The 144,179-nt window shown below is 37.6% G+C and overlaps 7 protein-coding genes across 8 annotated transcripts; 4 read left to right on the forward strand and 3 right to left on the reverse strand.

The window, feature by feature from the left end:
• Window positions 1–15,355: 15,355 nt before the first annotated feature.
• LOC129247621 (solute carrier organic anion transporter family member 74D) lies at window positions 15,356–67,299 on the forward strand. 2 transcript variants are annotated; one of them, XM_054886807.1, is made up of 11 exons: window positions 15,356–15,409; window positions 42,057–42,543; window positions 55,792–56,504; window positions 60,134–60,598; window positions 60,668–60,768; window positions 60,835–61,021; window positions 61,104–61,649; window positions 61,726–62,140; window positions 65,415–65,566; window positions 65,632–65,758; window positions 65,864–67,299. In XM_054886807.1, exons 2-11 carry the CDS (start codon window positions 42,221–42,223, stop codon window positions 66,984–66,986), a joined length of 4,152 nt encoding a protein of 1,383 aa, XP_054742782.1. In that variant the 5' UTR covers window positions 15,356–15,409; window positions 42,057–42,220; the 3' UTR covers window positions 66,987–67,299. The 2 variants fall into 2 exon arrangements, with proteins under 2 accessions (XP_054742782.1, XP_054742783.1); XM_054886808.1 differs by lacking the exons at window positions 15,356–15,409; window positions 42,057–42,543 and adding an exon at window positions 55,521–55,723.
• A 24,864-nt stretch (window positions 67,300–92,163) lies between these two features.
• LOC129247948 (uncharacterized) lies at window positions 92,164–98,826 on the forward strand. The gene is made up of 5 exons (XM_054887330.1): window positions 92,164–92,539; window positions 97,675–97,980; window positions 98,123–98,235; window positions 98,313–98,639; window positions 98,707–98,826. The coding sequence occupies exons 1-5, from the start codon at window positions 92,479–92,481 to the stop codon at window positions 98,791–98,793; spliced, it is 894 nt and encodes a 297-aa protein (XP_054743305.1). The 5' UTR covers window positions 92,164–92,478; the 3' UTR covers window positions 98,794–98,826.
• Window positions 98,827–107,829: 9,003 nt separating this feature from the next.
• On the forward strand, window positions 107,830–108,341 carry LOC129249439 (cuticle protein 8). Its single transcript, XM_054889251.1, has 2 exons — window positions 107,830–107,916; window positions 107,975–108,341. The coding sequence occupies exons 1-2, from the start codon at window positions 107,905–107,907 to the stop codon at window positions 108,323–108,325; spliced, it is 363 nt and encodes a 120-aa protein (XP_054745226.1). The 5' UTR covers window positions 107,830–107,904; the 3' UTR covers window positions 108,326–108,341.
• A 4,856-nt stretch (window positions 108,342–113,197) lies between these two features.
• LOC129247761 (uncharacterized) lies at window positions 113,198–114,861 on the reverse strand. The gene is made up of 2 exons (XM_054887047.1): window positions 114,726–114,861; window positions 113,198–114,494 (listed from the first exon to the last, which is right to left on the reverse strand). The coding sequence occupies exons 1-2, from the start codon at window positions 114,735–114,737 to the stop codon at window positions 113,307–113,309; spliced, it is 1,200 nt and encodes a 399-aa protein (XP_054743022.1). The 5' UTR covers window positions 114,738–114,861; the 3' UTR covers window positions 113,198–113,306.
• Window positions 114,862–120,109: 5,248 nt separating this feature from the next.
• On the reverse strand, window positions 120,110–121,115 carry LOC129248006 (uncharacterized). Its single transcript, XM_054887403.1, has one exon. The coding sequence runs from the start codon at window positions 121,086–121,088 to the stop codon at window positions 120,189–120,191; it is 900 nt and encodes a 299-aa protein (XP_054743378.1). The 5' UTR covers window positions 121,089–121,115; the 3' UTR covers window positions 120,110–120,188.
• Window positions 121,116–129,638: 8,523 nt separating this feature from the next.
• On the forward strand, window positions 129,639–130,804 carry LOC129248037 (cuticle protein). The gene is made up of 2 exons (XM_054887445.1): window positions 129,639–129,726; window positions 129,803–130,804. The coding sequence occupies exons 1-2, from the start codon at window positions 129,718–129,720 to the stop codon at window positions 130,199–130,201; spliced, it is 408 nt and encodes a 135-aa protein (XP_054743420.1). The 5' UTR covers window positions 129,639–129,717; the 3' UTR covers window positions 130,202–130,804.
• A 7,451-nt stretch (window positions 130,805–138,255) lies between these two features.
• LOC129248332 (cuticle protein 8) lies at window positions 138,256–139,267 on the reverse strand. Its single transcript, XM_054887835.1, has 2 exons — window positions 139,175–139,267; window positions 138,256–139,096 (listed from the first exon to the last, which is right to left on the reverse strand). Exons 1-2 carry the CDS (start codon window positions 139,184–139,186, stop codon window positions 138,761–138,763), a joined length of 348 nt encoding a protein of 115 aa, XP_054743810.1. The 5' UTR covers window positions 139,187–139,267; the 3' UTR covers window positions 138,256–138,760.
• Between the last annotated feature and the right edge of the window lie 4,912 nt (window positions 139,268–144,179).

Consider the following 144,179-nt stretch of genomic DNA (forward strand, 5'->3'; position numbering starts at 1 on the left):
TCCCACCACCTTGCTCCATTGTTGGTAATAAAAGTGTTTTTTCAGCGCTGCACCATATTATCACAGCACAACTTTTCTTCCATTGATCCCAAAAATGCAAGACTTGCTCCGATCCGAAAAATTGCGCGAAGAAGTCTGAGACATTTACATTCCCGGTCATTTACTGCCAGAAAAAAGGCATATATGCTCAGCCCAACCCAGCTCTATCTTAAGGAAATAGGGAATTTGGCTTGGAGGAGGTACTGTGATGAGTAGAGTACAGCAAAGGCGATGAGGTTGAAGTGAAAAACCTCAAATCCATAACCCTTTTCGAAAATACTGGAAATATATCCCTAATAAATAGGCAAAAACGCATGACTTTCGAAAATTAACTTTTACACAAGCCTCCAGTATTTTCGAAAAGGGTTATGGATTTGAGGGCATCTTCCTAGCAACTCTTCCATTATAGATGGCTTTTCTTATGACTCTTCTGGCAGCCAAGCACTAACACATTTTTGTAATTCATTCCTCATTTGATGATTCACTTTTGAAGAAGTTTTCTCTATACCTCTCTTCACAAGCTCTATAATGCTGCGATATTCCCTGTTAATTTACAAAGCATGGCTACTACGACAGAAAACAACGAAAATGAAGAATTTGAATTTGTAATGAGCTTACCGTTAGAATTTCATGGACAAATAGTATTGAAAAATAGGAGGTGCGTAGAATTACTGGACCCAGTGTATGTATGTACACTAGTGGCAATTCCTATAAACTCGCTTGTTGTTCTTAAATTTTGTATTTGTATTTTTATACATTTTCATAATTAACTTAGTTGTAAAAAAATCAATTCTGATAACAAATTGTGAGCTCAGAACATTTATTTTTACTAATCTGTCCGCTTTCACTTGCATTTGGAAACTTGAGCTAATTTTTTGTTATTTAAGAGTGTCCGACTCATCTTAACTGTGTAGTTTTTCATCGATGATTAGCACTTTCAATCACTTTTCGCGCCACCGAATACGCTCTTTGAGGAGTGGCCAAACATCAGACTGGCTCTCAGAGATTTTGAAGGAATTAGCTGACTTGCTGACGTCACATGGGATGTGACGGCGGTTTATTTACGAAAAATCTGAGATTGTATTGGAGATGTACGGAAAAAACCAACACAGTCTTCACTCATTTCACTAACGACTGATTTGACGAATGTGTGAAATGAGCGGGCAGAATTTTGTTGCGGAATCCTCGATGACGTGACAGCCGAAGTTACTCTCAAAATTTTGCTTCGGATGTCCAAATCTTGTAATCTATCATCCTTGAGTTGTTTGGTTTTATGAACGACACTCAGTAGGGGCGTTAAGATATTTGATAACTCAGATTAATGCTCAGAAAAACAGAAAGCGCACTTAAGCCAGCAACTAAACTAAAAGTTGAAATTTTTTAACCGAGTTGCGCTAATATTCTGCTCATCTGTAAATATACAGCAAGTAGGGCATTTTGTTTCTGCCTTCATTCATTTGGCACTTTCGTGGATCTCTCGAAGGGACAATGGTAAACTGCCAACGTACAACCCTATTACCAGCTGGTACCGCATCGAATACTTTCAGAATCGCCAACGGAGACGTTGGATTTTTATTCGCTGCGTTATGTCTATGTCGTCGTAAAGCTCATACAGCTCGCCTATGATAGTCGCCGCCACCAATGTTCAAAGCTCCAAAAATCTTCCCCTTAATCTTTCTCTCAAACAATCCAGGGGACGCATCATCGGATATTGTCATCGTGCAAGGTTTTGCAATAAGACGGCCATGAAGAGAGCCTTATAAAGCGTTAGGTTTGTGTGTAGCGATGAAAATGTCGTTGTTATAAATGAAAGTGTGGCAATTCCAAGCCCAAAAATACCAACTCGCCAAAGATAGCACGTCAGACGCACCGATTTGGAAAAAAATTTGCTTAAATATCTCAAATTTCTCTCTTACAAGACTTAAAATACAGCTAATGGAAGGCAATCGATTACGCACTTCGTTTCGCTTCTCAGTTTCAGCCATATAGCATCACAGGGTTTATCTAAAATAAATTTTTCGGACAAGCTGCAGTTTTAGATCCACAATCCATGTTTCCGAACCGTTTTTACTTGATTATCAAGAAACCGTAGAGAGTTTGCCGAGTGCCGAATTTATTTTTCAAAAATTCTACTTTGTAAGCCATCTCGGTCAAAGGTGATCAGTACAGAGATGTGAATCTCGACCATCTGTGGGGCGAAACTGAGGGAGTGCATCTTTTAATTTTTGTTTTCAGCAGAAGGGCGCGCAATGCCATACCATCCCATCGAGCAATTGGCTAAGTAGGATGTCAGCTGGCACGGGGATTTCAATTAGGTGGTTATTTAACCAGGTGAAATTTTCAAGACACATTACTTGAAAGATCGACACGTGTACTAAGCGAAGCTGTGCAGGTTCTCACAGTTCATTTAAGGCTATATCTGAGCTATTTATGGCTTTGTCTGAGGTATTTACTTGTGAAACCAATCATCCGAGACAGCTGCATGCATGAACAAATAACAGCAACGTTTGCTTTTTATAAATAAAATATTTAAAATGATTTTATTCAAACAACTGTAATTTGGATCAGCCTTTTTCAACAGAATTTATTTGATAGATGTATGGATGTTTGTATGTATGTATAATATATCTATGCTATTATAAATTAATCTGATACTACAATACAGCTTGTAAAATTAATATATAATCTGTGTTCGGTCTTAGCATTAAATGCACATCAAAATGTTTATTCAACGAACTGCTCTGATTTTTTTGCAGTGCGGCATTTACGCTCCATTTCTCCATTTCTAATCTTTGCTAATGAAGTCGAATGTGGCATGCAGGCGTATCTATTGCATTCTACCTACGACGTACCAAGTTTTGCGTATAATTTTTCTGAATGCTTTGTCGAGTTAAGAAACCTTTCAAATGTGAAAACTTACAAGATTTTTGCCACTGAGCCATAGAAATGTAGAGCCCGTCGTGCTTCACCAGCCAATATCTTTCAATGGTTTTTGTTTTTTTTTTGTTTGTGCAAAGCGGGCTATTCATTATAAACTCATTCGAATGTTTGGCTAACAGATACTAGGAAATATATATGTATGAGTGTATTTACAGTCTCTATCTATAACTATAACCGATGAAATTTGAGCAGCTGGAATTATAATTTTTTATACACATTCAGCTACTTAAATGGCGATTTCCCGCACCACTAACAAAAAAATATCAGTTTTACTGCTATATTTTAACTGAAGTAGTTCCATTCTTATAAAAAATTAAAATTCAAGCCCGACTGACAGGCGTCCAGAGCGTACTTAATTATGGAGGGAACACTGCGAACTTGTAAAATAGTGACAGTTGCGCATGCCACAGAGAATGTGAAGAACCCGAAACCCCAATCGTTGACGGCGGAACTGTCGTTCCGCTACCCGGAATAGCGATCAATAAGCTTCTAGCGAGCGTATTGTGCAAATGGCTGAAACCCACCATCAACCAACGGATCGGACCTTATCAGAGTGGCCTTAGACCTGGAAAATCTACAATCGACCAAATATTTACAATACGAAAAATCATGGAAAAAACCCATGAAAGGGGTCGACACACACCATTTTTTCATCGACTTCAAAGCTACATTCGACAGTATGAAAAGGAGTTGCCTATATGCCACTTTGTCTGAATTTGGTATCCCAGCAAAATTAATACGGCTATGCAAATTGACGTTGCTCAATATCAGCAGCGCCGTCAGAATTGGGAAAGATCCATCCGAGCCGTTTGAATCCAAACGAGGTTTCAGACAAGATTACTTCTTTAACCTGACATACTGACATCATCGGCCTTAACAACCGCGATGTTACTGCTGTCTTTCCCAAATTGGATAAAGAGGCAAAGCGAATGGGTCTGGTGGTGAATGAGAACAAAAATACCTGTAAGTACCTCCTGTCATCAAACAAACAGTGGGCGCACTCGCGTATCGGCATCCACGTCACTGTAAGAGACTTCTTTTATTTAGGAACTAATGTTAACACCGATAAGAAAGTCAGTCTTGCAGTCCAACGTCTCTCTTGCCAACAAGTGTTACTTTGGACTAAGTAGGCAATTGAGTAGTAAAGTTCTCGCTCGACGAACAAAATTAACAATATTCACGACTCTTATCATGCCCATCCTAAAGTATGGCGCAGAAGCTTGGAGGATCACAATATCCGAGGAGGTGTCCCTTGGAGTGTTTGAGAGAAAGATTCTGCGGAAGATTTGTGGACCTCTGTACGTCAGTAACGGCGAGTATCGCAGGCGATGGAACGATGAGCTGTTTGAGCTTTGTTCAAGCAAACAATTTTGTGAATGTCTAACCATGAACTTAGTTTCTCTCACCTTACGGTTGTTGTTTTATCTGTCGATAGTTCTAATTCCAAACGCTAGATGAGCTGAAGATATGTAGAACGTAGAGGTGTGGCCTATATCAGAACCCTTAACTGACTCTCAGCGATTTTGAAGGAACCATCTGATTTGCTGACTTAACCGGTGTTATGAAAGGAGTTTATTCACGAAAAAACTGAGATTTTATTGGTGATATACGAAAGAAAACAAAATTAACGCAGCCTACGCTCACTTAATTCGTTGCCGTTTGAACAACGACTTTCTGGACGATACGTGTGAAATGAACAAGCAGAATTCTGCTGCCAAATTGAAGTGGAAGTTTCTCTCACAATTTTGTTTCGGATGCCCAAACCTTGTAATCTATTATCCTTGGGTGGGCCATCTCAATATCCCTGTAGGGGGCAATAAACTCTTTATCACTTAAAAATTCTTTATATTTATTGTATTTTTTTTTTAATCCGAATTCTTAATAAAAATTACCTTGCCCTTATTTTTCGGCATCGGGTGAGATAATTTTTGGTTTTTCGCTGCACGCCTACAAAACTAGCCATTTTAATAAAAGCATTCTAGCTGATTGATATTCCGCTAACGGCGTTCATTATTAGGTCTTAGGTCTTGGGTTGTAATGATTGCCCAGAGAGAGGGCCTTCTTGGAGGAAAGAAGTTTAGTTCATCCTTTGTGATACCATTGCAAGAGGGGGAAAGAGAGGAAGGGAAAAAACGAGAGGAAGAAAAGGAGATGGGTGTGAAGGGTTGAGTATTTGTGAACTATGAATGGTGACTAATTTGAAGTTCATCAGATTTTCGATATCAAGACCTGCTATGTCAGCAGGCGCAGAAAAGAAGTGAGAACCAAGATGCTCAAAACTTAGTCAAGCGAGAGCGGGGCAGCTAAGGAGCAGGTGCTGAGATGATTCCACCTCATCCTTCATACAGCTGACACAAAAAGGACTCCAAGTAATTCCGAGTCTCATGGCATGTATACGCCGCGTATAGTGCCCCATGAGGATGCCCACAAAATTTGAGAGCTGAGATTTGGTCATCCTCAGAATATCCCTAGAACGTCTCCGATCCAAACATGGCCAAAAGGATTTCGCGACCTTACACGTTCCTATACTTGCCCAGCGCTCGCTGAGTTGGTGCAAAGCCCATCCATGCAGGAGTAGAGCGCAGGTTGTTAAGGGGAGCCCGACCCCCTCCTTTCGCGGACACACTACCTCACAGGTCCCTTGTCTGGCCAGCTCGTCAGCTTCGCTGTTCATTATTACTTCAGAACTATTTCGCTTCACTCCACTACCAATAAATCAGTTTTCAACCATTTAAGTTCATTAAGAAATAATTTAACAATCAAACTAGACATAAATTGCAGAAGAAACAGTCAACGGTCATAAATCAGTGGCAATCGGCTGTACTTGTTTGTATAAATGACATATGTATATGTACTTATATGTAGCATCAGTATGCGTGACATGTGTATACATTTATTTTCATATAAGTATGTCTGTAATTAGGTGCATTTTACCTTACGAGTTTTCTTGCAAATGTTTCTCGCTGCGAATTAGCACATGAAAAATGACTTAAACTCTAATTTGCATGCTCACGATATTTAAACGCGCTGTACTTAATGAACACTTTTTGGTTAACTAATAATTTGTTTTTACAACCATATTTTTCATGTCAATTTTGTTTATGAGTGCTAAAATTTCACACTTTGAAAAGCTTCATTCATTTATAAAAAAAATTTAATTACCCAGAATACGTTATATATTCTATATATGTATGTGTATATGTGTTAAATGGGCAAAACAATGAAATTCGGTGTTTGATTCGAATGTCAAAATAACAGTTTCCATTGCATGAATGGCGATTTGCATTCCTTTCCTCAGCTCCCCTTTGAGTTTATGTAAAAATAATTCAATGAAATAGTTGGCATTATTAATGCGCAATGAATATTTCCTAAAAAAATAATTATTTAAATTTTAAAATTAAGACATTTACGACTGATGAAGAATTACAAAACCCACTATCACCCAATATAGGGTGTGAAAAATCATACAAACGTTAGCTTAAATGTTTTGATCAAAATTTGAAGCGTTATTGTGCCCTGTGGTTTTGTTTAATTATTCTTCAAATAATAGTCATTCTTTATATAGTGAAACCTCCCTTGAGCGAACACTCATCGACAGTCAATTTTTGTCTGCCCAAGAAAGGTGTCTGCCCAAGGGGAGGGTAGCTTGCTTTAGAACGTTGTAATTTTTTAATTAATTGAACACGAATACAAATACGATTTTGAACGCTACGTAATTTATATTAAAAGTTGAATATTTCTCAAGTTTTGAGTACAAAAAGATAGAACCCATGTGTTTTTGTTTTTTTTAGATAAATGAGGTTTATTCCGAACAGTGTCATAAATTAATTTAAAATTGACAATGAAATAAACAAACAACAATGGCGAAAATGATGATGAGAAGAAAAATATTCAGATAAGAACAAAGATAGTATATGAGTCTACCACGTCTAAAATAATATTTTCGGAAAACGAACTGATAATTTTTTTTTGAGATTCGATAGTTGAAAAGAAAATACCTACGAACATACATAAGCTCGATGCACAGTATTCAGAGGTACGGCCAACATCAGACTCTTAACCGGCTCTCAGCGAGTTTGAAGGAATCAGCTGATTGGCTGACGTATCCGGGGTTATGACAGCGGGTTGTTTACGAAAAAACTGAGATGAAAAGAAACACAGGCGACGCTCATATTAGTTGGCGTCTCGTTCGAAATGTGGGTTGCAAGTAAGCAACCTGTCTGTCTAATAGAAGCGTGACCGCCAGAACTTAGCAAATATTTGACCAACTGGATTCTAACAATCTGCATTGTATTAGCTTATAATATGCAATATTTTCAATAAAATGTAGAGTTACCACTATTAGCTATAATAGCTTCGTGGTAACCCTTTCCGGTAAAATGACGAGTCTAGCTCGTCATTGGTTTTTCATGTCATATAGCACAATAACGAGCTACACTCGTCATGCCTACTGTTGAATATGCTAATTAATTTAGTTTAAAATTTCTAGTGTACTGAATTGGGCAACACCTTTTTTACTTGTGGAAATATCACATTTCCCTATCACATAGTGTTTACCGTTAAAATTTCTTGGTACAAGACACGGGCGAATTGTTGTTAGTCTGTAAGACTTCAGGCTTAAAAAGATAATGTGAGCATCGGCCAATATACATATATTTCTATAAAGGAAAAACGTGTTTTTTCATTAGTAAATCATACCAGAAGGGGTTAATTTCTGCGCAAGATTTGGAGGTAATCGGCTCCAAATCAATCTAATTTGCTTTAATAACTGTTTGATCGTTCATATTTGTTTTCCGTTGAATTTTGCTTAATTATTGCCGAAACATTTTCAACAGGTTTAGTATTATCTGACTGGGAAGACCAATCCAACATTTTAACCCCATTTTGCTGTTTCAATTCTCTACATCTTCGGCTTCTATACTTGGGATCGTTGTTCTCTTGTAAAATCCAAGGTTATAGCTAGCTCTTCCAAACATTTTCGCAGCTGATGGTAGTAATGCTTTTTGGAGAAGCATCCCCACAGATTAACCTTAACTGGATGCTTGACATTTCGTTCAAGTTGTCAGTAGTACAGAAGGACCGATGTTTGCAACTATTCGATTCAAAAGGAAGATTCATCCGTTAATATTACGTTTCCCCAATTACGTACTGAATTTGCCTTTGCCCATGCAAGTCCCTTTTCTATGCCCGATAATGAGAGCAGCGGTTTTCAATGTGGTGGAATTTCAGGTGTTCTACATGTAACCGTCCTCGAATCGTGTCTTTGGATACATCGGTAATACCCCTCTACCATAAAACTGTTTCAGTTTCACCCAACGATAAGTATGGCTTTGTCACAAACAAAGCAATGATCATCTGATCTTGCTTTGGAGATCGATTTCTTCAAATATTTCGATTTCTTCTACTATTTTGCTGCACAGGCACGTGAGACTTGAATGATGACAACGTCCGACGAGGCGTCGCTTGGAGTGTTTGAGAGAAAGATTCTGCGCAAGATTTTTGTCCTTTTGCACCGTAGCAATGGCTAATATCGCAGGCGATGGAACGATGAGCTGTATACGCTTTACGACGACATAGATATAGCGCAGCTAATAAAGATCCAGCGACTGTGTTGACTGGGTTATCACAGAGAGAACGTCGGTTCGAATCTCGGTGAAACACCAAATTAAGAAAAACAGTTTTCTAATAGCGGTCGTCCCTCGGCAGGCAATGGCAAACCTCCGAGCGTATTTCTGCCATGAAAACGCTCCTCATAAAAATATCTGCCGTTCAGAGTCGGGTTGAAACTGTAGGTCCCTCCATTTGTGGAACAACATCAAGACGCACACCACAAATAGGAGGAGGAGCTCGGCCAAACACCCAAAAAGGGTGTACGCGCCAATTATATGAAAAGGAAGTGACTGGCGCGCTTTGTTCAACTCGACCAAAATCGGGTTAGCGGTTATCGCGTCAATTAAGAAGAATAAAAAGAGGCACGTAACATTTTTGGACCTTTAGGGTGTGCATACAGGAACACTACTTAAATCGTTTTTCATACGCGGACCTCATTTGGTAAAAACAACGTACGCTTTCTACATTTCTCACAAAGTTCCTAGCAACTATGGCTATCCCTCAAAAAACTGGCTTAACTCACTATTTTACAGGCAAATGTAATTTAAGGCTGCTCTATTCCCGCGTTGCCAAGATATATTTATTTATATTGCTTCATCTATTCGCTACTTTCAGAATAAGTATTTCATTCGAAAAAGATGCTCTCACTCTTTCATTATTCTCGCTATTTAATAGCCACACCTCGTTTGATGTTGACTTTTATTATTTCTTAATTCTGGACTTGAAAGACTTCTGGACTCGGCATTTTTAATACGAACTAAAATATATTCTAAGGTATGATTACGCTAGGTAATAATTTTTAATAAATATGGCTTTTTGTTCGAAGGAATTGTCGATTAGCGCCACGCCGATTTCATCCGTTCGGGTGAATGTGAAATTCAATATGCATACATATGTATAGGTATATGTATGTATGCATACCCAAAAAAAAACAGAATCATGTTCATTCAAAATTTGATGGGTTTTCATTAACCTGAATGAAACTAATGCAGTATTTTCAGGTTATTTATAATATATGCAGATGTATGTATGCATGCATGCATATCGAATGCCAAATGGTTTGGTGTCTTTCACTACAGGCGTACAAATTTGAATGCAATGCACTCTAATATATGCACACTCACCTATACATACGTACGTGCATTAAAATGCAGTTAAACTCGTAACAAGTAAAGTTCAGCAAACTCAGTTACGTTTGATGACTCTCAAAGATGTTAATTGAATTAATTCTGTTGCTTTTGCTTCCGTGATTCAACACAAAGAATGTAGCGATAAGAGTAAGTGCTCGCATTACATTCGTATCCATTTGACCTCATTATCTGAAGTTTAGCCTTCAATTTCTTGTTTTGTGCGTTGTAGCATCAATTATTTAGTCATAAGTTATAAGGAAAGGTTTTCTTTGCCCACATCTACAGCTTCTACTAAATGTGTCTGAAAATCTGTCAAATTTCTATTTTGAATTTTTTCATGCAGAAATTTTCTCTTCTCAGGCGCCTTGCTGTCTTACTATTTCATTTTCAAAATGGCATCAAACAAATCTGGCTGCTGTATTCGCGCATGCAAATGGCGCAGCCAAAGGAAAATTGAGTTGTCAAACTACGAAATGACAGCTGACGTTAAGGCAATGAAGGCAAGAAATTCGGTAAGACAGATATGTGTTAACAGTGAAATTCGCGCTCTGCTCCTGTCAGAGATTTTTTTAACATAATCTATAGAAGGTTTAGATATGGGGCTTAACGCATACCTGTAACTAAAAGCGTTTTTGGGAGAGTAAAACTTAGCCGCGCTTTTAGGTACGATTCACAGGATTTAGTATGCATTTTTTCTACCAGCTAAATCTTGTTAAGTGTTAAACATTGCACAAAATAAGGAGTAAAAACACTCTTCTTCTTATTCTCTTCTTTTGTGGCAAGCACTGCCCTCGTGTGATGATGTCTTTTTTTTTTGTTTTTGCTTTTAAGTCAGATCCATTTTTTATCTCAATGTCGGAAACTCGTTAATTTGCTGTAAGAAAGACGTACCGAAAGAGCGAAGTCGTGCCTAGCTAGCCTTGCACATTCATATAAGTAAAGGAAAAGACTTTCCTTCTTGACAACTTCTGGGATTTTGAAGGGGAGGTTGAGTCTGGCTGCGTGATTCCCAACCTTCCAATGACCTGTAAGGGTTGCAGTGATGCGTGTACTGTTTGAGAGAGAGCATCTTAACAGGTGATTCGTCCTTTGGATGGCCATGTGTTTTTGTTGTAATACATATACATTAGGGTGGTCCAAAAAACTCAAGTTTTTTTTAGAGACCTAGGGACCCTCTCATTTTGTTACATCTAATAAAATAATAATCTATGCAAAATCTTAGCACCCTAGAACATATAGAAGGCAGTGCTCAACAACGTTTAGTTTTCATAAATTTCTATAAAAAACTCATACTTTCGGGTAATTAACGCCTTTTTTTGTTTCAGGTTTGAACTATATTTCAATCAAAATGACTGCTCTTAAGACGCGTCAGGCGGACAGTGTTTACTTAATTGGTGTTAAGGACTTAGAACCTTTAACAAAGAAGAACCAACTTCCTACAACAAAAGAAGTTTTGTTAAGATTTCACTTTTTTTTAAGTGAAAAAAAATCTGTCAGGAACGCTAGTCATAGCACAATTGAAGAATTGAATGAAGTTTGGAGCAAAGCCCTAATCCCGACTAAATATACCAAGGATTCGATTGAAAAACTTGAAAGTGTGCATTCACAGTGGCAGAAAAACAGAAAAACAAAGAACAAACGAGCAATCATTTGTAGACAAAATTGAAAAGCTTTTTGACATTGCCCATTCAGATGCTCTAATTCTCATGAAAATACAACAAGACAAAGATTTTTTAATTGACCAAAGAACTGAGAGAAAAATGATCATTTCATCTCAAGACAAAGAGTATACTACAAAACAAGAAAGAGCACTAGAAAGATTTGAAAAAGAAGAGAAGAGAAGAGAAAAGTCTGTTTCTGCTGCAAAATCCACGTCTTCTTCTATTAATCCACCCGATGATGACTTTAATGATAGTTCAAGTGCCAAAAGCATTTCTGACAGTGGTTCTGATGATGAATTATATCAACCTTCGTCCAAAAAAGATTTAGAAAAAGATTTAGGTGGCAAGAGCGAAGATGTTTCTGAACGAAAGGCTAAGAAGAGCCTTTTTGACATGAATGTGGTAGGGGCTTTAGACAAGAATAAAGTTTCCGATCGTGAAGCTGTAAGGCTTATCATTCCTATTGCCGCCGCACTTGGCCATGATCCTGCGGCATTGCCGCTTTCAAGAAGTTCTATAAAAAGAAAACGAGAAGCAGCAAGGCAGAATTTTTCAACAGAGATGAAATCTAACTTAGACATCAAAGAACCAGTTGTTGTTCATTGGGACAGCAAAATCTTGCCCGACATTTTAGGTTCACAAAAAGTAGATAGACTACCAGTGCTAGTTTCCTATGCTGGTGGAAATGAGAAACTACTGGGGGTGCCAAAATTGGCTAGTGCAACAGGTTCGAAAACTGGAGATGCAGTACTTAAAACTCTTAAAACATGGAATCTTGATGATAAAATCATTGGTATGGGATTTGACACAACAGCCGTCAACACTGGTGTCAAGAGTGGTGCAAGCACTTTCATTGAAAATACGCTGAACAAAGAACTTCTATGGTTGCCGTGTCGCCATCACATAATGGAAATCATTTTGAGCAAAGTACTTACATTATGTTTGGGACCTTCAAGCTCTCCTGAAATTCCCATATTTAAAAGGTTAAAGGAATCATGGAATGCAGTTGATCGATCAGATTACACACCATTAAATTTTTCCCCTGGAGAAGCTGAGTTAAAAAACAGTGCCATCGAATCCCTGATACATCATCTTAGTAAGAAAGACCAGCCTCGAGATGACTACCTCGAACTTATTGAACTGACACTGTTGGTGTTGGGACAAACAATAGAAAAAATTCACTGGAGAGCACCTGGGCCTATACACCACGCTCGGTGGATGGCTAAGCTTATTTATGCATATAAATTGTACCTTTTCCAAGGTCAGGGAGTTTACCATCTCACAAACAAGGAGAAAGAAAACTTGGACAGATTTGTCCGTTTCGGAGCACTTTTGTACGTGAAAAACTGGGTTGAGGCTCCAATCAGCGCCAATGCAGCTTTCAACGACCTAATGTTTTGGAAAGAGGCTAGGAAATACAGCGCGATTGATGGAGAGATAGCTAAAACCATCAAAAAAGCGTTCCAGCAACATTTGTGGTATCTATCCGACGAGCTGGTCGGATTATCACTTTTTTCCACGAAAGTGAGCCTTGAAAACAAAGTGAGCATCGTGAATAAGATGTCTGTCCCTGCACCGCCCAGGATGATTAGAGGAAATGCCAATTTATTAAGTGATGAATGTGAATTGGCAGATTTCGCTAATAGTAGAACAATGATGTTGTTTACTAAGCTAAACATTAAGCAAAGCTTTTTGAACAAGCACCCAAGTGAATGGGAACAGACGCCAGAATTCAAAGAGGCAAAAAATACTGTAAATAAAATCAAAGTGGTCAATGACATCGCAGAAAGAGGTGTTAAACTATTTCAAGATTTTAACAAACTCATAACAAATGATGAGGAGGAAAAACAGCTGTTGCTGCAGATTGTAGAGGCTAATCGGAAACAATTTCCGACTGAACCAACGAAGAAGGTCGTTCTAGAAAGCCTACAGAAACCATCCACTTCTAAAGAAAAAATGTAAAAACTTGCATTTTTATTATGGTCTTCACCATAAAATGTACATATTTTTAACATGATTTATAATGTAAAATAACCAAATAAATTTAAGTTTTTGTATTCTAACATGTCTTGTCATTTTTTTCAAAAATTGTAAAAAAAACTCCCATTTTCATTTTTTAAACAGCGTTGAGCACTGCCTTCCAAGTGACTTATGACCTTGAAAATTTAGCTCTTTACTTCTTATATCAAATAGAAAAGAATTGGGGGGTCCCTTGGCTTTTACATCCAACTTGAGTTTTTACCATAGGATCTTGGACCACCCTAATATACATATAGTTAATTTCTTCCCAATTCTTTCGGCTAAAGCGTGATAGTGTGAGGCAATTGATGCTTTTACTGTGTTGAGTGGGGTGGAGACTTCCACCACCTCTGCTTTGTCTAGTGTCGAACCTTTTCTTGCTAGCTCATTCGCTGTCTCATTACCCCGTATGTTCCTATGACCCAGAACCCATATCAGAGTAATTTCAAGCCAATGACTAAGCAATTCTAGTTCCTCTCTGTACTGTACTGTACTGAGACTAGCTTGGATGAGATGGAATTGGAGTCTAGGGCCTTGATAGCTGCTTGGCTGTCTGAAAAGATAGCTACCCTTGCACCAACTTCCCCTTGTAAAGTTTTAGTGATTTGCATGCTTCTCTGATCGCTAATAGTTCTGCCTGGAACACGCTAGTCAGGAAGTCGAATTAGATTTCAGTACCGTATCTTCCAATCACCTTCCCTTTGCCCCATTCGACTCTCGGTGGAAAACGTACCGTAAAGTCTTTCTTGAAGTTAAGGCCTGGGACAATGTAGTCTGATCTGTTTTTGAGTAGCGAGGGTCCCTGTAGGAGGATCTTCCTGTGACCGTACGACCTTGTTGTCCAGCTTCCTATGTCTCTGAGTCTCAACGGGCTGCAAGTAACGATTGTTTTTATATGTAAGTCTCATGGTAATAGATGAGTTGGTACATTGAGCTCTTTAGTAAGACTGGTGCTAAGCGCTCCTGTAGTTAAGATACACGCTGTTCTTTGTATCTTGTTCAGCTTGGTTTGGTTGTATTCCTTTTCTATTAGGGGCCACTAGTACGGCATTTGTTACTATTGGCCTTACAATGGGTATGTAGGACCAATTGGATAGTTTTGGTTGGAGACCCCATTTTTTACCCAACATTTTCTTACGCGTGCAAAGTGTTATATTCGCTTTCTTTACCCTGTACTCTATGCTGGACCTCCAGCTGAGTTTGGGATCTAAGATAACACCTCCTAGGCATTTTGCCTGTTGGGTTACCGTAAGATTAACGCCGTTTAATTTTGGGGGATTTAAGTTTGGTATCTTGGTTTTCTTAGTAAATATCATCAGTTCAGTTTTGTTGGGGTTTACACTTAAACCACTGTCTGTGGCCAAATTGCTGAGTAATCCAAGAGCTCCTTCCATAATCGCACTGATTATGGTTGGAATCATTCCCGAAACCATAAGCTCTATGTCATCCGCGTACGCCACTACTTTAATTCCCTTCCGGTTGAATTTGGTAAGGATATTGTTGACAACTAATAACCACAGCAAAGGGGTATTATCCCCCTCCCTGAGGGGTTCCCCTGTTGACAAAGCGTTTTACCGTGCTGCCTACCACACCGATGATTATTCTAGTTTTAAGCACGTTCTCTATCCATTCGTTGAGACCTACATATGTCTGTGCATAACATGTTAAGCCTTTCGCAAAGTACGCTTGATAGGACATAGCACGGCATTTGAGGCTTCAGGAAGAACGAATGCTACATTTCTGTAATCTCAAAAAAAAAAAAAATCTTGGTGTTAAAAAATGTTTCTTGAGTATAAAAATATAGCAGTTTTATTAAATGATGAAAAACAGCTACTTTGAAAAATCATGCATAAACGTGTTATGAAAATTTAGAACGATGTGTCATGTCACATCAAAGATATCATAACACATTTTTTTGGTTTGAATTTCCAATAACATATTTTTCTTCTTTTTTACAGAGGAGCACCCGAACACATATGAACGTATTGTAGACATATTTGGTTTCTGCAGGTAATTGATATATTTTTAGAAACTCATTCCTAGAATTCCTTCCGAGTAAATGGAAAGATTTAAGTGACACTAAGTGGACGAGTAAACAACTAAATGAATTTATTGGCTGTGCAAAATGTATGCTTGAGCATTGAAATATCATTAGACTTATTAGTACAGTAAATTTGGAAAAATATCTCTAAATATGAAATTTCAGTATCATATATTTGTACCAAATAAATAAGTATGCACACACTTACACACGTAAGTATGTCCGTTTACAAAAAAAAAAAAAACAAATACAAAAATTTACTTAATGCTTAAAATTGGCTCACATCGCCAATATTTGGGAATCACCTACTTTTTTAAGCAGAAAAACTATCGAAAGCCTTTATATAGTGCTAGCTTGTGAACGTTGTTTACGAGGGTCGTTTGAAATGTCCGCTCAAAAAAAAACTACTTGATTGTTTGGGTAAATCTGTTTTATTTTTTGACATAGTTTGCTTTTAGACTTATACACCTCGTCCAATGCTGTTCTAGTTTGTTGATCCCTTCTGAGTAACAGGATTTGTCCAATTCTGAAAAATAGCCATTCGTTTCTGCAATCACCTCCTGGTTTGAATAAAATCTTTTTCCCACCAGCCATTTCTTGAAATTGTGGAACGAAGATAGAAGAGCCAAGTTTGGGGAATAGGGAGATGGGAAACGAGTTGGAACCCTATTTCCAGTGATTTTGGTACAACAACTGCACACACAAAAATCACTCGATTCACTCGATTGAAACACAAAGAAATATATGTGTGTGTATAAAAAAAATTTAATACATTCAACATTTATAAAATACAGCAAATAGTGCTTAATATTATCTATACAGTATACTCGTTCCTAACAGGCACCTCCCGTAAGCGGACACCTCCCATAAGCGGACAATTTTTTCAGTAGGTACATATCACAAACTCTTAAGAATTATTATTATTTACTTTTTTTACACTTTTTTTTTAAAGCGGACAAATTTTTCAGTCTCTTAGGTGCTTGCTTAAGAGAGAATACACTGCAATTTTATTTATGGTTAATAAAAATAATAATAATTATAAATTTTTGAAAAGGAAAGGCGAACATTTCTGATTTTAACTGATATTTTTGTATTTTAATATACCCTGTGGTCAAGAAGTACTGGGAATGTTTAATTTAAACGAACCGCGCACGTGGGAACCGGTCCTTATTTTTTTCTTACGTTGATACGACTTTTGAAGCCTTTGAGAGGTGCTGTACGTCGCAAGCGGCCGGAAATTTGGGCAAACAATTTTTGGGTTTTGCATAATGATAACGCGCCATCGCACCGAGCCCAAATTCTACTGGATTATTTGACCAAACACCAAGTAAATACCATCGTGCAAGCACCGTATTCACCTGATATGGTCCCGGGTGACTTCTTTTTGTTTCCCAAGTTGAAGTTACCACTTTGTGGAAGAAGATTTCAGTCGATAGAGGAGATCAAAGGGAATGCGACGAAGGAGCCGAAGGCCCTCCCTTCGTCGGCCTACCAGGGGTGCATGGAGGAGTTGGTTAAACGTTGGCACATGCGTGTTGCTTCAAACGGGTCATATTTTGACGGAGATAAAATAAATTTGTCTGAAATTTAACTCTGTTTTGTTTTATTTAAACAATCCCGGTACTTTTTGATCATATGGTATGCATTATTTTATTTTAATACATTGCAATACCTTTTGAATTAAAAATAGGTGGCAACGCCATTCAAAAAATATTAAATAATTAAATATTAGAATTTGTGGCTTATCATTGAGGTGGCACCACCAAACATAAATAATTTTAATTAATACTTTGTTGATTCATTTGAAAACATTTGTTTGATACCCATTTCCCAACCTCTAAATTATTTTATTAATTTCATTTTTTTTTTAAACTAAATGGCAACGGACACAAAGAAATCTTTAAGTTGCTATCTGAGCTGTATCCACTGTTTTTGCCAACTAAAGACGACCGATACGCACAGTCTCATTTGGAAGAAAATTTGTTGTTAGAGCAATGGAGCAATCCAGAATGGATGCAGGGATGTTTGACGGATATTTTCTTTACCGATGGGTCCAAGAATGAAATAGGGTCTGGAGCCGGATGGTAAACGATAGTAATAAGTATCACTATGCTATGGGGGAAATGGCAACTGTTTTCCAAACGGAAGTTTTTGCCATCCTGAAAGCAGGCTGCACGGAAGGCTCTATAGAACGCGAAGCAAACCTCAAAGATTGTTCAGGAATGTAAGAAAAAGCTTAATTCTGTTGCAAGACAAACACGCTTGTACTTACATGGGTTCCAAGACACTCTGGTGTACAAGGAAACGAAATTGCCGATGAATTGGCCAACCGTGGATCAGCGGTTCCCCCACAAGGGCCAGAGCCAATAATCGCAATCAGTTCCGCAGGAATCATGAATTGGATCAGCGATTATGTTTGCAATCTATATAAAGAGTGATGGTCCGGTCTAGAACGCTGCCAAACTGCAAAGTCTTTTGTGACAAGTCCGAACAGAAAATTGTCAAACTTTCTACTAAAACTTGGAAGGAAAGACATTCGGTTGATGGTCGGTATTATTACAGGGCACACCACATGGGGTCAGGATATGACCACCATTGGAATCATTGAGGGCCCAATATGTCTGTCGTGCTTGGAGGAGGCGGATAGCACTGATCACTTTCTTTGTGAGTATTCTGCCTTTGCTAGAGCACGGCTACGAGTTTTGAGTTCTGATGTCGTGAAAATGAGTAATATTCGTTCTCTAAAACTGAAAGGTATTTACAAATTTGCCAAAGAATCTGGAAAATTCGCACAGGACTAACTATCTCTATCTCTGTCTCTATTCTTTCCTATCTTTTTCTCTGATACTTTTCTCCTTCCCTCCTTGACTATCTACCCTCTTTTCAGAGCTCTAAAGATAATGGGCTGTTTAGCCTGAGCGTTTTAGGAGCCACCAGATCTCCTGGTGCTCCTTGGCTTGACCTTTTCAAATTTCAATTTCAAATGGCAACGCCTTTAAAAATATTATTGAATTAAAGTTGCCTTTTTACAATTTTTATTACTATCTTTTTACTTTTACATTGATGAATGAATTCTATATATTTGCTTACTGTTAATATATGAATATGTATATAATCAATTTCTTAATTTCCAAAAGATAAGTGGTACCCGCTAAAATCTGTTTTTTTATTAAATTTTGTTTAAACGTCTTTCATTTTATATCTACATACGTATATTTTAATAGACAACTGAAGTGTGTGACAAATTGCTATTTTTGAAATAAAATTCAGGTGGCAACGCCATAATTCACAAACGTCCAATTGAGACCACCTATCAAAACCTTCGTCCAAATTTTGAACGTGCACAGTGTAATTTAAATTGTATGATTGGTGATCTTATTAATATTTTTGCTTACTTCGGACTTCTGTCTATGACATTAAAACATTTGGAAAAAACGAATCTTTTGATTTTATTTATTTTATTTTATTTTAATTTATTTTATTTTATCTTATTTTATTTTATTTTATTTTATTTTATTTTATTTTATTTTATTTTATTTTATTTTATTTTATTTTATTTTATTTTATTTTATTTTATTTTATTTTATTTTATTTTATTTTATTTTATTTTATTTTATTTTATTTTATTTTAATTTTATTTTATTTTATTTTATCTCATATCATTTTTCAATAAGAGGTGTTATTTTGATATTCAAAGAAAAATGCTATTTTTTATTATAATATAAATGATCGAATGTTATTTCATTATAAAGAGGAAGGTCTGCCGTTAATAGTGGAAAATAACATCAGGCAACCACCATGACCACGCTTACAGGACAATATCCTTTTCATGAAATTTTCCATAACCGAATTGCAAAGTGGCCTATGCCCTCGATAGCCTTACGAATTCAATCTTTGAGGTCTTGAATCGATCCTGGGCTGTTGGCGTAGACCTTCCCTTTCACGTGGGCCCAAAGAAAAAAGTCACAAGGTGTTAAATCACAAGATCTCGGTGGCCAACTGTGATCACCTCTTCGAGAGATAACACGGTCCGGAAACTTTTCCCGTAAAAGATCAATGGTTTCGTTGCTTGTGTGGTACGTAGCGCCGTCTTGTTGAAAATAAACGTTGTCCAAATCAATACCATCCAATTCTGGCCATAAAAAATCGTTAATCATCTCTCGATAGCGACAGATAACACTTGTTATTGGAAAACCCTTTAGTACCCTTCGAAGAAATTGTTATTTTATGGCAATACAATATAGGTTTTTTTTTTACAAATTTCTATTCGAAGTAAGTGCCGAGCGATTGCATGCTCCCTCCAATTGTGGTGGAGCCATCAGAGATTTTAGAAAAAGTGCACTAAAATATTAGTGAGGAACCACATAAACTAAACTAAATCTTGCAAAGTTGTTCGTAGCATACAACATATACATACATACTCGTACATATATTTATACATCTGTGCACTGTCAGACACTGCAAATTTGCGCTGGGGAAATAACCCGAGCATGAATTGCTTACAGTTATTTTCGTACAATATGTGTGCGTGCACCTATACACTGTTGCTTAATTGATTTCTACAGAATGCACGACAGAAAAACTGAGTAATAAATCGCGTCGCATAAGAGTAAAATTATTGCTTACGTACGCATACATCAGTCTATAGTTGACAAAACATGTCAGCGTAAATTGTCCAATCACCATTGTTACTCATTTATTGATCTCATTGATACTGTTTTTTACATTTTAAGAGGAATTCAATTTTTCAGTCAGCAGAAAATGCTCAATAACATAAAATTGAAAACTTTCAAGTATAGCATTAATTCGCTCTCATAGCTTTTGTTAATTAAGTGTATTGTTTTGGAACGATTACTTAAAATATTTACATATTTGTGGACATTTTATTTTATATCCAACTGTTTGCCAGCTAGTCGACTATTATGCCACAGCAAATAAATTCGTTTGCAAAATTAGCTTTTAGTACCTGCTTTTTGGACTATAAAACTAACTCTCTCACCGCTGTGAATTTGCAATAACAACGCACAGACATTGAAAAATACTTAAGAACAATACACAGTTATCTCCATAGAACCTTTTTTGCAATAAGATCACTTAAATGTTTTGCATATAAGGTTATATTTTATAAATTTATATCTGTATCTGTATTTGTATTTTTTCTAAGAAAAAGATATTATTTTTTTACTTCATGCACAAAAGTTAACACAATACAAAATTGCTGTGAGAAAAATACTTAAGATCGAAGCAAAATAACAATCAAATCCTAAAAAAACGTAGCCGCAAGGGGAAAGTATACACTAATATAATATTTTTTTGAAAATCGTTTTTCCTTACTACCGCTGCACATTTTGAATTGATATTTTTAAGTCTCTGCAACGTAACACAGGAATGGATTCCCATGCTGCCTTTGCCGTTTCAAATAACTGATTCAAATTTCTGATATTCTGCGTACTGAGAGCAATTTGGACATCATTCCAAAGACGAGTCGGCACTCGAAGATGCCCACTCCAGAATAGTGAGCAAATTGTCTTGAAAAAACTTTTCTGCCACACGAGCATTGGCTTCGAACCATTATCTTGTTGAAATTTCCAAATCACCGGCAAATTATTTTCCGGATAAGGTAGTATTACACTTTAAAGTATCTTGACTGCATCCATATTACCTTTAATACGACGCATTGACCGTTCCACGAAAATTAGCCCCATACCATTATTAAGCCTCCTCCCTTTATACTGAGTGAACTGAACTTGGCATCGATTGCTTCACGTTTTGGCCACCGCAACTCTATTTATTTTTGTTTCATCGCTGACTAAAGGGGTTAGGTGGGTTTGAAAATTTCAAAAAATCGATTTTTTTTTTTTTTGTCTTATTAAATAGTATAATATGTTTAAAATATTCTCCTAAAATTTCAAATTGATCCGAGTAAAATTCTACGAGATAGACCCTTCAGAAGTTCCGCCCATCAGGCCATGTCAGTGCAGCGTTTCGCAGGTATACGCGTTTATCTCAAAACTCGATTTTTTAAGTCGGTGGACACGATTTCTCGAAAAGTTATGAAGCGATTTTGTTCAAATTTTGCACACATCTTTGGAATAACATTATCAAGTTAGTGAACGAAGGATTTTTTTTTATTTTTATTACAACTAATTTTTTCGAGCCAACACATGACGAAAATTTGACCAAAAAATGTGTTTTTTTGTTCAAAGTCTGTCAAAAATTCAAATTAAATTTTATTTTTTTCCCCTTCGTCCAGTGACGAGATTTATCCATGTACTAACGAAATATTTTTGGTTTTTTGATTTTAAATGAACCAATAATGAGTTATGCTGTCCACGGCAAGAGCATTTTTTTGTGAGACGTTAAGGGAGATGAGGTACCAACGGCTGAGTTTTCGGAATTTTTAAATAAAAATTTCACAAAATACTGTTTAAATATGTATCTTTGATATGCTGAATTGTTTAAATAAAATATATGATTGTATATATTAAAAACAAAATAGTAAAAATACCCTTTTTTTGAACCTCTGTAACCCACCTAACCCCTAAAATATAACGCTATTGTGCTCTCGCCACCGTACCAATCGACCGTGAAGCCCTGTTTTTGCCAATCGAAGCGCAAATATTCTTTTCGTTATTGGCTTTTCTAGGTGAACAAAAACTTCGAGTTGGATGTCAGCAGCATTCTTTCTGGGACTCCTTTTCGACAATCTAACGATCATCCTATAAATCCGGCTAGTAGTCTTTCGCGCTTCCTTTTTTCTGGGAACGTTTTCTGCTGTTTTAAACTCAGAAAAATATTTCACAGCTTGAAAGCCATCGTTTTTGAAACGTTTGCATTGAATTAGCACTGTAGGATAATCCGATATTTTGCCGTTCTGATATTGAATTGTTTCAATTAAAGTCCAATACTCTAGGACCATTTCAGATACCTTGTTTTTTACTTATTTACTAGTTCCAATTTAAAGCAAAAAAAAATTCACAAAATTTTGGATGAAGGCCGAGGCGTTCTTAAATATATTTCTCACAAAAAAATATTAGTGGTCCTACTAGAAAGCATAAAATTAATGCGAACCCTTCAAGAGAAATAGATAAATGAACTGCATAGCAAATCTATTCAAGCACAAAAAGTACCGTTACGACACCGTACTCGATAGAATATGCGAACATATGGTTATCAACGCTTCGTTCTTAAGTATTTTTCAACGGCTGTAAATTAATAACTTAGAATCTACAGGTTTTTAAGTTTCCGCTTGCGTTTCCTAAAGCAGGTTGTATAAAAAAATTAGATAAGTTAAATTATAGTAACTCAGTCTAAACTAGCTGGGACTTAAGTTGATTTTTTTCGGACGCCACAGCGCGCCGTAGCTAAATAATAGAAGAAGCTTCTTCTAATAGCGATCGCCCCTCGGCAGGTAGAGACAAACCTCCGTTTATATAATATTATTGCTTTAAAAAAACTGCTTACAAAAACCATTTTCTCATCGGAGGCGGCTAAAAACTGTAGATACCTTCATTTCTAGAACAACATAAAGACGCGCCCGTTAAATAGGAGGAGAAGCTCAGACAAAACACACAACATTAATAATAGCGTTCATTCGCCATAATTGTTTTGTTATGCTTTTTTATTTTTTCAGTACAAATGAGAATTTCTAACAGCTTTGATAAAGTGACACTTTATATATATATATATATATGTATATAAGGCGCGTACACCTTTTTTGGGTGTTTGGCCGAGCTCCTCCTCATATTTGTGGTGTGCGTCTTGATGTTGTTCCACAAATGGAGGGACCTACAGTTTCAAGCCGACTCCGAAGAGCAGATATTTTTATGAGGAGCTTTTTCATGGCAGAAATACACTCGGAGGTTTGCCAACCGCTATTAGAAAAATGTTTTTCTTAATTTTGGTATTTCACCGAGATTCGAACCTACGTTCTCTCTGTGAATTCCGAATGGTAGTCACGCACCAACCCATTCGGCTACGGTGGCCGCAATGCCGTGCCGCTTTAAGAAGCCAAAATTCTTTGCAACATTTTAACTTAACTCGATGTATTTTGCTTGTAGATATTTTCGTTGTATTAAGGGATAAGACCTCTGAAATTTTCAAAAGTCCATATTATTGAGATGTTTCCGATAAAAATATCTATGTAAATAATTAGAGAATTTATAACGATTTGAGGACAGCGCTGTAGGAGAGCGCAGCAGAAATGTTATATTTTCTTGCGTTTTTCTAAAAAAAAAACATTTTTCAAAACGGATTTTTCGATTGGTTAATATTTTTAATGTTTTTATAAACATTTTAAGACTTTTTTGACCAGAAAAAATATTATATAAACAGAGAAGCAATGGAGCGCGTAAAGGCGCGTAATATAAAGGTTGCTATCAGTTAAAACAATTTTCATTTATTAGTAAAAAATGAATTAATTTGATAAATTTTACGCCACATCGAACAATTTTCATTTATTAGTAAAAAATGAATTAATTTGATTAATTTTACGCCACATCGAACTTTTGAGAAAGATCATCATTTACTTGCTTCTGATAAAAATTGCGATGCGCGTCACGCCCACCATGAAGGATTGCTCTGAGCCATGTGTCTCGGCCATTAAAAAATGTTCCACTTTTCAACCCAAAAAAAAAAGGAACTATTGGCGTTGAACCTTTTCAGTTGACCAGCAGTGTATGTGCTTGTCTATGCAAATATCTTTACAGATGCGTGGGCGTACAAATACGCTTGGAATTACACAAGACAATATTTATGCAGATAATTTATTTAGACTGTGACAGCTCTGGCGAACGGTGGACCACAATAGGAAATTACAAAGCTGCACGACTGGTCGACTAGACTGGTTGGTTAGGCGTGTGGCACGAGCCAAAGAAAAAAGGAAAACTTAATTATTAGTGTACCCAGCCGTATGCATTCAATATAGCCACGATAGTGGCAAAGGCGATAATATACGCCAGCAATCTTTTTTCGTGTTCTGTTCAGTTTCGTGAGAGAGTTTTCAAAATAAGCATTTTTAAATAGAATTTGAGGAGTATAATAGTGCCGCTGGGAAATTAGTCACGTTAAAAAAATGTTCAATAAATATTATTTGATACCTTATGAGTAAAAGTAGTAAATAAAATGAAACAAATAAAATAAAATATAAATCAAATAAAATAGAAATAAATTCAATAAAATAGTACTTTTTACCCTAACCTTCCCGTAGTTACCATTGCCAGTCAGTTGAGAAAACGAATAATGTTGAAGAGCACTTTAAAGTTAGGAGTTATCGGCTAGGTTTTTTTTCCTTCTTCACTCTGCTCGGGGGCATAGGACCTCGACGTGACTCTTCCGTCGTACACAGTTCTGAGCTTTTGTTTTTGCGCCGTCCCATGCGATGTCGGTATCTGGTAGCTCATCACAAGTATTCTTTGGCTGACCGCGACCCTCTGTTAGCCGACCGTGACCTCTGTTCTCCTCCTTCATTCTCGTTTTCTCAATGTGTGACCTATCCATCGCAATTTTCTGCATTTGATTTGCCATAGGATGGGTTTCTCACTCGTTAATTTCCATAGCGCGTTGCTGCTGATAGTGTTAGATTATTCTACAGATGATGCAGAGGCATTTGTTGTCGAAAGATTGTGTCCTCTGATGGTGACACTTCTGTACAACAATACTACCTCCACACCTGAACTGAATATTCGCAAATTAGAGCGCCGGGAGATTTGCGAACTTGCATTCGCCCAAACGCCGCTCTTGCTTTGTTTACCCTGCAGTGGACATCTTCATCTGTTCCGCCATCTGCCCTGATAGTGCAGCCGAGGTAGCTGAAGCTTCCGATATAATCTACCGGGCAACCGTCAACCAATATTCTTGGCGATGTTGACCTCGTTCCAGTCCGACAGTGCGTGCCAGCGTGACTAGCTTGTCCGCCTTCGCTTGCATGCCAGTGAGTTTGTGAGAGAGAACGCAGATGTCAACGACGTCCATACGATGCCTCTTTTATGTAGGCTCATGACGATGGCCAAGAGAAGGGGCGACAAGGGACAACCTTGCCTTACGTCTGCGTTGGTGGGGAATGGGTCTCTGATGTTGCCATTGTGTAGCACTGCCAGAGCGCTTTCATAAAGGGCTCTGGTGGGACCGATTATCTTAGCGAGAACTCCTTTTGTACTCAACGCCAGCCACATTGCGTCTCGTTTGATTGTGTCGAATGCCTTCTTAAAGTCAACGAACAGGATGTACAATCAGTAAGTAGGACAAAACATAACTTAAAAATAGAGAAATTTTAAATTGAAAATGGGGTTGTCTTTTCAAAAAAATTTAGCTTGACACCCTACCACTTTTTTTGTCTCATAAACATAATTCGTTGAATTTAATGCTGGCTTAAAATTATCGGAAAAGGGGTGCAGCGGGGAACAATTGAAAATTCGTAGAATACCTTTTAAGGCTCTATTCAGTTGTTTGTTGGAAAAGTAGGGTAATGCGAACAAGTCAGTGTTCTAAGATCACTAAAAACGCACTCGTCTGGTAGTAATGCATTTCTCTGCTGGGTATAAGAATTTGATTGTGCCGTATTGTACTATTTTTCCGGTATCGACAGTCAATTGAATTGAATTAAATTGAGTGAACTTATATTACTTATGGATGAAATATGCGCACACCGCTTATAAATTGAAAACTTATGGCGAACAGACGTCCGTATTGTTTTTATTATAACGCCCGCAACTGAAAAGAGTTGTATCTATGGGTGTATGTATATAAGTAGATTTTTACTGTTTTCGTGTTATGCGTATTACATAAGTAATTAAAGTAGATATGTAGGTGACCACAATTCACTTTCTTTCAACTCGGCTTGGCTGGTAGTAAACTGGGTCACAGCAAACGCTAGCAAGCGATGGAGTATTGATCATATAGATAGTTATAACATATGTATGTATATATATATATACATACTTACATTCGCGTTAGGTAACTAATGATAAATTGTTACTAAGTTGTGTATTGATTGATTTTTATCAAACTAAATAGGTAGTCACTATGGGAGCAATGGGAGATGTAATTTTTTAATTGTCATCTTAGAATATCTTGCGTGTTGTAGTATGAGGTTCTCATATTTTCTAATTGTGTTAATTTTTTATTAGACGAACAACAACGTTTTACACTTTAGAAACGTCACGACAAGAGAAGGTTAGGTTAGGTTGAAGCGGTTGTCCATTGTGAGACACACTCAGGCTCATATCCCATTGTGATGACGCATGGGAAACTTGTCCTTATCTCTACTAAAACCAGTGTGTACTTTTCAAAAATTTTATAAGCTCCTTGATTCCGACAGAGCTGAGATCTTCCAATTCATTAAAGGATTGCCCGCCTAGAATGGTAAATCTGCGCCTGGATAGAGCAGGACAATGACGCAGAAAGCACAGAATTGTCTCTTCCTCGTCTAGACAACTTCTGCAGAAGTCATGCTCATTCTCTGGGCGTGCCTACCGATTAAGCAATGCCCCGTTATAACTGAAATCAGTGTGCTAAGACTGTGCTTATCTCATCTTAGTAGAAGTTCCGTGCGTTTAGCATTGACAGCCGGCCACAGTTGTCGGGCGATTTTGCAACTGGCTTCATCACGCCACCTTTCATTCGCTGCTCTTACAATATCTTCGCGGATAAGTAGTTTACATGTTTGCAAGGGTATACCTAAATCATTGTCAATGTTGATTGGTTGGTTTGAGTGGTGATTCATACAGAATCCAACTAGCGCTTCCCCACCATTTTGTTGCCACATCCTCGTTACCAATTCGTTTATCAGTTATTTACGACATGACTATATCCAGTCTGTGCAGTTTAAGAACCTTATTAGGTTGTTGACATCCAAGCCAGACAGTCGTTCGATACCCTCGTCCGAATTGGTGCCGATATTCGCCAGTTCATCGGATCTGCAGTTCCTCTCAATATCACAATGGCCAGGAACCCATGTTATCATTAGGTGAAATGACTCAGCCATCTTGTTAAGAGATGTGCGGGATTTCATGGCGACCTTGGAGGTTGGCGGCTGCTTTGTGAGAGATTTTATCGCCGCCTGGCTATCAGTGAAAACGGAGATATCATCTCCAGATATCGCATCACCCTGTACCAGTGTCACGGCTTTCATTATTGCCATCTGTTCAACCTGAAAGGCACTATAGTAGTCGGGAAGCCCAAAACTGAAGGAGATGCCTGGAATATACACCTCCGCCCACCCTGCCCTTGAGCTTTGAGCTATCTGTGTATGCATGAACGAACTCGCCCTGTTTTTCCTCGTCTCGTTCCCTCTCTTCCCTCGAGAGTAAGATAGTTGTGAACTATTGTAATGGCAAGTAGAGGCGGGACTGTATAGTCCACCTGTCCGGGAAGTCCCAACGTGCCATCCCTGATTTTACCGTGGCCATAGTCTGTGTTTGACCACTTACTTAAAGGGCATATTGCAATACCGTAGTAGAGAATTGGTTTAACTACTGCTGTGTGCGGCAAGAGAAAGTAGAAAAGAAAAGAACGCACTAGCTTGCACAGCCAACATGAATGAAGTTGGTGCTAGAAGCATTCCAGGATGGTGGGAATGGAACAGCTTTTCGCCATTTCATTTTATGCAGAAATCTCTATGTATGCGGCGAAAGAAAAAAAAAAACAAAATCAGCTGGTCTACCGACACCACATTTAATAAACTCCTCTTTTTTCCTTGTGCTTCTTTTGTTTTTGGAAAAATACTTATTAGTTGAATATGTTTTTCGAAGCCACACTTGCGTAGAAGAGCCAAAGCTCTTGCGATTGGGCATATGCTCACATTTCGCCGATTTTTCAAAAAAAATTATTTATATATCGAAACTTCCATTCTCGATATGTAAAGAATCGCCGGTGGCTACATTATTCTGCATTTCACTTAGCTACCGGCACGCACTCTTCTTGCAATCACCGAAACTTTAATAATCCCCGGTGTATTTAGGAATATTAATTTATCAGACGCTTTTTACTTTTCATTGCCAACTTCTTCCATTCTGCTTTTCATAGCTTCCTATGTTTTTACTTTCCATAATTCACAAGTGTTTTTCTACCAAGTAAATAATTTTCCTAGTGCAAAGTGTACTACCATTGATTCGCTCAAACCGTACCTTATTGCTTGGCACATCTATTGGTTTCCGATACATAAATTAAAAATAATGATTTTTCTAGATCTTTTTCATATTCAGTATAATTTTTTCTTTGTGCTTCATTTAGTTTTTGGAAAAAAAGACTAGCGGCTTATGTGTTTCGAAGCTAAACTTGTGTAAGACAGTCAAAACTCTTGCGATTGGGCGTATTCTCATACAAAGGAGAATACCTCGAGTTCAATTTTCGAGTGCGCTGATACTGCTGAAATTATGAATTCTAGACAACCATCTAACAACCATCTTGCCAGTTTTGCAATTTTACATTTGTGCAGCTTCCAAAACAAATTTTTTAACTTTTTGAATAAAGTCTGAGAATTGTGCCGCAATTGGTCTACGAGTAAGTAAACAGGTAGTGTCGGGTGTTTTTTAGCTGCATGAGAACTATCGATATCGATAACTGAGAGCTGAGAAAACTGAGCAAATTGTGTTGATATTTCTGTTCAGTAAGGTTCAGCAAGGTGGCCGCCGTAGCCGAATGGTTTTGTGCGTGATTACCATTCGGAATTCACAGATAGAACGTTGGTTCGAGTCTCGGTGAAACCAAAATTAATAAAAACATTTTCTAATACCGGTCGCCCCTCGGCAGGCAATGGCAAACCTCCGAGTGTATTTCTGCCATGAAAATGCTAATCATAAAAAATATTTGCCGTTCGAAGTCGGCTTGAAACTGTAGGTCCCTCCATTTGTGGAACAACATCAAGACGCACACCACAAATAGGAGGAGGAGCTCGGCCAAACACCCAAAAAAGGTGTACGCGCCAATTATATATATATACATATATAAGGTTCGGCAAGTCTTCATGAATCGTTAAACGCCAGAAGAACGCCTCCAAATTGTGTAAGTTTACTTTGAAAAAATCAAATCTGTTCGAGAAGTTGATAGAGCACTGGCGCCATCATTGGTCCTTATTTCTTTTGAAATGAAGAAGAAGCTGCCGTTACAGTGCATGGCGAGCGCTATTGAGCCATGCTGACTGAATTCTTGTTTCCAAAAATTAATCAGCAAAACATCGAAAACAGGCAACTTGCCATATAGCGCGCTTAACAATCAACTTATTGCAATATTCAAGTCACTTCATGCGGCCAGATTTATTGGAAGAAGTAGTCAAAAATTGGACTAACCGAATGGACCATGATGCACGTAGGCGCGGCGGACATACACCGGGTATCATATTCAAAACATAAATATTATGAAATTATCTACCAGATTATAATAATTAAAAAACATTCCTGACAATGACAGACAATGACAAAATATGGCAGCTTTGTCAAAGAACTTACGAAACACCTGATTTTGTCAATCATAAAAAGTAAAAAAAGTAAAAAAATGTGCATTTTATTTTTGCTTTATGCATTGAAAAATTGTGCCCTCCTGATCGCTTCATCAGTGCCTTTCCACTTTTTCTTTTTTAATCCGCTTCCAGTTCCATCATTACAATTTAAATACGAATTTCGCACAACGAAAAGAAAGTGAGATGTGAACAAATGCTCAGAGTTGCATATTCGCCGTGGTAAATAAGCTAGTGAAGTTCAAATCTTTTCTTGACCTTTATGCCAGAGCTCTGCATTGTGAACCTTGTCATTCCTTCACTTGGTGTAGAATTTTCAAATCCTTTTTTAAATTACGCTATTTATCAAGTTATCGGCGTGTGTTTTTCACTCTGAAATATTGACAAGACTTGCTTAGGATCCTTCGATAAAAGTTCACATTCACCTTCGCAGTGCTCAGCGTGTGCTTGGTTGAACTTGACCTGACTACGTAATGACAAAGTCGTTATCAAGGACTTCCTCAATAGTAAACTTGCCGGTAGCAGCTGAATTTTGTAATACGCTTAACAAACTATTTACAACTACATATAAATGTATGTGTGTGTACGTACTCGTATGTATTTATGTATGTTAATATTCTCTTATACATACTTTTTTTAAATGCAACCCAGCAGAGAGTAACGAAATGGGTCGCTTCAAGTGAGTTTCGAACAATTACTAGGACGTGTTTCTGCTCTAATCTATATGAGCAGCAAGTTTATACGGTGATGTCATGCACAGTGTTACCTGTAATCGGCTGCAGGCTTTTTTTTATAGTTTATTTAGTTATTTTTTTAAGAAGCAAAGAAATCATAATTTAGACTGACTACTAAAACTAAAAAATAATAAAAATATATACATAATTCAATTGCAAATTTACATCTAACTAAAATATAAAAGTTAATCTTTAACAAACTCAAAGATGAAGTTATAATATTTCTTAAAAATTGAGAAATCTAGCAAGATATTTAAAGCAAATTAAAAAATTATATAAAGGCTTAGGGGTAGTCAGAGGCCCGAAAAAATAATGATTTTCAATAATTTTTTTTGCTAGTCAATGGCTTTACTCTACAAAAATAAAAACATAGCATTAATACACCATCTTTCGACTTAATTTTAGCAAAATTAAAAAAATAAATAAATAAAAATAACATTATCTAATAATTGTAAAAGTTATCGCTGTTGGTGTGGAGCCCGTTTCTCCAGAATTCCTTTGCGGTGATCATCACAAGTCCTTGGAGATTCATCTAAAATCAATCGGACAAGAGAAATTAGTTTTATTAATAGATAATCTTGTGCCTGATCGAACCTTTTTTTTTAAATTAGTAATATAGCGGCCTCAGGAAATATTTTTCAGATTTTCAGGAACGACAATTAATTGTTAAAAAAAAATCGAAATTAAAAAAAAAGTCCTTTGATCAAGCTCGAGTTTTTTATGTTTTTCAAAAGCAGTGCAAATTTTATTGAAATCTACGAAGCGGTTTTTAAGTTACAGTGATCACCAGTTCAAAAAACATAGTTTTGAGAAAAACGCATTTAAAGTTTTGCTATCGAGCTCCGAAGCGCCCGAGCGCCCTTTGTTAATTGTTAAATAACTCGAAAAGTAGTTAAATGAAATAACACTCTACAAGGCTCTCACCATGCCCGTCCTAACATATGGCGCAGAAGCGTGGACGATGACAACATCCGATGAAGCGACGCTTGGAGTGTTTGAGAGAAAGATTCTGCGTAAGATTTTTGGACCTTTGGCAACAGCAAATATCGCAGGAACGATGAGCTGTATGAGCTTTATGACGACATAGACATAGCGCAGCGAATAAAGATCCAGCGGCTACGTTGGCTGGGTCATGTCGTCCGAATAGATACAAACGCTCCGGCTCTGAAAGTATTCCATGCGGTACCAGCTGGTGGTAGCAGAGGAATAGGAAGGTCTCCTTTCCATTGGAAAGATCAGGTGGAGAAGGACTTGGCATCACTTGGTGTGTCCAACTGGCGCCGGTTAGCACGAGAAAGAGAAGACTGGCGGCGCTTTGTTAAACTCGGCCAAAATCGTTTAAGCGGTTATCGCGCCAATTAAGAAGAAGGAGTGAAAAGAAGTGTCGGATTCATTTCAAATTTTCACACAATATTTTTAAGGTAATATACTTCAAGAAAATGCGAAAAAAATCATATTTTTTTTTAATTCTGACTACCCCTAACCCCATAATGGCAATGAACCGTAAACTGTGGTAGCTGTAAACTAATAATTTTATTGTTATTTTTTCGGTTAATAAAAGTATATTTGTGTATATATTCAGAGCCGAGACTGTACCTTCGTTCGCGCTACTCCAGCTATCGCAATAGTCGATAAGCTGGATCCTAAGGTCAGACGGGTTTACTATGCATACTTTTTACTTTTCTTTAAGTTTTGTTAATCGTAGTGCTGTTGACTGTCCTATTCTTCTTGAGAGGGTTTTCTTTATTATTCCGGCCAGAGCTCTGCGTAGGTCGGAATTCTTCTATGTTGCTCTTTCACAATCCGTTTATGTTTACAATGCTCCTATTACTACATATAACCTTATTTGAGTTTAATAAAATCTCTAAATTTTCAAAAGATCACCTATTACAATCTTTGAATATTTATCATAAATAGTTTTATTGTGTTTTATTTTTTTTTATTGCCTATTTACCTTAAAATATGTCCACTTAACTTATGGGAATCTGTTTTATTCATTGGCTTAATAAATAAAATAAAAAAGTAACATCTTTACTTCTATCGGCATTTGCAAAAGACAAACATGTCCCGAATTTTTTTTAACAGTACCTTTTTAATTTTGGGTAACGCCACACACAATTTATTTTTATGAAGGCGTCTTCGCACAAGTCTGCTTCGTATCCCATATTCAAGAAAAAGACAAAGAACCTGCTTAGCCTTTCAAGAGAGGATATCTCGAAGGTCGTGGCTTGTATAACCGTTCCTTGGCTACTTGGCAGGCATTCCTTAAGGCTAGGAGTTTTCTCCCATGAGTATTGTAGAAGTTGTAGAGATGAGGAAGAGGAAGAAACAGTTGAGTACTTGCTTTGCAATTGTCCTGCCTTAGGTAAAATCCGAGTAGGTTGTCTAGGTAAACACTTTATATTCCCTTATATAATTGTCTGGCGTGGGGATGTGCTGCATAAGAGCCTAAAAAAGGTTCCATGAAGGAAAATAAATTAATTTCACAGGTATCACAACGGTCCTGTAAGGTCTAAGTGAGTTGTCTATACGACCAACTACCGACTACCACCGTCACCTAACCTATTCAGGCTATATCCTTCACTTATTTCCAGCGTTATCGCTCGGTAAGTTTTAAAAGTGTCGCGCCTACTTTTCTTAACTATGGTCTTGTCCTGCTAAATTGTAGTATTTCGCGCAGTCGTCTTTCGAACTTTCTTTCTTTTATGCATATTTTTATCTATACTAATACATTTGATGACATTTTGCCATATATGGTTCTCTTGAATAAATGCTGAACATTAAAAGAAAGGATCGAAATTTTTACGTCCCACGGACGGACCCAATAATTGCCACGAATAGAGAAGATACTCACATTCTGTGAAATAATATTAGTTTTGAACTAGAAATTTACTGAATTGAAGCTCAAGTTTTTTCTACCGGGTAACTATTGGTGTTGAAATATAATAATTTATATATATATATATGTATGTATGTGTGTATGTATACATACATATGTGTACATACATATACGAGTATGCATATTTAGAGGCACTGCAACGGGAGAACAAACAGTTTAGCCTTATGGTAGATCCTCAAGTAGGAATTGGCATCAACTGGCACAAAGAACAAACGCCCTTTGCATATGCATACACATACATACAATTGAAGCTCTGTGTGGCTATTGAATTTGCTCTTCATTGCCTCTGCATACGCCATCAAAGGGCATGTCAGTGTAAAATTAAATGCTCTGTCCGACCTATGCCGTTTTCACTCGCCTACACATATAATATAATCCACATATTTTGTTCCTGCTGCGCAAAATTTAAATATGTACATATGTATGCATTCTCTCCACCGTGGTGCGCACGTATTTTTAGTTACATGAAATATAAGTACTTCGTAATATTTTAGTTGGGTTATAGTAAGGCGACAGACGATTTGAGTATCCTACAAATATGAAGTAATCAATAGGAAGCTATAATTTTACAGATATCGGTTCTTATTTGGACAGAATACGATTCGAGAATAAATTTAATCTAAGATTACAGGAGGGAGTATTCAAAATGAGGATTCAGGATACATTTTACTCTAGCTTTTGAGCTGATCTTGACCTGACACTTACGGTTATGTTTGGGCTGAATCCATCTTTATTTTAATCGATTTTTATTTTAATCGATCTTTATTATTTCAGTATTATGAGAGGAAGGTGTGGTTGCTATTCTATTTCACTTTAGTAAAAAGGAAAGATGTTCAAGTTAAGTTAAAAGCGAACTAAAATATTTTCATAGCCAAGGCTAATTGAAATTGTTGACTTTCCAGTTTTTATTATATTTGAATTTAAGTGTTTTTTTTTATTCAAGAGAAAATATTATAATTTTAAAATTATTATTTCGAGCTTTCGACAAGAGTTTGAGTCGAATGCTCCACGAATCTGAAGCAGCAGGCTCTCCTTCTCTTCCTGAGGGAGAGCTCTGTTGAGCACATCACATCGATCTGATATTTGCGTGCTTCTATTAGCTCGGAAAAGTCCATGGTTTCCAAGGAAGTGAACTTTTTCCATTAATCTACTCTGGGTGTCAGGGCATAGTAACATTAAAGGTAATTGTAAGGCAGATGAGCTAGCTAGATTGGGCTCCCCCCTCCCAATTAGTCAGGATAAGGTCGACATACCCATGCCCATGGCAACATGTAAACTTTCACTAGACAAGCGCCCCATTACTGTTGCAAATCTCTACTGGAAACATTAAAACACCTGCGCTATCAGTAGGCAAACGTGGCCCGAATAGAACATGGGTCGCACTAAGGGTCTACTTAATCTGAGTAGGAAGGATCTAAGAATCGTTGTAGGTATCCTTTCTGGGCACGGTATAATAGCAAGACATGTCAGTAGATAAGGGCCACCATATATTGAAGCTGTCGTAGAAGCTGTCAGGATATAGAAGAGGAAGAGACAGTCGAACAATTTCTATGCGGCATGGCTCTGTGTCGAAGACGGTTGAGATTGCTCAGTCTCGGATTTTGCGAATCTCAAACTTGCTAGTATAGCCAGCTTTCTAAAAGCCTCACAATGGTTTATAGAGAACCAAGTAGAGTAAGGATAGGATAGCTCCGGTAGTATCACAATGGGCCTCCAACTGGTCTACATTAGTCGAAGGACAGCCACTTTACCTAACGTAACCTAAGGATTATGGATTATACTTACGATTATGAATATTCTTATACGCATATAGAGGGGGAAAAACATGAGGATTTCAGTGAATAAATAAAGAAATATTTTTCCGGACAATAATATATATTTTCATTCATCACATAAATGTCCAATTTCATAATCACCTCGATGAAGATGGATGTATTATACAGGGTACGAACCGTATTTGAAGACAATTTGAGAGTAAAACAATTAGTTTTTATTTTGAGCAAAATTTAATGCAACTTCACGAGTCTCTTACACAACCCTAACTTCTTAAATATTTATAAAATCATGCCATAAAATTTTCATTAGCTGCAGTAACCTCTTCCAACGGCGTCCGGTAACGATTGCGTGCCCAAATTAAATGCTCTTTATTAACATTGAACATAAAGGAATTAATTACAGCTTTCAGAGAAAAAATTATGTTAAAAGGATTGGTTATTTATTTTACGCTCACCTACGCCCCATGCTATTCACGCTGTAGTATATTTCAAGCTGAAATATATGCCGCAACAAAAGCAGCTAAATTGGCTCCTGAATTAATTCCTCTTAATACTCGGACAAACATTATCACTGATAGCCAAGCAGCTATTAGAGCAAATATGGCTCCTTGGACCAACTCGAAATGTGTTCAACAATGCAGACCCAAAATAGATGCTTGCGCGGCTTGTAAAAGCTCGCGAATATGTGCATCAAGAATTACGTAAAATAATATCTTCGACTCCAAATACAAAGCACTGGACCCTAGAAGTCTATGTGGGATCTTTTTACAGATCAGCCAGCACTATCTATACTATGCATAGTAGTTCAGGGAGTTAAGGTCTGAAGAGTTATGCGGCCTTAATTTCAGTGTTATTTGGTTAAGGAAATTTTCAGCCATCCAATTTTGTGTCGCCATCGTTTTGTGAAATCATTGCTCAATGGGTTGGCGCGTACACTATCAATCCGGGGTTTCACTACAGTTTAATTTGATCGGATAACTCGACTTTTCTCGTGTTTACTCAGATATACCGAGGATCTTCATGGACAACTCGACATATAAGACCGTCAGACATATTAAGCTCCCTCGCAAGAGCCGTCATTGATTTTGAGGCGTCCTCATTATCGATCGCTTCCACTTGTTTTATAAATTCTGCAGATTGGACAGAGTCAGAATGTTCCTCGTGTTTTTGCGTCGACGTCTAATGCTTCCAATTCATGGCAAACCTTATGAACAAATGAACGGGCGCACTTAAGAAAATTAGAGATTTCTAAATCGGTGTGATTTGCACGTATAGCGCCGATAACTGCATGTCTCTTCATTTCGTGAGTTAAGTTGTAGTCCTCTCATTATAATTATTCTTTATTTTTGTGTTTTCGATCACCACAATACCGTTTTGCAACACTGAGAGTTTCAGTTGAGGCAGTTGGTGGCTAGCACCGATATTATCCTCGAGTTTTGTCAAAGAAAAATTCCAATAGTGTATCCTCTATGTTGTAGATGTTCTTCGGTCGCAGTCAGCTTTGACCATTTTTTCTAGGGGGTGCCGTTTTCAAACCGAATATCAGTTTGTACACAACCGCAAACCGCGTACTTTATTTGCAAATAGTCCTTTTATAAGGGCATCCCTACTTTTTACTGCTAGGAAGCAAGTCTGGTGGCAGTTGGTATTAATTTCAAACTGCAGTAAGCCTACTAAATACTGTATATGTACGTGCATGTGCGAGTATGTAAATAAACTCGCATACGTATGGAGTAGAAATACTTTTATACACACATACAACCACACATTTTCGTACTGAACATGCATATTTTTATGCCTCCACTCGATTTTCCATTTCAGCGGCTCTGACTGTTACCGCTGTTGTAGCCAAGCATATTTTTAGACCATCTACTCAACTCGATGTGTCTTCCGTCGTTTCTACTACTAAAATTAAAAATATGCACCAAGAGTCTAAACAAAGCCAGAGCATACGGTGAATTTATCTTAGCGTATTCCGCGTTGTCAAAATTGTTATTTAATAGAGGCATGAACAGTTTTTACATAAGTAAACCTCAGAATAACCATGATATCAGACTGAAATTTATTCCAGATGTGATGTACATATATCCATGATGAAAAGATTTTAGAGGTTTGGCCAATATCAGGCCGTTAACCCACTCTTACTGAATTTCTTATAATCAGCTCATAGGCCGACGAAGTAGGGGAAAACTGAAAAAAAAACACAGAAAAAACTGAGATTTTTTGGTAATGTACGAAAAAGTAAACTCAGTATCCGCTCATGTTACTTCGTTTGAAAAAAAATTGTTGCTTCGGCTGCCACGACACAGGGCCTGCGCGCTCGTTTCACACGTGTAGTATTCACACACTCGTCCAATCAATCGTTAGTCAGACGGGAACGAAGTGTTATTGGTTGATTTTTTCCACATATCACCAAACATTCTCACAAATTCGCTGAGAGCCGAATAACGGTCAGCTAAATAGCGCACCTCTAAAAATCGTTTCACCATGCCGTCATCGACTGTACTATTGAGATTTCTTGACTACCGAACTGCCCTCTCAATAAATCAATGTCTTGACCAGCTGTGAGACGCATGCCAGTATCTTGTTGGAATCTCATGTCACTGAGGTCAGATCCTCAATACACTATAGCACAGTAATAATTTTCATGGTAGGAAAAATTCGGTTCAATTACACTTCAGGCATGAAATCCGGACTCTTAATGTAATTTGAATATTGTCTTTTGAGGCACATGTTGTTTTTTGTTATCTAATAACTCACTTACTATTCAATTTAATTTATTGATATAGTGTTAAGCTGAAAATTATCTTAATCGATGAAATTCAGGATTTTTTTGAAAATTTTATAGACTTAACCCATTGAATTTTTAGCATTTCAAATAGTTGTGAGACCTTTTGAGTTAATTAATTTTACACGAGTTTGAGCTATTAGGGATCTCCATCATCTGCCTTCAGGTTTTTAGTAAATTTCAGTGTTAAATCTGCTATAATCAGTTATAATGCAAACAACATTGATTTCTACAATTACAATGTTGAAAATATAAATTTGAAAATTGGATAAACTATTTCACCACCGACTTATAGGATAAATAGCTGCTCATGTAAAAAAGAGCCCACTTAAGGGGGGACCCTCATTTAGACGGTCGAAAAATGCATCATTTTTGGGAATTTTTTTCTCAGGTAAAATAACTTCAAACGTTTTGTAATTCATAAAGTACTTTAATAAATGTCTTGACTGTCTACAAAAATTTTCGGAGAAGAAAAAAAACATTTTAAGTATGGAAATATACACCTCGTCCATGGCACCTCATTCTATCTGTGTACATTCTAGCGCTCTGAATTTTTTTCTGAAATAAAAAAACCAAATTTTTTTTAAAACTTTAGGATAATACCTTCGATGTGACATTTTGATTTAAAAAAAAAATGTCGAAATTGATATTTTTTACCCAGTTTTATGTTAAAAGTGATTTTTCATGCATAAAAATTTACTTTAAAATTACAAAAAAATATGAAAATCTTTTTTTAAAAAAAAACACTTAATGTCACATTGAAAACAATTTAATTATCTTTAAAATGAGCTATTGCAAAGCCTGATTGGTTCAATACAGCGTTCTCAATTGTGTACACAAAATCGAAAAATGATGTTTCGAGAAAAACGCGTTTAAAGTTTTGGATACAGGCGATCAGGCCACCCGTCGCGTCCTGTTAAAAATTTTGTCACTCCTTCAAAAATACAGATATCGACTTGAAATTTTATATTATATATATTCTTAAATAGTTGTAGAATAGATTAAAATTATTTCCAAAAAATCGATTTTTTTGACCCGATAAATGAGGGTCCCCCCTTAAACAAAAAGTCAAAATCTTCCATGCAGAATGAAAATAAAGGGAGAAAAATCGAACAGGGGGAAAAAGGAAAAGGGGCTTTGGATTAGAGGAGGATGATGACCAGATTGTGTCTAGTCACAATTTCGTGCTGAAATTCACCAGGTGTGTGACATTTGAGCCTGCTATATACGCAGATGTAGCAAAGATGTCTGAATCTTAGCTCGGCGAGGCGGAGAAAGTTCTGAGATGATTCTAACACATCCTCCAGACAGTTTCTGCAGAAAGTACCTGAAGTAATCCCAATTCCCGGTGAAGGCACCCACCAAATTCGAGAGCTGCGGCTTTGAAGTTTAGAAGTTCTCTCGAGTGCCTCCGATTTACCTTGGCCAGAAGCTTGTCGCGACTTTGCTCTTTTCTGCACTGTTTTTATCTACGTACTTCCAGGTCATGCTCTCTTCCGTGAACTCTGGGGGCTCCACTCGAGCGTAATTTTAGTAATATATAATAATTATTTTCCTTTCGCAAAGTGTGTCAAATCCCACGCTATGCCCCACGTTTAGTCTCGACATTAGCAGGTTCTGGGATTGTTAGTGCAAGTATATAGTACCTTCATTTGTTGTAACGTTGCACACCACATATTCTTTACACTCGTCCAATTAGTCCTTGTTCAAACGGAAACGAGGTAGCATGAGCAATGACTGAGTTAATTTTTTTGTTCATGACCAAAACAATCTCAATTTTTGCCGTCACATCGCCTATTAAGCCAGCAAATCAACTGATTCCTTCAAAATCGCAAGCGAACGGTCCGAATTCTCTCCATCGTCTGAAAAGTACCATGCCACAAATAATTGATGTCAAAGATCTGCATCACTCAATCGAGCAACGTCGACTGTGACAGAAACATATCTAGCAGTGCTACTTTTGTACGTAGTTAACAAAAATAAGAAAACTCCCTACAAAAAAGAGAGATGAAAGAAAAATCTCTCTCTCACTATGAAGATTTATTTGTATGGAATTTTGGTTTTATTTAAATATTTTTTAATTTTTTTAATATATTTATTAATGAAATATAAAAAAGTAATTCTGAAGACAGCCCAAGCACTGATTAAAACCGTGCTCCTTTTTCCATAAAATTTCTACCATTTTATAGAAATATGTATGTACTTGTATATATTTACATACATTTTCTGTTTCTAAATTTTTATGAATTGACACTCAGAATTAGAGAATATTTTTCTCGAGAAAAGTTTAACTCGCTGGTAAAGAAAGTTTTTACATTTGGGCTGGCAAAGCATGCATATGTACATATGCGCATATGTATACATATATATAGGGTGCTTTTGTTAGCTGCTGGAGAACTATCGATTTCGATAGCTATAGTTTGACTGTGTTGACATTTCTGTTCAGTAAAGATGGACAACGCGTCACTCTTCAACCGCGAATTTGAAGCAGTGAAGCACTTTGTATATCTAGGAACCAGTGTAAACAGCCATAACGACGTCGGCCTAGAGATTAAACGAAGGATAACTCTTGCCAATAGGTGTTACTTTGGACTCAGTAGGCAATTGAGAAGTAGAGCCCTCCCTCGAAAAACGAAAGGACAAACGCTGTACAAAAACTCAACTGATGAGAGAGCTCTGGGAGGGTTCGAGAGAAAAATTCTCCGAAAAATCTTTGGTCCTCTTCGCATAGGACCGTATCCGATGGAACAGCGAGCTGTATGAGCTATACCGAGTTGTGGATATAGTGAGGCGTACAGCGGCTGCGCTGGCTTGGCCATTCGTTTGAGAGAGAACCCACTGGTGGACAACGAGTAAGAGGAAGCCCTAATCTCCGTTGGGGAAATCAAGTGAGGCATAACCTTGGAGCACTCGGTGTCACCAACTGACTTCAGCTAGCAGTGAACCGAGATAGATGGCGCATTGTATTAAAATCGGCCAAAACCGATATACGGTTGTAGTGCCTTCTAAGTACCATAAGGAAGTAAGTAAAGATGGGCAAGTCATCAAGAACAAATTGTAGAATTTCATCTTGCTTCGAAAAAAAAAATTGTTTGCGAGTGGCTTGCATGTCCATAAAATACTGCTCGTGAAAGCATTGAAGCCAAATTATTATCTTACGGTATTCACAGAGAGGTCGTTGGTTCGAATCTCGGTGAAAGCAAAATTAATAAAAACATTTTTCTAATAGCGGTCGCCCCTCGGCAGGCAATGTCAAACCTCCGAGTGTATTTCTGCCATGAAAAAGCTCCTCATAAAAATATCTGCCGTTCGGAGTCGGCTTGAAGCTGTAGGTCCCTCCATTTGTGGAATAACATCAAGACGCACACCACAAATAGGAGGAGGAGCTCGGCCAAACACCTAACAGAAGTGTCAATTTTATTTATTTATTTTGTAGTAGTAGTGAAAAATTGAACTGATCAAGTGGACCATGTAACTCGTAGCCACGGTGGACATATGCCGGGTATCATATTCAAAGAATAAATGCCATGAAAATATCTACCAGATTATAATAAAAAAATTAAAAAAATCATTCCAACAATATTTCTGTTTTGCATATCATTTTAAGTTCTCAAGCTCTTAAAAAACGCCCGATGCATACAAAACCACATATTTGCGTATAGAGGCACATATATTTCCCGTGCTCTATAAATATTACAACATTGTGTAGTTTTTTTTTGAAAACTTTATTTCAAATTACTTCGTCAGCCCCGTAAGCAAACACAAGTGCTCTATAAGTCGACAAATTGTATGCAAAGCTCATCAATAAGCGCCTACATCACGACAATAAGATAAACGAAAAATGCAATGTCTTTAAACAACTTGAAGTGCACTCAAATGAAAACGACACAGATTTATCGCAATTCGTAACATTTCCTACAGCTTGCTCTAATTTTTCCTTTTTTTCATATTTTATCTATTCATTACAGACGAGAAATAATGCAATTGTAATCAGAGTACGGCAATTGGACAGTGGAAGGAAAAAATGTGAAAAAACTCAGCGAAATAACAAAACCGGCTGTTTCGCATTTCAGTTTATTTTTCTTTTACGAATTTCGATGAATGCAACATCTTAACAGTGCCGACAACAAGTATGACAGCCAATCGACCAGCTACGCAAACCGAGGAAAGGTTGGCGGAGCAACAGCAACAACACCAACAACAACGTACGCATCAACAATGCACAAACACTTCAACAACTGCGACAAATGCCAATCTGTCATCGTCTGCAAACGCTTCAGCTGCTTGTACGGCGGCTAACTATGATGAAATGGAGCATTGCGGCAACAGATACGGTGGAACTACTGTAATAAACACCAGCAGTGGTGACAGCAATTGCGCGCATGCTGGTGGCGGTGAAGGTGTATGTCGTAATCATAGTACCGCCAGCTCAACAACACACCGCCGTGGTCACAGGTGAGTAAATTTGGGTGGAAGATTGATAGTTATAATATGAATAGTGGTCTTGAGAGAGATGAATGGAAAAAAAGGCTTGCCCACCAAATTTCACGCAAAAAAATAATTAATTATTTTCCTAATGCCAACCATAACTGGGATGCATTGAAAGGCCATGGAAGGGGCGTGTGGAAAATATGGCAAATTAGATAAACCGAAAATAACTTCAACATATGGTTACGCTCACCCACGCAATTCGCTAAAGTTGACAGCCGTTGTAGACACTTAAATTGCTCGTGACACACTAACAGAAAGTTCTGGGTTCAAAGCATAATGCGGACAAAAATGCGTATGTTCTAGAAACTTTTTCTGCTAATTTGGTTCGCTTCTCACCACGCAAAGGCATATGCTTTTGAGAACATTTCTGCTATAAATAAAAATCGAATAAAGACTAACACAACCAAAAGGAAGAAAGTTTCACCAAAAAGTTCGGCCAAAACAGCTGTCAAAGTTATGAGCACCACACTGTTATATGTTATTTAGGGAAGGTCTACTACTCAAAATATTTATAAATATGCCGGGTTTAAGGCAAATATTAAAATACTACATATTCGTGTCGTCCCCATTGGTAAATGGATTAATGGGAAACGATTTCCATATCTTTTCACCGATTCAGCTGCAAAGAGTTCGTGCCGTTCGTCTATTCATACAACCCCTTCCGCTGCCGTAACCCACACGAACGGTGCTAAAAATATTTCCATTCAAGGTAAGAGAGTGGAAGCCCATTGTACATGCATAGATAGCAGGACGGGTAGTTAATCTCTACATTTTATTAACTTAAGTCCCAAAATATGTACAGATGCTCGCAAATAACTATGCACGAAATGTTTCGATTTGCACAGCTTTTTGCACAGTACTTGGAAACTAATCTCTGCTGGAAAATTCTTTGTGACATTATTTATACCCCGCACGAAACAATTATAAGACCAAGGTGATTATGATGATATTTACTAAAGCAATAATAGGAAAATATCCCCATATCGTTTCGTTGATTGCGCATATGTTTAAAACAGTATCCCATAACGGAAATTATACCGCATTTATTGCCATTTATTTCATTTTAGTAACACGTAAATTTTTGTTCTATGCAAAACGAAATAATTATAAGACCAAAAGCGTTTGATTTTTATTAAAAAGTTCACAATGCAAGTTATTACGTTAAAATTATTATAATGGTGCGCAACTAAGTTCTCGCTGTTTGTCAATAGATGCCGCCAGCTGTGTGTGTCAGTCGATTCTAACATAACCTAAACGTCATAAACCAAGCTTAGACATATGGTAAACAAACTGCTTCGACACGTTAGTGATTTCGTTTTGGTATCATATACTTTTGGTTTTGTGAAAATGCCTCATTTTGTACCGAATAATCGTCATTTGCCGGAAGTATTGATTTTCCTCTTCCATTCGAAAAAAACGGCGGCTAAACCGCATCGAGAGCTACAAAAAGTTTATGGAGGTGCTGCTTTAAGTGAAACAACGTGGCGAGATTGATTCCGTCGCTTCAAAGACGGTGATTTTAATGTTGACAACCTTCTGCGTGAAGGAAGGCCAAAAACCTTCGAAGACGCTGAATTGGAGGCATTGCTCAATGAGGACCCATGTCAAAGGCAAGAAGTCAGTATTAGGAGTTACCCGCCAATCCATTTCCAAACGATTGCATGATTTGGGAATGACTCAGAAACAGAGGACTTGGGTTCCTCATGAGTTACAACCAAGGGATGTTGAACGCCTTTTTTTCGCCTGTGAACAACTGCTCCAGCGCCAAAAAAGGAAGGGTTTTCCTCATCGCATCGAGACGGGTGATGAAAAATGGATTAATTACAGCAATCCAAAGAAAAGAAAGTCATCGGAACTGCCCGTCCATGGTCGCAATTTCAATTCCTTTTCAAACTTTGATGAGCGTAAAGGCCTTTCTTAATGTCACTCTACAAATCCATATTTCCCATTCGTGCGTGGAACAAAATTTAGGTAATGATATCGTATCTTCTTCCTCTTGATTCACATTGTTGCAACCTAGGCGTTCTTAGCAGAGCTCAACAAAATGGGGTCGTCGACTATTTTCTCCCGTGTCAACTGACACCACTTAGAAATACCAGGGGAGGCTAAATAAAAATAGCAAGCGATCTTCCAGCTCAGAAGAGGCCATGTAGTGCGAAGTTTTCCATTAACTAACTGGATATACCAGGTGCAAGCCTTCGAAATCATATTGATTTAATCGCTTTAGTTCATCGTCATCAAAAGAGTTTGCCCCCATATAACGAGCTGTTTGCTCCAAATTCGGTACACCTTCACAGCAGAACTGCAATTCTTGGTGTGCTGCATATGTCAGAGTGTCTCTAATTGGATTGGCCATCTCATATGAGCTCGACCTCAAATGGAGATGTGGATACTTTACACAAGTCCTTCTTGGGTGTACTTTTGCGAAAAGAATCACTCTCCCATGTTATCCTTTAAGTATAAGCAACATTTTTAGATGCGTCAAGACTGATTAAATTTGTGTGTGCAGAGAGTTGTCTTGTATTTTGTGTGATAACATATGACCGTGCAAACTGCGGACTTCTGAAGCCACACTTAATTATAAGACTCAATTTTTGTTTACAGTGCTGAAAATAGAATTTAGTAGGCGATATTGAAAAGGTTTCCCCCATCAATTTTCGCAAGCGGAATTATCAGTTGAAGAGCTGAGCTGGCAGACTATCACCTCGAGTAGTCGGCTGGGGGAATAAAAGCTTCCACCAAGCTTTCTTCCTTGTTTCTTTTGTCGTATCTCCGCATATACTTATATTAGCGTGAAAAAGGAAACGCTTTCACGAAACGCGAGGAACGAAAACGCGCTTTGTTGAATTGGCGTAAAAAGAAAGAGCTCTCATCTATAATCATGATATTACTAATAAGGAGCTGGCACGATGAGCATCCAATAGACGTTATTTTATTAAATAGTTGGTGATGTGGTCGTTACTTCAATAAAGTATAGGGGGACAAGATAAGAGCGATATGAAAATAAATTGAAATAAACCAACAACGGTATAAGACTTCAAATCAATTTCAAAAATTTGTTTGAAGCTGCATTCAAGCTATAATATGAAATAGCACATCAGTTAAATACCCTCCTCAGCCTTTCTCGAATGTTGGTCTCTAGTTGGTTTAAAGTGATTAACTAATTAGCGTAGACTAAGAACTTGACGTAGTCCTAGACAAAACAGTCGAAGGAGCCAAGTCGCATGATTGCGGTGGCCAATTGATGAATGCTCGCCGTGAGATGATCCGCTCATAAAATTTTTCCATCACAACTTCGTTGGAGCAACAGATCGAATAAAAAAAATATACACTTCTATCAGGTGTTTGGCCGAGCTTCTTCTTCTATTTGTGGCGTGCGTCTTGATATTGTTCCACAAATGGAGGGACCTACAGTTTTAAGCCGACTCCGAACGGCAAATTGTTCTTATGAGGAGCTTTTTCATGGCAGAAATAACTCGGAGGTTTGCCACTGTCTAGCGAGGGGCGACCGCTATTGGGAAAATTGTTATTATTTTTCTATTATTTCATGCATGGAGACTCGAACCTACGCACTCCCGAATGGCCACATCTTTTTTTCAATTTCAAACGTTTGTTAATCTTCAAAATAATAGCCATCGCTAGCGTCACATTTTTCCCATCTATCAGGCAATTTGTGGATGCCGCGCCAAAAAAATTGGCCGTCTTTGGTCACAAACCAATCATCGAGCCATTTTTTGGCTTCTTCATGAGAATTGAAGCGCTGCTCGGAAAGTGCGTGGCCCATCGATGCAAACAAGTGATAATCGGAAGGCGCCAAGTCTGGTGAGTAAGCCGCATGCACCAGCGGTTCCCAATCGTACATCTCCACTAATTCCCGGGTCGCTCTTGTTCGATGTGGCGGTGCATTGTCATCAAGAAAAAATACTTTGAGACGCCGATCGGCATATTCTGGGCGTTTTCGGTGTATAGCGCTATTAAAATCGGCCAATTGTCGTTGGTAGAGTACACCGTCAACTGTTTCACCTGGTTTTAATAGCTCGTACCAAATCATACCACACTGATCCTAGAAAACACACAGCATTGCCTTGCGGCCGAAGCGATTTGGTTTGGCCGTTGTTTTTGGCTTGTGGCCGGGCGGACCATACGATCGTTTACTCTTGGGATTGGAGAAATACACCCATTTTTCATCACCCGTAACGATTCGATGCAGAAAAGGCTTCCATTTGAACCGAGAGAGCAGCATTTCACAAGTGGTTTTTCGATGTCCGCAAATCGTAGTTTAAAGGCACGAAATTCGACATTTTTAAGAGCGAATGCATTGTTGTATGAAACGTAACAAACAATGAACTGAATATTGTTGATAGATGGCAGACGAAAAAAATAAGACATTTGGGAAGGTTGAAAAATACTCCTAGCGACATCTATGGACTAATAGCTGGAAGTCTCATTTCATAGGTATTAATGTATTCTGTCCATAGAAAGTTGGTTAATATCGCCCTATGCCGAGGACTATTAACGGTAACCGTGTATCCTTTCTCATTTCGAAAGAAATTTGGTTCGATGATGCTGGCATGCCATAATGGGATCAAACAGTCAGTCATTGTGAATGCATTGATTTTGGTCAGATACGTGAAGACTATGTTTGCTCACATAAAGGCAATTTTGCGTTTTGAGGTGAGAAAACGTTTTTTTGAAAATCAAAAATTCCGAACTCTGTATTTACCATTGGTTACCCTATATAAAATTTTCTTTATGTCAATGAACTCACTGAGCAGTCCAGAATACGAGTGGCCGATCCAATATAAAGTAAAGAACAACAACTCTACTTTAATAGCATTTAATGCTGATATGGACGAGAAGAGAGCGAAAGTGCTTTTGTACTTATAGTTATACGCACATATGTATGTATGTGTGTATGTGTAAGAATTAACTATAGGCATCAGTATGGGCCCATTAAATAAAATATGCCGGAACTAAAAAAACAAAGTCAAACATATTGATTAAGGGGAGGTATTAGGGCAGAAAAACACACAGCAATTTCCGTATTATTTGAATTTTTGTTTTCAAGTAAATACTGCCATAAAGTTTTCGTAGTTCTCATCGATTACCATTCCAAAAGTAATCACATAAAGCTATTCATGCACATACACTAGGCAGCATTGCGGTGCTAGAGCGCCAAGGGAATACTCGTAGTGTTTGCCATTTTATGGCGAACCCAACTCATCACGACGTTGAGCCCATTGCACTTGGTACATTCGAACTCCATCTACACGAATATGGCAGGCTTGCATGAAACAAAGAAAATGTAAAATAAAAGAAGAGAAGGTAGAATAAACATGCTACACGTGCTAAAAATGCAAACCAGGTGGGCTGGAGTTTAGTGAATGTGCCACTGTTGTAGGCATTGTAAGCGGACAGACGAATCATCAGCCGACTAGCAGTGAGGCGAACGTCAGGCGCGGCATGGCCATTTCGTAAAACCTTTATAAAGTAAAATTTCAACAACACCAGCCAGCCAGCCAGCCAACCAACTCGAACCGCTTCATTGATTTAGTTACCAAATGAGTATCGGCGACGCGAGTTGAGAGATTTGCACGTGCGAATGATTAATTTTGCTCCATTGGCATAGTTAAGCCAAATAAGGGACAACAAAAAATATAAATTATATTACGAGTATTCTTTCAACATTCGAAAATATTGAAAAATGCGGTTAATGCTTCCTGTTTGATCTTTTGTTGTTGTTGTTGTGATTTATATACGTGGTACGTTGTGTCGCGAGCTTATATTTACAGACATACATACATATGCCCATAAGACATATGTTCTCTAAATGCTGACCGGCTGTCAGTGAGACTGTGCGACTACTACGAGTATTTGTCGTAGGCGGGCGCGAGGGTGTCAGTGGTAGTGGCAGTGACGCTGAAATGTTTGAGAATCGTGCAAGTAAGTCGTTGAGTCAGTGAATTACTACTGAGTGAGTGAGTTTATAAATGAATTCTCGACAACAAAACAATTCCATCCATACATATCCTCCATATACGTATACGTATGTGTGTGCATTAGTGTTTATAAAAGTGTATTGGTTTTCATATGAAATCCTTTGATGGTTTTTGGATGCCGTTGGCTTGTCATTGCCACAACCGTTGAGAAATGAACTTGACTCTTTGGCCTTCGGTTGACAGGAGGTTTGACCTCACGGGGCGCTTTCACACACACATGTAACTACATACATACATGCATAAGTAGGCATTTAAATGCATACAACAAAATTGATTGTGCTGTACACAGTGTCTGACAAAAGTATGCATTACAACAATTTATCAAAGTTTAATTGGGAATTGTGTATGACGAATGGCTACTTTTTGTCAAAAATGTTTGGAAAACTAGTTCCCTTCACCCTTAACAATTGCTAGCAATACTGCTATGAAAAAGCTCCTAAAAAAATCGTCGGTACGGTGATCTCCCATGGTGATTGGATCCGCTGTTACGTGGATTGATGGCCAGTCAATCCTCATATGGAGCTTCCCTAGTTAGTTGTGAGTTAGCTCTCATGATATGGGGGTTAAACCACCACTTATGCCTCATCCCCGCGGAAAGGAGTCTTACTTGATGATGATGTATGTATGTATGTATGTATATATACGACTGATTTGTAGAGAATGATTAGTTAATTAAATCGGTATTTCATATGAAACACTTTCTTTTGATATTTTTTGAGAATTTAAAGATGTAAGAAGGCCTTTATAGAACTTGAACATCCGTAAACTTTTATTTTTTGTAAATTCTTTAAATTTGTAGTATCAAATGTGATCAATAGATGATTTGCATATGCTGCTCAAACCCTTACAAACCTTAAAAATGTCTTAAGTATGATATTAAAAAAATTGTAGCTTTTTTTTTGTCGGGACAGACTAGCAAGTACAGTATTCAGACACAATTAAGTCCATTGTATTGCACTCAGATTCCCTTTTTAATTTTTTTTAAATTTACTCGACGTCCGAAGAAGTCTACTCTAGGAGCTACTCTCAAGGAGCCAAGGTGGTCGCTTCTTAACACACTTGTGCCAAAGACCTCAAGCCTGATTCGAGCGATGCAAGGAAAGTGGTCCGCCGTCTCATCCTCCTCTCCACATGCTGGGCAAAGTGCACTGTCTGAGATGCCTACCTTTTGCATGTGCTTTGCCCATGAAAAGTGGCACGTCATCAGTCCAACCAGCCTCCTACAGTTCCCTCTGCTTAGTGACAGGAGGAACTGCGACAGTCGGTCGGACATGACAGGTAACATCAGTTTTGTCCATCTGCAGCCTCTCTCAGCCTGCCAAGCTCGCTTGTGGGCTGGAGTAACCAGTTTGCTAACCGTGCCATTGATGGATGCAAATTGGAGTGACAGAACGGGCTCCGCGCCAAGGGAGTTGGCCTCAGAGCCCATCCTAGCCTACTCACGATACGCTCGTATCCCAGGACCTATGTTAGTATCAGCGTGTTATGTCTACCGACATAGTTCAGCCTGGATTTACAGTACTCAACTACCCTTGAAGTGGTTGGAGGACTGCCTAAGGCCATGAGCGCACCTTGGCTGTCGCTGCACACACATATATGTAGATCTGCCTCTCCATATGTTTTCCACAACAAAGTTCATCGCTTCTTGAACAGCATACACCTTCGCTTGAAACACAGATGCATGTATTCCTAGAGTAATGTGTAGTTTTGTTCCGCAAGATTCCACGTATGCTGGTATCTTAGACGTGCAAACCTGTAGCTTACCTTTCAAACTGGAGGAGGATAAACATTCAATTTTATCCCCACTTCTCTTTCAAAGGCCTAGTTACTTTAGACTTAATTTCCTTAACATCATCACCAATTCTTAGAGGTCGAAGTTGGAGCATAGGGCCGCGTCTTAACATAACTTAATTCATTTGTTTTTTCCATGTAATAATTTTTAATACACTTAAGATCTACACCTAGATATTAGAGATAATCCGCGATGTGCTAAATTTTTTGAGAAAAGCGAAACAATCAAAAGCTTCAAGTTAGGTTAGATTGAAGCAGTTGTCCTGTGGGACACACTCAGGCTCATAGCCCATTATGATGCTGTTGTGTTTCTCCTAAAACCAGTCTGTGCTTTTCAAAAATTGTAGAATATCTCCTATTTCTGCAGAACTGAGATTTTCCAATTCATTAAAAAATTGTCTGCCTAGAATATTAAATCTCCGTCTGGATAGAGTAGGAAGATCTCACAGAAGGTGCAAGATTGTCCCTTCCTCTTCCTCATCAAGACAACTTCTACAGAAGTTATGTGCTTGCACACCCATCCTTTGGGTGTGCCCACCTATTAGGCAGTGCCCCGTTATGACTGAAATCAGTGTGCTAAGCCTGTGTTTATTTTGGCTTACAGGGATTCTGTGCGTTTAGCATTGAGAGTCGGCCGCAGTTGACGGGCGATTTTGCAGGTGGGTTCATTATGCCATCTTTCGTTTGCTTTACTTACGATTTATTCAAGGATGAGTAGCTTACATGTTTATAAGGGTATGCCTATGTCATTGTCTATGTACTCATCGGCCAATTTGGTGCTGGGTTCATCGGCTCTGCAGTTACCCTCAATGTCGCGATTGCCAGGAACCCATATTATCTTTAAGCGAAATGATTCAGCCATCTCGTTAAGAGATGTGAGTCATTTCATGGCTACCTTAGAGGTTGTCGACTGTTTTGTGAAGGATTTTATGGCCGCCTGGCTGTCATACTGTACCAGTGGCGCGGCTTTCATTATTACCATCAGTTCAGCTTGAAGTTAAGAATAACTTTTGCCAAGAGACTATCGCTACTTTTACGGGAGTTGTTTTTTTACTTTCATGCCACACTTTTTTTAAGAGAATTAATTTTCTAATAGAAAATATTATTTGTTTAATTAAAAACTTATTTTCCCTAGTGCCAGTGCTTCGCTACATCAACAGCTCTGGTTAACTTTAGTTATCTGCCCGTTGGAAGTCGCATAATGATATCAAAACAGCGCTTTAGTGCTACTAGGAATAGCACTTCTGGTACTTCGTCCATTCCACCCAATTACCAAAATTACCTAAAATCCTAAAAATAGCGAAAATTTTACGGCAGGTCCACTTACCGTAAGTTTTAGGCAAAAATAAACATCAAAAAATAATTTCTCCTAAGATATCTAAATTTCCCGGAAAAATTCCAGCAAAAACACATTATTTGATCGCAGTTTACAATATCTCTCCAACTTTAAATTCGTATATAAAAAATAAAAACATATTTACAGTCTAAACATTTTTTGGTATTTTATTGTTGGAGGTGTAAACATTGATTTACTTTTGCCTTCATCAAATCCTGTTGCACTATGTAATTCTCAACGTTTGAGGCATTTTAAGTACTCATTGCTTCGAATCTGGCTGGGTAGATTTCTCTTCGTCAGCGAGGCGAGATAGCGCCGATTGAGCTTGACGGGCGTGCATCTGTAACGGTAGGAACAGGTTGTACTCCAACAGCTCCCAAAGGACTAGAGTGCATAGTACCTGGAATTGTAATGTCTCTAAAGACTCTTCTGGCGGCAGTTGGATCAGAGACAGTCGAGAGAGCTTCTTATACCATCAGGCCGGAACTCTTGATAATGAAGGCGACTTAATCGGATGCTATACGATGGGTCTCCGTGTAAGTCTATGCAGCATTTCAAGCTTCAATGTGGGAGTCACTGAGGGGGTATCATCATAGTATTTTTTTCTCTTCTGCTATCACGAGAGTGAGATTCAAACTTCTCGGGTCATACTTTCTCAACTTGAGAGGTTCTATCAGAGTTGGATATTACCCGCTTGCACGCTGCGCTTCTCTAATTACCCCTTTAAATGGTTTTTCTCCATTTTCTTTTCTAGTTGTAAACAAAGGTTTTTTACTTACCAGTAGATGAACCCAATTCGATAAGAAACTTTTGGAGCATTTTCAGAAGATTTTTTAAAATCTATATTTTATTCCTAGTAATTAAGGAAAAAATTACGCTTTCAAATCGAATGTTATTTGACTATACAATTTGCTTCTACCACTTCGAATATGACGGATATATGAAATTTTCAGGATCAGGCATAATTTTACTATTCATATCGAACAAAGTTCAATTTACGGGATACATTTTCCCAGTGCCTATAAATAAAAACTTACCAATATTTAAACGTAAAAGTAGGTGCTTCTGATTGCACATGCATATGTTTGTTCTCATAATTTTCAGGGCCACTCCTCTTATTTCTTTTTTACATGGCGAGACTTTTCTCTTTACTTTTTTATATTATTCTTGTGTGAGAGCTTGCTTGTAATCGTTTTCCAATACCACGTTGAAATTACAAATACATATATGTGCATACATACTTATACATATCTACACAAAAAACACAAAAATGCAAGGAGCGTTCCAAACAAACAAAAGAACATCACATTTGAACAAAAGATGGACCCATTTTAAGCAGCCCCGATTTATGTCATTGAAGTTCGAAAGGTTGTGTTGAATCCTGCGTTTTAAGTTCGACCTAGTTTTTCCTCTAATTCGTGTTGTGAGCTGTGAGCACTACAGAGTTTATGCCATCTCCAAATCGTAGTTAGGTTTTATAAGAAACTTGTTTCTTGGCAGGAATTTGTCATTGCTTGCCGAGGGACGACCGCTATTAGAAACAACTTTTTCCTTTCATTTGATGTTTCAGGCCCTGGACAGGCTTCGAGCCAGAGCCAACAAAGTGATAGTAACGCGCAAGCCCACTCGGCATTGTAGTTGCTCGTTAAAAAGGTCGTCAAAGGTAGCCTGGAAAATCCTTCGGGTTGTTAGAGGGCTTCTACTTCACATTTGTTCGAAAGGTGTCAAATCAGTTAATTAACATCATGAAATATTTCTCATATACAAGGTGAAATCCAAAATAAACAAGACTGGCGTCATAAAAATGGTTTTGATGGCTCAATATTTGTAATGAGCTAGTGCGTTGGAAGTTACATCCCTCGTTGGCTTCCAATTAAAGATTGGTGACATTCGGTTCAGTGGAAGCGAAGTTATTGCGTCTAAAGTGTCAGTATATTTGTGTCATCGGTACGAAAATGAGTTTCGAACAAAGAGCTAATATCAAATTTTGTTTTAAAATCGGTAAAACGTTTACCGAAACATTCGAATTGATGAAAAAAGTTTATGGCAATGATTGTCTATCTTGTGCCAGAGTTCATGAGTAGTTTACACGTTTCAGAGATGGCTGTGAGGACATGAATGGCAATGAACTTACGGGACGCCCAAAATCAGTAATCACCGAAAGCTCCATCGAAATTGTTCGCAAATTTATCAAAAATTAACCGAAATCATCGTTGAAATTCATGGAATCGGAGTTGAATATCTCCAAGACATCGATTTATTGCATTTTAACTGATCATTTGGGCTAACGAAAGGTCTGTGCGCGTTTCATTCCGCACAAGTTAACTGAGGACCAAAAATTGCTCAGAATTCAACATTCGAAATACTTTATTAAAGAGGCGAGAAGAGATGCGAACTTCCTTTACAACATTGTAACTGGTAATGGAACGTGGTGTTTCCAACATTAACCTCAAATTAAGCGTCAAAGTGCCGAATGGAAGGCCCCAGACGTGCCACCACCCAAAAAAATCGGGTTTGGAGAAGTCAAAAATCAAGTCGATGCTCATTTGTTTTTACGATTCTATGGAAATTGTCCACAAGGAGTTCGTGCCAATGGGCTAAACCGTTAATGCAATTTTCTATCTTGTCGTTTTGAAGCATTTGTTGCATCGCATTCGTCGAATTCGCCCTGAACAACTCGAAGGAGGAAGCTGGCGCTTATTGCTTGATAATGCACCATCTCATCGATCCACTCTAGTGACTGATTTTTTGACAAGAAATCGCATTTTAACCATCAATAACTCACCATATGGCTCCCTGTGACTTCTACCTATTCGGAAAATTGCAAAGCCATCCAAAAGGCTTGTACCGACATCCTGAAGGACATTCCGGTCAATGACCTGAAACACTTTGTATTCATTTGTACTTTCACAATTTAACACGCGTCACTTCGTTTTCATTAGTTTGTTTAGTTTAAATATCACAAATCACAATATTACCAAGCCATTCACTGAATTTTCACAAACATGTAATTCCTCTTCCTTTTGTTTGTTTTGTTCGTTTGTTTTCTATTGGTTAGGGACCTGACGTCAGACTTGTCAAAACCATGAAAAATAAAGTAACTGTTTTGGGAAGACGCCAGTTTCAGTACTCAATTCGCCTTGTAATTGTCAGATGGTTAATATGGCGACCGAAAAGTAATAATTAAACTATCTTTTTTCTTCTGTCATGGTTTAAATTATTACGTTTTCGACTACATAAAATAATACATCATAATGATAATACTTCCAAAAACATTTTTGGCAGCTGAAATAATATACCGGATGTGCCATAAATTTAGTTTATTTCGCATTCTCGTATGAACAAATTTGGGAAAATGTTAGTACCTGATATCGAAAATCGAATAACCAGCTGAAACAATGATGCCAAATAGCCGCCTACAAGCTGTGATTTTACTACATTAGACTATTATTTGGAGTTACCGTTAGGGGTAAAAGTTAGACCAAGCATACAGTTAAATCGAAGTCGCCATAATAGGGTAACTCCCTCAGCTCGAGAAAGTTTATTGATAAACTGAGTTGACTTTTCAGGCGGGTTAAGTTGAGTTGACATTTCAATGAAATTATGTTCAATGTTCTTTCCAATAAAACAAAACATGACTAAAACAAAGCACACGGTTTTTTTATTTATGGCCGAAATAAATTACGTAAATTCTAGACCCTACATGTAACACCCTGTATATGCCCGTTCAATGCAACGCTGTCCCTAAATCATTTTACTCGTTAACTTGTAACTGTCATTTTGAAATTTCGAAATCATTTAAATATATTTTGAAATAAACAAATACTTAAGATTACATACAGGTGAATTAATTTTCTGATGTATGGCTAATTAGCCCATACCACCACCTACCAAATCTCTCAACTGAATTGAAATCGATTGCCGAGCGCAAAACTAAAATAAGTATTTTGCTCCAATCCAATGGATTTGTATTTGCTCACACTCTCAAAAGCTCAAACCTTTGGCAAATCATATATTTGTATGTACATACATATGTATATGTAAGTATGTATGCATGTGATAAATTTATATACTTTTATCTTGCAGGCGACAAGAGTCCATGTATCAGATGACGGGCCTCTACTCGGAAACGAACACTAGCGGCGATGATAGCAGCGTCGATGCCGCCACACAGGACTCTCCGGCCAATTTGGGTGAATTGGCCAGTTGCAGTGCCGGCCCGATGCCTGGCGCCAATAATACCAACGCCAACGTTTTGTCGCGTGCCACCTGCAAATGTCACAATCATTACCATCACCCACCACCACATCAGAACAACCATCATCACCACCCACACAACAATGGCCAACATCAAACGCCATGCAATGCCAGTGGCTGTTGCAATGAGACTCTGGCGAAAAGTCATAGCCGTCAGCCGTCTGCGAACATTACTGTTGGCACATCTACTGGCGCCGGTAGTAACAATAATGCGGCTAATATGCTATACGATTCCGAATATGATAATGATGACGAACTACAATCACGTGACTGTGGCATTCTCAACTATAGACCGCGTCGTATACAAAAATTCGCTCGCATCAAAGTATTCGTCCTTTTACTGTCGATTCTAGTCACGCTGCAGCAGGCCTTGAGTTCCGGTTATATAAATTCAGTAATTACGACGATTGAAAAACGTTTTGAGATACCGTCAAGTTATTCTGGTCTGATAGCGTCCAGCTACGAGATTGGCAATGTGATAACTGTTATATTCGTGAGTTATCTGGGTAGTCGGCGTCATATACCCGTGTGGATTGGTATAGGTGAGTACATGTCCACTTAGGATCTGTATGTTTAATGACTTTATAGAGCGATCTTTAGTTACTTTTAGAGGCCAATCTCTGGTATATGACATACCACATTTTGTTTCACTATGAATCTGAAATAGAAAGTAGAAAGTAATATTATTTTTGAAGGAGAATGTGGAATAAAAACTCAAACGACGCTAAGTTGAATGCGGTGGCAACAGGCATGTTTTTAAGGTTTTGTTTGATGACCCTTAGTTTATTCCGTCAATTTCCATATAATAGTACAACATTTGAGCGATATTTTTCGAAAAATCTAAAAATAGTTTTTTAGAATCATCTGAAATAAGATAATCAAAATTTATTTGTTAAAAGAATGGACTAATAAATTTGGAAGCCGAAAATTCGATTTTCGCTATTGTAAGATTAAAAATTATTAAATTAATTCATGCGAAGAAGAACCTTGTGAAATTTCAAAACGATTGGTTTAGTAGATTTTGAGTTATGGCGTATGGGACATTAGGGTATATTTGGCTTTAGAGCACATTGAAGTACAATAACCGCAAGCAATGAAATTTGTGAACTGAAAACAGTGAAGTATTTGATTTCATTAAGCGTCGTGAAGTTTGACAGTTAATGCGAAAATTTGGTTTTTCTAGTTTTAAGTTATTTGGTACTTTTCTCTTTTTACGGGATTTTCTGTCAATTTGTGATAGTGATACGCAAGTAAAATGTGAAGTGGGTTTTACTAAAAAACTAAAACGAACTCGCCAAAACACGAACTCACCCGACTCATCTGACGAAAGTATCTGGTGTTTTTTAAGAGCTTGAGAACTTAAAATGACAATACAAAACAGAAATATTGTGGGAATGAATTTTTGTATTATGGCCTCATAACTAATTGCATGGCATTTTTTGAGTTTGATATCTGTCATATACCCGTCTCGACTACAAGTTAATAGTCCATTCGATCAGTTCAAATTTTCACTACTTCTCTCAATAAATCTGGCTGTATGACGTTAATGGTTCAATGTCGGTAGCTTGAATATTGGCTTCCAATGCTTCAAGAGTTGCTGGTTCGTCCGCATAAACCAATGACTTAGCATAGCTCCATAAAAAGCTATGAGGGGCTAAATTTCACGAACGAGGGAGCGAGTAAACAGGAGCGCTTTTAGAAAGAGTTCTACCACCAATTTTATTGTGTAATAAATCGATTGTTAAGCGCACTGTATGGCAAGTTGCGACTCTATGCGGGAACTTTTTCTAAGCAAATTTCCATAATTTGGAAGCGTTGTTCTGACATTAAACGATTCATGATGACTTGCCAAACTTTACTGAATAGAAATCTCAATATCGCTGTTTGCCATTCTCAGTTCTCAAACCATAGATACTTGTCATGCAACTAAAAAAATTGCCGATACAGGTGAGATTACTGAAACGATTGACTTTGTGGATTTAGAAGCAGCTGATTTGGAGATTCATAAATTAATAATGCAATGTCAAAAGTGGGAGTCATATTCGACGAGCACAATAAATTTTTTTTTCTATGTACATAGGTGAAATTAAAGAAATTAAAGCAATTGTACTTACAACTTCAGCTTTTTTCGGTAAACTTCTGCATCGAGTTTAGAGTTATACCAGAAATAGAGGATGTTAATATTTATAACACTACATACATATAATTATAACACTACATACATATTATATATACGCGGCCAAATGGAGTTGAAGCCGCCAATTCCAGAAAATTCTGCTTCAATTTCACGCTTTCGTCCAAAATATATTTGTAAAGTCAACCTACCCAATTATTATATAAAATAAGTCATTATTTATCGTCGTTATTTATCGAAATTACTTATTTTTTGTGCTTAATTTTTGTTAGCTAATAACTTTTAGACTATTACTTAAATTTTCTTGAAAAATTAAATATTGGAAAAAATATTTAGGTATCGGTAAACCAGCTGATTTGCTTTTTCCTTTCGCCGTGTACATTCGGCTGCTGAAATGAAATTAAAATCTGTTCCATTCGCACCATCGATGTATGCTTCTAGCTACAGCTTCAATGTCGGCTTTCGTTTTTTCTTTTCTAATTTATTTTGTCTTGATATTTCCAATGTACAAAGCGTTGTTGTTAGTATAGTGCTACTGAATGAATGCATTTTAGAACACAATCCTTATTTTCTTTTAAAGATATGGGTATCATATTATTCCCTACTTATGTTAAAAGTGCCCTTTGTCATGGGTACTTTTACATTTGCCAAAATTACTTTACTCAACAAGCGTTAAGTTAAACTGAAAACACATTTCCTCTAATTTTTCAAAATTCGAGAAAGCGAAATTTATTTTTAAGATTGATCAATTATCTTTTGAAAAATATAGTTTGAAAAAGAAGATGTGAAATGTATCCCCTACACTGACCTCAAATATAGCAAGCCTTACACAACTATATATAGTACTTTAAAGTCGGGCAGATCGGCTGAATCTACGGGCGCTCAAATACTGGTAATTTACTTAATTGTGCTTCGAACGACTTGAAAATTATACACAGTATTGTCAGTGCATTGCGAAAAATGTAAATTTATTTTATGCTATATTCAAGGGGTACATGGTTTATGATAATTTTTGCCATGGCAGTAGCGCTTTAGGAGATCTGACAATGCCCGCTACCAAGGAGACGATTCCTATTAGAACATTTTTTTCTAATAATTAGATGTTTCATGAATTAATAAATAGATTGGCTAATTTTATTAAAGAGGAAGTTATAGTACTGAAATAATAAAGGGTTTATTAATAAGAGTTGTGATTTTGATATTCAAAGAAAAATGCTATTTTTTAATATAAATGATCGGATGTTTATTTCATTATAAAGAGGAAGGTATGCCGTTAATAGTGGAAAATAACATCAGTCAAATTGCCACCACGACCACGCTTACAGGACAATATCCTTTTCATGAAATTTTCCATAACCGAATTGCAAAGTGGCTGCCCTATGGCCTCGATAGCCTCACGAATTCAATCTTTGAGGTCTTGAATCGACCCTGGGCTGTTGGCGTAGACCTTCTCGTTCACGTGGTCCCAAAGAAAAAAGTTACAAGCTAAATCATATGGTCTCGGTGGCCCCTTTGAGAGATAACACGGTCCGGAAACTTTTCCCGTTTCATTGCTTGTGTGGCACGGAGCGCCGTCTTGTTGAAAATAAACGTTGTCCAGATTAATACCATCCAATTCCGGCCATAAAAAATCGTTAATCATCTCTCGATAGCGCAATCCATTCACCAATAACACCTGTTATTGGAAAACCCTTTACCTCCACCGAACTGCGGTATACAATACTACGAATCTAGCAGACGCTAGGTTAGAGATACGTCGATTGCTGCAAGCCTTTTTCTGGGCGTCGATGCGGAAAAGAATTTAGCTGCGCCAGCAACAATGCGTTCTGGTGAAAAGTTTCGCTCAGTTGAGTCAGTAGCATAAAGACCCAACTTAGGTTAAAGCCTCCAGTAAAGTAAAATATATACATACATATATATAGTATATATATATTATATATTTTGCGTAAGATCCATACCTACATATAGAAATATGTCGTTCCTTTTCTTAATATTTCATATTTCAATAAACACTCTATATGTTTAATATCTTTTTAGGCGCTGCCATTATGGGCATTGGATCGCTGGTGTTCATGGTGCCCCATTTCACCGGTGAACCGAATCCCGGTGTCACGATTATGAATGAAACAAGTGACAATATATGTCGCAGTGCTCTGGTACGCGACCAAGATATGGACTTAGGAAGGCTATCGAGTGGTCTATCGAATCCACCGTTGGCTTCGCACACGTTGCGCGAAGATAACTGCCTCGAGGGCAAGCTGTCTACCTTCGGACCGGTGTTGCTTTTTGTCATTGCACAATTGCTGCTAGGTTGCGGTGGTAGTCCTCTGTTCACGCTCGGCACTACCTATGTGGACGATCACGTTAAGACGGAAAGTTCATCAATGTACATAGGTTGTATGTACAGTATGGCAGCGTTTGGTCCGGTGCTGGGATTTCTGCTCGGTGCCTACTTATTATCATTTCACATGGACTCACTTTCGTCCACTATCATCTCGATAAGTATGATTGAACCAGGAAGACTCTTAAGAAAAAGTACTAAGGGTTTTTTTGTTTTACTAATTTTTTCAGATCCAGGAGATCGTCGCTGGGTTGGCATGTGGTGGGGTGGTTTCCTCTTATGTGGCATTTTACTGCTGATTGTTGCAGTGCCATTCTTCTCCTTTCCAAAGGTATAAGCAGTAATTTGCTTGGCTTATCAGCAGATAGTGTTATATTTTATGTTTTTTTTACCCAAGGTTCTTACCAGCGAAAAGAAGAAGATACGTAAAAGCTCCGTTATGCAACCTGCAGTGCCTAACAACTCAAATAGTCTTCCACGCGGCACCGATCCCGCTGGCAAAGTTAAAAAGGAAATAGTGGCTGTGACTGCTAAAGAAGACGATGAGCCGCGCGTGGATACGGGCTATGGAAAGGATATAAAAGGTGAGTAAAAGACGAAATCAATATTCATAACAGCAAAGTAAAGTTTGGCACCATTCGTCTTACCTGCGTATTTTTCTTCCAGATATACCCCAATCTATGCTGCGACTCGTGACGAATCCCGTTTATATAGTTACTTGCTTGGGTGCGTGCATGGAATTGTGGATTGTATCCGGGTTTGTGGTGTTCTTACCGAAATATTTGGAAACTCAATTTAGTTTGGGCAAAAGTCAAGCAAGTGTCTTCACCGGTTCCATTGCCGTGCCGGGTGCGTGTATTGGCATCTTTATAGGCGGCTGTATATTGAAACGGTTCCAGCTGAAACCCAAGGGTGCTGTGCAGTTTGTTATAATTTCGAATGCCATCTGCCTCGGGCTATACGCAATGTTATTTTTTCTTGGCTGCGATAACCTCAAAATGGCTGGCACTACAATACCGTATTATCGTAGCGCTAAACACGGTGTCATCGAACCATTCCAAGTAAATCTTACGGCTGCCTGTAATTTCGGCTGTGAATGTCTCACCAGTGATGTGGAACCGGTGTGTGGTAACAATGGTTTGACATACTTCAGTCCTTGTCATGCGGGCTGTACAGCCTTTTCATCCACGTCGAACTACACCAATTGTGCTTGTTAGTATTGTTGCTGTTTTTTATCTCGAATTTAATTTACTGAATTTAATATATTTCCTTCTGTCAATTTCCATAGGTGTTCACTCGAATATATCGAGCAGCATTTATATGGGTGCTGGCGGCAGTCAAGCTCAAGCATTAAATGCCAATGAAGATTTTGCCGAAGTAACCGTTGTTCCTGTTGCAACTGCCGGTCCATGTGCCACACCATGCCGTACCATATATCCATTCCTCATATTGCTTTTCTTCATGACCTTCATTGTGGCCTCTACACAAATGCCATTACTGATGATTGTTTTGCGTTCAGTGTCGGAAGAAGAGCGTTCCTTTGCCCTGGGTATGCAATTCGTTATCTTCCGTTTATTCGGCTATATACCGGCGCCCATACTCTTTGGGAATCTCATCGATTCGACATGTTTACTTTGGAAATCCACGTGTGGTGAAAAGGGTGGCCGTTGTTTGATCTATGACATTGAGAAATTCAGATACAAGTAAGTACGAATATATTAAGGGAGTCTGGGTGGGCAAGCTATCAAGAACTCCAGTAAAAGCTATAAGGCAATGTTGTAATCACACAGTCTGGCAACCCCAGTTGCAACTCAGGCGATAAAAATTCCCAAACTTATACACATTTATCCCTCAATCAAAGCGACGTTTGTTGTTTACGATTGTGCGATCGATGGTTCCATCTTCTCATCTCCTTTATTCAAGCATGCTCTGGGCCACGGGTGATAGATTTCCCAGGCTTGGGCAATAACTATGAGGAATAACAAAATTGTGAGGAAACCACGTCACGGGGTGTTCGTCAGCCAAATTCTGCACGACGATTTCACACATATTCACACACTCGTTCAATAAGTTGTTGTTCAGACGGCAACCAAGTGACAGTGTGTTAATTTTTTCGTATATCACTAACACTTTCTTTTTTTTTCGTAAACAAACCGATTTTACCCCGGCTACGTCAGCCAATCAGCTGATTCTGTCAAATTCGCTAAGAGCGGGCTAACGGTCTAATATTGGCTAGACCTTTAAAATCTTTTCACCATGGCTCTCTGAGCATCAGTCACAAGGCTACCATTTTTATTCTTATAGGAAATCGTCACGGCCTTAAAATCTTTTTTAAGCCGCTGAAATTTAATTTTTAGGTATTTGCCATGTTAACCGATAACAAAATTCAGTTGCATATATTGACATAAATAAATGCTTCTTCTACTAAATTTTATAATTCCTAATGAATCGTATACCCCTTCGTTCGTCCGTCCTCTAGCTCGACTAAAAATACATATATATAACATGAAGAAAACTCAACCACCTTTTTTTTGTGGGGACAAACTAGCAAGTACAGCCCTCAGACACAATTAAGTCCGTTGTACTGCTCTCAGGTTCCTTTTTTAATATTTTTTAAATCTACCCGACCTCCGAAGAAATCTGAGTAGATCTTGTGGTGCTAAGAAGCCAAGGTGGTCGCTTCTTAATACATCAGAGCCAAAGACTTCAAACCTGGTTTGAGCGAAGGCCGGGCAGACGCACAGAAAGTGGTGCGCCGTTTCATCCTCTTTTCCACATTCTGGGCAGATTGCACTATCTGAGATGCTTACCTTTTCCATGTGCTTCGCTCTTCTGTTTAAGGACAGAAGAATCTGCGACAATCGGCCGGACATGATCAGTTTTGTCCATGCTAAAACCACCTAAAAACTGTTGATTACTCTTCTGACAACGAACAATCCCCACTCAGGAATATTTATAAGGTGAAAACACTTTGTACAGAATTTCCAAAGCAACAATCTGAAACTTAAGTCAAGTTTTGAAAACGCAAAGAATCAAGGTAAATCGGTTCATTTTTTTTTCTTTCGCTGTGTCCATGGGGCTGTCAGCTCAGAATGAAACAAGGCAAATTTAGTATTTGTTTTCTACGTTGCCAATACAGTAGGTTCTGTTTTTATGCGGCTTTTTTTTATGCGGTTTTGAAATAGTGCGGTTTTTTTTTAAATTACAAAATGCATGTCGACCTATGGGGAATTGTACATATAAACAAGATTCTAAACCAGCTAAGCAAAAACTCATCACAGATTGCATCAGAAATGCTAACCCTACAAGTATGGAAGATATATAAAGATATAATTTTCAAAGATACAATATTTTGTTTATGCGATTTTATTTAATTATTTCAGATTCATGCGGTCTATGGAACGTATCTATAGTAATAATATGGGACTAGTGCCCTTTTTTATGCGATTATTTCAGATTTATGCGGTTTTAGCATTTGAAACGTATCTATAGTTTTACTATAGAACTAGTAGCTTTTTTTATGCTGTTTTTTCTTTATGCTGTTTCTTGCGGAACGTATCTACCGCATAAAAACAGAACCTACTGTACTTTGCTTTTACAATGAAACGTACAAAATATTGTTGTTCGTCTAGTGCCACCACCTTTAACGAATGCACCTTTTTTCAATCATTTGAAATTGGTGTGGATTGTTGTTAGGGGAATATTTTAATTAAGAACTCAATCATTTTCATGACAAATAACTAACTGTATTACGAAGCCTCGCGTATGAGTCGGAGCAGACAAGACGGAGCTTCCAAAATGGGATCTCAATACCGAACCACTGGTTTTGAAGCGGAATTACGCGAGTGACGGCGTAGTGGCAACGCCTTTTCGGGCTTCGAGTATGAGGTAGTGGTTGTATTTTCTCTTTTCTCTTGAACCTTTGCCAAGAACGCGATCTCGTATCATATTTGGCGGTGGATTATAGTCCTTCACATTAAACGCTCAATAGAATCTTATATGCAATGTTGGCTCAGATCAATCTTCTTGGGATTTGGGTAGACTGAAATTAAATTCGAATTGGCAGATATGTATTCGCCCCACCGTATTCTGCGTGGGCCAGTTCCCTCAAGACTTTAAGCATTTATTGGGCACGAATAAAGAGGTTGCCGCCTTCATTCTACATATTTGTAATGAAGCTTTTTATCAAAATTTTCGAGCGTTCCCTGCTGACTAGCATTTCATGCCTGAGCCTAGGAATTAACACTACGTCCGTTAGTATGACCGGTTGTGAGACTCATAATTGAGGCCTTTTTCAAATAGGAGAACAGCTCCTATTCTCCAGACTTGTCTCGCTCGGATCGTTGAAACTACTATTTGTTCGTCAATTTTCAGAAATGGCTGGGCGAAAACGATTTTATTTGAAACGAGGAGGTAATTGCAGAAACCAATGGCTATTTTTCAGATTTAGACAAATCCTATTATTCGGAGGAGATCAACAAACTAGAACAGCGTTAAGCGAAATTTATAAGCCTAAAAGGAGACTATGTCGAAAAATAAAAAAGGTTTACCTTAAACAACTAAGTAGTTTTTATTTTTGCGGAGTAGTTGGCCCATTGCAGTAAAGGCCTAGATAAAAAGAGTATTAAATAAAAAGTAGTGAAAGGCAGGTTCGGTGGAAACTGATTGCCTCTCTGCATACTTCCTAGACCTTTTCATGCCCTTACCTTATTTAGAAACCTGTCGGTCAGTGGACTGGTAAGACTTATCGTTAAGACTCAGAATTTATCCGACTTAGAGTTAGATTTTCAGTCGGTCTTACGACTTATCGGTATGCCTCAGAATTTATCAGACTTAGAGTTGTATTTTCAGTCACCTAACTTTTTTTAGATCGGTGTATCCTTTTATAACCGTTAAGTTATTAATGGGTATCGCGTTGCCTATTTATGCTGCTGTGTTTTTCCTGTTATTATCCATTTTTATTTATTCCAATTCTAGATATGTGGGCCTATGCGCAACTGTAAAAATCGTGGCTCTTGCAATATTTATCGCCGATTGGTGGTTAGTGCGGCGAAGAAAGCAGTTGGAGAAGTTAAAGCCTATCAATGCAAACGATCCTATAATCGGGTCCATTATCAGTTTGGATAAATGTTCGTAGCTCACCGAAATTTGTGAATTTTCATATTATAACTTTTGTTATTGTTTTTCACTGCAGTGTTCGAGGAAAAATTAACGACGAATGAAGCGAATCCGATATACGGCAGCAATGGCGAAATCATACTCACATCAGACGTGGTGAGGCACTCGAGAAATGACTCGCGCACCATACAACTAGAATATGGGTATGTATTGAATGGATTACTAGTTTTAAAACCTTAAAAATTATAGAAAATAACTATTTATTTACTAATCATATTTTCATTATTTTCTTCCATATTTCCCTGCAGCTATGACAAATGCAATAATGCAATCAATTCCTCGGGCTTATTAACGCCACAAACTAAATCCAAGAAACATTTCCGCAGTGCTTCATGTGATGTCAAAATGATACGTAGCTTCTCCAAGGACCAAAACATCGCACCTGGCTCTGCTACAACGGACGGTGGCTTGCATGAGCCTATAAAGATCAAGAGCTTAAAACGGTTTCAGACACATTCCCGCAACAATTCCAGTGATTTGAATAGTGATTTCCGTCACAAACTCACGCATTCGCGCACAAACTCACGCGACGATGCTGGCGCTGGTGCCCTCAATATACGTTACATACAAAATCAGCTCAAACCGCAAGAGGATGAGGAGGACGATGACGAGCTGACGACCGGTTGTGGTCACTTCGTGAAGAAACATGCACGCAATCATTCCTATGATCAAATTTATATGCCCAATAATATACGTTTTGATGCTGATTTCTTCCGGAATCATCACAATAACAAAAACAAGAATGTGAACGTGTTAAAGAATGTGAATAGAGAGGAAACTCGTGTAAAGAATTCGAATGAGATGGAAGCGGCAGCAGCTGCAGCAGCAGCAGCAGGAACAGCAACGGCAACAACAGTCGGATCACGCGGCCACTCACGCAATAATTCAAAGGATTTAAATATACGCACAACTACAGCAACGAGCAATAATATAAATCCAATAGCGCCGTCTTCGGGCACCGCCACTCTGGGTGGTAGTGGTGGTGGTGTAGTCGGAGCAGCTCACAATGTGGCTGAAGCGGCATTGAATATCCTACGCCATCGGCGCACTAATTCCAAAGACTTAAATTACACGCTCTGCACGAGCAATGAACGCAACGATTTGGGTGGCGGTAGTACTGCTTGCAGCAGTAATGCATCGACGCCAGCGCATGGCAGTGGCGGCAGTGCGGCATCCGCCTTGCACTTGAAACACGCACATGCGCGCAAAGTCTCTCACCACAAAATTCAAATCGACGATGAACGCAACGAGCTCATTGGGTCAACAGGCGACGACGACGATGACACTTCCGCCGCACATAATGAGCGCAATCAAGCCTCGAGTGCGTCGTCACCGGCTGCTAGCCGCAAAGATGTGGAAGCTTTGCGTTAAATAATGTTAAACTATCTTAGGAAACTTATTTAGAATTATTTAAAACATATTCGCAAGCACACATACATACATACATACATGCATTTGTATGTACACAATTTTAGTTGGTAAAATGAAGATCACATTCGAAAAGGAGCCAAATATGTAACTAACAATGCAAAGAAACAAAGCAAACAGAAACAATTCAGTACCAGCTATGCTAGAATCTGTCCGCGGAATTTTGATTGATTTTTAGGCATTCCAAAAACTAAAAAAAAAATTTGTTCTTCCTTGGTTAAAGCTCTTAAGTGGAAATATCAAAATCGAAAGTGTACTTAAGTGGTTTTATTCTTTGCTTATATTAAAAGCTTCGTCTGGTTTTAGTTCTTCAATGTGACAAGGCATTGCGAAACGAGTTTTATAGCATTTTTCTAAAATTTTTATTTACTCAAATGCTTAGAAAAATAAATTCGTACGCAGCAATTTTTTTTGTACACAAATACATAGATAGTACTACAGAATAAACGTTTTCGTAGATTATTTGATACCCGCGTACATACATAAGTATCAGACAGAAATATATATATATATATATATATATATATATATATATATATACCCTAAATGTGTAAGAATTTTAATGTTAATATTTTAAAAATATAAATTTTGTTCTATTCATTTGTGATAACAAATCGAAAGATTCTAATTCAAATTGTTTATATGTACACGTAGCCAGAGGTTCATGATAGCGAGTTTCTTAAAATTTATTAGTCTATATGCGCCAGTTAACAGAGCGTGGAAACTTTAAATTAGAAAATAGAGAATTTGAATTATCGAATTTGTTTCATGTGCTTTCCATAAAATGAATCATTTAGGACCATTTTCCCCACTAGCCACTAACTTTACAGACCACTTTGTAGTGGCGGTAGATACATTTTCGTTCTTTCAGGCGCTTATTAAATTCTTGGGCCGATATGTTGTAAGGCAAGTTGATATTCAAGTAAAAATTTCGTAGCTAATTTCAAAGTGTTTGAGCTCAAATAGTATTATATTTTCAAATAATTTTAAAGTTTGCCCTAGTTTCGTAATGGACAAATTTTTGTTTGACGGTTTGCTTCGAAAATGAAAAAAATTAAAGTGCACTTTAAAGTGAAGAACCACTAATTGCCTCGGCTAGTAAATCACATTCTATTGACAAGCTGAGAAAACCGCACTCAGATTTTCAAACTTTACACGATATGAGCGAAGCAGTAGTGGGGTAGCTCATAGGATGGCTCATGGAATAAATACATTTTTTGAATTTATATATAACGAAGAAAGATTTCTTATCCCGCTCTTTGTCAGCATTTTATTTCGGATCATTTAAATTAATAAATAAATAATTGGCGCATTCACTTCTGTTAGGGGTTTGACCGAGCTCCTCCTTCTATTTGTGGCCTGCATCTTGATGTTGTTCCATAAATGGAGGGACCTACAATTTTAAGACGACGCGCTCGAACCAGATATTTTTTATGAGGAGCCTTTTCATGGCGGAAATACGTACACTCCGAGGTTTGCCATTGCTTGCCGAGGGGCGATGGCTATTAGAAAAAAATGTTTATATTATTTGATGTTAATACACGAAGAATCGAATACACACTCCCAAATAGTAGTAACGCACCAACCCATTTGGTTACGGCGGCCGATTATTTACCTCATATCGAGTGTTTTTTTTTAGCTGTATGAGAACTATCCATATCGATATATCGATAACTGCGGTTTGTCAGCTGAGAATGGTAAGCTGTGTTGACATTTGTGTTCAGTAAAGGTTGGCAAGCCATCATTAATCACTGTACGCCAGGATAACGTTTCTAAATTGTGGAAACTTTCTTTGAAAAAAAAAAAAGAAACAAAATGGATCGCGAAGATCAGAGAGCAATTCATTCATCTCAAGTGCGGTTTGCACGCCGGCAGCATCATCGGTCCTTATATTTTTCGAAATGAGAAAGGAGCTGGCGTTGCGGTGCATGGCGAACGCTATTGAACCATGCTGATTTTTGTTTTCAAAAATTAATCAGCTAAAAATCCAAGACAATTGATTGCAACACGACGGCGAAACTTGGCATACAGCGCGCTTAAGAATCGATTTATTGCAATATTCAAGCCACCATTGACGGTATACGACCTGATTTATTGGAAGAAGTTGTTAAAAATTGGACTGATCGAACGGACCATGATGCACATGCCGGGTATCATATTCAAATAATAAATACGATGAAATTATATACCAGATTATAATAAAAAGAAATTCATTCCATAAATATTTCTGTTTCATATTATCATTTTAATTTCTCAAGCTCTTAAAAAAACAGCCGATATATCTTAGCGACTGTGGCGAACTCAAAATCAAGGATCACACATTTTAGATTTATTAAAACGTTTATTCATTTTATTGCTTTTATTTTCATTTCAAGTCCAACTCACCATTGGGAGATTAAAATTCATTTAATTCACTGAATTAAAGTTAACTTCTGGTTAACTGCCTACAGAAAAAGCGGGCCTAAGGCTGAGATGTAGCTCTCAAGAAAATGCAAAAGCAAAAATTATCATTAATTCTTGTGTGTATGAGAAAAGGTATGGAAGAAAGTGTGGCTAACGATTTGGGGTTGTAAGAAAAAGAAGTCACTCAAACTGTTTTTTTTCTCCCTAATCTACGCACAGGTAACACAATGAGCCTTAGAAGCCTAAATGAGATCTTTTTTACAGACCAGCCAGTACTATCTACCTAAATCTAAGCACAGGCTATGTGCACAGCGTGTCAATTGCGATGCAAATAATTGTTGGTACTCCAGATCACTTGCCAACTCGTGTAAAAAGTTCCTCTGTACCGCTATTGATGGTTTCTGGCGCTATCGCCCTAATGGGTTGGACAATAGTAATCTTAAGTATCTGGATCGATTCTGTAATGCCCCTTAATATCAATTTTTAATCAACTCGCAGCTGCGTGGTGACCAGCTAAAAGTACTGCGAAAGTAAGTACGCAAAAGGTCGATTGCTTCTTGGCATATGTGATAACAAATTCAGGATTGGCCATAGAGCACTAAATAATTAATGCAATAAACGGATAGTTAAAGTACTGGAAAACTGAAGGTTTAGTGATAATGAAACCCTTAGTTAGTCAAACCACTAAAAAATTAAAAAAATTAGTAGCAGTGCGAGATGCCCAACCCTGAACAAATTGAAGTAGAAGCTTAGCCTAAATACTTTTCAAGTATGTTTGCATTGCTGCCAGGTTAATGGGTGATATGAAGTGTTACCTATTCAAAACACCATAACTTTTTTGTGTGAAAGTAGTTTTTATTGATTTCAAAGATAAAATTGTTCAAAAATGATTACAATTTTAACATATATTCACTTTAGCTCGATATGACCACCCTTTGCCTTGACTATAGCCTTCAAACGGTCAAAAAATGAGTTGCATGCTGCACGAATGTGATCTTGAGGTATTTTGGCCTATTCTCGTATAATCGCTTTTTTCAGCGCATCCATACTGGCATATTTTTTAGTCCTCACCTTGCTCTCCAAAATGGACCAGATGGAATAGTCCATCGGATTTGCGTCTGGCGAATTCGAAAGCCATTGTGTGGACGAAATGAAGTGTGGAACATGATTTTTTAACCATTCTTGGTTCACATGAGCTTTGTGAGATGGTGCCTGTTGGAACGTCCATGGTCTACGACCGTAATGTTTGCGTGTCCACGGCTCTAAATCAGTTTCTAAAACATTTTCCCGATAATAAGTCGCATTCACTTTGACACCAGGCTCGATAAGAACGATTGGAGAGCGTCCATCAGCGGTCACTGCGGCCCAAGCGCAACAACTCCTTTGCTCTTTCGCACCGACCTTTTTTTTGCTGGGGTGAAAGATCGTGTGCTTTTTGGAACTTGTAAGCCTTGACCTTGAGCTCATTTGTCAATGTGCGCCGAATGCTGTCTTGCGATATTTTCAGTTCTTTGGTAATTTTTCTTCCACTTCGACGTGAATTTCGTTCAAGTCGAGCCTTCACTTTCTGAACCATTTCTAGCGTTGTTGCGGTTTTTTTTGGTCGACCTCCATAGCGTTTTCCAATGCTACCAGTACACATGCTACCGATACATAAACATTTTATTCACTTTGAGGTGACTGAGCTCACGAACAATGGCTGGTTATGATTTTCCAACCAAATTTAACGCAATCACACTATTACGTTTGAATTCCATCACAGAAAAAAGAATTCAACAAAACTGAGACGCAAATGCTTTTGATGGCTTATAAACAATATATTGAACTGTCATTAGCATAATTTTGACGTTGATGTCATGAGCTGTTTTACAGATACAAGCAGTGTGAAGTTGGAAAGATTAAAATCATTTTTTTTTTGTCGAATGCTGTGTCTATTTAGGCATAGACTCGTTTCTGAACCTTTCAAACCCCCTAAAAATTAAGAGAAAGAATATGATTCTTCCACACATACAGTTGGCATTCGACGTAACCCAATGGGTTGATGTATGACTAACATTCGGTGGTGCTCACGCTCGAAATCTCAGGCTTGAAGCACCAAATAATAGAAAAAGGATTTTCTATTAGCGATCACTACTCAGCAGGCCATGGCAAACATCTAAGTGTATGTCTGTCATGAAAAAGCTTCTCATAAAAAACCTTAAAAAAATAACCGCCTGCCACTATAGGTCACTCCATTTGTGGAAAATATCAAGCCGCACACCACGAATAGTAGGAAGAGCTCGGAAACAACTAAGAAATGGTGTAAGCGCCAATTATATATGTACTTATACATATGTATATTAGGGTTGATAAATTTGTATGGAACAATTTTACTTGACACCGTTCCTAGGAAATTTGGATACTACATAAATTTTGAAGAAAAAAGTCAATTACAGCATAGCTCTAACCTAAATTTTAAAACAAGCTTTTTCTTTAATTAATACGCAAAATTAAGAGGGAGTTGGGCAATGAAGATAGAAAGTAGGAAAAATACACCTCCTGTTGAAAGTGAAAAGGTGCTAAAACGAAAATAATTCGAAATAAGTTGTTAATTGTAAGCAAATAAAAAAATTCCTGTTTGGAAAAAAATGATAAACACTAAATTTTTGAATATTTTTGAAATATAATAAAATGTTATTGGTTTTTGGTTTTTGTGCAAATTTTGGTCAGATGCAGTCACACAAAATTACAGAATTACATATAATTTGCTTTCTAGCACCATTGTGGGGTTCCTTAAAAAAAAAAAAAAGTTGTCAAAAATAAGTTCGTAATACTTTGACACTATTAATCACTAAATTTATAATAACTATTTCACGCCCTTTGGCACACAATGCCTAACCTTCGAGTGTATTTCTGCCATGAAAAAGCTGCTCATGAAAGCCCATTTACCGTTCAGGGACGGCGTAAAACTATAGGTCCCTCCATTTGAGGAACAAACAGGAGTATACGCGCCAATTTTTTTATTTTATTTTTATTTTTTTTATTTCGCTATAAATATACTAATCAAAGATATGTAGCTTCTTCTAAAATTTGGGTGCTCGTAATTAATTTTACAGATATTCGCTGATGGACTTTTTTTCTTAGAATGTTATGTAGAATCCGAATATGCTAGGAACGATATTGAAAAATAAATTGGCCCGCTCTAATATATGCATATATATATAAATATATATATACATCTTTAAATTAAAAATAGCAGAACACTTAAATGGACAAAAATGCTTTACAACAACTCGCTTATTTCAGATAAAAACTTGTAACCTCGTTTTGAAAATTAGTAAAATAATCTTCTATAATCAAATTTTTTTTTATATTTTATAGCATTTATCAACAGTTATATGCAAATTATGAAAATATAGATTTAGATGTGATACAGGAACATAGTTTGATACAAATGTGCGTATTAATGTGTACAGAGACAGTTGGAAACACATTCGATTTAATTGATTTAATTTCTAATTATTATTTACATAACGAGAAATATTCATTTTCACCACTTCTCAGTATTAGTTGTTTGGATTAGAGAATTTATGAGGAGGTGGGAGTGATTGAAGTGGTGAACGATTAACATATGTATGTATTTGCACATATACGAGTATATGTATATTATTAGTTAGCAAGGCATAATAATAAATGTGTGCACTACAAGTGAACATACATACACACATATATACATAGAAATGTAAAGTTTCAATTTGCTGAATAAAATGAATTTAAAGAATTAAAGAATATTATAAAAAATTATAAGAAAACTAAATTTTAAATAAATGTTTGTACATTTACACACTTATGATCATTTGTACACATACATATACATACATACATACATATATGAATTAAGTGAAGTAAAAGATGTTATGATTTGTCAATAGATTACGTTCTTATACATTAAGAAACATACAATGCAAATTAGCGGCAGCCGTAGTTGAAGGATAACTGTAGATTGGAATACAAAATTAAATGATAAAGGATGGTAAGTAAAGTAAAAAAAAAATAAAGTAAAAATAGATAAAATGAACTGAAACAAAAATGAAGTTGAATTCAATAAAATAAAAAAAAAATAATATAATACAAAAAAGCACAACACAAAATAAAACAAAGTAAAAAAATAAATTAAAATTAAAATAAATTTAAATTACATTAAATTTAGTAAAAATAAAACAAAATTAAATTAAATTATATAACAAAATATACATATATATAAAATAAAATAAACCTAACTTAACAAAACATAAGATTAAATAAAATACATAAACCATATGTGCCCATAATTATGAAAGTGGTCTAATTCATATCTTTCTTGCTTCGAGATATTTATTGAATTGCATTTTAATGAGTTAAAAAATATTTTTATATTATGAGACATTTTAATTTATAATTATCTTAGTAGTGATTAATGAAAATTTATTATTAATGATTATTTGGTATTATTATTTAGTACAATAAAGAACTATGAGTTTTATTTGAAACAGTAACTTTAATGAAATAATTCACGAACATTTATTAACTATTTTTAAAAAGTAATCCATTTTTATTATTTTTTTAGCTGTAAAGATTTTTAAAATCTTCATGATAAACTGGGGGCAGGTATGGTAGTAAACACATGATATCTTTATTTATTTCTTCCGTTACTGGTCTAGGGTTATACACCATGGAAGTAGTTTAATATCTTCGTATATTTTTGGTTTTCCTCTTTTAGGTGAAACCTCCAAAACGTGAAATTTAGAATCATCTAAAGAAGTTTTTTAGAAAATTTTACAAGGTTCATTTTTCAAAAAAGCATCCATTGAATTTTCAGCTAAGACACAGATTCACCCGCTGTATTATTTACTCTTTTTGTTATTGATTCTTCTAGTGACTTTGTCGAAATAAAATCCGGCTGGAACATTTGTTTTACCTTAAATGACTTTTTCTTTCTATACTTTTCTATCAATTCATAATAATGCTCAGGGTTGTATAAGTAATTTGATTTTTTATTTTAATTTCTATCAAACCGAAGTCACGGTCATTCGGTAGAAAGGAATGTTCCGATACTAAAAATTTGTGGTCTACCGTTTCAATGTTATTATTATTTGAGTGAGCAATTTTCATCCATGTTAATGCTACTTTAATGTTACGATTTTGGCCCGAACAGCATCACTGTAAGCTATTGCGTATTTCTGAGTAGTTATAATATCCTTCAGATGCGCTAAAAGGCGTGATGTTACTTCCTGTGCACCTCTTAATGCTGTAGTTTCGTCCCATACGTACGTACATCTTGACATTGTCATTATGGAAATTATGGAAGCCCAAGTCATAAACGTACATATTTCGCTTATAATAAGCTAACGAAACAGAAAGTTTAGGGCACGGAAGTGCTTTTTGTAAATCAAACGAGAATCCATAGTAATCGCTGGAATTTTCTTTGGTTTTTTTCTGGTCCTCTGCAAGACAGTTCCTAGCTCTTTCGGCATTTTGTAAATGTACATCATGACTTTCTCTAAGAAAGGTCACACGCTATTTTCAACTTATGTTTGTATGCAATTTCTTCAATTTTTTCACGTGATAACGTCTTATAATTCGATTTAGCCGGCTGCACGCACGAAAAAATGTGTCGTTACCTTGCTCAATCGCCGTTACCTTGCTCATGGTCGTTACCTTGTATGAACTGCAAGCGAAAGCGCGAAACGAACAACAAAGCAAACGTAACGGCAACGTTCGACATCTTGCTCTCTCCTACTTAACTGAGCGTATATATGTATGTATATGCGCATATGTACATATATAAATTCACATATTTGTATTTGCATATGCCTTCTTCCTGTGTGCATGGTAATGAACCATTTCTCTGTTGAGAATAGGACGATGATAGAAAAAGTAGGAAATGAAAGGGAGTGTTTCGAGTGTAAAGTGTCTTGAAAAAGGCAAATCGATGATGGTGCCTCTTAGTGTTGTTGACTTATTAACGTCTGATGCACAATCGAAATTGAACATATCTTTCATGAATTTGATAAATGTTTCGTCATTTTTCACGTTTGTGTAAATGTAACTTGACCTATTCCATTGCGATTCCATTTACCTCCTCCTCTATATCCATACAAAATTTCAATCAAACAAATAAAATTAAAATTTTGTTTTGAAAATTGCAACCATTACATCAGTATTTTCTTATGACGTTGTCACGTTAAACTATCGTCAGTAAACCGACTTTACAGACAACCTCTTTTTTACTTAGACTACTTTCCTAATTAACACTAAATGAATTCCGTATAACGTTAAAATTACATCCAGTATCCTAAAGTTCATTTTTGACGATACCGTGAAAATTACATTAAATGCATATAGTTTAAGATAATGTTCATGTGAAAAAAAGTAATATAGTAAACTAATTTTTTTGAAAATTTGACTTAGACCACTTTCATAATTATGGGCACATGTGAAATAAACTAAAATAAAATGAAAGAAATTCAATCAAGCAAAAGGAAATAAAATAAAATGAAGTTCAATAACGTAATATTAAGGGAGGCAGCTCCTCCAGACAACGAGCTTTTCAATCATTTTTTGCGAAAAATTGAGGGTATTTATTACCTTAAAATAAATTACTATGTAATATTCATGCTTAAATGAATATACAAAATTTTTTTTTTTCAAAAAAAAAAACAAAAAACGTGGCTCCTTTAACTTGCGCCGTGGAATGAACAGCCTCTTGTAATCAACTAAAATTAAACAGACAAAAATCTTTCATTAAAATAAGTTATTCCGCTTTGCACTTACCTATTTTTAACAAAAAACAAAAACACAATGAAAATTTTAAGTGAAAAGAAAAAAAAATACACTTTTTATAAACAAATTGATCAAAACAATATTATGTTTGAGAATATCCCTGTAAAATTTTAAGTTGATATCTTGATTTCCTTTTGAGTTACATTCGACAGCGTGGAGAAAAACGTATTTCGAGAAAAGTTTTCGTTGTTACTCATCTTTCGTTCGATGCTCATCCCTTCACTGACTTTATAGGGACTTTTCAGACTTTCTAATAAGCTTAAAACATTGAAAAGTTATTCTTTAGATTGGACTGAATTTTTAAAGCAAAAAACTAAAAATAAAAAGAATAAAATAAAGTAAAATACAAAGAAAAAATAAAGTAAAGTAAAAAAAAATAATATAAAATAAAATAAAATAAAATAAAATAAAATAAAATAAAATAAAATAAAATGAAATGAAATAAAAAAATAAATAAAATAAAATATAAAATAAAATAAAATAAAATAACTTAAAATAAAGTAAAATAAAAAAAAGTAAAGTAAAACAAAATAAAGTAAAATATAAATAAAATTAGTGTTGGATAGAATCAACACTCAAAGTGATAAACACTTGATTCTCAAAGAAATCGTCAGTACTCGATTTATGAAAGCATCAATATTGAGGACTAAAAAGTACCCAAAAGTGCTCAGTACTAGACATTACATTGAAAATTGTACTCAGTACAAATTCACAACACTCGATTCCAAGTGCCGAATAAACAGTCTACTGATGCTTAGCGCTGACTTAGGGTCTTCGCACACGGCTCGTATCGTCATCGGCATGACGTCTTTTTAATGCAGCTACAATGACGATACGCTTACATATCCGTATACAATGCGACTATCTATCGTCAAAGTACGAGTTGTCAATATATTGAGCGATGAACTGGAACTTATTTTATTATAGGCCTCTTCTATTCGCCATTTCCCCACTCACTATCTCTATGCTCGATTAACTTGACGAAAAATTTGCATGCGAAAGCAACAACAAAGTTAGGCCGCACTGCCTTACCAGCACATGTAATTTAAAGCAGCTCTCTTCGCGCGCTGTGGGAATACTTATGTTCATTTGTACCAGTTGCTTCACTTGCTAACTCTTGGCGAAAAGAAGAGGCCTTATATTATCGTCTCCATCGGAGGAGAAATAAAAGAAAAAGGAGGCCTTGAGTGCATCCTTTCATTAGTAATAACTCAAATTTATTGCCACGAGGGAGTTATAAGAGGATGATTACAAATTTCAAACATTTCACAGGATGTCTAAAAGAGCTTGTAGAAATTGTGAAGCCGGCTATTCAATATTAAAATGCGCGAATGCATTAGCCCGAAGGAAACGATTATGATTACGCTGAGGCAAGTAGCATTCTTTTTGTGATTTGCTGTGCTGCATAGAGTACAAGAAGGTGTGGACTTTCAACCCCGCTGCGTATGAAAAGCAGTGTCTTCACGTAACAAAAGTTATCCTTCACCCATTTAAGTCCTCTATAGAACACTAGGGATACTTTTTTTAAAAACACAAGTGTGTGACAAATAGGCGTATATCTCGCGTACATTTTCTTGCATACGCTTCGATCACTTTACGAAGCTTGCACTGTAAGTCCCAGTACTCAATAAAAATCAGTATTACGTGAGTACATATTAAAGCGAGATGGGCATGTTTACTTTGCTATTCGATTTTGAAGTCAGTAACGCCCAATTTACTACTTATTGAGTGGCATTATTTTCAAGTTGAAAATCTTGAAGCAACAATTTTAAAAAAACTAAGTATTGCCAAACTGGAAATAAAATACTTGATGCTTTTAAATAAAATAAAACGAAATGAAATAAATTAAATTTAACTAAACTGAATTGAATCAAATACAATAAATAAATAAAAAATAATAATAATTAAATACGGTAAACAAAAAAAAGTTAAATTAAAATTAAACAAAATGAGATAAAATAAATAAAAATAAATTTAAATTAAATTAAATTAAACTAAACCGACCTGAATAAAATAAAACAAATAAATTAAGAAAAAAACATCATTAACTAAAAAAACTATAATTAAATTAAAATAAAATAGAGCAGGATGAAATAAAATAATGAAAAACAAATTTAAATTATTATAAATTAAACTAAACTGAACTGAATCAAATAAAATAAATAAAAGTAAGAAAATTAATACATTAAATTAAGTTCAAGAAAAAGAAAATCAACTGAACTAAAATAAATTAAAACATAATGAAATAAAATAAAACAAATAAAAATAAATTAGAGTTAAATTAAATTAAACTAAATTCAACTGAATCAAGTAAACTAAATAAGAGTACAACAAAAATTTTATTAAACTAAGTTAAAGAAACGAAAAAAATTTAATTAAATTAAAATGAAATAAAATTAAATTGATTTAATTTAAACTAAATTAACTAAATCAACTAAACTAAATAAAAGTAAAAAGAATAAATTAAGCAAATGAAGGTTAAAAAATTTAACTAAATAAATTCAAATAAAATAAAATATATTAAAATAAAATAGAGTGGAATGAAATAATACAATAAAAAAAACGAATAAAAATAACCCAACTGGAATTTGTTTTCTACCGAATGTAAAATTTACTGACTTGTCGATACTACGTAGTATTCGTGACAAATAGATCGACATAAATATCCCGTACGTAATTTCTCTTCACATGCCCAGTCAATGGTTATGTATGTTGTGACGTCTACGACCCTTATTCCTTTTTATTTTAAAGAAATGTAGGCAGTACAGTTATGGATTGGTGTGTGACTATCAATCGCTTAACTCCGAGTTCGACTGAGAATATGAAATCATCAATTGACTTCAGGGATTGTTAATCAGCCAGCAATAACAAACCTCCTAGTGGATACTCCTGTCATGTGTGTTAATAGTAGGCCTCTTCTTTTCGCCTAGCGTTAGCAATAGGCGATAGATACTGACATAAATAAGCATATCTTGGCAGCGCTGGAAGAGAGGTGCCTTAAATTACATGTGCTGGTAGGGCAGTGCGTCCATACTCGCTAGCAGCGAATCTTGCTCGATAACTTTGCTGTTGCTTTCACACGCAAATTTTCTGTCAAATGAGCTCAGCAGAGAGATAGCGAACGGAGAAGTGACGAATAGAAGAGGCCTAGTGTTTTATACTCGTACAACCAATTGGAGGGCTCTCATTTTGTAGCACAGCATACAGAAGCACACTGGAAATTGGAGGTCAGGCAAAGCCAAACATCTTACGTAAGATAAATGCGCTAAAAATATATAAAGTACATAAGCGCTTCAAGACATCACAATGGATGCTACCAGAAGCATCACTTTAGAAAATTAACGACCTTTTGATTTGTTAAAAATTTAGTTAGTGTCCTGAGCTTTACTGAGATGAAGTGAAGACTTTTTGGATAGCTGACATCAATACGATTGATTTGTTAAAGAGCCTTGACGGTTAGTTTTTTCAACTATTATGACAGGTCTAAGGCAACTGTGGAGATGTAGGCTGGAATAAACTCGTTTTATTTCGAGATTTTAACAAAAATATATGTATGTGCACTAAAATTTATAAAAATATATGTAGTTACAGAAATCAATTAAAATTCAACAAGAACTTGGAATGCAAGCATACTTTGTCAATGAAAATTTGTGCTGTGAAATATGGATCTGCGAGTAAATTACATTTAACAGATTTAATTTTATGAATTGAACATATAATATTATATTATATATACATACATACATACATATAAAAAAATGGTAGAATGTAATGGTCCACACACTGTTTTGTGGCAAGTGGAATAATATAAAAAGTGGTGGGAAAACATTTAGTAAGCAAATCGTGTTATATGTACAGAAGTGTTGTTTTTATTACATGGCATTGCATCTAAGGAATTTTAAATTGAAGTACATACATACATACATACAAATTAAAAAGTTTTAGTCTATTAGAAGAAGGTACAAAAACACACAAGTCAATGGTTAAACCCCACAATATTTTCTGTGAAAAAGAATATTATTCGTTAAAGGCAAAATATAAAGCGAAAAAATCGAGATGAAATTGAAACCATAGCCAGCAATGGTAGTTATGCAATTGGGAAAATTGTTAAGAAAAAAGTATAACTGAAGTAGACTCACTAGCGAATTATATAGAGTATCATATCAAGTAATGAAGTATATACACAATTTTATCGACATACATACATACATATACATGCGTAGGTATATAAAGTGTGAAAATATATGTAGTAAAAAATTAATAATATTTCGGTTGATGCTTAATGAGACTTAAAATTTTAAATATTTGACACATTTTCTTTAAAAATTCTATATAAATTTTTTTTGTGACTTTACTTTTCGAGTGATTTTTTAGTTATTCCTCCTCTACTTCTGAAAAAATAGAAAAATAAATTATTTAACTTTTCAAGTGATCCTGTTTTGGTAGGTCTGGTCGAGTACATCATGAAACTGTATTCAAAGGTTTTTTACACTTGCAAGCACATAAAAACCTTTTCACGTGAATCCACGTACTAGTTACTTTTTAGCGCAATTATGTTGTAAACAATATAAAGTTTTTCTGTGCTTTTTGGCATCGAATACGAAGATATGGAAGCTGACCCTAAGAAGCTAAACGTGAGGCATTGGAAGCATTTCACTTTGAATTGGGAGAGATGGCAGGTGGTTGTGAATGAATCTTTGGTTCATCAAGAACTCTGAAGCTAAGGACAATGTTAATCATTTGAAAAGGGCTTTCCAAGCATCAGAAAATATGAATCAACAGCCAAATACGCGAACTTCCAATTGACGTAAAAAAGATTGTTTTAATGTATGGCATTCAATTTTAAGCCACGTTTTGTTTATCTTAATAGCCTCATAACAGATCAGAGAGAGAAAGAGATAATAATAATATTTATAAAGCGAACGATTGCCTTCCTTCCACCCAAGCGACACGCGGAGCGCAGTTCACATGACGTACAGAGCACTTTCGTTTTGGCGCTGGGCCAAGAAAAACAGGAGTTTATTAAGCGTCGATATCGAAATCTGTTCTGCTGAATTCTCAGAATGAAAGCTAAAATCTTGGCTTAACAGTCGTAATGATTCATTAAGGTGTAATTTACATTTTGCGTGATTTTAAAAGCGAGCATTTTAACTAACTGTGAGCATTTTAACTAGAAATATTATTATTCACCATTTTCTACGACTAACAAGTGTGGGAAGAAGTGTGATAAGCCTTAGACGGTTATTATCTGGGGGAAGATCAAGCGAGTTCCATGGAAAACCTCTTAAGGCAAAAAGTAAAAACGATTTTCGAATGAATGTTAGCTTATCTTCGCAAATTTGGAATTACCAGTACCAGGCAACCGGTCCATATCTGAGAATCAAGCATACTAAAGTGATAAAAAATTTATATAATTAGAATAATTTTGTTTTCAATAAATTGATAATATCCGTGTGCTGACAATTTTTCTTAAACTGTTTCTTAAGGGGTTAGAGGTAGTCAGAGGCCCGAAGAAAAATTACAAAAATAAAAACATAGCATTAACACTAAACCTATCGATATTTTACGAATTCCTCTTCCTACCAAAGTGGGTCAAATGACCCGTCTTAAAAATATTATATACATTATTAAGATCACATACATTTCTCGGTAAAACAATTAGCAAGAGAAGAATAAATCTTGAAAAATACATTCGATGTATTTTTTAATAACAGTCGTGAAGGCAAACGACGATTTAATAATGTTATTTCTAAGAACTTCTGACAAAAAGTTTAAAATGGGTCATTTGACCCGTCCATGGTAGGTTTAGTGTTAATACATTATACCTTGACTTGACTTAAGCAAAATTGCAAAAAAACAAAAATTAATAATTGTAAAAGTAATCGCTGTTGTGTGGAGCCCGTTTCTCTAGCATTCCCTTTCGGTGATCATCTCAAGTCCTTGGAGATTCATCTAAAATCAATCGGACAAGAGAAATTAGTTTTATTAATAGATAATCTTGTGCCTGATCGAATTTTTTAAATTAACAATATGGCGGCCTCAGGAAATATTTTTCAGATTCTCAAGAAAAAAGCCGACAATTAATTGTTAAAAAAAAATCGAAATTTGTGAAAAATAATCCTTCGTTCAGGCACGAGTTTTTTATGTTTTTCAAAAGCAGTATAAATTTTATTGAAATCTACCAAGCGGTTTTTAAGTTACAGGGATCATCAGTTCACAAAACATAGTTTTGAGAAAAATGCATTTAAGAGGGCAGATACCTGTAAACGGCCATATTTTCCCTGATTTTCATTAAAATTATTTAAAATGATCTTAAAAATTATTTTAAATGATGGTGAATATATTTTTTTCAAAATTGGCATACAGTTTATTTATACATTAAAATAATATAATTTTTTTTTTATTTTAATCATTTAAAATAGCGGATGTACACTCAATTCTTCCAGGAAGGTCGCAGCGGGGCTTCTCAATCAGTGGGCATTGTAGCATCGGCGTCAGTGACCTGAATACTAAATTCTAACTACCCCTAACCCCTTAACACGGATGGCAGGTTTACAAGGTTTGCTCTTGAACTATGGTGAAAAAGAAAATTGTGAGGGCAACTTCAGCTGCCACGTCAGTTGGATATTCGGCAGCCGAATTCTGTACAATCATTTCATATGTATTCACACACTCGTCCAATCAGTCGTTCTTCGGTGGGCAACGAATTGTCATTGGTTGCTTTTTCTAGTATATCACCAACATATTTTTTTAGACACATCTCAAGTGAAGCCAGCCCTTCAGCTGGTTCTGTCAAATTCGCTCAGAGCTGAATAACAGATTTAAAAATCGTTTCACCAAGGTTTCTTAAGGGGTTAGGGGTAGTCAGAGGCCCGAAAAAATGATGATTTTCACGAATTTTTTTTTGCTACTTAATTTATTTATTTAACAAAAATAAAAACATAGCATAAAAACATCATGTTTTAACTTGACTTCACCAAAATTTAAAAAAAAAAATTAATAATTGCAAAAGTTATCGCTGTTTGTGTGAAGCCCGTTTCTCCAGAAGTCCCTTGCGGTGAACATCACAAGTCCTTGCAGATTCATCTAAAACCAATCGGACAAGAAAAATTAGTTTTATTAATAGATAATCTTGTGCCTGATCGAAGCTTTTTTTTCAAAATGAACAAAATGGCGGCCTCAGAAAATTTTTTCCAGATTTTAGAAACAACAGTTAATTGTTAAAAAAAAATCGAAATTTTTGAATAAAAAAAAATCCTTCGATCAGGCACAAATTTTTTATGTTTTTCAAAAGCTGTATAAATGTTATTGAAATCTACGTAGCGGTTTTTAAGTTACAGTGTTATCCAGTTTGAAAAACATAGTTTTGAGAAAAACGCATTTAAAGTTTTGCTATCGGCTCCGGAGCGGCCGAGCGCCCTTTGTTAATTGTTGAATAACTTGAAAAGTATTTGTCGGATTCACTTCAAATTTTTACACAATATTTTTAAAACATTATACTTTAAGAAAATGCAAAAAAAAATCGATTTTTTGAAAATTCTGACTGCCCCTAACCCCTTAACGTATTCGAACAGACCTACGTCCTTTACTGGTTCACTTTAAAGGATCACAACCAATATGTCGTCGTCTCTTTTCCCCAAATCAATATGAAATAATAAGCGGGCAAATACGCCCAAAACATACATAGATGGTCTAATTATGTAATTTGCAGATATAAATAAAAAAAATGTGTTTTTAGTAGTTTAGTTTTAGTATTTAATAAATAGTAAATAGTGAAAATAAAAACTGTTTTTGGAAAAGTCACTTCAATACAAAATGTATGGATTGAGTAGTTTAAGGAAATATATAAAAATATATAATGCATATAAAGGATATATATTAGTATATACACATATGCAAGTATATATGTATATACCTCATGTGCAGCGATATACATCTGAATACATATGTGTATGTCTGAGTATATGTATATAGGGTATATATAAATTATATGGATATAAATAAAAATACATTGCCTTAAAAATACAGACACAAGTAAAAAACCAAAACAAAAAAATTACTATTTTATAGAAGAAGAAACAATATGGAAAATACGCAAATAAATATACATACATACATACACATAGGCTATAATAATAACTAAGCTATGCTAAACACATTGATGAAAATCTGATCTAATGATCTGATACTTCATAAAATTGAGTCCAATGCAGAATGCAAAATATTACGACTAAACCAAAATGGGAACTGCAGAAGTCGTCGATATAAGAGTAGTTTTATTAAATGTGATTTTAAAGATACAAAAAAAAAATATATAATTATATGAGCGAAATGCATACATGCGTACATATTAAACAGCTGATGAACTGTTTGTAAACTGATGTGCACTTTTGTATTGGCGTTTATAAAACATAAACAAAAATAAAAACAGAAACAGAAAGCAACCCAAACTGTTCTCTCGTCGGCAGCTAAGAGACGAGCTTTAGTTTACACTTACGAGTAAGTTTAGCCGATCGTAGATATCGCAAATGCAATGCAATAAATCTTAATAAAATGCAATAAATGAATGAAAACAAAATGTGTTTTTTCTTTTCGAAATAGGATGTTTCCTTAGGCCATTAGTGAGTTGCGCTCATTCAAATTTAATAAAGGGTGATCAATTTAGAGGTATCAGATTTTAAATTGAATTAAAAAACCGAAGATTAAAATTGATTGGGCTTATTAGTTTTGTGTACAGGGTCCGGCACTCGAAGTCTGACCAACTTCAGACCGCGCGCGCAGCACGAGCACGGGAATCAACTGTCTGTTAGTTGGCTGAATGACAATCCAGGTATGGTTTACAAGCGCACGGAAGTATTTTGCCGTGAGCAAACGAGAAAGAAGAAAATCAGTAACGGATTTCCAACGTAATAGTGTGATTGCATTATATTTGGGCGAAATCCCCGACGAAATGCCAAATAAATGGCGAAAGAACTGAAAATATTTGACCGTGGCATCCGCCGCGTATTGCAAAATGTTCTCAAAGTCAAGCCTCACACCAAAGCAGCAACAAGTCAGACTTAAGAGAGCGAACGCGTTGCTTTGCTTGGACGAAAGCAACCAATTTCCGAACATTGTGTTTTCTGACGAGCAACCTTTTCAAATTGAGCAATTCGTAAACTCCCAAAACGATAGTGTTTATTGAACCGACCATTCATACGAGAATTTGAGTCATCGATTGGCCACCAGGAGGCAGTACTCACCACAGGTAATGGTTTAGGCCGCTGTTACCGCAGATGGGCGCTCTCCAATCGTTTTCATCGATTACCTGGCGTCAAGGTAAATGCGAAAATTTATCGCTAAAGTATTCTGGAGGTTGCTTTAAAGCCGTGGGCAGACAAACATTTCGGTGGCAGACCATGCCGTCGGCACCGTCTCACAAAGCTCGAGTGAACCAAGAATGACTAACAAACAACGTTCCGAACTTCATAACGTCCGCACAATGGCTCTCAAATTCACCAGACGTGAATCTGACGTATTATTCTCTTTGGGCCATTTTGGAGAGCAAGGCCCGAACTAATAGATTCGCCAGTCTCGAGGCGCTGAAAAAAGCCATTGTCCGCGAGTGGGCCAAAATACCTGCAAGCCACATTAGGGCAGCTTGCGATTCATTTCTGGACTGTCTCAAGGCCATAGTAAAGGCAAAAGGTGGTCATATCGAGCAAAAGTAAAGTAATTCTTAATTTTCACACATTTTTTTACTTTAAATTGAATAAAAGTAATTTTCGAAACTAAATCTATGGTCTTTTTAATTGGTTACACTTCGAGTGCCGGACCATGTAGAACCATTCATTGCATTTATCCATTTCAAATGTTAGTCGCAACTCCGCCGTAACGTGGCCATCCGTAAACACCAATTTTGAATGACTGTTGGGTTCGAATGCCTCAATCGAGGCGAGTAGCGTCGTCTTGTTGGAATCGAATATTGTAGAGATCACGGACTTCAGTTTCGGGTATCAAAAAGTCATTTGTCATGACGCGATAGCGTTCGGCATTCACTGTTATATTGACGCTATCCTCGTCTTTGAAGAAATATGGGCCGACGATTCCACTAGCACGACGATTCCGCACCAAATGGTTGTTTTCAATGTATGTGTGTAATGTCTATTCTTGAATGGCTTGGGGTTGCTCTTCAGTCCAAATACGGTAATTTTGCTTATTATCGTGACCATTAAGCCAAAAATGGACCTCTTCGTTGTATACTATGAGTTGGCCTGTAATACGGGTACATTTATTTTCGTGGATTTATTGCTAATCCCTGCATATGTAAACGTACTCAATGGTCTGACGGGTTGTGCGCGTTTAAATTTAATATGAGGTGCCTTCGATTCGCACAGCGTTAGCAGCAAATGGAAATATTACATTTGTTTGGAAGCACTTAATGAGCATTAGTAAGACCGCGTTCATACAGGTAAGCATATGTTCCTCGTGCTTTGTGAACACCCTTTGTGTTTTCCTTCTTCTCAGTGTTGTTATTGAAACCAATAGAAGACTAGAAATTAATAATTGCAAGATATATGGGCACGACTAGCAACACCGAATGTAAAAACAATAAACAGCTTCCTGTATGGACGTGGTCCAATGAAGTCCTCTTGAAATGGAGTAGGCAGCATTGAAACTCGTGAGTTATTGCAGTTTTATGAGGTATACCCCCTACCTAGCGCGAATCTTGCTCAATAGCTTTGTAGTTGCTTTCACAATCAATTTTTTTGTCCAGCAAGCAGAGACGTTTGGGCTCTGCTGGCTGGTTCGAATCTCGGTGAAATGCCAAAATGGCAAGCAATAGCAAACCTCCAAGAGAATTTCTGCCATCAAAAAGCTCCTCATAAAAAATATCTGCCGGTCGGAGTCGGCTTGAAACTGTAGATCCCTCCTAATATCCTGGACGACTTTGCCATAAAAACACTTACCAAAAGCTAACAGCTGAAACACCAAACCATTCATCTTTTTACCCTCAAAATGGCATTTCAAGCGGTTTGCTGGCCTTTCGATATACGAGTACCTATCTTGGTTTCAGCGCATACAGAACTAAATGTTCCATTTTCTAGAATGTAAATAATATAAGGTTGGCCAAAAAGTCTCGCGGTATTTCCGCAAGCTTGTCTTTGCAAGCGCGTAGTTCTAGTTGTATTCGTCGCATCGGTTCATGCTAGAGCTTTTTGGAAAGCTCTTTTCACGTGCTAACACGTGTTTGATTAATTGTTGTTTGCTTTTAGTCGTTCGTGAGTTATAGCGTCGCAAACATGGAGCAAAATAAAGAGAAAATACGGCATATTTTACAGTACTACTACGATAAAGGCAAAAATGCATCTCATGCGGCCAATAAAATTTGCGCAGTTTATGGACCCGATACAGTTTCCATTTCCACCGCACAACGATGGTTTCAACGTTTTCGTTCTGGTGCAAAGGTGATCGAAGATGCGCCACGGTCCGGAAGGCCTGTCGTCGAAAATTGCGATAAAATCGCTGAATTGATCGAAAGAGACCGGCATAGTAGCAGCCGTAGCATCGGCCAAGAGCTGGGCATGAGTCATCAAACCGTTATAAACCATTTGAAGAAGCTTGGATTCAAAAAGAAGCTCAATGTATGGGTGCCACACGACTTGACGCAAAAAAAACATTTTTGCCCGTATGGATGCATGCGAATCGCTTCTGAATCGCAACAAAATCGACCCGTTTTTGAAGCGGATGGTGACTGGCGATGAAAAGTGGGTCACTTACGACAACGTGAAGCGCAAACGGTCGTGGTCGAAAAGCGGTGAAGCTGCCCAGACTTTGGCCAAGCCTGGATTGATGGCCGGGAAGGTTCTTCTGTGTTTGGTGGGATTGGCAGGGAATCATCCACTATGAGCTGCTCCCCTATGGCCAAACGCTCAATTCGGACCTGTACTGCCAACAACTGGACCGCTTAAATGCAGCACTCATGCAGAAGAGGCCATCTTTGATCAACAGAGGCCGAATTGTCTTCCATCAGGACAACGCCAGGCCACACACATCTTTGGTGACGCGCCAGAAGCTCCGAGAGCTCGGATGGGAGGTTCTTTTGCATCCAACGCACCAAGTGATTACCACCTATTTTTGTCCATGGCGAACGAGCTTGGTAGTCGGAAGTTGTCCACAAGAGAGTCCTGTGAAAATTGGCTTTCCGAGTTTTTTGACAATAGGGAAGCGAGCTTCTATAAGAGGGGCATTATGAAGTTGGCATCTCGTTGGGAATTCGTCATCGAACAAAACGGCGAATATTTGACTTAAATCGCATTATTATAACCAATTTTATGAACAATTGAAAATTCAATAAAAATACCGCAAGACTTTTTTGACAACCTTATATCATGTCCTCTGCCTTGGGCTCTGCTGGCCCAAACATCTCTGCTTGCTATGTGGCGAATCGACGGCGCCCATATTTTCGATACAGTGCGATACTGGAATGAATAAAGGTTGCTCGCTCTCAAAATGCAAATAATGAAAACTGCATACTTTTCCTAAACCGTTTTTTAAGGACTTCTTAAATTTTGAAGTGCGTCTGGGTAAAAAATTTATCTGGATAATTGGCGCGTACACTTTTGTTAGGGGCTTGGCCAAGCTCCCCTCCTATTTGAGGCGTGCGTCTTGATGTTGTTCCATAAATGAAACCAAAAAGATCCGAACCAAATACATATACATAAATTCTGTACTTTCTTATAAAGAGTGGGTATATTTTGAAAAATGCTATAAGATTACACCATTCAAAATTCTTCAATGATTTTTACTTGCTTAGAGAGAGTGGCCTTTTCAATCAGTTATGGAATATACTTTCTTATATGGCCTGATCAACGATCACAAGGACAGGATTAAAGCCGACTGCAACAAGTCTTTCCAAGCGTATCTGCTTTGCACGCGCCTTCTCCAATTTGCCACACCAAGCTATGATAGGGTTCCCTCGATTTGGTCCTTCCATTGGATGCATAGTCTTCCTCTACGTCGTAGTCTTCTAATTTACCATCCGAACACCTTCTTTGCTGAAGCTTCTGCACCCATACGCTTGACGTGGCCCAGTCAGCGCAAGAGCTGAATATTGATGCGCTTCACTATACTCACATTGTCGTAGAGCTCATACAGCTCGTGGTTCATTCGGCGGTAGTAGTTATCGCCAACACGAAGAGGATAGAAGATTTTCCGACGTATCTTTGTCTCGAGTACGTCAAGAGCGGCTGCATCACTCTGCGACACAACCCATGTTTCAGCGCCATATAGTAGCGCAGGCAAGATGAGCGTCTTGTACAGTGTTAGTTTTGTCGGGCGAGAGAGGTCTCTGCTACGCATTTGCTTACTGAGACCATAGTAACACCTGCTAGCAAGCGTGATTCGTCGGTTTATCTCCGGGCTGACATCGTTCGTTGTTGCGCCGGCAATACGAAGATATATAAATTCCTTGACAAATTTCACTGAAATGCTGGATCCAAAATGCCACGTATCTTTCCTAGTGGAGAGCATATACTTCGTCTTGCCCTCGGTAACAGCCAAACCCAGTTGTGGAATTTAACTTCATTCAAATCGCTGCCTCGGCTCTTACACTGTTCCCAATCTGTCAACTCATTTTCGGCGCGCATTTTCTTTAGGACAGATCTTCTGAGCATAGCATCATTTTAAACGGCATACCACAAATTCAAATTTGTTACCTCACTTGCTACCAGGAAACCCAAGTAATGGCATCACAAAAAATTATTGTTTATTCGCCACATATTAAACTTTACTCAAATGGGGGTAGGATATTTAAACTCCTTTGGTTTATTTTTGTTTTATTTTTTAAATGAATGCATAATACCATAATATGCAATTCGATCGTAATCACTGGAGCTTAAAGGGTTAGCCCCATTTTATTCAAAGCCGTTTATTTGTTATTATTATTATTTTTGTTTTTTTTGGAACTTACAGTGACTTAATGGACACGTTTGGATACCGGAATCGTATGCAGTGCGCTATAGTACTTTTGCGGAATCCAGTATCTTATAAAAAAACCAAAAATAATGTGTGTTATTTGTTATTGGACGACTTGTGTCTTGCTTTTATATTACTAGGTTCTAGCTGCATTGCGATTTTGCGCAACGATGATATCAACGCTCCGTAGGTGAGCAAAAGAGAATGCCCATGAGTCAGTTAGCCGTAGCATACATCAATCAATCGTTCCATGTTTTGCGGTTTTCTAAGACCGAAGTGGAGCGGTAAGCTGCAAGAGAAATGTTTGATTAAGTTGCGCGGTCTGTTAGCAGCCGTCGCTGAAGAAAACATTAAAATTTTAATTTAATAGAGTTGATTATCTTCAGAAGACATTGAAAAAATAATAAGAAAACGCATATGAAAATCATTGAGGATTTTTTCTATAACTGCGTACAGTATTTTGTTTGTCTTCCTAAGCTCAGTTCAATATGTGTGCCACCCAAGCTGATCTACAATAAAAAAATTGATCGATGAGTCAAAAGTTGTGAGTGAGTTTCAGAGAAAAATACAAGTTTAGGAAAGTTTTTCAAAAAAACACACGTAAAATTCAGAAAAATGAATGCAATTTTTATTTAAATCGATAGTACAGTCCATATAATTTAATGTTTGAAGATTATTTCATGGAAATGTTGACCGCGACTGAGCTTCAAATGGTCCATCCCCTTAGTCCAATTTTGGCATACTCTTTCCAATGTTTCGGCCGGTATCTCACATATAAATGCTTTAATGTTGTCTTCCAATGCGTTCATTGAAGCAGGCTTGTCTGAATAGACATGAGCTTTAACATAGCCCCACAAAAAATAATCTAAAGGCGTTATATCGCACGATCTGGGTGGCCAATTGACAGGTCCCGAACGTGAAATGAAATGTTCACTGAACTCGCCTCTCAACAAGTCCATTGTTACGCGTGCTGTGTAGCATGTGACACCGTCTTGATGAAACCACATGTCATGCAAGTCTAGCTCTGGCATTTTGGGCAAAAAAAAGTTGGATAGCATTTCACGGTAGCGCTCACCATTCACAGTTACGTTACGTTTCGCAGCATCTTTGAAGAAGTACGGTCCAATGATACCTCCAGTCCATAAACCGCACCAATCTGTGACCTTTTCTGGATACATTGGTAGCTCTTGCAATTCTTCTGGCTGATCTTCACTCCAAAATCGACAATTCTGCTTATTTACGTACCCATTGATCCAAAAATGAGCTTCGTCGCTGAACACAATTTTTCGATAAAAAAGCTAACTTCCAAGAGCCCATTCACCAAAAATTCTGCGCTGCGGTAGGTCGTTCGGCTTCAATCCTTGTACCAGCTGTATTTTAAAAGCCTTCAGACCTACATAAATCTTTTCGCAAAATTTTCCACGTTGTTGAGTAACACAAGCCCAATTGCTGCGAACGGCGACGAATCGATAATTGATGGTCATCATTAACACTAGCCGATAGAGCTGCGATATTTTCTTCAGTTCGAACTTTACGTAAGCGTGTTGGTGATTTGATGTCCAATAATGTAAATTTGGTTCTAAAATTAGTCACAATAGCTCGAATAGCCGTTTCAGTGGGTCGATTAAACTGACCATAAAAAGGAAGAAGCGCGCGATAAACTTTCTTAACAGAGCACGCATTTTTATAATAAAATTCAATGATTTGCAAGAGTTGTTCGTTTGTAAGACGATTCATGGTTAAATTATAGACCAAACTGAAGATGTTTGTCAGTGAAACAAAACACGGAACGTGCGTCAGCTGTTTAAACCAATTGTTTAAAAAGATAATAGCTAAAAAATCACCCGTTATTAGCAATTCCCGATTTTTCGTTTAACGATGTAAGCAAATCTTCTTGCATCGATTGAACAGAGCGTGTAGATCTTAAGAAACTCCAGCGAGTATGAGAATAAAATAGTAAAAAAATGAAAAGAATTTTTCCCAAACCACCAGCTAGTAAAGCAAAATACTCAATATGGGCAAAAAATTACCCATAATCGTGCTTATCAGCTTGAAATTAGCCCAATCGATAAGCGATATTTCTCGCTGCCGTTGGTACGAGTTGGTATGCACCTCTACAGTTTACAAAACTAAATGAGACGGCTATTAAGCATAACAGTTTTTATTTGTGTTTATCTGCGTGAAAAGTGAAAATATATTTCGATTTGTAAAATTCATAAATTATAAAAATAGCTCAATTATAACACTGGAAACTCAATTCACAAACATTTTGGAAATGGCAGAGCAGCAGCGGAGAACTACCAGCGAGCATATTTTGCGAACACAATTGGACACTTGTGAGTTACTAATTGTTTATTTATTGCGCGAATATGTGTATGTGTGTGTGTAAAAGATAAAATTAGTTAACTGAAGTGCGAATCACCACAGTGAGTTCTTGATTAGTGTAACAATATACTACTGATCTTAAACGCTCAAATTCTTAGTTCTATCTGATCTCTGGTCTGTCCACCAAATCCATGACGCTGATTTTAAAAAATATGGTATTATATGGAATATCTTCTTCATTCTTTTAATATTTCGACAAAGTATTTTGAGGACCCCCGGATGCAATTTATTTGTTCTAAAAAGTGGAAAGTTTGAAGTTTATAAATCTTTGTCTCCTGGGCGATAGTACAAATACTAACAAGTTTTATCGACATTTTCTTTAACATCAAAAATGCCTGAACGAAATCGATGAAACCAAAATTGCACGCAATTAGCTGTTACAGTATCGGCACCATAACCGCCCTTCACCATTTCACTTGCCCGGCTTGTATTTTCTCTTTTATCAAAGAAAAACTGTAAACTGTACCGAATTTTCTCTTTGTTGACTTCCACTGTTAACACCCAATAACTCACAACTAAATGGAACAATCAAAACACAGCAAAATAATTTTTTCAGTGTGAAATGTCACCTTGACAAAGAGCATAAAATTGGAATTGTTTGATTATTTTACTACTTTACGAGATATCGATCAGTACAGCCATCTACCGAAAAAATAGCATTCTTCCCACTCCCCAACCTAATATTATACATATTTGGTTTAATATAGTGCATTAGACCTTAGTCAATGTTTTTTAAAAAAAGGATAAGGGACCAAATTTACCCTCAGTTAAAGGCATTCCAGTGTGCTCAGAAATTATTAATTCATGTCCGTGGTGACTGATCAATACGCAACCCCACCTGATCAATTCACATTCTCTTAAGGGGTTAGGGGTAGTCAGAGGCCCGAAAAAATGATGATTTTCACGAATTTTTTTTTGCTACTTAATTAATTTATTTAACAAAAATAAAAACATAGCATAAAAACATCATGTTTTAACTTGACTTCACCAAAATTTCAAAAAAAAAATTAATAATTGCAAAAGTTATCGCTGTTTGTGTAAAGCCCGTTTCTCCAGAAGTCCCTTGCGGTGAACATCACAAGTCCTTGCAGATTCATCTAAAACCAATCGGATGAGAAAAATTATTTTTATTGATAGATAATCTCGAGCCGGATCGAAGCTTTTTTTTTCAAAATGAACAAAATGGCGGCCTCAGGAAATATTTTTCAGATTTTCGGGAAAAAACCAACAGTTAATTGTTAAAAAAAAATCGAAATTTTTGAAAAAAAAAAAAATCCTTCGATCAGGCACAAGTTTTTTATGTTTTTCAAAAGCTGTATAAATTTTATTGAAATCTACGTAGCGGTTTTTAAGTTACAGTGTTCACCAGTTTGAAAAACATAGTTTTGAGAAAAACGCATTTAAAGTTTTGCTATCGGCTCCGGAGCGGCCGAGCGCCCTTTGTTAATTGTTGAATAACTCGAAAAGTATTTGTTCACTTCAAATTTTTACACAATATTTTTAAAATATTATATATTACTTTAAGAAAATGCAAAAAAAAAAAAAAATCGATTTTTTGAAAATTCTGACTACCCCTAACCCCTTAAGGGAAGAGTGACCGGACTACATCATTTGAGCGTGGTGATCCTATTCACCGAGGCCTCAAAGTTGAATTCAATGGTTGATGGCAGAATATTTTACCAGGAACTCTCATCAAATCCATATTCGGGCTACCGGACCACTGCAGTGTGTGTTCCAAATAGTGGTAGCCACTACAAAAGAAGTAACTGAGTGAAAGAAGTAACTCGTGTAACAACTGTCAGGAAAGTGAACTCCGACACCCAAATATCAATTAGGGTCCCGCGCTCGAAGGCGGTGCACTCTAAATTGGTCGAGGACTAACTGGCTTCCCCTCAGACTATATCCAAATTCTTTAAAATCATGCTCATTTAGGTACTTGATCACAGAGACATTGCGGAAAACTGCTGAGCGGATAAGCTAGCTAGGTAGGAGGCCAGTCAGGTGGTTGTTCGCTTTCCTGCGAAACGAGAAAATTGGAATACTCTTGACTACCTGTGGTCTGCTTCTGGAAAACAGCTTGCGAGGCTACGAAACCTTTCTAGCCACGTGTGGGTCGAATATGCAAGAAATCCATGCCAGCTTTAATGTCATGCTCCAAATTTTCGAACAAAATGAAGATTAGTTGTCTAGGGTAATTCTATGATATGGACAACATTGACGCCTGCCTGTCGAAGTTCCTCCAGTTAAACTGTTTGGTATTTCGCAGTCCACTATAAAAAACTGGCAAACATTAAAAAAGAGCGTTCAAAAAGTTTTCAATTTCAATTAGATTAGGTGAGATTCGGTTTAAACAGTGGCCCACTAAGGGGCACTTAGGCTAATAGCCCATTATGGTGCCTCTTAAAACCAATATGAACCGTTCAGAAACTTTAAAAGAATTGTCTACCTAAAATAGTAAATCTACACCTGGACGGTAAATATACGTAGAAGGCGTAAACTCGTATCTTCCTTATTTAGACAGCTTCGGTAGAAGTCATGTGTCTCCCTATTTGGCAGTGCCCGCTATAATGAAAATCAGTGTGCTCAAACTAATTTTGGTTTAGCAGACAAACAATTGCTCGTAACGCCATTTTTCGTTCGCTGTCCTTACAATTTTCTCAAAAATAAGTAGCTAACATGTCTTTAAGTGTATGTGTGCGTCATTTGCTATGTACTCATCAGTCAGCTCGCTGCCAAGTCTCGCTAGGTCATCAGCCACGCAGTTCTCATCAATGTTGCAATGGCCAGAAACTCATGTTACTTCTAAGTAAAATGACTCAGTCAACTTGTTAAAAGATGTGCAGCATTTCATGGCTACCTTAGAGGCTATCGACTGCTTTGTGAGGGATTTTATAGCCACCATACCCTGGAGCTTTAAACCATTTGGACATACATGGGTGGCCCCGCCCTGACTTACATCGCCCCGTACCCACTCTTCCCTTGCGAATAGGAAAATCGTGAAGGTTGTGATGGTAGTTATAGGTGGGAGGCATAGTTCACTAGTCCAAGATGCTCCGAAATACCAGTTAGAATCATAGCCGTAGCCCCTGTTTGACTACTTGTTTAAGGTGTTCAATCTTATTGCTGCACTGTTAGCGATATATTTTGACTGCAGATCTATCGGTGCGCTATGTCTATGTTGGCAGCCGCCGTAGTCGAATGGGTTGGTGCGTGACTACTATTCGGAATTCAGAGAGAACGTTGGTTCGAATCTCGGGGGAAGATCAAAATAAAGAAAAAGTTTTTTTCTAATAGCGAGCGCCCCTCGGCAAGCAATGGCAAACCTCCGAGTGTATTTCTGCAATGAAAAAGCTCCTTATATATTAAAAAATATCGGCCATTCGGAGTCGGCTTGAAACCATAGGTCCCTCTATTTGTGGAATAACATCAAGACACACACCACAAATAGGAGGAGGAGCTCGGCCAAGCAGACAAAATGGGTGTATGCGCCAATTATATATACATGTGCCTATGTCGTTGTAAAGCTCATACAGCTCATCGTTCCATCGCTTGCGATATTTGCTGTCGCCAACGTGCAAAGGTCCAAAAATCTTCTGGAGACTCTTCCTCTCAAATACTCCAAGCGAGGCCTCATCGGATGTTGTCATCGTCCACGCTTCTGCGCCATACGTTGGGACGGGCATGATGAGAGCCTTGTAGAGTGTTAGTTGTGTTCGTCGAGAGAGGACGTCACGATTTGTCGTTCGGAGTCGGCTTAAAACTGTAGGTCCCTCCATTTGTAGAACCACATCAAGACGCACGCCACAAATAGGAGGAGGAGCTCGGCCAAACACTTAACAGAAGTGTACGCGCCAATTATTATTTTTTTTTAATCTAGCACAAAGCCTAGATATTTTGCCCTGCCCTTTACTCTAAGGGTATTCCCGGCAACGGATATTTCTTTAAGGGGTTACATGGGTTTCGTCGGGTAAAAAAATACCTATTTTCAGTATTTTTTTTTCTATGTAAAAAATTATTTATTTAATTCAAACTTTTTTCTGTCTTCTTTAAAGAATAATTTCTGAGATTTTCAAAAAAAAAAAAAATAAATCTCCTCCATTGTGACGTCATTTCCGGTGACCCCTCGAAAAAAAGGTGCGTCCGCGTTGTCAGCATAACTCCTAACAGACTCATCAAAAATGGAAAAACAAAAATAAGTGCTTTAGTTAAGACCATAAACTCGTGCTTTAACGAAGGAAAGAAAAAAAGTAAAAATTGGAATTTTGGCAGACATTTTTCCAAAAAACAGAAAATTTCGGTCAAATTTGCTTGACATTTTGTTTTTTTTAAATACTTGTAATTGAAAAAAAAAAACAAAATCCTTCGTTCAAGCACGGGTAAATTGTATTTCGAACACCAGTGTAAAATTTCATCAAGATCGGTTGAGTAGTTTTCGAGAACATTTGACAACCGACTTTGAAAACACAGTTTCGAGAAAAACGAGTTTTGAGTAACAATAAAAATGGCTTGGAGCGCACACCTTCCAAAGGCTGTATCTCCGAATTTATTATTCGGATCGACTTGAAAATTTAGGATAATATTCCTGAGATGTTGTAGAAATTAATAAGCAAAAAAAAAATAAATCGATTTTTTTAACCAACGAAACCCATGTAACCCCTTAAGTAAGGGTGTGTTTTGTTACCTGAAAAAGGGATCAGATCCGTTTCCTCCGGACTTACTCCTAGTCAGTGAATATTACACAAAGGCGAGAACATGATAGGTACATTGATCTCCGCATGGATGATTTTATGGACATCTATTCCGTCGATATTTGTATGGGTAGCCAGCCAATTCCCAATAGGAACTTCTCTCTTCGTTCGTGAGCCCCCATGGCGGAAGGGTTAAGCCACCAGTTAAGCTTCAACTCCATGAAATAGTAAGTTTCTTGAGTAACACTGTGTAGCAAATTATATTAATCCACTCCTGCTGCATATTGCTGCTGTTATTTAAGTTGTACCGTTTTTCGCGGAAATCAACATACATACATACATCATTGTTTTATTCATTAACATTCACTTGTGTCACTCAATATTTAATATCATTACAGTAACTGCACAAAATACACGTCTACAAGAGGAGAATAATTTGCTCCGCCAAAAGCTAACACACCTTACAGGCGATCATCGGTCTGCAGCAGCAATTAATGTCGAAGCAAAAATTGCAGCACTCAGACTGGAGGATGAACGCGATCAGATGTATGAGAATCTCGAACGATTGAAAAAGAAGTACAACAAATTGCATGCAGCATATCTGGAGAAGGTGCAACGTTGCAAAGCATTGGAAGATACCTTCAAGCGACAAAAGACGCTGTCTGGCTTAGTGTCGAAATCAGCTATCAATCAACGAGCGCAAGGTAAGTAAATACAATAATTGATTCCAAACGCGTATGTAATATGTATGCACATATATATATACATATATGTGTGTTTGTATGTACATGTGGACAACACATATGCTATGGACGAAAGTGGACTATAAAAATATATTCCATGCAGAGTTGGCTGCGAAGACTGAGACGGAAAATCTGGAAAAACAGGTGGCGAAATTGCAAACGTTGCTAGATGAATCGTATGATATAATTGATGAACTTGAATTTGAACTAGAAAGTGTAAGCACTTTTTTAACTTTTTTCTCATTTGAGTTTCATAAGCTGTCTTTTTACATATTTACATATACCATATATAGATTGATTATCTGGAGCAGGAAAATCAATACATGCGCAAAGAGTTATTCGCTATAAAGTCAAAAAAACAAGCTGCCTCTCACCCGGCTGGGAAGTCGTCCACCAATCCAAGTTCATTACCGTCAGCAGCGTACGATGAGCCACCACCAAGTTATGAGGAAGATGTTGCAGACGGTGCCAGTGCCAATGCTAGTGCCGATATGACAGCAAAAGCGGTGGGCGATGTAAGTAAAATGCTTAGCTTATCGGTCGCATCCTCTTCTACTGAGTCCCTGCTTAATGATGATGCGGATAGTGAAACGCTAGAAAGAGCGGCCATGACACACACAGTAAGTGTAATGTTATTACAGTTTTAATGGTATACTCTTCACTAAATATGAATGCTTTACATTGCAGTTGATCGAGAATGCCGCGGTCGAAAGCAATCAATTGCGTCGAGAACTGTTAAAATGTCGGCTGAATAATACGTTCAGGCCCAAGTGAACAAGAATTCTACCGGCTTTACATTTCAATTATTTTTTATGAATAATGAAAAGTTTCTACTGTACGTATTATGAAATAAATAATAATACCTAAGAAGTAATTGCATAAGTATTATTGATCTTATAAAAAGGATTGTGACGGGTGAGCAGATAGCAATGACCGTTGTTTCAATTGTTTTGTTTTAGCAACTGTCGAATTTACCAATCAAATCCAGTTGTAAAAATATTCAGTAAAGTTGCCTTTTCATTGTGCAACGTTTCATGCTTACCGAACGTGCAGAAATGATTGAAAAATAGTATCAAAATTCAGGCTCAGTTGTAGTTAAAAACTCAAATATGTACGCAAATACGTTGCAAAATGATCATCTCGGGAGCATATTTTTAGCTCAATGCGCGCCAATGCCAACAAGCAAAATTTCTTTCGGAATGAGCTATGCTAACCAATTGCTTCAAAACATGAATATATCCAAGCTGTGGTTCTAACAAGATGCCATACAAGCGACGCAGAGCTTGAAGTTGTGAAGGAGAAATTGAGCGATAAATTCATCTCGTGGCAAGGGTTCTTCAATTGGCCGTCGCAATAATGCGGCTTGACACCTCTCGATAATTTTCTCTGGGATTAAGTCAAGGATAAGTCAACCTTAATCTGCACTAGGTTAGGTATCTACTCAAACAGCTAGGCGTCAATTAGGGTTTCGCACGCTTTTTGTATGTGCGTTGAAAATTTGTCGGAGAGTGCCTGACCTCTCTCACGATTATAATCGAATACGCCGATATTAGACTCATTTGGGTCCCCGCTCACAGTGGCATAGCGGGAAACTGCCGGGCTAATAAGCCGGTTAGGTAGGGCACCCTCGAGACGGTTCCACCGCAGGAAGATTGGGATTCCCTTGATAATCAGTGGTCTGCTCTTGGAAAGATGGACCTCGTGTTAACTCAGTGTGCACTGGGTTACTGTACTGCTCTCGTCGGGCTAAGATTCAGATATCTAGGGTATCTAAAGTTTTTTTACACCTGCGGATATAGCAGGTTTAAATATTATGAATTTCATTAGCAGATTGAAAGGGTTAACGTAATTAGTCACCGTTTGGTCACCATCCTCCTTCTTCTTTCTTTTTCCCTTTGGTTTTGTTATGTTTTTTCCTCTCTTTTTTCCCTCTGCATAGCCCTCGTTTGGACAGAAATTTATCCTTACTTAGTCTACGCTAACAAGCCAATTACTTTGGGGGAGCTTGACGCCAACATTCGAGACACTATTGCTGGAATAGCGCAAACGTATTGGACTAAGTCATCAAAAATTGGACTGCAACTTGAAACACTGTCACGAAAGCCAATGTGGTAATTTGAACGATGAGCTATTCCATGCATGATGTCATCACTTATGTATATCTTCATCAATTTTATATCTCACACCGTTGTTACTTTATTCAAATTTTCTTCAAAATCGTTCTTATCTGACACAACCTTTTTATTCAAGAAATATTTTAAGAGCTGTAGAAGTATTTCTGTCTACTTAGACAACACAATCAAGATAGCCGTGCTGCTGTCACTGGTTGATAGGACAAATATTTTATTAACACCCGCCTCCGTATCCGGCTCTTAAGTTTCCCAGGGCATAGGGGTATGCCTGGAAATGAAGTAGCAGAGGTATTGGCTAGATAGACTGCGGCATTATTATTAATAAGACCTAAGCCCTTCCTTGCCCCTTCCATCAATGAGGAGCTTAGAAGCGAGGAGCTAAGGTTACGAGATATAAGCTAGCCCCAAACTATGGAGCTGTATCAGGCGAAGCTCTTACCGGGAAGTATAATAAAACTCGGTTCAACTCATAACCCTCTGGAGGAAAAACTGTCAAAAGTCACTGCATATTGGGATATGGTCCACTAGCTCCCGTCATTTCTGTCACCAGTCTCTGGAAACTCCAAAAACCTTCTTTTCGAAAGCGATGCTATAGCGAGAAGAAGCATTAGATATCTAGGCCGCATACGCTTGCCTTACGTACGCTCAGTCCAACCCAACAACATCTTAAGATTACTGAGAGAGCGGAGTTTGGATGAGGGGATGTGATGAGTAGAGGACACAAAAGACCGTGGGACCGAAGTGAATATCTCACTTTTATTCCTTCATGCAATATCCTGTGGCCGAAATTTGTTCGCTAGTATGATTTGCATAAAAAACTCGAGTTTAAGATTTTGTGTTCAAGAACTAATATCAAGCACTCACATTGGAGTGTTTAAGGAACTCAGTATTGAATTTGCCACTTGTTTGTTTTCTCTTTTCCTTTACATATACGGTCTTTAATGCTTACATGTCAATAGTGAATAATTCCTAGACGGTACCTTTTTTATGCCATATTTGATATTTGTCGAGTAGACAGATGTACAATTTTACACGATATGAAAGCGTTAAAATTACTGAAATTAATTATGAAAATAGTCGATCTTTAAGAACAACATATCACAAAATTCGTGATTTTTTTTATGAAAAAACATCGTCGACAATTCAAAGGTTGCTTAAAAAATTTCAAGACACCTGATTTTGTTGAGGGTAGAAAAAGGATTGGTGGACCAAAAACTGGCCGTACGAGTACGAGAATAGCCCAAAGTGTTGCTGAACCATCTTCATTATCGATATCTCGACGTTCACAAGAATTAGGCATTCATGAATCGACTGTTCGGCGTATTTTACCTCTAGGCCTCCTCATGGTGGACATTTAAATGATGCCATTTTTCTCATAAACTTATACTTAAGAGCCGTATTTGGAATAAAATAAAAGAAACAACATTTGGGCGAGAACTTTTAAAATAGTCAACATTGAGGCCGAAACAGGCAAAGTCGTCAGATTTGTGGCCATATTTACAGCCGGACTGCAAACCTCTTAATTATTGTGTGTGAGACGTAGTTGAAGCAAAGGTTAGCGCAAAGTCTCAGAACACTGATGATGCTCTAAAGACCATCTTTGTGGAAGAGATGTCCACAATGGACAAAGAAGCTCGTAAGCACTTCAGGTACCGGCTGGAGAAAGTTATTGCAGCTGATGGATGTTGGAATGAATAATTCAGGTTTTGCCCATACCCATTCTTTTTATTTTTCCTAAATTCCTCTTCCTTTTGGTAAACGTCACATGAAACTCGGCAGAGAATTAATCATAATTTGAAATCATAAATTACCCAACATTGAAATCGTAAGGTATATATTGGGTTTGGGAACAAGTTCATAGCGTTTTTATATTTTCTTTTATTTTACAACGATTTGTTGTCTGTTTGGCAAAGGTTTAAGTTTAGCAAAGCAAATTCATTCGATAGAACTCTTTCTAACAAAACTGTGTTAATTGTATTTTTGAGTTATTTAATTTTTTATTAGTTTTGATGCTTAGAAATTTAATACCCCAAAGGCAAAAATTAACATTTTCGACACCCGCTCTTCTTTGCTTTTCAACGAGATCAAAAAGCTAACGAAGCAGCCCGAGAAATTTGCGACGTATATGGAGAAGGTGTCATAGGCGAGTCTACAGCACGGAAATGGTTTTCAAAGATCAAAAATGACTTTCTGAATTCGATGAAGAATGTCTCAAATCACTTTTGAAGGAGAACGGTCGCCAAACCAGTCGTAAATTGGCGAAAAAAATGAGCTGCAATCATAAAACGATTCTCAATTACCTTCATTTAATGGAATTTACCGAAAAATTGGCAGCCTGAGTGTCTCATGAGCTCAACAAAAAAACAAAGAGAGTAGCCTTCAAATTGCTTCTCAGCATATCGGTCACCATCGAGCAACACGCGGTCATAAACTGTGCTTTTTGTACCGAATTGTCAGGGGAGATGAGAAATGATGTCAATGTGTGTATCAATACTAAGCACAAAAAGCCGAGAGTCAAGTCGGATCTTCATCTTGGTAGGACTGGGAGGGCATGGTGCACTGGGAAACGCTCGAAAAGAGGCCACGGTCAACAAGGAAGAAGAGAAAAGATCGGATCGACAACGCCAGGCCCCATCCTGCACAAGTCGTCAAAGCCGCACTGCGAGAGCTCGAATGAAAGGTCCTTCTGTATCCGCCGTATTCTCCGAACCTTGCATAGGCCAATTACTATCTTTTCCGTTCTCTGTCAAACCATATGACATAACAAGATAGCAAAGAGGTTCTTAAAAACTAGCTCAACAACTTCTTTGACACCACACCAGGCGATTTTTGGCGGAACGGAATCAAAAAATTGGTCGAGAGGTGGAAAGAGAGATATAATTATTGCTTTTTGTTTAAATAAAAGTCTGCGTAAAAACGCTGCGAACTTATTCTCCAACCTGATATATGTATATGGCTCAGATGGTTAATAAGGGCTATTATTTGGGTGTTAAGAAACTTTTACGAGAACGAATTCGTCAAAAAAGAAAGGATTTTTGGGAAAACAACTTGTAGCTTTTGCACCATAATAATGCACCGTCGTAAAGTGCCATCATTATTCGTGAATTTTTGACTAAGAACGAAATGAATACCACCAACAGCCATCGAATTTGATTTGATTTTGATTTGGCTTCATGCGATTTTTTCTATTTGATCGACTCGAAGAACCACTCCAGGAAATGCGTTTTAAGAGCCGAAAGGAAGTAATGAAAAAATCGAAGGCTCTGATGGATATACCAAATATATTCCGGGGAGTTTTTTATCAATTTGGTACATAGAATAGTTATTTATACAAAATATGTTGGCAAAATCCCCGCACTGGTGCAAGGTTATGACAACTAAAATGAATTTCAGCGAAGTTGATTTATTTCATTTGAAATGGTTCCCTTTGACTTTGTAGTCACATTAGACGAAATAACTCAAATTAGGGTCAAACGATGATGATGATCACTCTTCAAAATTTGCAACCTAATAAAATTAAAAAATATGTAATTTCGTTTATTTTTATTTGTGCCTCTGAAAAAACGTTGTTTACTATACACAATTAAAAATATATAATTTAGAATTTTTTTTCTCGTAGACATCTACTCTATAAGCAATGATTAATGGATATGTATGTGTGTTCATATGTATGTATATGTTTGTATGTCTCCCCATATTTATGAATATGTGCTATTTCTAAGCCTCCATGCTACCATAAAGTGTAACTTTTTCTTCTTCTTGCTTCAAACGCATTGGTGACCCAATTCCGAACGAGTTATCAACCACGAGAACGAGATACTCCACTTAAATATTGCACGACTATGGTTAACACGCGAAATAAAATAATTTGAATGATTAAATTTTGCAAAGCAGTTCAAATAATTGCGAGTAGAAATTAATAAACGCACAAAAAAAGCCAATAAAGTTAAAGAAAAATGAAGTGATAACACGAAACTGCTGCCATGAGCTACTGTCAATGCCTGCGCACCCAGGGGCAGGAGTGGGAATTGCATGCGGTGTTACCTCCATATGTATTTATGCACCTAAGTATACGCACGTGTTGGCTAACAAGAGTCGCTTGGTTTATTTTTGTGTCATTTACACTGCTGTGCTGTGTGGGCTGCAAGTTAGTCTACTCCACTAAGATAAAGAGTGAGTACTGGATGTCTGCGAGCTTCTGAACTCTCCCGCGGACAACATAAATACCACATTATTCCAAGTACTCGGGCCTGCCCACATAAATATATTTGCTTTGCAGTCTTAATTGCTTCATCTGGTCTCGGCGACCAATTTGACAGTTGATTTGAATTTCGTACAAAAATTTGTCTGAGCCAAATTAACAAATATCTTTAAGTAAATTACCAAATGCGTATACTTAATAAGTAAACTAGGCTAATGATATGTAAATATCCCATAAAAATTTTTCTATGTATGTATATAAATGCAAAGTAGGTATTTGGTTAATGGGTAAGTGCAAGGAGGCACAAAATTAATCATCCAATTTTGATTTCCAATAACTTTTTTTTTACTAAATAAAAAAGAAAATGTTTTTATGCAAATTTTACGGGAATGTTTTATGTGAATTTTACGGGAATGCATTAGCTGCAGCTAGCAAAACTTTCTGAAGATGAAGGGGTTAGGGGTAGTCAGAGGCCCGAAAAAATTATGATTTTCAATAAATAAAAACATAGCATTAATACATCATATTTCGACTTGACTTTAGCAAAGATAAAAAAAAATAATAATTGTAAAAGTTATCGTTGATTGTGTGGAGCCCGTTTATCCAGAAGTCTCGTGCGGTGATCATCACTAGTCTTGGAGACTCATCTAAAATCAATCGGACAAGAAAAATTAGTTTTATTAATAGATATTCTTGAGCCTCATCGAAGCTTTTTTTCAAAACTATCAATATGGCGGCCTCAGGAAATATTTTTCAGATTCTCGAGAAAAAGACCGACAATTAATTGTTTAAAAAAAATCGAAATTTTTGAAAAAAAAAAATCCTTCGATCAAGCACGAGTTTTTTATGTTTTTCCAATCTCTCTTTCTCATGCCAGCCCCGTGACAATTAGAAACCTAAATAAAGCCAAGATCTTATGCAATTTGCTTCGAATACTTTCGGAACTTGACCGTTTATATCAATTAGTACGACATAATCTAGCCAGCGGAGCCATAGAATATTGGCTTCTTTATGTATATATCCCTATAAAACTCATTTTTCTATTGTCTGTGATATTCGCCGCCGCTACCGCCGCTTCCGTGTAATCTTTATTTTGAATCTTAGTCGGAGAGACTCACTGGCCACCTTATACTATTTCAACCATAAAATTTTCATCAGTTACGTAGGTACCAGGATTCGAGTGCGCTGAGATTTTGGCAATCCGCAATTTCATCTGCTTCCTCCTCTTTCGTGCAGTAACGAGGACCGCTGCCGTTTTCTGTGGTACCAACTTAAGTCTCGCATTTCATAACCAATGTTGTACTCTTGCGGCTGCGTCATTACTTTTCTCCTACATATTATCTAACCGCTTATCCCTCACTACTAGCGCAATGTCATCGGCATAGCGTACCAATGTTGCTTTGTCTGGCAATTGTATCCTTAGCAATCCATCGTTCATAGCATTCCACAGTGTAGGTCCTCGGACAGATCCTTGTGGAGCGCCACCGGAAATTTTGGATGTTTTTACCCATCGTCTGCATCCTACTGCAGGACTCTGTCGCTAAAGTAGCTACCAATCATGCGCATCATGTATCCAGGAACCTGAAGTTTTGTAAGGGACTGCAGTATGTTGGGTCATCTCGCCGAGTTGAACGCATTTTTGACGTCTCGTGTGATGACTTATGGCTTCGCGTGCAATGTGTACATACTATGTACATATGTATAGAAATTTTAGAAAACTGAAATATTTTTTCATCGGCTCTATGTAGTCTCTAGCGGTTGTTGAATTCTTCTTGCTCTAAATTGAAGGAATAAAATCCTTCCTCAAATATAATCGTGGATCATTTATGATATCGAAGTAACTCTCAATTTCTTCAAATTAGTGCATATTTATGCTTTTTTTCAATCAAAAAATTGAAGTTTCCGCCAATTTGCCAGATTTAATAGCAGCTTAAGTGACAGTTTTTTGTCACTGTACTTTTAAAGCTCTCTCTCTCTAAGCAAAAAAACTCGGCTCTAACTCGGCTTTGACTAGAACAAAGTACACTTTTAAATAACGTATGCTCCAATTTATTCTGATGATAAATAAATAAACATATAGAAGTATTATTGCCACGCAAAGTTCTGCACAATGACAATAAACTTTTAGTACCTCAATGCTTTGGTATCAGTTGACTTTTCTTATTCTGTATAATTGTGTGGTATGTAGGTGTGTCGGTATGCACTTGTATACCCAACGGATGTGCTTTCCAAAATATTAATATTAATAATTTGTAGGCACATATTTATTTGTGCATTCAAATATGAAAAGACGTTCGTTAGTAAAATCAACATTTGTTTATTGACCACCTTGAATTTCTTTGCTAAAAAAAGATATATTATATTTAAATTTTTTTTAAATACCAAAAAAATAAGCGTTTACTTTTGATTAAGTGCAGCTTTTAATATGTAACTTACGCATATGTAAATATTTTTGATTATTAAGTTAAATTACAAGGTCAACTGCAACAATATTGGCGGACGCAGCACTCAGGATTAACAACTCGCTGTCAAAACCGGCTAGCGCTAAGCCTTAATGGATTTGATCCCTAATCATTCAATAGCTATGTATGTATGTATGTTTGTCTACAAGCATGCATGTATGTATATGCATGTGTGCGTATGCATGTAACTATGTACGTGCAATGATTGAGAATACTTGTCAAGTGGCTTTAATTGGTTGATCTCCATTTGTAAACTTTGATGTATAATATTTGTTCGGCGGCATCCGCGACAGCTGCCAAGGCTTGATCTGCTTTTGAAATGTTTCAAAGTATATTACTAATTAATAAATATAAAATAAAAATAAAAAAAAGAACTTCGTCACTTCTATCATACATACGTTGTGGGGCGTTGTTGGGTTGCTCTGCGTACGCGGCACGGCATCGGTGCCAGATGCTATCAATCTTGTTCGGCAATAGTCGCGCCGCATCGCAATACCCGCACTCTGCGCGCATGCAATTTGTAATGCATATGTATGTATATGTAAGTATGGCGCAGATATGTTGCTACTTGACGACGCATTTGCATAATGCGTGTGCGCAAGCGCACCACTCTAAGCTCCCAGCGGCATATTTGTGCAAACGTCTCAGCCTTGTTGACATTATTCGGTGTGCGTCGCTGCAGAATCTTACTAAGTCAATCATTTAATTTGTTTTGGTGTTTGCAGTGATAATTTTGGTTGCAACACATAATGCCGCGCAGTAAAGTAGATCACACATTTTGGGCGTACATTTGCAAGTAATTAAGGTACTCAATCGAAAATTGATTTCTCAACAGCTTAACTGGATGTGTCGAAACAGTCATTCAATAAAAACACGCACACACAAAAATTGGTGGAGAAGAAGCTGTTGCGAAATGTGAGATACGCAGGCATAAACAGCTGAAGCTAAGCTTATTGGCATCCGCGCAGATGATGTATAAATATACGCCCAGGATTCCAACACACAATTAATCTTTGCTCGCATTGTACAGCGTTAACTTCACGGACTACCCTTTGTGCCAAGTTTGTACCATATTTAGACAATTGAGACAATGTTTTCCAAGGTAAGTTAGAAATGTCATCCGCTAATTGCTGTTCAAATGCTGATCTTCCATCCTTTAGTTGCTTATTCTCGCCATAGCTGTACTGCATGTGCATGCCTTAGTTGAACTTAGGGATCTGCACGAAGAGCATGGCCCTGTCGCCTATGAGTTCCAGTATGCCGTACATGACCCGCACACAGGCGACATTAAATCGCAGAAGGAAGCGCGTAAAGACGATCGTGTTGAAGGCGTTTATGAACTTATCGATTCCGATGGTCATCGTCGCGTGGTGCATTACAAAGCGGATGATCATAACGGCTTCGAGGCAGTTGTGTCTCGTGAACCCACCAATATTAAAATTCCCATTCCTGAGGTGCATCATAAATTAATTGCCACCAAAATCGTGACCCCAACATTGCTGCATCATTAGAACGTTGGAGAGAGACAAAAAATCCACCATAGAAGTACCCGATATGACAGACAGTCATATGGGAAAGTGTAGAATCTCGGTCAGTCATGGAAAATCGTGTAACTCGTTGCATTTACAGCTATTTACCACATATGCACATATTTTCTTAAGCCATTCATTTGTTAGAAGTTAAGTTGCATCTGTACAGTTAGTTTTTAATATACTTTTAAACTGTGAATGAATTCCATTTGTGCCATTCAACTGTAATGATATAAATATTTCGCCTATCACCGGTAAATATTCATAAAGTGCAGACATATAAATATATATAAAGTATAAATATTTACTTGTAAACAGAAAATAACAGCAGAAAGTTTTGCCTCTAGGGATAGAATATATGGAGATATTTACTTATGCATACAGGGGTAGCGGGTAAGTCGTGTGAAGTACCTAAGAGCATTATTATTTACACAGGTAATATCTGATTAACTGAATAGCTAAAACGACATTGTAGTTTATAAAATAGTTTACTGAATAGTGTCCATTCAATTGTTTTTATGATAGGAAGCAGGAAGCACTCTGTCAAAAATCGTGAATTCAAAACTTTATCAAGTAAACATTCCAGGGACTTAATCTAAAACAAAAGCAAGTCGTAACCTTGAACTAACATTAAAAAGGTGGGCGTACAAGCAAACGAAATTGTTTTTAAAATAATGTGGAAAATCGTATTTTCCGGTAACCCATAAAGACATATATCTATTTTCAACTTGGCACAAATTGACACAATAAAGACCACCAACGCAAACCATGGATCTCTGACACCACTTGGGCATCATTCAGCGCAGAAACGAATTTAAAAGGCAACTTATCAGCGATGGCTCCCTTCGGCCAGCCTACAGAGAGTTGGCGAAGCAAATAAAGAAATCGGCCAGAAACGATAGGAGAAAGTTCGTTGAAGATCTTGCTAACGATGCCGAAGCGGCAGCAGGAGTAAACAACAGCTGTAACGCATAGTTGGCCGCCTAACCAACCAGCAGAGAACAGCAACCAGCCGATCCAAGATCTGAATGGTGCTTTGCTGATATACCCAGTTTTGAAGTGGGCAGCACAACAACCAGCGATAAAATAACAACATCCTGCCCCAGCCTAGTGGAGATTAAGGATGCAATTAAGAAGCTGGAGCTCAACAAAGCTGGGGTCGAAGATGAACTAATGATTGAGTTTCACCAGACATCTTGAGGACTTGGACTTCGCCGATGACATCTGCCTTCTCTCTCACAAACTCTCCGACATGCAAGCGAAGGCGAACAAACTAGTCGCGCTGACACGCACTGTCGGACTGGAGTTCAACATCGCCAAGACTATGACTCTGAGAGTTTACCACAATAAAGCAAGACAGATATTGGTTGACGGATTCCCGATAGAATTTTTCAAAAACTTTACTACTTCGACTGCACTATCACGGCAGGCGACGCAACAGATGAAGATGTCAACTGCAGGTTAAAGAAAGCGAGAGCAGTGTTCGGGCGAATGCATGTAGTACGGGCGAGTTCGCAAATCTCCCGGCGCTCTAATTTGCGAATATTCAACTCATGTGTGAAGTCCGTATTGTTGTAGGGAAGTGAAACATTGCAGGTCTCTAACACCATCACTAATAGGCCACAATCTTTCGTCAACAAATGCCTCCGCATCATCTGTAGAATATTCTGGCCGAACGCCATCAGCAGCGACGCGTTATGGAAATTAACGAAAGAGGAACCCATCCTATGGCAAATCAAACGCAGAAAGTAGTGATGGATAGGTCACAGATTGAGAAAACCACCAGACAGCGTCGCGAGAATGGCACTGGACTGGAACCCGCAAGGGAACAGAGGTCGCGTTCGACCAAAAAATACTTGGGGAAGATCGATGCTGTGCGAACTAGCAGATGCCGACATCTCATGGGATGGATGTTTAAAAAAGAATGTAATAAAAGAAATGGGGAATATTTATGAAGATAATAGCATGGACAAAAAGAAGCAAAAAAGTCTTAATAGACATGAGATCGCACATTCGCAATATCGCATGTTCCAAGCTGAAAATATGTATAAATGCAAATGAAAGAGTCTACTTGTATATTGTATACATATATGAGGGTTGTTTGAAAACTGTTAGCAAAAAAAAACTACCTTATCGTCGGCGGCCACCGTAGCCGAATGGTTAGTGCATGATTACCATTCGGAATACGTAGGATCGCATCTCCGTGAAACACAAAAATGAAGATAAAGTTTTTTCTAACAGCGGTCGCCTCTCGACAGCAATAGCAAACCTCCGAGTGTATTTCTGCCATAAAAAACGCCTCATAAAAAACCGCTGCCGTTCGGAGTCGGCTTAAAACTGTAGATCCATCCATTTGTTGAACAACATCAAGACGCACACAACAAATAGGAGGAGGAAATCGGCCCAACGCCCAAAAAAGGTGTAAGCGCCAATTATATATATATATAATACTTATATATAGGGTAACCATTTTTATTTTTCGGCAAAGTATTATTTTAAGCTTATACCCTTCGTCCAACGCTGTTCTAGCTTTTCATCCCTTCCTTACCTTTCCATGTCCTCATTTGAATAAAATATTTTTCTCGCCAGCCATTTCTTCAAATTGGAAAACAAATTCTAGTCCGAACGACCCGAGGGGGCCAAGTCCAGAGAGTAGGGGGGATGTGAAACAAGTTGAAACCCTATTTTCTTTAATTTAGCGACCACACCTGCTGAGACGTGAGCTGGTGCGTTGTCGTGATGGAAAATGGAAATCACTCGACTTCGTCGATTCAAACAAATAACAAACTCAAAAAAATAGACCGATCTTTCTAAAGTCAAGCCTTGTATGTCAAGCAAAGCTGCACTTAAGGCATTGACTGTCTAGATACTTTAAAGCTTATCCTGGAATGCAGGTCGTGACTAATGGCTCAGAAAGAAGGGGATTCATAAGACATTGAATGGAAAACCAGGACAGAGACATGCAAAACAATTGATCCTTCCTTCTACAAGAGCATCAAGTAGCCTCCTAAACCCGGATGGAGAAAACTTACAAACTCCTGCTGGACGTTGTGAAAGAAGCGTTTTTCGTTATTACGAGCTGGGCGATGAAACACCAGACCACATCCGCTGTAAATCCCCACTTGCAAGACGAAGATTCGCTCGCTTTAATTCCATTACGGATATAGAACAAAAAGCCTGAGAAAATGCTCTAATTCCTTAGAAACATCCAATTAGAGACTCGCGGTCAAGCGTAACAGATCATATAAAAAGTCGCAATGCCCAATAAAAACTAATCAACCAAGTCATGGTTTAACTATGCTTATAAACATAACCAATTTGTGTTACTGTGTGTACCAGACCACAAAGGAGTACCTGCAAGTGAACTAGGTGACCATTTGGCACAATTGAGGTCTACCTTCACTTTTCTTGGCCCGCTGCCATTTACAGCACTTCGTTCTAGTCAGCATATCCAAACTTATAGTGCATCCAATCTTGCAATGTCTAGCTAGGAATCCGCTCCTGAGTTTTTGTGTTTTATAGTTCAAATACTTGAATGTATGCGCCATATATAAGTATTCCAATACACTTTTTTCTGTCTGCATGCAAGAATATAAGGCAACGGAAAAACGTATATGTGTATGTCCTGCCTTGGAGATTGGGTTTGAGGCATTTAAAACGAATACCTGAATTTTCCAACAATCCATAGTCCGATTGTTTGCAATTCGGGTAGGTTTGAAAGGCAACTTTAATGGCATCAGCGAAGTGATTATTGTAAAGATCGCCTAAATTGTCTCATTTTCGTTTAGACTTCAAATTGAAGAGCATGCGTTAATCTAATAGAAAATCCCCTTGACTGATGATCTTCGACACTAAATAATTAATGCAATAAGGGGGTAGTTAAAATACTGAAAAACTGAAGATTTCGTGATAATGAAACCCTCATTTTAACTACCACTAAAGCATTAGCGCAAAATGCGCAACCCTTGTATTGAATACCGACAAAATTTGTGAAATCTTAGAGACAGCGATGAAAATGGGAGAACTAACCATCATTTATCTCGTCAAGGGTAAACGGAAAAAGGAAAACGCAAGTATTGCTTAACGCAAATCCTGTTATTGCTGATCACAGGTCGGATCCTAAATGAAGCTAAAGGCTGATTGGTGGACGGGATCCCCATAGTACCGATATATATTCTGCTTGTCACCATCCATCTTGAAGTGACATGAGTTTTAAAGAAAAGGATCTGCTAAGGAAACAATCTCAAAGAAAGTGATGCTAAGGAAATTTCCTTAACCTAGGACAAACTCTATGTAACGAATCCTTAATTCCGCCACTCAAACTGAAAAATCATCCGATGAAGCGACGCTTGGAGTGTTCGAGAGAAAGATTCTGCGTAAGATTTTTGGACCTTTGCACGTTGGCAATGGCGAATATCGCAGGCGATGGAACGATGAGCTGTATGAGCTTTACGACGACATAGACATAGCGCAGCGAATAAAGATCCAGCGGCTTCGTTGGCTGGGTCATGTCGTCCGAATGGATACAAACGCTCCGGCTTTAAAAGTATTCGATGCGGTACCAGCTGGTGGTAGCAGAGAAAGAGGAAGGCCTCCTCTGCGTTGGAAAGATGAGGTGGAGAAGGACTTGGCTTCACTTGGTGTGTCCAACTGGCGCCGGTTAGCACGAGAAAGAAACGACTGGCGCGCTTTGTTAAACTCGGCCAAAATCGCGTAAGCGGTTATCGCGCCAATTAAGAAGAAGAAGAAGAAACTGAAAAATGTAGAAGACACTTTTAATCAAAGCTTCATTTGAATTGTGCATTTTGACTGCACACGCCCATCAATTTGGTTGAAATGAAAGAAAATTACAAGTACTGAACTAAGAAAAGACTTATTATATTTTACAAATATTTATATTACGATTATTTTACAATACAATCTAGAATATTAAGCATTGTAAGGAAATTCCTCAACATCAATCCTACATTTCATAAGGCAGCGGGTTAGGTACATAATTTTCCGACATTGTTATGTCATAGTAATAGCCGTAAGCCATCGAGTTCGTGTAATCTTCGTTTGAGTTGTAATATGTCGCATGATTATTCAAAGATGGCGAGTTTTTTTGGTCGTTATTTGAATTAGGAGGTAGAGGTTTTGCGGATTCGTGCTGATGTGGATGACTTGAGGAGCCCTTATTAATGTAGTTCGCATACTGCGGGCCCGAGGATGACAATGGCATTGATGAAGGCGCACTGCGCCCTGGTGTTAAGATAGGTGCTTTGGAGCGATATGAATTGTCTTCATTTCTTGGTTCTGTAGTTGGCGCTGAGTCAGAGTAGCTAGATGCTGGAGGAGGTGATGGATAAAATGGAGCTGATCCGTACGCTGCATGTACATTTGGTTGATACAAGGTGTTGCTGCCCTCCTTCTCACTTTCTATTTGCAAAAGACGAGACAAGTCATCCACTGAATAGCTTGAGTCTAGTAGCGCTTCTGAATGGCTGTCACCGAGTTTGGAATCTTCATAAGTAAAAGGCGTATGTCCTGTTTGCGAATACAGTCTAGGTTGGTTTTGTACTGATGGCTGAACTTTGTAGGCCAATTTAGGGTATCTATACGAATTTTCTTGGACATTAGGGTGAGCTCCTGCTGAGTCCGTGGACTTCGTAGATGGTGGTTCATAAGTATCGGGCACAAATCTATGTTGATGTACGTGCTCCGTATTGAGATGTCCGTTTGGAACGCGACGCGAAGTTTTTGTAATATGTGTTATCTGCTTTTGAGTTGTACCATTTACTGTTAGTTTGCGGCAAAACTGCTTGCAGCCAACTTTGCATTCACAATAACAGCTTTGGTAGGAGCTAGAAGTTGTGGATTGGACACTAGGAACGGTAGTTCTGCTGTATGTCACTGGTGCTTGGGTTGGTGTTCTTTTAGTATATGGACGCTCTGTTGTATATGGCATCTGCGTTGTGGGAGCATAAGTTGGCAATTTCGGACTTTCTGTGGTCGTTGTAGTCGTGGATCTTCGTCTAGAAATTTGATCACACGGCACTTCTTCCCAGACTTCCTCCTCACATTGAGGGCAAAAGTGGCGCCGACAATTAGATGACATAGCGACTGGCATCATTATTGCACAGATCAGCAATAAAAAAGTTAACTCTTCGTACTGGAATTTCAAGAGAAAGCAAAGAATGAAATAAATAAAGTAAAAGAATCCATGATTTCATATGTAATCAACCGCAAATTGGGCCACGATATGTGGGTTACTGCGGTGACAGCAACGTCGGCAAAGCCGTTATGTTAAATAATCGGCACTACCACATTTGTCCATTTGGCAAGTATGCGCTGATGGAGACGTATGGATATTGTGGTATCGACCTAGTCAGTGTCAATTTACCTTTAACAGCATTTTCTGCTTCCTCTTGCTACCGGCGTTTCACTTGCTGTATTGTACGAGTAATCGTCAGTGATTTTCAATTTGTATTTAAAAACTTGTTTTTGTTGCGTTAGGCTTTATAAGCGAGACTTCATTAGTGCAATTGAACGTGCATGAGTAGAATTATTTTTATTTACATTTTGCGACGTTCTAGTACGCGCATTTGGAAGATCACTAATACATTTCGAAGGTTATGCCAAACTAATATTTTGATTGGTGGCACGTTGATTGAATAAAAGCCGTAAATACTGTCGAATTATTTTTGAATTATTATTTATAAATATAAGAAAGTATTTTCCTCAAACTAATGGTTGTTATGTATGCAGACACATTAGGGAAGTCCTGTTTTGTATGAATTTTTTAATTAAAATTTTCGGATATGAAAACAAAGGTGTTAACTTAAACTCAGATGTTTGAATGAAGCAATGATTGAATGAATTTCCATTTTGAAATAATGAGTTAACTTTCAAATAAAAAAAGAATCAATAAATTTATTTTTTTTTTAGTAAATCTGAAAAGTGTAATCCTTGACTGTGAGTTCACCAAAGGCACTAATATATTATATATCGGGTGGTTTTTTAAGAGCTTCAGAGCTTAGAATGATAATACAAAACCGAAATATTGTTGGAATTTTTTTTTTATAATCTGGTTGATAATTTCATGGCATTTATTTTTTTAATATGATATCCGGCATATGTTCGCCGCAACTATGATCTGTCAATCATTTCAATTTTCGACAACCTTTCCCAATAAATCTGGCAGTATGGCGTCAATGGTGGCTTAAATATTGCTATATTGCAAGTTACGCCGTCTTGTTGGAACCAAATGTCGTCGATGTTTAGCTAATTAATTTTTGAAAACAAATATTCAGTCAGCATGGCTCGATAGCACGCGCCATTCACCGTAAAGCCGTGTGTCCACTAGCAAGTTTTCTTGCGGAAGTTGCTTCCAGAAGTGACTCCCAGAGGTTTTTGTCGAGTAAACACGTATTAGAAGTCGGCTTCCAGAAGTTACTTGCAGCAATTATGTGGAAGCACGTGTTTGTTGCTTGCTGGAAATAACTTGAACCACTTGCTGTCAACTACAAGTGTTTTGAAGACTGGCAGAAGTAGTCGGGTATACGTGAGTAAACGGTTTGTGGTATTCTCTTCTGTTTTCGGTTTTGTTTCGTTTTTTTTTTTTTTTTGAGTTCTTTTCAAAATTTATAAAAATGGACAAAAATAAATTCGTTTGGAGTAGTGAAAAAACACATTTGTTAATTGAAAAACAAGAAATTATGGGGCACGTACTCAAAAAACTATAAGAATAAAATAAAAAAAAATGCTTTAAAAGCAATAGCCAATGACATAGACGCACCCGAGGAAGAGGCCAAAAGGAACGCAGTTTGGTCAAGAAGTAAACAAAGAAAAGAAAAAAAAAGTGGCCAAAGGGCTAATGATATATGTATATGTTAACAAGTGGGACATGAAATACATGTATCCACTCATGTACCCAAAGAAGCTGAGATTAAATTTGGTAAGAATAAGAAAATACACATATATAATCGTTTCACTTTTTATTTCATTATATATTCCATTATACTTACATACACATACTTATTATACATAGTATATATATGTATGCCTATATTACCACTCCACTTCTCCTTCTGGTGAAATAAAGTATTCAGCAAATTCGTTACGAACATTTTTCGGTTCTTGTGTATTCCTTCTGTAGGGCACTCTCCTTGATTATCGCATGCAGGAGAATTAAATGTCATAGACGACGCATATTGAGAATTGCGACTTAACAGACAGTTATGCGAGCGCAAATGGCCTTAACAAATTTTCTTGTTTTTTGGGGACTTAAAAGAATGGACTTACGTAAAATTCGAAAACGAGCTGCAATTTGTCCCAAAAAATTTTCAACCACATTTCGGGGCCTAGAAAGCCGATAATTGAAAACACGATTTTGCACTGGTCGGCTCTTTAAAGGGAATGGCTTTATAATATACTTCTTATGAGCCCTGCAACAATAACGTATGGAATTGGAATTGTTCTACCAGGAAGTGATCGTGGAGATGGAAAATACAATGTATTTTGTTCAAGGCATTTCGATAATTCGCAATTGTTAATTATATATTCCTCCGTCCAAAATTCTACCATTACACCCCATATCAATGTAAATTATCTCATAATTAGGTCCAATCAACACCAACAGTACAATCCTATGTGTGCCTTTATAATTGAAGTAAACACTGCCTTCTTTCTTTGGTGCCTGTATCACCACAGGTTTCCCGTCCATAGCAGCTAGGCAATTAGGAAGATTCCATTTGTTGTCAAATCCGTTGGAATACTGAATCCAATCTTCTTCCGTTGATGGAACCTAAGAAAAAACAGTTGAATTCCTAATAAATTCTTTTTGTTCTTAATTTCTTAAAGGATCTTTCAATTACATTAGACAACGATGAAAACATCACCGATCAGTCCGAAAAAGTCCAATCAGTACCAGGGAACTTACAAACAAAACCAATTCAGAAAAAGACGAACATGACGTCGTATTGGAAAATGCCCTGCAAATAATCCAAAAACCGTCTGATGAATACCAAATATTAATATATATTTGGTGACTTTGTCGCCTCAGAACTTCGAAGTCTGAGAAATTCTGGGAGCAAGAAAAAACTTAAAAAATTAATTCAGCAGGCTATTCTAAAAGTGACGAAAGAAGACGATGAAGTTGCGGGTCCAAACTACTTAGTTCAGATACAACTGGGCTTGAAAGCTCCAGGCAATCATAAATAATGCTGCCTTGCAATACATCAACCCAATTTTATATATGTTCGGAGAACGCACAAGGCATTTTTGGAAAATGTTTTATATAAATTACATATTTTAATATTTACCTTCAAATATTTTGATTGCAGACATTGGTACAGGGGCTTCCAACATTCAAACACAATCCTTGCAATCGTACATACAGGGACTCGAAACAAATACAAAAGCGAATGAAAAGAATCGCCTACAAAATAAATATACTCATAATTTACATTTAATTTGAAATACTTACTGCTTTTGAATATTTATTTGAATTAACGGTAAAATGTATTCAAAATCATCACTAGACGTTATCAGGAAATTTTTCAGCTGCTTGGAGTCTTCGGTCCGCAATTCTTCAAGTAATGTATTTTGGAAACTTAAATCTACGCGCCGCAGGACCCAATTTCTCACCCAAATACTTCTTTTTGTTTTTGTTTTAATTTGTTTCTTTTTAATCAAATATGCTGCGATGGCAGCTGCCAATTTTATTTTACCACAGGACATTTTTACACTGTCATTCATAAAAAAAGCAAACTACTTCAAGCTGTACTCACATTGTGTGGAAACACGTCTGCAATTTCTTGCAGCAAATATTTGCAGAAGTTCTTCCTTCTGTGGGGCACACGGCTTAACGTAGCTCCTTCCTCATTTCGAAAGAAATTAGAACCGTTCATGCCGCCAGTTCTCTATGAACTTCGCGAACAGATTTTTATTTCTTTTTTAAAGTAAATTTCCACATGGATGGCCCGGTGTGCAGAAGTCCACCCAAGTGGCAAAAGTCATTCACTTGGGAGTGGCCAGAACGATTCTTCTGCATACGGTCCAAGCAGCTCTCAGCTTCCGGGCTGCGCACAAGTGTCCTCTGGGTAGCTCCCGAACATTCATTTGAGAGCGAGCTAATGTGGGAAGGCGAAGTGTCCCAAGATATCTGGTTGCGTGCTGGGTTTGAGACCCGCCACATAAAAATTTCCTCCAATGAAAAACAATCCAAAGCCTCGGATGAGAACTGTTTACTCCGATAACGACCCCTGTAAACGAGCTAAGGATTATGATTTGAGGACATGCACCTGAAATGTCTAGTCCCTTGATGGGGAAGGTGCCTGTGCCCGGGTGGTTGCTGTTTTCATAAGAGCAAAGGCTGACATCGCTGCTGATCAAGAAGATCATTAGACCTTGCGACGTCAACTATGGCTGCCATGAAAAGGTATTTAATTTATTGTGGGAGAGAGACTTCGTCGCCTAGTACTGTCGTTAACTTCAATGGGCGAGCGTCTTGCATCAAAGCGAGATATTTTAACATCTTCCTCATTTCCGCCCTCACCCCGGGCGAAGGAAAAGGACGATGCAACCAAAGATTCTTTCTATAAGCGCATGAAAAGTGCTGTCCCCGCCACGACATAAAAATCCTGCTTGTCGACTTCAATGCCAGGGTGAGCAGGGCATTGGTCTCACAGTCGGAGAATTCAGCTTATACAACGAAACACCCGGTAGCTAACAGAGGCTAATTGACTTCACCGGTGCTCGAAACATGCTCCAGCATAAAAAATACACCAAGCTAAGTGGCTGTTTCCTGATCGAAAAACGTGATTTCTATGATTCAACGATGATTTCGAGGTTGTAAGAGATTTCGTTTATTTAAGAACCAGCATTAACACCGATAACAATGACAGCCTTGAAATCCAACGTCTCTCTTGCCAACAAGTGTTACTTTGGACTAAATAGGCAATTGAGTAGTAAAGTCTTCTCTCGACGAACAAAACTAACACTCTACAAGAAAATGACAATCGGATATTGAAGCGGCGCTTGGAGTGTTTGAGAGAAAGATTCTGTATTCTTCAGATTTTTAGACCTTTGCATGTTGGCGACGGCGAATATCGCAAGTGATTGGCTTCGTTGGTTGGATCATGTCATCCGAATGCATACAAACGGTCCGGCTCTGAAAGCATTCAGCTGGTGTTAGCAGAGGCTTCACTTGATGTTTCCAACTGGCGCCGGTTAGCACAAGAAAGAAACGAATGGCGAACTTCGTTAAACTCATCCAAAATAGCTTAGGCGATTATCGCGCCAATCAAGAAGAACATGAAATTTCCACAAAGCACTGTTCTGGCTTTAAGTTCAGTGATTCACGATGACTTGCCAAACCTTACTGAACAGAAATCTCAACACAGTTTGCCATTCTGAGTTGTCAACCCCTAGTTATCGGTATCGATAGTTCTCATGCAACTAAAAAAACACCCGATATAAACAAAGAGGTAAGTAATCGGCCGCCAGAAATACTCGGAGGTTTGCCATGGTTTGCCGAGGGTGCGGCCGCTATTATGATACAAAAACCTTTTTCTATCATTTCATGCACAGAGATTCTAATGAACAAATATTATTGTTTCTTTTTTATATTAACTTTTTATTTAAAAATAATGAAAAGGCATTCAAAAATTAAACGATAGTTTAATTATGCTAAAATAGGTTAAAAAATTAAAATTTACAAAAAACATTTCTTTCTAGTTTAAATTATGTGGTATTCATATACCACAATTTACTAAAAAAATCCCCTTCTTCTTCGTTTATAATCGTTTAATAGGAAATAATTTGTTTTTGATTTTAAGCTCTTTTTACGTGAGATCGATCTGAACTATTTCATATGCAATGCCTCACGATACAAATACTCAAAGTCTCTGATATGTGGTGGGTCTGCATAATATGGGTTATTCGCGCTCGCCTCTGCTGCATAAAGCGCCTCAAGATCGCTGTGTGGAGGTAGTGAAGTCATACCTGAGGATTGAGTTTTATATGGAAGGAACATTGGCTGCGACTGTAGTGCTGGTTGTTGAATCTTACTTATAGCTTGATTTTTTGGATTTCCGGGAATGGTAGATTGTGTAGTGCGATCATACACAGCTTCCTGCATCATTGGTAAGGATTTTTCTGTAGTGTAGGATGGTAGTGAATAAGTTGATTGTGGTACGCCATATTTTTCAGACACCTTGAAATATTTGGTCTTTTTACTTTTAATTTGCCTATCATTATCACGTATTTCAGCTGATGTTGCGTATTTTTGCTGCTTGGTTTTTGACACATCAAGAAAAATTTTAGGGGCCTTACCCTTTTTCTTAGAATTCAAAATAATAAATTTAATCTTCTTATCTTTTAACGACGCCTGGCTCTCTTGCTTTTCCGTTACTTGCTGATCCCTGAATGATTTTTCTGCGGAAGATTTAGTCAAATCGCTTTTCTGCCTCTTCATGGCCTTCTCATATCGTTGAAGACTCTCATAGTAGCCGGGTTGATCAGAAGTGATGATTTCGGGTGGCTCATCAGGATTTAAAATTTGATATTGCGGCGTGCCAAGTTCGAAAGTGACTGCGTCACCCTGCTGCACCTCGTTCCTTAAGTCCTTCAATCTCATCAATGAGCTATCGTTCAATTGCTCATGATCGACATATACGAATTTCGTTTCGTTGGCTGCGCTTCCGTTTGTGCAGCTGATTAGAAGCACGGACACAACAAACAGTGCTAATACGTCTGAGATCATCTTTAAACTGATGTGACTTTTCGCAAAAATTTTAAAATTGAAGACAAAACAAATACGCGCGTTTATGCTTGCGTGCAGAAACGTGCAAAATGCCCGAAACTGCATAAGTAAAACGAAACCAAATATTATCTACAATCACGCAAATACGAATCCATAATACTCGTTTCCGCCAGTCTGCCGGAATTAAAAAAAAATCTGCTTTAAACATTTTTATCTACCTGATACACTATGCCGATTTTGTAATACAGTATTTCCCGGATATGAGATCCGCTGAATATTAGAGGGAGGTGTTTGTTTGAAAATCTCGCTTGACAGCACTGACTGAGCATATATAAGTATACAAATCCGCTGTTATAAGCATTACCGGTGCATCTAATTGAATGAATTGAAAAAATTGAGATTCCATTTATTTATATACGCGCAACAAATTTAAAATCAACAGAGATCAATAAACAATTGTACAAAATTTTGGTTCATTCATTGAGCTCTACATATGTATGTATTTAGATAAGGTGGCGCAAAATTCATCATCAAATTGGTTGAATAACTTTTTTACTAAAAAAAATGATGGATATCTTTATTTTGACCTTTATACTCCATACAAGCAGAGTATACTGCAGCTGTGTAGTAAAGGGCTTTCCAATAAGAGGTGTTATACTCGTATTGATATTCAAAGATAAATGCCATTTTTTAATATGAATGATCGGATGTTTATTTCATTATAAAGAGGAAGGTATGCCGTTAATATTGGAAAATAACATCAGGCGAATGATCACTACGACCACGCTTACAGGACAATATCCTTTTCATGAAAGATATCAAACAAAAGTTTTTCATTTAATGTTTTAACAATTTTAATACTACTTATACTCGTACATACGACCCGAAAGTACGCGTGAAAAAGAAATAGATACAGCACTTTCATTTTAATCGTTTAATCAATATTCCCTTCCATCTAAAACAACTCTTAAAAACATTTTAATTTTAAATCGAAATGAAACATCGAAATTAGATCTTGTCTACCACAACCCTACTTGACCAAACAAACCATTCAGCTGAAAATATTGAGGGATTGCTGTCTGAAAAATTCGAAGAGTGGGGCTTGAGGGAAAAAGTCATTTGTACATATTGTCACCTATGTATAATGCATCTTCAATGCTGAAGGCTTGTGAGTTTCTGAAAAAGCGGCATGTGCCATGTGTTACATATTCAGTCAACTTTGTTGTGCAATATATAGTCTTATATATAGGACCCTCTAACTCCTAGTTGAAGCATAGGAAGTCGATAACTCCTCTTAGCCATCAAACACGGTTATGTGGAAGGGCTCTAAGTTCATTCCAAGAACTAGTTGGATTGTTCAAAAGTACACAAAGTCTCTTTACTGTAAAAATATATAAAGATATTACAAGATATTTTAAATCTAGCATCACTTCTACTGCAAAACTTTCCGCAGAACAATCCACTGACAAACCTTTAAAAGTGCAATAATCAAAAGATCAATGAAAAATGCACCGTAGCTTCTTAGAAGTGACGATATTGAGGTTTTGAAAGAACTCGAAATTATTTTGAAGCTTTTTGATGGCATACGTAACTCAACAGTTATCTAGTTCAAAGAAAGTGAAATAAAGGAAACACATTTTATGCACGTAGTATTTTAAAAGCAGTATTAAAACGAAGGCGGAAGTGAAGAAAATTCTGAACAAGCATCGAAGGCGTTGGAATCCGAAAAGTTAATACATATCTGCTTTTTTTAAACCAGCAAATAATGAAAATATCCAAAACAAAGAAATACATAGAGCTTTCTACGGCAACAAGCATCAACAGGGCAGCAATTGTCACAAAAAAAAATATTTGGTGCAGCTCAACTGCAATTACAATTCTGATCCATTAACAGATCCCGAACAGATTATTAAATATCTTCTCTTAAAGGTTAGTAATGATTTGCTGCTTGAACCGTATTGTGCCAATATGTATCTTTGCGTTCCAGCTTTATCTGTCGAAGCAGAGACCGGGTTAATTGTCAATGATACTCGTATAAAATGAGTATAAGGCATTAAAATCCTTAATATGTATGTCGGTTTAAATGGTATCAATATATCGATGGAGGATGCGAATATATATATATTCTTACACCCTTTTTGGGTATTTAGCCGAGTTCCTCCTCCTACATGTGGCACACGTCTTGATGTTGCTCCACAATGGAGGAGGCGAGTACTATCGGCAAATGTCGATAGTCAATACTATCGATAGTTTTGTCTATCTGCAGAAATTGTACAGAAGGTTCAAGGGTTCGTGAACTGCTGCTTTTGACGAATTCTACGTGTCTGGTGGCCAGACAACTGGATATCTAACACCGAATTGCATCGACGATGCCATCAAAAACCAATCGCAACTGAAATAAGAGAACGTAAATGGAGATAGATTGGCCATACCCTACGGAAAGGTGGCATAGAAATCAGCAAGCAAGCGCTGCACGGGAACTGCCAAGGACAGCGCAGAAGAGGGAGACCTAGGGGCTCTTGGCGATGCTGCATCGAAGAGGAATACAAAGCCGTGGACAAAAAAATAGCCTGGCAGCAAGTGAAAAATATATCCGAGAATAGCACAAAATGGATACGAAGGAATGATGATAATCATCGATAGTTTTCCACCTCTACTGTCTAGTTTACAAGTGTCAAATATGATTGTCGTTCAACTTCATTTGCAAAAATTATAAATCTTCCTATAGAGTAAATAATTTTGTGCCACCTTGTGACCTTGTACTTTCGTTAGTTAATAGTTTTAAAAAATCCTGTAATTTTCGACTGAATACTCGTTGTAGCAACGCTCAATGGTGGTACTGCTCAATATTATCAATTAAATCAATATATAAATTAATTTATTTACAGAATTTTTGACAACCTTCTATATAAAATTATTGATAACTCACGAGTTAAGTGAAAATGGTTTGCTAGTTTGTACGCGGTTTCATTGCCTGCGATGTTAATATGGGCTAGTGTACATAAAACTTTTTATATTTTTACTCGGATAAGAGTCTCTTTATTTCAATGTATGAGGTGGTCGTCTATTTAGGCAGATTTCAGTGCGTGAGTTGAAGGAAGACTATATGAAGGCTAAATATGAGCAGGTTGCGATTTATCGGTTTGAGCTTCGCGAGCTCGATAGCTGTTATTTCAGAGGTGGAAATAGGTAGTAGTATATTTTTAATTAGTTTACCGCATTTTGAACTAAGAAAAAACGCGAAAGAATTTGCATATTTTTTAGAACCATCACAGTATCATAAAACAGCGAGGGAATTTCGTATTTTCTTGATATCCTCCCAAAACCAGTGAGCGAGCACAGAGCCTAAGAAAGGAGATTGAACATAATGATTCGAAATTATAGAATCGGCAGGCAGATTTGTTCTCGTTGGATACCGCAATTTGACAATTGCGCAAATGCCCAAAAAGGGACTCGTATCGACTGGTGTAAAGAAATATGAAGAAATTCAGTCACGGTGGTTCGAGCACGTCTATGCCATAGTAACAGGTGTCGAATCTTGGATGTGTGCATGTGAGACGGAAACAAAACAGCAAGAGTTATTCGTGGAAAAAGCATCTCAATGGACATGATAGCCTGTTTTTTTTTCAGAAAATCTGGTCATTTCGCAACCACATACCACTAAAGTAACTTAAAACAGCCAATCCAGAGTGGTGCACCCAGGCGATGCGAACTCTTAGGTGTCGACTCACGCAAGAGAGTTTTTGAGCACTCAAAAAATCGAATTAATGGGTCATCCACCTTAGAGCCCTGTTTTGGCACCTAATGACTTTCGATTTCTTTCTGTAAAATGCAAGGTCAACGCTTGAAGAAGCTGTTGGAGCCTTTCGGAGCTATCGGCTTCTGAGTGGCAAAAATGTTTTGAAAATTAGTTGAAGCAAATGCCGAAGTGTATTGACTTCAAAAAGAGAATACTTTGAAAAACAATAAAACCATTTTCATTATTATTTTGCTGCGGTCGTCATTATAGGGCAAACGGCAACCCTCTTTTACTTTTGCAACAGAATATATATTATAAATAATATAATACTTTATGCGGACTATTTTTATGCGATTTTGAAGTTATGCGGTTTGTATTTCACACAAAAATTATCCATATAGGCTAGTTTCGGAAGCCGGCATATAGACAGCCTCCAAAAATCGTGGAGCTCACACCATTTGTTCCACTGACATATAACGTTTATGAAAATAAAGGACAGCTAGATCTACATCATGCGTCCAGATGTCAGTGATTTTCTTGTACATATAACGTTTGCTTTTTGAACCACCTATTTTTTTGAGAATGGTAACACAAATGACATGTCAAATGTGTTCATAATTTACTTAAAGGTTTGGCATTTACGAAATGGGACGTTATACGCTTGAACAAAATTGGGAAATATTGAAAACCTATTTCCAAAGTGGTGAGTCTTCTTCCGCGGTTACAGTAAATGGCGAGCGTTACCGTGACATGCCCAACGAGTTTTTGTTTCCAAAGACAGGATGACATGGACGACATTTGGTTTCAACAGGACGGTGCAACTTGTCACACTGCCAAAGTTACACTCGAACTTTTGGCTACCGTTTTTGAATTCCGATATCAATTGGCCGCCTCGGAGCTGTGATTTAAGCCCGTTGAATCTTTTTTTTTTTGTGGGGAGCCGTTAAGGACAAATGCTATGCGAACCATCCAGAGACGATGGATGCTTTAAAACACGAAATCGAAGTTGCCATTCATGAAATTGGAGCCCAAACAATCGAAAATGTGCTTAAAAATTGGGTTGATCGAATGGCCTACTGTAAAGCCAGTCGTGGCAGTCATTTGAACGATATTATTTTTTATTCATAAATGACAATGTTCAATCTTCAAAATAAAAAAAAATATTGATAAGTTTTTTTTTATAGCCGATTCAAAAAGCAAATCTTACATGGCCCACCCTATACATGATACTTACCACAGACAAGTCGCTATTACATCATTCTGAGTTTAATTAACTCGTTTTTTGGTTTTATGCGATTTTGGAAAATTACGGAACGTATCCCTACTTTTTCAAGGCAAGTAACGTCTTTCTAATGCGAATTTTTTATATGCACTTTTCTGTAGAACGTATCCACCGCATAAAACGAGGCCTTATAGTATTAAGCGAAGTAAATAGTATTAAGTGACGTATCTGCATATGTAGAAGGCTCTTTGAAGCGGGCAGCACATTTTGTAATGGTTTAATATTTTTTGCTCAATTAAGGTGTTGGTGTCAATATTAAAGTATCGTAAACAAAAATCTTAAATTTACATTTTATGTTGAAATGTTATCTTGATGTGTATCCTTATCAATGCATCATTTCATAACCTCTACAGAATGCACACTTAAATATCTGTACAAATGCGTATAAGAGCACCCAGTGGGAAAACCCTAACATGAGGGAACAAATTTTCGGTTGCAAATCTAATACTATTTGGCAGATTTCACGCAATTAAACAAACAGAGAAGAAAGCAAAGTTAATAATTCATTGAAAATTTGGTAAATATATGCATATATCATATTAAATCAAAATAAATTGTGTAAGGCTTAAATAAAATTATTTTAACATAATTTTATGACATAAAATGATAAGTGAATCCTAGCCAGATATCTACTTACTGAGCTAAGTACAAGAGGAGCCTATGTGCTTGTTGTTATCCCTGTCTGCTTTAAACGCCCACAGTAAGGTAGCTGCCCTCCGAATAAAAAGGTTGCCTTCTTTCTGAGTCCTAAAAGAGAATTGTTCTTTATTTTGGAGCAGTAATCGATAAAATTTCTGCGTAATCTAACTCTCAAGAATACTATTGAAGGATATGCTACATTCGCAATTGCCAGCCGCCTTTTATTTGTACTCGATTATGACCCACTAGGTAACCAAAGAAGACCCACTAGGTAACCGCTACTTAACCGAACATCAATTTTTAAGACCGAACCAAATATTTTTAAGAACCCAAGTAATCCAAAAATTGTGATCTTTTAAAAAACCCATATTTCTATTAATAAAACAGCAATAAAAAAGATACATAATTTCAATTGTATTAATTTCAGCTCATACTTTTATTTACATATTTCGTAAAACAAACAAAAAACAGATTTTTACATCTGTTATATACCAATTATTTAATGCTGTTAGTTGAATAAATTTATATTTTAATACAAAAACATTAGCTTATCGGAACTTCCACCTTTCGAGCGGCATACTCTACCAACATAGAGCTGACTTGCGCCACTCAAGAATTACTCACTAGCCACACTCGATGCAGGAGCTTACTACGAGTATATGCAGATATTTGAAAGCAACTTTTCTCAACAGAAAATGTGAGCTTTGATACCAGTACCCTTCTCGAAATAAAAAATCACATCTCTCAACATTTTTATTGTTAGCTTACCGGATAAAGAAGGATCTGTCTAAGTGCTTATTCACTTACTACCTGCACCAGCATCCCGTTTGAAAAAGGTTCTCTTTCTCACCAAATTATTGGCCGTTTAATGAAACATTTTACACAGTAAATCGAAAAAGTGTCTTAATTGAAAAAGGTCGTTATACCGTATATAAATCGCGTATAAAGAGCGGACAGTGTGGATGTATTAAAAAATTTTCCAATTTCTTGACAGCACATATTCATTAAGAGCCGAAGCCGAGCCGAATCCGAAATGAATCCGAAATGAACTTTTATGGCCGAACATGGTCGAATGCAAAGCTGAAGCTTTCTTTCCCAGTACTTGCTTTGCTCTGAGCTTTGCATATAATAATGTAAATATTATACGTAAAAGTTCCGGGTTCATAAAGATATTTACCGATTACCTTTTTACCAGCTCGTCGACGCCCTCATTATCGTCAACCCGTAGTGGTAACTGTGTTTTTGCTGCGAGAAGCTATAGAGTGTTTTACGATGCCTTAGCAAGCTTGGATATAAACAAGGTGAATCCTTAGACCAGCTGATTTGTTTGTAGCTGAGTACATTCGAATGTCAGTACAAAATGAAATGACAAAAAGCCGTTCTCAACGCACATCCAAGGATGATAGATTGACCAGGGTTTCTATGGGGAAAAAAATAATTGTGAGGGAACTTTGACTGCCACTTCACTCGTGAGACTGAGCCAATCATTTCACACACACACTCGACCAATCGCCCGTTGCTCAGGCAGCAACGAAGTATCATTGGTAGATTTGTCTCGGATATCACCAACACAATCTCAGTTTTTCTTGCAAGCACATCCCAATTGACGTCAGCCTATCAGCTGATTCTGTCAAATTCGCTCAGACCCGAATACCGGTCTGCTAAAGAACACACCTCTAAAAATTGAAATCCAACGGAGAGTATCTCTTGCTAAAAAGTGCTACTTTGGACTAAGTAGGCCTACTCAATTGCCAAAGTCCTTTCTCGCCGAACAAAACTAACACTCTATAAGCGCACCAAATAAAGATCCAGCAGCTACGTTGGCTGGGTCATGTCGTCCGAATGAAATCAAACGCTCCGGCTCCGAAAGTATTCGATGCAGTACCAGCTGCTGGTAACAGAGGAAGAGGAAGGCCTCCTCTGCGTTGTAAAGATCCGGTGGAGAAAAAGTTGGCTACACTTGAAGTCTCCAACTGTCGCCGGTTAGCACGAGAAAGAAACGACTGGCGCGCTTTGTTAAACTCGGCCAAAAGAAGAACATCTGTTGGGTACCGCCTTGCTGACGCTTGGTTATAGTAGACTTCCCTGCAGGGTACTTGTGAACAAGTTTCATTAGCATTTAAAAAACCATAATGACAAACGCAGAATTTACGATTCCAAACAAGCGTTTCAAGAAAAAATTGGGGCAAGTAGGATTAACAGTTCCAGCGCATAGGCAGCAACAACATTATTCGCACCAATAAATAAAGAAAAAGAAGAAAACCAACGAGGCAGACAGTTGCAGAGACACGCGCCAAACTCTAAGAAAAAATAGCAAAAAATTCAGGTACCTAGACGAGAGATAAATAAATGGGCATGCGAATCGATAAACAAAACTAGCTTTATGCTAGATCAATGCACACACAAAGATTTTTACCTATATGTACGCAATAGCGTCCCAAAAAAATAAAAAATTAAAAATGTCGATATAAAAACATCAACAAAATTACAAGTGGGCATAAGAAAAAAATTTAATATGTATGCAATGAAAAGAAATTAAAAAATAACTGAGCTTGGTCATATGTATATACATACATACGTATGTATGTGTATATGATATTGAAAATGAGAGAAAAAGTTTTTGTTTGTGGGTTAGAGCGCTGAAAATGCAACTACCGATTTTGGAGCAATATTTGGGAGGTGAGGTTGTGGTTGATTTGAATACGAATTTACAAATAAACGCTAGAAATTGTTGTTGCAAAGATCAAATATTAGCGCTTGTTGTACTCAAATCGATCGCAGCCAGATGAAAATTTCCCAACCACCAGACATGATCGGTCACACATATAAAAGTTGGCAATTAATTGGTCAGAATCATAGTGCAGCTCTAGAGTTTCGCGAGTACAAACAAAATTCGTTGGTACAGTTGTTAGAAAGAAGCACTGCGTATTCGAAGTCACTCAGAAAAGTCCTTTACAAACACATACAAAATGTTCAGCGTGAGTTTGTTTGGCAAACGAATTACTTACTGATAATTTTTAAGCATTAGCTCATTACTTCATATCCTTTTTCCAGTTATTCAGTCTATTTATTTTCGGTTTGGGCGCCGCTACCGCAATCGAATTGGGTCATGCGCCTTTGTTGCTCAAGCCGGCTCTGGTCAAGACCGTCGAAGTTGAGGCGCCCGCCCATTACGAGTTCTCCTATTCGGTGCGTGACGATCACACTGGCGATATTAAGAGTCAAACGGAATCGCGCAAAGGCGACATTGTACAGGGTCAATATTCATTGATCGATGCTGATGGTTACTTGCGCACCGTTGACTATTCATCAGATGCACACAATGGTTTTAATGCGGTGGTACGTCGCGATCCGCTCGGTCATAAGGTCGTCAAGGCTATTGCACCAATCGCCAAAGTACTCGCTCCTGTAGCCTTAGCACCAAAGTTGCCATTACTCGCTGGATATCACTAAAATAAGCTGGATCAATGAGGATCATGAACCAAGCGCTACACAAAAGATACAAAGCGGCAGTGGGCTGGTGGATGCAATCAAAGACCAGCGCATTGTCACATAACCAAATCATCGATAAATCATTAAGCCATGCATATTTTTTTTAAATCAGTCGATTTTACGTGTAGTTGAACATACATTTATATTTAGAGTTTTTGTTTTTAAGATGAAAATATTTTAATTTTCACTCAACAGCCACAAATCATACAATCACAACCGTATTTGATCACACGAAAATGGAAAATCCACAAATGACTATAACTGACATTACAAATACTGCATGCCACCAAACATGAGACTATTATGGCCACCACCTCGTACCTAACTCAACACATTCTATACCAGTAATATTCCATACACATGCACACTGCACAGACTCAAATACTCTATTCTCCGTTCGTTAGAATCTATTCTTTTTCCCCCTCTTTCCGTGAACTTCTGCGATACTAAAGTACAGTTCACTGGATCATCTCGTTTTGATTTTTTGCCATTCTGACACTCATCTAACATAACATTGTCATTCGTACATCTCCTTTAACGGTAAAACTTTTATGCTTGTAACTTTTATTTTATGTAAATGTTTATGTTAACGTTAACAATCGTAATTTGTTGTATAGAAAGCACTTAAAGCATTTTGTAATAAATCAGAAATGCAGTTATAAAACTAAACTCGTTTGAGTGATATACTCCTGAAAATGGTACTCATGGTGGGCATCGAAAAAAATATTTGTAACGATTATTTATGCTTGGTACGATGAGGAATGTCATGCTGCCACAGAAAGAAAATATACTGCCTACAGCTAAGAAAAGAAGAGAGGCGTATTATCCGAAAGAAGAAACGAGAAGGTGAGTGCGAAGAGCTTGAGATGCTGGCCAATAGGAACAACGCCCGAAAATTATAGCAGAAAGTTCGGCAGCTTACAAAAGGTTTTAAGACCGGGGCGTTTTCCTGTAAAAACAAAAACGGCGATCTGGTGACTGACATCCAGAGCATACTTAAATTATGGAGAAAACACTTCTCGAATCTGCTGCGCATTTCAGAAAATGGGAAGATCCCGATACCCCAATCGTTGACAACGGAACTGTCGTTCCGCTACCCGATCATGATGAGAGGAGAATAGCGATAACGGGACCAAAAAATAACAAAGCCGCAAACGGACTGCCGGTGAGGAGCTGGTAAGGTGCATGCATCAGCTTCTATGCACAATATGGTCGGATAAAAGCATGCCTGCCGACAGGAATTTAAGTGTGCTCTGCCCAATCTATAAGAAGGGAGATCCTGCAAGACCCATGAAAGGATAATCGACATACACCATCTTTTTGTCGATTTTAAAGCTGCATTTAAAGTACGAAAAGGTGTTACCTATATGCCGCGATGTCTGAATTTGGTATCCCCGCAAAACTAATACGGCTATGCAAGATGACGTTGCTCAATACCACACGAGTCCACTCCCTGTCGTGTGACTTCTTCAACCTGATGCTGGAAAAGATCGTGCGCTGCCGCAGAACTTAATCGCTCCGGCACAGCTTGCTATAAGAGCGTACAATTGCTGGCGTATGCCGATGATATTGACTTATCGGCCTTAACAACCGCGCTGTTAGTTCTGCCTTCTCCAAACTGAATAAAGAGGCAAAGCGAATGGGTTTGGTGGTAAACGAGGACAAAGCGAAGTACCCCCTGTCATCAAACAAATAGTCGGCGCACTCCCGTATCGGCACCCACGTCACTGTTGACAATCATGATTTCGAGGTTGTAAGAGGTTTCGTTTACTTAGGAACCAGCTTTAACACTGATAACAATGTCAGCCTGGATAGCCAACGTAGAGTCTCTCTTGCCAACAAGTGCTATTTTGGACTAAGTAAGCAATTGAGCGGAAAAGTCCTCTCTCGACGAACAAAGCTAATACTCTACCAGACTCTCCTCATGCCCGTCCTAACGTATGGCGGAGAAGCGTGAACGATGAAGCGATGCTTGGAGTGTTTAAGACAAAGATTCTGCGCAAGATTTTGGCCCTTTGCACGTTGGCAACGACGAGTATCGTAGGCGATGGAACAATGACCTGTATGAGTTTTACGATGCCATAGATATAGCGCAACGAATAAAGATCCAGTGGATACGCTGGCTGGGTAATGTCATCCGATTGTTTACAAACCCTCCGGCTCTGAAAATATACGATGCGGTGCCAGCTTGTGGTAGCAGAGAAAGTGGAAGGCCTCCTCTGCGTTTGAAAGATCAGGTGGAGAAGGCATTGGCTTCACTTGGTGTATCCAACTGGCACCGGTTAACACGAGAAATAAACGACTGGCGCGCTTTGTTAAACTCGGCAAAAAACGTATAAGCGGTTATCGCGCCAATAAAGAAGAAGAAGATTTATGCTTCATACTTATTAATTTCCGCCAAGACTTTTAGAACATAAATAGGCTTTTGATAGTTTCCCATGTACTCTAGACAACGTTTAGAGATCTTATGAAATCTACAGGCTCATTTGACAGATAGTTTGAATTTGCCTTGTGTGACAGAGCATAAAAATTGCCACTAAGAACTCAAAAGATCTTGCATACTCGTACAATAATTATGAGCCTATTTTCGTTAGATTTTGTTTTTAATTAGCAGGTTCCAAACTTAACGTAAAATCTACTGCGAGCATGTAAGACTTTGAAAGAAAAAGTGATCCCAGGTCGGTATACGGCAAAAAAGAGAACAACCAAGGAAAGCTCGACATCAAAAACCCGCAAACGCAACGGGCAGCTAGCAGATTCGTCGCTCAACACTCGTGTCTGAACAGCACAAGTACTTCTGGTGAAAATAATTCAGAAGGTGTGGCCAACATAAGACCGTAAGCCGGCTCTCAGCGAATTTGAAGTAATCAGTTGATTTGTTGATCACACCACATGGAAAGTGCCGGTGGTGTGCTTACGTAAAAACTAAGATTATGTTGGTCAAATACGAAGAAAAATCAAAACAGCCTCTATTACGAAAGCGAAAGTATACCTGTGAAAAATCCGACAGAAATCTGCTGACGAGTTCCAGATGGCATGGCAGCCGAAGTTACTCTCATAATTTTACTTCAGATAACCAAACCTTGTAATCTATCATCCTTGGGAGGACTACTCCACAAAACTAGGCGCTAGCAATGGGATCAGCTTTCTCGCCACTTCTGCACCACAACCGGGAAAGAAATTGAATTGTGATGTGACGATCGCGAAAAAAGTAAATGGTATAATGAGAGCGTCACAGTACCTTAGAAAGAAACGGCGCTGCCTTCAGGCCAAATGGCGATCTCGCACAACATTAGCTGCAAGAGAGCGCCACCGGTAGTTGAAATGGGAAGGGAACATATTAATCGATGAAGGAAGGAAGAAGCTGAACTCAGCTATTGTAGACAACTTAAGATGCAGGCCGTTAACAAATAATTTCGACAGAAATTCCAGCAACAAGTTCGACGGCCCAGAGAATATTTGAAAACCGGGAATAAGGCTCATAAGTATAAGGAACCGGCAGCTAATGACCAGGGTGTATTTCAATTATGGATCAACATATTATATCTCTAATCTGCTATATTAGTGAATAACATAAGGAAGAAGAACTCTTCGACTCCCTAATCTTTTATTAGTGGATAACATAAGGAAGAAGAACTCTTCGACTCCCTAATCGTTTACGACGCAACTTTACCCAAAAATGAAATTACGCCAACAGCACGCTCAAGGAACAATAAAGCCGCGGAAGCTGACAGTCTACCTGCTGAGGTATTCAAGCAATAATAACCCAAACTGCTGGTAAGATAGTTGCATCAAATCCTATGCTGAATATGGTCGATTACATGTATGCTTGCCGGTTGGATTTGAAGCTTGCTCCGATCAATTCACCTGAAGGGTGGAAGGATGCAATCTGCTCAAATATCAATGATATAGACTTATAAATATTGTAAATAAAGCTCTATGAATAGAATATTGCGTGAAGAATTCAAGACCAATGCCTAAGGACTGATCAGAGTTATACAATACGTTAAATGTTATAAAATATCTGACAACGACAGGCCACAGTCCCTATCACTTCATTTCTGTAATCTAATGCTGGATAAAGTTATTCGAAATAATATCATCGGTCTTACCAACCATCTATCACCTAATAAATAGTTGGCACCCCCTTCACCGTTTATAGTTATAATTTTAGAGTAATAGAGGGATCCGTTTACTCGAAAGCCAGCATTAACATTGATAATAATGTTGGCCTTGAAATTCAACGGAGAATTGCTTAGTTATAGTGTTTGGACTGAGTTTAGCAATTGAGAAGTATATTAGGTACAGTCACAGTGAAAAGAACTCAGAAGCTGGACATCCGAAGTAAATTTCTGAGAATAATTTCGGCAGCTACGTCCCTGGGGACTCGAGAGCAGAATTTTGCCCGCTCATTTCACACATATATCACACACTCGTCCAATTAGCCGTTGTTCAGATGATAACGAAGTACCGACAAAAGCCGCTTTCATTTTTTCCTATACCACCAATACAATCTCAGTTTTTTCGTCAAAAAATCGCTGTCATGACCCCGATTAGGCCAGCCAATCAGCTGATTCCTTCAAAATCGCTGAGAGCCGGTTAACGGTCTGATGTTAGCCGCAGCTCTACATTCAGTACATCGTACGATAGAATGGTGAACTACATAAACTATACAGAATTATAAACAAGACATTCACTGGTAAAAAAGAGGAAAAGAAAGACCTCGCCTTAGAAAGATCGCGCGAGCAAGGACTTGATTTTACTTGGCGTTTCTCCGAGAAGAAATAAACGATTGACACGCTTTATTAATTTTTTTCAACGCATTTACTTAATTTGGCTTAATTTAATGCTTCCATGCTACATTAGCTAAGCATCTGTGGAAGAGTAGTATTAAAACTACTATTAAACTATTTAATCATATTGTCTTCACTTACAAAATTTATTGTTTCATAATAAAGGTTTATAAGCAAATCGCTCGAAAATGTGTGGCTTCGACTAAAGTCTAACCATACAAAGGCATGCCAATTAAGACATATAAGGTGTATATTTAGAGTGTCCCCTATTTTCAAATTAGAAGAAGAATGCAGTGATTATTTAAAAAAGCCTGATGCTTGTATTGTAACAAAGAGCCTAGACAAACTTGCATACTATATGTTCCGTAACGAGTACAAACTCAACGATTCAACGCCTCGCGGCATTAGACTTTTTAACCAAATTTTCAATTTGCCAAAGCCAAAAATTCGTTGGTATCAATTCTTTTGATCTTGGTGACCACATTATATCGCTGCCACATAAATACGAGAAGAGATCCAAAAAATTTGCCGGATGGAAGAGTTGGAAAGGGGCCGGGTTTTTTGTTTCAAGTTAAGGTTAAAAATAATTGTTACATTAACCTTTGAGATCATCTAAGGGGATAGCTAAGTTTTCTGCTTTGGCTAGAAAGACTCTTGTCCAAGAAAAAGTATGTATAAGTGGCATAGTATAACGATAACGCTCAGCCCATCCGAAAGAGTTGACGCTCCCAGACATTGTTAAGGGGGGGGTAGGGTCACAAAATCGAAATTTTTTTTCTTCACTCATCTTATAGTAAATAATTTCAAGAATGTTGTGTCAAAATTTTAAGTGGATCGGAGCAGAACTCTCAAAGTTATAGCCTTTGTAGGCACTCTACCTCGAATGCGGAGCATCGATAATTTCTCAGAGTCATTTTTTCAAACGCGTTTTTCCCGAAACGACTTCTTAAAAGTCGGTGCCAATCACAACTCCGAAACTATTCAACCGATTCTTTTCAAATTTGGCACACGTTTTCTAAATCAAAAATACCTCCCCCCTACACTGTTTTTTTTTTATTTTTTGTTTTTTAAGGTTGTTTTTCACTTACAAATATGGCGAAATTTTTCGCCAAAAATGATCGTTTTACGTTTTTTTGCCACCAAAACTACAAAAATGAAAAAAAAAAATTTTATTAATGTAGGGGGGAGCATTACGTCATACTTTAACTGAAAAATTCGACTTTTTTAGTTTCAGATGATTCTACGACGAATGCCGATTGGCACCGCAGAGCACCTCTCGAAAAACATATCTCCAAAAAAACTCTGTCATGGGCTTATTTGTCAATATTTCATTATTAATATTTTTTAAAAACTTATTGAAAAGATGTACAATAACATGTAACTGATTTTATTAAAGTATCTTAAGCCATATTTCTGTAAAAAATTCACAAAAAAAGTGTTTTTTTTTTAGCGCTAAACCCTACCTCCCCCTTAAAGGATCGAACAACTTGTTCTGAAAATGAACGAGTGAAAAATAAACAAATCGCAAAAAAAAGTAGAGCAGAGGTGCTAGGCTTACAATGAAAAAAGAGGAGAGGAAATTACATTGTGTTGCTTTTTTTGTATATCATTAACACAATCTAAGTTTTTTCGTAAAAAAACCGCTTCAGCCTGTCAACTTATCCTGTCAAAATCGTTGAGAGCCGTAACGGCCTTTCTGAATTATTTTTGCCATGGAAGTAGGAGCAAGATGATTGTAAGGTCATTTCACATGTATTCACACACTAGTCCAATCAGTCGTTATCCCTCGAGGTAAATTGAGTATCTAAAGTGGCGCCATTAAAACAGTTACTTTATTTTTCGCGATTTTAACAAGTCAGCTCCCTTCGCAATACAAAAAAATTAAAATGAAAATTCAGTGAATGGCTTGATAGTATTGTGATTTGTGAGATTTAAACTTATCAAACTTATGAAAACGAAGTGCCTTTTATTCTTGTAAGGAACATATGGTCTCATAAAATTATTTTCATTGGTCCCGATTTGGCGCCAGTATTTTCACTTCACTCCATGCTTCGTCTTTTCCTTTTCCACCTCAATAATCCTTCTCCATGTGTTAGATGGTCTTCCTTCCATTCAACTGCATTTCTGGTAACGTCGTTATTAGGTCGGCGTAGTGTGTGGCTAAGACAGTTCCATTTGCATTTGGTAAGAAACATATTGTAATTCTGCTTTGCGGCTTGCCAAAGCAAAGTGTTTTGAATGGTATTCGGCCAAAATGTGCGCATGATTTTACGCTGACAACGGTGAACAAAAGTATGAAGTGCTTGCGCATCTTTTTGCGACAGATTCCACGTTTCACAGGACTAAAGGAGAAAATATTACAGATTTTATGCTGAAATCGGGTGACAACTGGAAGCGAATCTGCGTGCATGCAAAACATATTCACAATTATTTAAGACGCGCGGAGCTTAGTAGACGTAATAAATAGCGGCCTATGAGCTAACCAGGCCCGTGAGATAATACGTTTTTGGCAGTTCCGCAGTGAGGGGGGTAGATTGTGGAGAGGTGTTTGGTACGTAGGTGCAGCTGTGAGGCTACAAATCGTGCATATTGTTATGCCGGTATAGCAGTACTCACAAGAGTTTCCTCTTCACGGGCGTCATCCCGAAAATAAAACATGCGTAAAGGAGAACCCATTACGTTTGACTCAAATATCAGTGTTTGATATTTCTAGATATCTGTTGCGAGCGTCATATGGAGCTAAATTTGCTGAATGCTGTTTGTATTTTTTTATTTGCTCTTTAAGATCTGCACTGGATCCTCCATTCGCCACGATAACACAACCAAGGTAACTAAAAGAGGTTACTTCCTTGATTTGAGATCCGTGTATGGTGAAGTTGGCCATTTTATGCGCCATAACTTGTATGGCCTTGGTTTCTGCGATATTAATAAAAAATAATAATTTGTGGTGTGACTTGATATCATAACTAATTTCATACGTCTTCCTCTCTATTTGGCTTCTCCTGCATACGACATTTTTGAACCAATAACCAGCGCGCAAATGGATTTTCACAATTCCTATGCTGTCATAGAGAAATGCTTGATGCTCGAAACAAAATCCATTTATGGGTTTCTGAAAGCGTTTAATTTGCAAAACTATATTTATTTATTTATCAGTGTTTGTGAATTCGTAAGCAAAGCCGTAAAATTAAATTTCGTGAACAAAGTTTTTGAATGTAGGTAGGTATTTATTTAACTGTATGAGTAAAACGTCGTCCACATTACATTTTCAGACTGTTGCAATTGCGATCCTGGCATTTCAGAAATTTGATTTCTCTTACACACATAAATAATATTCGCAAGGATACATAAGTATCATACGTACGGATCTGACTACGAAATTTGTAATAAATAGTTAAGAATATACAGTTTCAGCTATGAAGATGAATAGAGTTAAGACTTTGTACAGAGTATTTTTTTTCTTTCAACACAACAACTAAATATACGGGCTTCTATAATTTTCCTTTCCTCGCAGGTGAAGTTATTTCGTATGTGGACAACTGTGTATAATTTTTCTATATGGATTATATGTAAGTATGTAGGTATGTATATGTCGTATGTAGGCAGATGTGGATGTATACAATATGCTTTTGAACAGATCTTATAATATGAATGTATGCACATACATACATATGTAAATAAATGTACCAGTATGTGTGTTTTGCTTAATTTTCCTGCGTTGCCAAATTTAACGGTGATGTACTGGTATTGGCAATTGACGTATTACCGGCACTTCCCGATGCACTTGAGCGGTGAAACCCAACAAGGGATCCGAGTTATATTCCACCACACGACGCTGACCATCGGGCTCGATAAGCGAATAACGCCCAGTCACATAGTCGCCATGGCGATGCTCAAATTGATCCTTTACATCACCAGTGTGACTATCGTGCACGGAATAGTGGAACTCATACTGAGGTGGACTATGCTCCTCCAATTCAATGGGCACAGGTACTCCATGTCCGATGAGACCAGCACTGATGCAGGCAAAAGAGCTGACGGCGGCGAGCAAGGTGAGCACATACTGTAAATTAGATGAAAATTCAAAATCGATTTTCAAAAAATATTTTTTTTATAAATGTCAAATGAGGTATGCACTAACTATAGCTTTCATAATGATTGATTACTGCAATTGCGTTTTCTTTTTAAATCGCTCTTGTTTGCGGAGGATTAGTGGCTGTTGTGACTGATTCAATTGTTTCACTGCGTCTAATGTGGTCTGGCCAATCTAAACGTACTTTTATACCTACTTGTTGCATATGGTCTGCATATGAATATGATACGCATGCGCGCATGTTGGATACATCTTCCGCTCAAAGTATGCAGCATTACAGCCGTTGACTGCCCTTTGGTGCTCGCGCTCGTGTTGTTGGCGTTGTCGGGCTGTCCTATTGAGCTGCATTCAACGCGCTGGCGCGCCATTGTCACCGGATCCAACTGCCGGTCTGTTCTCCTGCGTTGTTTTTTGTTTTTTGATTTGTATTTGGTAAGTATGCGAAAAATGGAAAAACAAGAAAATTTTACGTAAAAACAAATAAAAAGGGAAATAAAAACAAAAATTTGATTGGTGGCTTTTTGGTATGCACATATAGACATATGCATGCTTACTTACATAAATTATGCAATTATATGAAATATATACATACATGTGTATGTGCGTATTTGGATAGCATTTTTTCTATTGCGCCGCCAGCCATTCATAAAAGCGCAAGTAAGTCGAAACAATAACACACGCACACCTTCATATTACATATTTGCATGAAAAATAATCATAAAAAAGGAAATGTTGCACAGTAGTCTCAGCGAGGGATATCAAATTCATAGACAATCCGAAAGTCAGTCAGCTGGTAACTGTCAAGAGTTCGCAGTGGCGGGTGTTGGTCAGATGGTAATCAGCTGGTTTTACGAGTACTGCAACTACCGTTGAATTTATTTTTAAAAGTCAAAGTAAAATAGTTGAATTGGTTTAAAGATATCACATTTCTTCGCATAACTATGTACGCGAAGTGTGTGAAGTGATAAAAATGAGAATTAGGAAATTATATTAGTACTTAAGCCTTCTCTACGTACGCATATGACTCGACGCTCTACTTTCAAGTCTACTTATCAAATATAAGAGTTACATATTTTGTTAGTTCGTAATTTTATTTTTATTTTTATTGTTTTTTACTGCTTCATACGTTTCGAAATTAAATTAAGTACACATTTACAAATACCTACAATACATTTATTTTGTTGTTTACCTACTTAAAGTCATTTGCATTAACATTTAACGAATATTTCATTTGCAGTTGTGTCTGTAGTTCTGTACAAATTTAATACAAAGTAGGTGCATATTTCGGTTTTAAAATATAATGTTTTGCACCACACATATGTAGATGTACACTAATAAAGGGTGGTCCAAATACAAGTTTCATTCTTAAAAAACAAAAATAACCGCTTGAACAAAAATGCAGCGGACAGCGGGTAACAGGTTGACGGGCACCCGCTGTCAAAATTAGAACACATTTCATACATGAAATTGCGCAGAATTGCAGCGTGGACGGATTTATTTCCGTCGGTTATTTTTACGGCAGCAAAATAATTACTTAAGGGGTCCCGGTAGTCTAGAGCTCGAAAAAAAAAATGAAAAACGATATTTCAATTTTTAAGCTTTTTCTTTAACTTCTTTTAAATAAAAAAAATTTTTTTTTTAATTTGAATAATTTAAAAAAAGGCGCTAAAGTTGACCCTCCCGAAAAATTCAGTATGACTGTAGCTATGTCCCGCACTAGAATAAAAAAAAGGAAAATTTGACAAAATGGCGCGATTTTAAATTAGACACTCTAAACATCGGGTTTTTCTTAATTTTTTACGGTAATTCTATAATAGTACGGGCGATAGCCATTGATGTTGTGAACAACATATTAAAATTTCAGACGATTCGGTTAAATAGTTTTTGTTTTTTTGACAACACCAGGCCGAAAAAAGTCGTTTCGAGGTAAATGAATTTAAAGTTTTGAAAGTGTCCGCATGACGAATCTGACTCTTCCTGCTAAAACGCTGTAGAATCGAAAACACTGGCAATATGATGAGCAAAAATTTAACGGTATATTCTTAAAAACCTATACTTTCGAAATATCAAATCGATTTTTTGAAAATTCTAAACGACCGGGACCCCTTAAGTAGATTCATTTCAATGTTCCCCGACGGGTTGAAGACTCAGGATTGCTTTTCTGATTACTTGCTGACAATTTATGTGTTTGGAAGCAACAACAGGCAAATAACAAGCAAAAAATATTCGATTTGACGCAAGAAACAATGCAAATTATCAATAAATTAGAAAAAAGTTGTTCGAATTAGCAAACGAAAATATTTCACCACAAAATTAATTTTATTGTACCCACAAAATGTCAGCTGAAGCCGGCCCGTCGCAATAGTGTTTAACCTACCGAATTTTTCGACGGAATTATATCAGCTACTCAGCACCCGTCAACTTGTTAAACGCTGTCCCGCTACAATTCTGTTCTGGGCCTAAATGAACAACTTCAATTTTCTCAATTTCATAATTACTATGGTCCTACTAGAAAAAGCAAGCAATAATGAATAATTTGTGATACACGCCCCAAATCATAACTCTGACACAACTGTATACGCTATAGCGCATCTTTTCGATCGAATTTTTAAGATTTCCTTGACTAAAACGAAATGATTTGAGCGCACATTAATTTATGAATGGCCCAGAAAACATCGATATTGCAGAGCATTACACAAAAACATTTAGCATGGTGATATCGCATACCTTAGGCGGGTAATTTTCTAAACTCATGTTTATAATTTTAACTTACGAAAAGTCATGCTGTGGTGCTCACCATTGGCCGAAATGGCGTTTCCGAAAGCATATTCGAGAGCATGGGTTATCGCCACTCGAAAAATCCGTATCAGCTTTTGTAAATGTCCATTCTTTGATGTTAAATTTTCTTTTTTCTGCTGGGAATGCGCAAGGTGGTGTCCCTTTCGCCCTTACTTTGGCTAGTTGCTATTGGTGAATTTCTGATAATGCATATGCCGATGACTTGGTCCTAATGGTATCGGATCCGTTTCCCCCAGTCATGGCTGAGATTTTGGAAAGGTCACTGGCTGTACTTAGTCACTGGGCTGCCACTTGCAGCCTCCGAGTCAACTCTGACAAAACGGAGCTGGTGCTATTTACCAGAAAATATAAACCTTCACCCTTTCAACTTCCCAAACTAAGCAACCAAGTTCTCCCGCTCTCATCCGAAGTTAGGTATCTTGGAGTTATAACAGGTGGCGCTAAAGTAATCCTCCTATCAGAAAATGCTATAAATTTTGCGATTGGCCCAGATTGACCAGACGACGTGCCACGCAAATGGGTATCAGTCAACGGTCTTTACAGCGAATTTTGGTACAAGATTTGAAGATGTTTCCGTACAAAGTCCAGACGGTGCATCAGTTGTTAGCTGCTGCCCGCCAATCGCGTCTAACATACGCTCAAGCCATCCTTAATCACCAAGAGGAAGATTATTTTTCATCAAAAATAATCATGAGTGATGAGGCCCATTTCCATCTTAGCGGGTACGTAAATAAGCAAAATTTACGCTTCTGGGGCACTGAAAATCCGCGTGTAACCCACGTAGAGCCATTACACCCGCTCAAAGTCACTGTATGGTGTGCTGTTTTCGCTGGAGGAGTCATCGGACCTTTTTTCTTCGAAGACGTCGCGGGCCAAACGGTTACTGTGAATGAGTTCTTTTTACCGCAACTTGATGAATTGGGATTGGAAAACATGTGGTTCCAACAGGACGGTGCAACGGCACACACTGCACGTGCCACAACCGATATGCTGAAGGATGCATTTCCCGTGCGCCTAATCTCCCGTTTTGGCGATTTGCACTGGCCAGCAAGATCGCCTGATTTGACCGCTCCAGACTTCTTTTTGTGGGGCTTTTTGAAGTCGCGGGCTTATGTCAACAAGCCTCAGACTCTTGCAGCTCTTAAAGGCAATATCCGTCAAGAATGTGAGGACCTATCGCCGGAAGTTTTGGCCAAAGTGATGGAAAATGCCATAAAAAGGGCTCAAATGGCAATCAACTGTGGCGGCGGCCATTTACATGACATCATATTCTCGACTGATGTAAAAAAAGTTAAAAGACCAAATAAAAATAATCCACAAGAAGAATCAAAGTTTTTCATTTTTTTTTTTTAATTACAGCCAAAAAACATCGCAAGGTTACTTTTGCGCCACCTTGTACTTGACTCCAAACTTCATTGGAAGCTACATATTGAAAATCGGGTAAAGAAGGCCAATATAGCCTTCTGCTCCTGCAAATCTATGTTCAGTAAAAAATGGGGACTCAAGCCACAGGTCGTGCAGTGGATGTACAACGCAGTGGTTTTGCCAATTTTAACGTATGGATGCCTAATTTGGTGGGAAGCTCTTCAGAAGGGCTATACTAAAACTAAACTAGGGAGGGTGCAGTCCGCATGTATTGGCATCACCGGAGCACATAAAACTTGCCCCAGTACTGCTCTGAATGTCCTTTTGCACTTACTTCCCATCGACTTTTCCGTTATTTCCATCGCAGCTCAAAGTGCAAACAGGTTAAAGGATATTGGCCTGTGTAGGCAATCTTTAAAGGGACATGGTAGCATTTCCAGCCAGTTAACACCGTATTTCTCCGAACTTCGAACAGATCTCTCTATCCGCAAACTAGAGTTTGAGGATCGTGCTAGAGCAATCTTTAGAAATAGGCAGGAATGGATCGAGGGGAAATCTGCACCGAAGATTGTACCTCTGTCTTCTCCAAGATGGAATCGGGAATCGGAGCAGAGTTTATTATCTAAATCAGCCAATTTATCTATCTCCTTTAAACTGCCGAATACTGCTAGTGTTTCTCAAGCAAAAGTCTTTGCGATCCTGCAGGCATGCAAAATGCTTAGGGAACGTGGGAGCGAGGGAGATGTTAACATTTTCTCCGAAAGTCAAGCCGCTATCAAGGCTCTGACAACGCCATGCTGCAGAAAAGAACTAGCAAACTCCTGTTAGGAGGATATCAAATCTGTTGGGTGTGCAGGTAACATTTCTCTGATCTGGGTTCCAGGACACA

The sequence above is a fragment of the Anastrepha obliqua genome, chromosome 5 (assembly GCF_027943255.1).
Source record: "Anastrepha obliqua isolate idAnaObli1 chromosome 5, idAnaObli1_1.0, whole genome shotgun sequence".
Classification (NCBI taxonomy): Eukaryota; Metazoa; Arthropoda; class Insecta; order Diptera; family Tephritidae; genus Anastrepha; species Anastrepha obliqua.

Coding starts and splice junctions, on each gene's coding strand:
- LOC129248006 (XM_054887403.1), bottom strand. CDS start 121,088: ATGATCTCAGACGTATTAGCACTGTTTGTTGTGTCCGTGCTTCTAATC.
- LOC129247621 (XM_054886807.1), top strand. CDS start 42,221: ATGACAGCCAATCGACCAGCTACGCAAACCGAGGAAAGGTTGGCGGAG. Junction 42,544..55,791: donor ACACACCGCCGTGGTCACAG/GTGAGTAAATTT, acceptor TTTATCTTGCAG/GCGACAAGAGTCCATGTATC. Junction 62,141..65,414: donor ATTGAGAAATTCAGATACAA/GTAAGTACGAAT, acceptor TTCCAATTCTAG/ATATGTGGGCCTATGCGCAA.
- LOC129247948 (XM_054887330.1), top strand. CDS start 92,479: ATGGCAGAGCAGCAGCGGAGAACTACCAGCGAGCATATTTTGCGAACA. Junction 97,981..98,122: donor TATCAATCAACGAGCGCAAG/GTAAGTAAATAC, acceptor TATTCCATGCAG/AGTTGGCTGCGAAGACTGAG. Junction 98,640..98,706: donor GAGCGGCCATGACACACACA/GTAAGTGTAATG, acceptor TTTACATTGCAG/TTGATCGAGAATGCCGCGGT.